Below are 144,179 nucleotides of genomic sequence, written 5' to 3' on the forward strand. Positions count from 1 at the left end.
AGAATGAGTTCACCCAGAGGTTTAAATGAGACTTCTTCTTTATAGTATATGAAAATTCAGGTAGCATGCAAGCCTACTGAACTCTTAGTAATCTAACATCTCTTACTCTTTCCAATGTATCACATAGTTCTAATGTATTCCTGAATATAATTATTTAAAGATCCTTCTACCTATTCTCCAACTCATCATTTCTTCAGTTGGAAAATGATATTAAGAAGTATTAACCTACTTAAACAAGGAGGCCATTAGACTGAGGTGGCTCTAATGCATTAGCAGCCTCTGTAAGGAAACCAAAATCTAAGCCAGTCAATTCCAGTAAACACATCTGTATCTGAGAAAAAGAAATTTATTGAGAACAACCAATCACAAACAGGAAACTAGTCTTGCCCAAATAAGGCAACAACTTAAGCTACAGCCAATCAAACAATTTTCTTGCTTCACTACCACATCTGCTCTATAAAAGCCTTTCCTCTGGGTCCTGTCAGCAAAAAGCTCCTAACCACTTTTGGTTTGGTGCTGCTCAATTCAAATTGACATTTGTTCAAATTCTTGAAAATTCTAACATGCTTCAGTTTCTCTTTTAACAAAAGGAAAAATGTACAGCACAAATGCAGTACACTACATCCCATTTTAAAAACTGACCTTGATTACTGTCATCAAAGATGAAAGATTTGAATTTGGAGAAGTTTCTAGCAACTTCTAAATGAAGAATGAATGTGAGCCAATAAAGTATCAGTAGAATAAACCAAGTTTAGAATGTTAAGATGCCAAGGCTATTTGGACACTAACGACCACCTATCTTAAGTGGAAATCATTCTGTTTGTCCAGGATCTATTCTTTCTTCTGGTAAAAATACCTCAGTTTTTCTTTAAGGAAATAACTTTTCCCCACTGAGTACAGCCTTGTTAAGACTGTAAATCAAGGGGTTCAATTCTCCTCTGACCAATGGGTGGGTGGATGACCCCAGTTTGGTCAATAACATTTGGGTATCTCTCTACCCAAAACGGAAACTTGTTCAGAAAATACAACTATTACACAGTACACATACCAAACTCATTCTAAGGATTAAATACCGGCTTCTACCTCCCAGAATACTGTTCTATTTTGACCATATACTTCACTTTTCTATGTGCTAGAATATTCTTTACCAATCACAGGACATATAAGTCACAAAGTACAGTAGTTGCCCTCCGTTGACATTACTAAAGAGGAAATTTTTTTACTTCATTTGTATGACAACTATCTAGACAAAAATACTGAAATAAAGAAAAATAAACAAATAATAGCCTACAAATAATGGCTGTTTAAAAATAATATTTAAAATATTAGGTGGTGTTGTGTAGGATCAAAAATAGGGGAGGATTTCCAAAACACATAGCTAGCTCACAACCCATATCTCTCTACCTGCTATTTTGGTAGAAGTGATATAATTATCATTAGAAACAATTTAAATATACTTTCTTTTAATTCACCTGTAGCTGGTCTCCTGGGACAAATTCTAGCCATCTTGCAGCTTGGACCTCCTTGCCGAGAGGATCAAATGCCCTAAGGATAATGAAACTGCGGTTAGTGTTGCTGCGGTTTTGGACCGCAGACTTGGGATTGGGGTCCCAGGGTTCCACACCATAGTCCCGAGTCACTGCTATGGGCCTTTAGTCCCCTATAAAGCTCTAGATTGACAGCATTTGCATGCACGGTTTACTTCCCCTTCTGGCCTCAGGTGTTTCCGCCGCTCCACAGCCTTTGGACCAGAGCCTGCCCCCTCCCTCCCCGGCTCCAAAAGAGTCCCAGCATTTTGGCGGTCGAGGCATCAAGGAGAATTGGGATTTGTCTGATAGGCGGCAGGAGCCAGACCTCCTAAGTAAGAGTGTGAGACAAGAGGCCTCAGGCACCTGGTGCACCTAAGAGTCTGTCATCCCAGGACTCCCTGGCAGACCCCGTAGTCTCGCGAGATCCCAAAAGATCGCGTTTCCTCTCGGAAAAGCGGTTGGCCGCAGGGCGTGGGGATTGGTTCTGCCTCTGTCGGAGCTTCTTCTGATGCTCAGCGAATCCGCAACTGAGTTCGTCCTCTCCCTGCCCCTCCAAGGGACCTGCACTTACTCCCCCAATACGCCCAAGCCACATTAGCACACCCTGCTGGCTCCTGCTATGGGTTCCTGTTTGCCTTCCCGGGAAGCCCAACACTCCACCCGCCCACCGCCCCTAGGCCTCGGCTCCACCCTCGGACATTAAAGGTGTTTTTTAAAAAAAGAACTTCTCCTGATGAAACGGCTTGGGCGAAGGAGCCAGCTCTCCATAGCAGGGTGCTGGCAGCGGGCTGGGTCAGAACGAGAGCAATGTCTTGAGGCTGTTCTTCAGCGGCAAGGCTTGAGGAGCAGTCAGTCTCCTGGGACAAATTCTAGACACCTCACAGCTGCCAGGAGGAACGACTGACCTCGAAGATAATGGAACCGTGAGTTCAGCTTGCTGCGGCCTTGGACCTTGCCAGACATAGACCTGCTCTCCAGGAGCCTGTGCCTGTATCCTGTGGCTTCGGCCTGGTGCCCTGGACTTCTGGAAAACGACAGACTCCGGTAGGTACATATGCAGTTCTCTCCCTAAACCGCGCCTCAGTTGTTCCCGCTCTTGTACCTCTGGTGGGACATAGTCCCATCTCTCACTCTTTGCCAGCCCCTAGGACAAATTACAGTCACAAGGTGACTCTGACCATTGGGTTGAGGGAAGTTTCCGCGAGGATGCGTGTTTGTTTGCTAGGTGGCCTGAGCCTGACTTAAGAATGACAAGTCTGGGTAGAGTCACGCAAGCGCCTGGTCCAGCAGGTGGTCCTTGGTGCTGTCGGTAGGTATTTAGCTTCTTGCTTTGAGATGCCAGGTGAGAGAACTTCTCGTTGATTAGGTTGTGGTGAAATCGCTTTGACCTGGTCTTGCGAGATTGACCAGGTGCGAGTAAGGGCGGGAAGGCGCGGAAACCTGTTTGAAGGTGACACAGGCGGCCCGAATGAATAAGTGAACATCTAATGTGCTGAGGTTATTATTCGCATGGAATGGGGGGGAAGGGGGGAGTGTTCCCAAGATTTATAGCCAAAACAATAATTATTATTATTAAAAAATTTGTTTATACATGTAAATTAGGTAATCTTAAAAAGAAAACATACTCATGAATCATACCTCTGTATAAAAAGTAGACACACATGTAAACAATTATAATTTCATCACTATTATTCATCAACATTTTAATTATTACTTTTTTTATTATTACTATTATTTTTGAGGTTTCATAGTTGTAGCAGCAGTAACAAAACACCTCTCTAAAGTTTCTCTATACAAAAAAAAAAAAATTTCCCTGGTTTATCTATTTAGATTTAATTTAATAATCTAGTTAGCCATTTTAGATTAATTATAGCTTGGATAACATAACCAATACTGCAGAATGAGATATTTGAGCTTAGTTGAAGATCTGAGGAAGGTAGTTAAGAAAAATAGCCTAACAGTAGAGAGAGGGGTGTCTAGACATACCAGATCATCAATCTTCACTGTCAGTCCCCAGGCAGAAGTCTGTTGTCTCTCACTCTGAGTAGAACAGTCACCAGTTGTTAACAAATGTGGAAAATTGAGATAGGAAAATTGTGACTCTTACTGCTTTTCTGTAATCACCAGACAAATTCCAAGAGTAGAAGACAATCAAATGGAAATTTAACCAGTCCTCACACAAGGTACTAAATGAGGATTGTTCCATGAAGTAATCTTATAATGCAAGACTGGCTTTCTATAAAATGTCTAAAATTAGCTTCAGACAGAATAATTTTTCTTAAATCTCTCTTAGTCCTTTGTCTTTTTTATTCCCTCTTCTTGCCTTGTTTTACCCTTTGTGCCCAATATGTATATTATCATCTCCTTATAAGCAGGCAGATTCATTTCTCAGGGGGAAATAAAATAGTTTCTAATATTTTATAAGCCTTCTTCCCATTTCTTCTAGCTTTTTAGTTCTAAATGATACTGAAGATTATATATAATGCTTAGAATTTCTTTACTTTTTAAAAATATATAGAACAGTACCTAGAAGAAGATAACAATTACTCACCACCCAGATTTACCCATTCTTATCTTATCCTTTTGGATCACAGTTTTTTTTAAATTCCCTTTCTTATTTCTCAGCCTTATATTATTATATATCTCAGGCTTTATTTTCTGTTATATATATCCATTTTTAGCATGTTTTTAAGTATGATTCTATGTTTGAGTCCAGTATTTTTGGCTTGTCTTTGTTAGAATTCATGGCCTCTATTTTGATGTTTGTTTTTAATGCTGAGATTTGGTTATATATCCTATACTAAGGATTCTACCTCACTAGAGTTGCCAGACCTAGCAAAGAAAAATGCAAGATGCACAGTTAAATTTAAACTTCAGATAAACAATGTATTTTTTTAGTATAAGAATGTTCCATGCAATACTTGGGTACGCTTGTTCTAAATAATATTCATTGTTTATCTGAAATTCAAGTTTAACTACACATCCTGTAGTACATAAAAATATAAGACACTCAGTTAAATTTTAATTTAAGATAAACAATGAATAAATGTTTATTATAAGTATTTTATCTGGCAGCTCTATACTCTACCAAGTTTAGAATGGGGTAGAGTGCAGGGGTAGGCCAGTCCTATGGGAGAAATACCATTGGACTTTGGATCATTTCCCCAATTCAGAATGTAGCACTGGAACTTCAATTCCAAAGGCCTATTATTTCCTTCATTTCTACTGGCACGGGTCTCCACTATGCTTCTTCAGAAGGTGTGGTCTGGGGAGTGGGTGAGGATCAACATTCTGTTTTCCTCCAAGTTGGGGTTATTAATGGAAATTCTCCCCTCACTAAGAGGGGTTCTGGGCTTGGGGTTGGTATGAGGAACCGTACCAGGCTGTGCTTTTGTATTCTGCTCAGAAATGTGTTTCATTCTTTCCTGAGAGTTTGGGTTTTTGCTTGTTTGCTGTGGTTTTTAAATTAAAGTGTACTATTTACCCTGTGTGGATTGTGTTGGTAAATTTATTGTTACTTCCTTTTTTTCTCCTTTCCATTTTTTCTCATGTTTTCAAGGTTTGACAGGGAGAGTAGAGTCCATGAAGAAGTTATAAGCATCCCACTTAGCTTAGAAATACTGTCTTTAGAATTTTTATTAAATCTACACACTTCATAAATAAAATTATTTCAGGTAAAATCTTGTAGTAACAAACAAGATCATTCAATGTTTTGGGTGGTAGTATAGAGTGCCCAACTCTTGGGCCTTTGAGTTAAATTGCCTGGGTTCAAAGCTCAGTTCTACTTTTCACTCTGGGAACTTGGGCAAGGCTCAACTTCATAAAGTCTCACTTTCCTACCTGTCAGTAGGGCATAATAGCACTGCCTTCCTTACAGATGTTTTCTGAGAATGAAATAAATAAGGCATGTTATTTAACAGTGTCTGTCACATAGAAAATGCTCGGTAAACACTGATGATTCATTATTTCAATTATTAAAGAATATCTTTCTATTCTTAGAATCACAAAACATTAGAACTGGAAGAAACCTTCACACTTAGAAAATGTTAAAAGCATGTGGTAATTTATTCTTTCTAGGTGCAATAAATAGTGAATAAGATACTGTTGTCCAAATGTCATATTTCTCAGCATTATTGCTTTCCTGGAAAGAGGGGTTATTAAGAAAGTTGAGGTTTATCTATAGTAAGAAGAGCAATACTGTATTTAGAATGATTTTTCTAAATAGCGTGATAAATTCAGGTGCTGGGAACCTTCTATATCTCAGACCGGGGATTTTTTTTTTTTTTTTACTGTTGGTGCTGTTGTGGAAAAGGGGTCTTTGAAGGAGGTAAAGACAAGTCAGTACAGACAAGTAGAGTCTAATACCTTGTGGCTTAAAATCAGGAGCAAATAAACAGATGTTTTTAGCAGTTGAGCTCACTCTGATGCCTCCCTTAGTGACAAGGGATGTCCCTGTATAGTGTGACGCTGTCTGTGGCTGGTTTTCTCCCCCAGAAGGCTGTATGCGTAAGCTGCAATTCATGTCCTTCAACAATTTCAGGGCCCAGGAGAACACTTGCTTTATTAGACTTCATGCACAGACTTGATTCAGCAACTTGACAAGCATGGTTATTTCTCTTGTCTGAGCTCAGTTTTTATTTTAAAATATTTCTACATTTTGATTTAAGTGGTAAAAAAAAAAAAAAGAAAAAAAGTTATATTTGGGAAATCCAAACTGTTGCTGCTAAAACTTCTTTATTAAATACATAGGATCCAGACAATCACATTCGATATAGAGACATTCGATATATTGATGAAGCTAAGGTTACAAGTTCAATTCCCTCATGAACCAACTCCTCATCCAGAAGTTGTATGTAGTCATTCATTCAACCATTTATTAAGTGCTTTGTACTGGCCAGGCCTGAGTCACAATCTAAGGAGAAATCAATGCTTAGTTAGGGCAAGTCTTTCCAATCTAAGAACATGTTCTGTTGACAACCCCTGATTCCATCTGGCCAAGTTATATATGTAAGAAAAGTCAAAGGAATGGAAGAGAGAGTAGAGAAAGGAATAAAAATGTATTACCATTTCTGGAAACTAACCTATGGAGGAATCATTTTTGTATATAAATGAAAGCTATCTCAACAGATACTGTTTTCATAAGTCAATATCCAACCCACAACAATAGAGAATAATATTGATATGAAGCCTGGTGGTTCCATTGTAGAAGGTTTGGGAATACAGAAAAGGAGAAAAGGTAAAATTAAGCTCAAGATCACAGACCTTGGGGAAACGGACTTAAGTAGTTGACAACTTGTTCTTGTGACAAAGAAGTCTCCTTAACATTTCAGAAGTAGGCTCTTGTGTAGAGTTAAAGAAGATAGGGGCAGGGTTGGACAACTACAGATACATGCAAATGAGCAGATTATTTTAATTCACACTGTAATGTCAAATCATTTATTTTAGAGTCTCAAAACTGAATAATTGGGGATGTCCCTTGTGGCGCAATGGTTAAGAATCTGGCTGCCAATGCAGGGGACACAGGTTCGAGCCCTGGTCTGGGAAGATCCCACATGCTGTGGAGCAACTAAGACCATGCACCACAACTACTGAGCCTGCACTCTAGAGCCCACGAGGCACAACCACTGAGCCTGTGCGCCACACTACTGAAGCCCATGTGCCACACCTACTGAAGCCTGTGTGCCTAGAGCCCGTGCTCTGCAACAAGAGAGAAGCCACCACAATGAGAAGCCCGTGCTCCGCAACAAAGAGTAGCCCCTGCTTGCCACAACTAGAGAAAGCCTGCGCACAGCAACGAAGACCCAATGCAGCCAAAACAAAAAACGAAACTGAATTATTATCTATCCAGTTAGGAGCTACCCCTGGATCTTATAGAAAAGAGATCTCCGTCAATTGTTTGGTTGATCATACTGTGAATTCAGTAGAGATTTTTTAAAATATGGGATTATTTTAAAAAGTTTTAAGGGACACTTAGAGTAACAAAAATCACTTTTATTTTACGGAGTTCAAGACCATTCAGACATCCTTTGATGATGTGTTATGCAAAGATATTTGATGTTTATTCAGTAATTGAAGAAAACCTTGTGAAAGTGGGAATTAAGTGTAATCAATAAAATAGCCTTCCTGGAGAAGGAGCAGATTTTTTTTATGTTTTGAGACTATTGGCTGCTTGGTAAGTTCTTTCTCAAAAAAAAAAAAATGTTATTTCTTCTTTACCATCCCGCAAGCTCTACCCCTACAAAAAAAGGGGGGGTAAAAAAGGAAAAGGAAGGGAAAGAAAAGGAAACTGAAAGAAAGGAAAGAAGGAAGAAAATAAAAACCAATTCTGTGTAAAAAAAACAACTTTGTGTGTATAAAGAACAACTAATAAATACAGTCAAGTAATGTAGCCTTCATAAAAAGACTTAAGAGTCCAGGCATGTGTTATCTGAAGAAGGGAAGAATGAGCTATATCAAAATCTTCATTGAATCTGTCCTCCCTGGCTAACAGTAGATAGTCCTGGTCCATTGTCTCACAGAGTTATCTCACAGGTGACTCTATTCTTAAGCTTTTTTCATGTGAGCTGTAGACCTTAAGGGTCCATTTGTTCTGTCTGTTTTCATGAGAAGTTTGAAACATTGGCTCACCAAGTTGGGCAGTCTTCATGCAATGAGTATTTCCTTTCCTTTCTCTTCTTTTTTTTCTTCCTTCCTTCACTTCTGGCTGCCTTCCAACTCCTAGTACAATATGTATTTGGTTTTGTTTGTTTTGTTTTGCTTTTTACTGCTAAGTACTATTAAGACTTTTCATGTAGAACTATTTGTCATCAGAAGCATTTGGACATAATATATTGTAACCAAAAACCATAAAGTATAATTGCTATTATAAATTTAGGTAAATTTTAAATACTTGAAATGATTATTGTCACTCAAAATCCTTTTTGAGTTGACTCCAAATTTCAAGTCTGTGATCAAAATTTCAGAAAGGAAAATTTAATCTTTACAAAAAGCAATAAAGCTTACCAAAAACTCCAGCAATTTTGAAAGAGAATAGAAAATGCATTCAAGTGTATGTATAATATTTAATGTAATTTTTACATAAAGGTTACATGATTACATGCATGCACAGGAGATGAAAAATAATATCTCTAGACAGCTGATGGCTACTTGAACAGCCTAGAAGTTTTTAGGGTTCAGAACTCAATATATTTAATTAGAAGCCTTTCTATATGATTTCACAATTAAGATACTTTTTAAATTACATTTCTGATAAGTGGCCAGCTCTTTTCATAAATTTATTTTTCAGGTAAAAATGTCTAAGAGCCTTTGAGTCGTTGATGGCAGCAATTGCAACAGTTTCTGTCAGAATTTTTTTTTTTTATAAATTTATTTATTTGTTTATTTATTTTTGGCTGCATTGGGTCTTCATTGCTGTGCATCGGCTTTTCTCTAGTTGTGTCGAGCAGGGGCTACTCTTCATTGCAGTGCGTGTGGGCTTCTCACTGCAGTGGCTTCTCTTGTGGAGCATGGGCTCTAGGCACGTGGGCTTCAGCAGTTGTGGCACATGGGCTCAGTGGTTGTGGCTCGCGGGCTCTAGAGCGCAGGCTCAGTAGTTGTGGCACATGGGCTTAGTTGCTCCGCGGCATGGGGAATCTCCCCGGACCAGGGCTCAAACCCATGTCCCCTGCATTGGCAGGCAGATTCTTAACCACTGCGCCACCAGGGAAGTCCTGTCAGAATTTTTATTTTAGGGAATATGTAAATTATCTTCTAATGGACAAACATTTCTGGAAGGTATGAAGGATAGTACTTTTACCCATGGTTTCTCCTACAAAAAATAATCTGCCTTGTTAATTACAAAATCAGCATTCTTTGTACATAGGGAAATATATTCCAGAATGCTATGCTACGGATAGTACATCCTCATCTCAGCAGATATAAAAGCCTACTCTAGCAAGAAATAGGTGGGCACAGGAGTCTTGCACATCGATTTGAACAACACATTTACCTTTCATTCCAGCGTTTATTGACCATATCTGGTCTGCTCACATCAAAAACAAGCAAGCAAATGAATATAAACAACAAAACCTTGACTGTATATACATGTGTTGATTTCCATGCAAAATACCATAATGCAATTCAATAGATCATTGAAAACCAATGCCCCAGCTTCAGAATGCCTAACATTTCACAGATGGCAACTTCTTAAATAGTTTAGCTAGTGGCCTGCACAACTTAGTATCAAGCAGTGAGGCGAAGTCATCCACAGGAGCTGACAGAGTTCATCCTTTCAGTCAGACAGGGTGCAATGAAATGGTAATTCCACTGAAAAGACACATGCTAGGGCTTCCCTGGTGGCGCAGTGGTTGAGAGTCTGCCTGCCGATGCAGGGGACATGGGTTCGTGCCCCGGTCCGGGAAGATCCCACATGCCATGGAGTGGCTGGGCCTGTGAGCCATGGCTGCTAAGCCTGCACGTCCGGAGCCTGTGCTCCGCAACGGGAGAGGCCACAACAGTGAGAGGCCCTCGTACCGCAAAAAAAAAAAAAAAGACATATGCTAATGGGAGCTGGAAACTCATATCTGAGAAACTACTAAGAAGATGTAAATATTGTTATATATATATATATATATATATATATATATATATACAAAAATTAAAAAACAAAACTCAGTAGAGAGACCCACTGAAGTATAAAGCAATGGCTCCAAACAGTGGAGAGCTGGGAAATAGCAGCAGCATGAAAAAGATTAATTGTCCTGGAGTAATCATGAGTCTCTCTCTCTCTCTCTTTCAATCTGTGTCACGGCCTCTGACTGTCTCTCTCTCTTTTATGAAACAAAGAAAGAGAAATTTGAAAACGATAGTCTTCATGTGGCTACTCTTAACCAATCCACAAATAAAATTACTCTCATACATCTTAGAAATTGTGGGAAGCTTCATCTGAGTTAATAACACAATATGAGATCTGTAAAATATTGCACTGACGTAATACATATACATTTGACCTTTAAAATTTAATTTTCTCCTTTTACTATTTCTTGACTTATTGGAAAATATTTGTGAAATATTAATCAATATTTTTTCCTGATATTTTCTCCAGTACCCTCCATATTTTGCCTTTTGCCATGTTCAACTACTTAGTTTTTGTTTTGTTTTCTTTTGTTTTCTAATGCCCATTTCCTCAGGAGAGGGATACATTAGGTGAGAGAAATCAGAGGGTCTGGGAGACAAGGAACAGGTGCTCAATAGCCCAGAGAGTCCTGAGAAAGTATCAACACCACAGATAAATTGGTGGGATCTGAGAACAGGAGGGTTAGTATGCTGCGTCGTGAATAAAACACCCCAGAAGCAGCAAGACCACAGGGAAAACATAGGTATCTGTTGTGCATGGGCAGACGGGGCTGTGGACCAAATCCTCAGAGAGAGTCCCTGAGCTGGTGAGGGAGGGAGGCAGTCAGGCAATTCCCATGATCACAAGAATGGCATGCAAACAGTAGAAGTACCCACTAGATCTAAAATAGTGTTAAGCACAGAAACATTAAGTTATATTTCTTTACATCTAATTTCCATGGACTGAGATTTGTATCCAGCTAATTTTCAAAATAATTATCACTTTAAAATGTCATCCTCCATCCATATGGCATTTCTGGGTTTAGCAGAGGAGTTAGAACATGGAATCTGACTGCTTGATTTCAAATCCCAGCTCCTCTGCTTATGAGCTGAGCAAATCATTTATCTGCTCTGTGCTTCAGTCTCCTAATTTAATAAAAATAGCACCTACTTTCTAAGGTCATTATGAGAATTAATGTCACAGTCTGTGCTACTTAAATGTTTAATGAATGAAACAAGGAATAATATATTAAAATAAGTGACATCATAAATGAAGAAACTGAACCATTTTGCTCAAGAGTAGAACAAATGCTAAATAAAACATTGTGGAGAGCAGGGTAAGGGAATGCACAAATCAAATTCCAGCACCAATCACAACTACATTCATTAAAAGGTCCCCATCTCGTATTGAGAAAAAAGTACAGAGAAGTAAGACATTTAAATACAACACCACCATCCATAAATAATCACTGTTAATAATATGATGCCCTTTAATATATATACTTTTAAAAATTATCATTCTTTAATATATGTCATAATACCCATTTTATTATATATGCAATGATAACTTTGTACTATTTTCCACCTAACATTATAAAATCATTTTAATATTTATGCATAAACGTTTGCCTCATTTTTTAATTCAAACACTATGAATTTTTTATGTCAACTATGAATAAATCATGCCAAATTACTTTCCAGATCTTGCCATTTCACAATCAGTAGCTAGTTATTATCTGGAAGCATGTTTTAAATGTTCTTTTCCCAACTTCTAGAACAGTATTGTATGTTTTCCCCCTTATATTCAAATTACTTTGTTGAATATCTCAAAGAAAATCTCAAAACTCCACCCGCTTTCCTGATAGGAATTTGTAATATTACATAAGGCAGTATGAGTCTGACACCTGCTGGCTGCCTGTGAAGTTGCACAATTGTTACTAGTTTAAATTTAAATTTTAATTTCAGTTTACAAAACAAGGAGAATCTGGTCTCAGTGTTCCTTTGCGAAGTAAGGATCATTTGTCATTTTTTGGTAGGCATTTTGCATTCTAATTTTCTTTATTTATCATTTGATATTTTTCGACTTGAAATGATGGGTTAATATTTTAAATAAAAGTTTTAAGGAAGACTTGAACCTCAGTATTACTTAAATTTTATTTAATAACTGTCATATGATAATATTTTAACCTAAGATCAAATATAAATATCCTTAACAGTTTTTTTAAAGTCATATTATTACCAAGTTGATTGTTTTTAGAACATTTTTCAAAATGAAGAAGTATTGCCCCACCATGCAAATAGAAAATAAAACTCCCATTCAGGAATTTTTATTACCAGTTTCTAAAGCTGAAACCTACCAGCTTACAAGCTTTGTAATTATAATGACAGTATGTCAGTATTTTGACCTTTGCAGTTATTATCTACTTAGAATTTTTCCTTTTTCCCCCCACATAATCATTAACATCTTTACTTTTCATGATGCTCTGAGTACATACTGATTTATTTAATCATCCACTTTTTTATTTAAGTGCTTGATGTTTCTTGCTTGACTCAAAATTATACTGAAATTAATAATTTATCATAGAAGCTTTTCTTTGTTTAAAAAAATGAGACATTCTTACACATCAGAGATTGAAAGTTGTGTCCAAGATGAATATTCTTTGGGCATTTAAAGTTAATATTAAATATATTCAAATTCTAAAGCAAACTGCATATGATAGAGATTTATTTTGTGATCCCAAATATTTCTAATGGACAACTATTCATTGGGTCCACATTTGTGTGAAATACTGACTTAAGTGTAAGAAGGAATAAGACACAGTTGTCTTACTTTTTGCACTGAAAAATACCATTTTTTGTGGTGATGATATGCAAATGAACATTTCTAATGCAAAGCAGAAGTGAATCATTGAATGATAGAGGTCAAAGAAAAATATGGCTTCCAGAAGGAATATTCAAGGAAGGCTTCATTAATAGAAAGTAAATTAAAAATGGAGGTATGAATTCCATTTTTCTGATTTCACCCGTTCCATTTCTACATGTTAGCAAAATTATGATTTTTATGTTGGAGATGTTTCATGATCTGAATCATTTATATGAGAAACCTATGAGGTACTATTACTACACATTGAAGTGGGATTCTCTGGAATTTACTGCATAAATTTACTGTATAATTGTAGCACAATGTAGTCGAAGGAATACTAATAGGGCTGACTTTCTGCAGATCTGGTTATTTTTCCCAGGTTCACCTGTTCTTTGCAAGATCAGATTCAAGGGCAATTCAACCCACATATTACACATCCCTGCCTCTGTTCATGACATATTAATAAAGACACACACATACAGTGTGGCTTTCAAGACTTTCTAAGTAATAGAAGGAATTTTATGAAGATTCTCAACATACAAAGTAACTACAATTGCAGCTTCTGTGTTAGTCAATGGGGCAGGGAGCCCATTGAAAGAGTGTGTCAGATTTCCCCACCCTTACCTCCACCCTTGCTTCCTCTCTCAGAAACCTGACCTTAGAGGAGCTGTGGTAGAAAGAAAAAAGCAGTCCCTGACATTAGAGAACCAAACTGACACCACAGAGTTTCTAGAAGCTGTCCTGGAACTCATGTTCTTGTTGGCCATAATGAATCTTACAGAGGACAAAGGTCACTCTTCAACCATGAAGCTGTGTGACAAAACAAGGCCCCTTGATAGTTTTGTCTAAGTAGAGAAAAAAACAAGGTCATTAGGCAAACAACGAAATATCTAATAGCTTACTCTCCAAGCTAATATGACTACATTGAGTATATTTCTTCTTTATAGTGATATACTGTATAGTAATATACTTTATATTTATGCTCATTTGGACCGTTCCCCAAATCACCTAACTAAAACTCAAGTTCTGTAATAAGTTCTTTACAACACACTTTTTTTTTTTTTTTTTTTTGTGGTACGCGGGCCTCTCACTGTTGTGGCCTCTCCCGTTGCGGGGCACAGGCTCTGGACGCGCAGGCTCAGCGGCCATGGCTCACGGGCCCAGCCGCTCGGCGGCATGTGGGATCTTCCCGGACCGGGGCTCGAACCGGTGTCCTCTGCATCAGCAGGCGGACGCTCAACCACTGCGCCACCAGGGAAGCCCATCCAACACACTTTTATTGAGACCCCCATGGTTTCCTATGATGTGTGTATAATACTTACAATGTGTGTTAATGGTGGTCTTTGATACTGAAGAGAAGTACAATTAATTTTTTTTTACAGTTAATTTTTATATGTTAATCTTGTATCCTGCAAACTTAACTCGAATTAATTTTTCTTGGTTTTTATATTTGGTTGGTTGTTTTTCTGATTCCATAGGATTTTCTATGTTGACTATCATATTGCCCACAAAGAAAGAGTTTTACTTTTTCCTTTTCAGTCTGAGCACCTTTTATTTATTTTATTGCACTGGCTAGACATTGAATAGAAGTGCTGAGAGTATAAATCCTTGTTCCTGATCTTAGAGAAAAAGTATTCAGTTTCTCACTATTAATTATGATGTTAGTTGTAGTTTTAATTGATGCCATTTATCAAGTTAAGAAAATCTCTTTCTATTCTTAGTTTCAAGACGGTTTTAATTAGGAATGATTATTGGATTTTTTTGAAATGCTTTTTCCTGCATCTATTGAGATGCTCATATACTTTTTCTCTTTTAGTTTGTTACTAAGGTAAATTGATTAATTTTTTTAATGTTAAGTAAACTTTGCATTTTGGGGGTAAATCTCATTTGAGCATGATATGTTATTTTAATATATTGTTGGATTTGATTTGTTAAAATTTTGTTAAGAACTTTTACATGCATATTCATGCATACTCATGTAGTTTGTTGGGTTGTTTTATTGTGATATCCTTGTCTAGTTTGGATATTAGGGTGATGTTGGCCTCATAAAATGGGTTGGAAACAACCCCTCCTTTTCTGTTTTCTGTAAGCAATTTTTTTCTTCCTTAAGTATTTGATATTCCCACTTCTGTTGTTTCCTAAGAGAAATATGCTGTCATCTTTATTTTTATTTCTTCATATGTAACTTGTTCCCCAATCTACCTGGGAGAACGGGAGGGCTTTTAATATTTATCTCTTTATCAGTGATTTTTAACAATTTTATCATGTAACCTCTTGGCTCTCATCTGTCTGCTCTTCCTGCTCACTATTATGTAGCTACGCTGGCTTGTTTGCTGTTTTCTGAGTATTCCAAGTTTATCCCCACCTCAGAACATTGTACTGACTGTTTTCTATGACTGGAAAAATCTATATACAGCTCTTCACCTCCCTCAAATTTTTACTCAAATAGCGCTCTCTCATTGATGCCTCTGTGACCATCCCATTTAAAATTACAAATCTCCTAGAACTTCCATATTACCCTTCTTATCAGCAGTATAATTTTCCATAACTCTCATCACTTTCTAACTTTCCATACAGCTAATACATTTTATTTTTCTCTTCTGCCTCCCCAACTGGAATGTAAGCCATAAGAGAGCAGGAAACTTGGTCTATTTTGTTTACTGTTATATACTTAGAACCTAGAACAATGCCTAGAACAATACCTAGAATAGTCTATTTTCAGAAAATATTTGTTGAAAGAATTAATTATTGAACAAATGAAGACTAAATTAAAGTTATACTTTGAAAATAATGTTTGAAATAATAATTCTTTTTGGCTGGGATCCATTTTTTACTATGATATGCCTGATTTTATCTTTGTCTTCCTGGCAATTAATAAGGCCTTATTAATACATATTTATTGAATAAATGAATGATAAATTCTGCATTATGTACTTAAAGAGGCCCACATGTTAATGTGATGCTTTAGTTGACAAATCTAGTAAAATCCAAATTTACTGGTAATTTATTTCTAGAGCATTAACAATTTTATATTGAATGTTAATAATTTTGACTGAAATGTTCTTTTGACATTGAATGTTCATTTTGGAAAATATTAGAACAGTTGCAATTATAATAAAAAAAATTTTATACTAGAGTCAGAAGACCTAAATTCAAGTCCCAGTTTTGCCACTTTCTATACCTGTGACCGAGGGAAATTTCTTAAACTTTCTATCAATTTTCTTATCCTTAAAATGAGGACAGTGAATTATAAGTTCAAGTCCTTTCCAAGCCTAATGTTCTGGAAATCCACTACAATAAATCACCTATCCAAACTCAGAGTGGTATAGGACAGGATAGTGTTTTGCAGCTAGGCAAAGTTAGTACCATGATAATAAATGTCCATAATGATGAACTGAAGGCATTATGAGGTCCCAGATTGCCTCCTAAGTCATCCTAAATGTTGTAAAGTTAACTTCCAATCCTTACCAATGCATGAAAACACACACACACACACACACACACACACACACACACACACACACTTAGGGAGTTGTAACAAAGAGACTTTACAAGTCTTTTTACCTTGTCCCAGAGCTATTGCATTTGCTGATCCTGTTATTAGATCTTATTGCTTTTTTGAAGAATAGATCTCTACTAGGGCATACTGTCCTAATACCAGCATGTCTATAACTTAGTTATCCACATGTCATATAATTACTACTCAGATCTACAAAATATATAATTTGGGAGATTTTCTTGTCATCTGAAATACCTACTACCCGTTACCTCATGAATGCCTTCCTTCTCTGCTGGGCTGTGCCCTGTCATTGCCTCCAGTTGTTTGCTGTTGGATTTATATTCTTGAGGTGGGAAGGTTATTGGGTTATATAGGACTTGACAGGAAGAAAACAGTTCTTCAAACAAGGACCCACCACATCCTGCAGACCCCATATCTCAGCTTATATATAGATATTTAGACCCAGGGTTGACAACTTTGTATTTAGCCAAGGACAGTTTGTTTAAAGCTACCTTAAACTACCTTTTCTAGCCGTCATTTCATAAAATAAAAGATATTGTAATGGCAAAATATAGAAAAGGCATAATATCAGAATGAAGGATAATACTCTATGTTTAGTAGCTCTAGTTTTGTCAACAGCTCACTATATTGATTTTATTTTTCTCATTTTTTTCCAAGAAATGACTAAGTGATCACTTAGTCACAGTATGCTCACAGTTGTCTGGGAGTCTGTCTCTGTGATAACTCTCTGGGTCTCCTAACCAAATACCCCAGGGATATGTGAATCATTTCAAGCTCATCATGTGAGGGTGACAGTTGAATTTCCCATAGATAGAGGGAGAAAATCACCAAAATGACAGAATTCAAAGTGGCCATTTAAGAACTCAGGTTGTGTGGGGAGAGAATGACTCTGGAAGAAAATGTAGTTATTCTGTCATTCTGTAGGCTTATCTTTTGTCTCTTATCCCCAGAGATCTGATTTGGTTAAATGTAACAGGACCGGGCTTCCCTGGTGGCGCAGTGGTTGAGAGTCTGCCTGCCGATGCAGGGGACACGGGTTCGTGCTCTGGTCCGGGAAGATCCCACATGCCGCGGAGCAGCTAGGCTGGTGAGCCATGGCCGCTGATCCTGCGCGTCCGGAGCCTGTGCTCCGCAATGGGAGAGGCCACAACAGTGAGAGGCCCATGTACCGCAAAAAAAAAAAAAAAAAAAAAATGTAACAGGACCAATTCTGGAAACATAGAGGTATGTGGACAATGACTATGTTTTCTGTTTCCTTTTCTCCTTTTCTCTACTTATATTTAATTGCCCACCTTCATCACCATATTCTTCAAACAGAAACATGGAAGAGGAGAGATGGAGGAAGGGAAAGAGGATGGTAACATCAGAATGTAGTTATCAAAGCAAGACATGGGGCAAATGTGGTTACTGTGGGCATTCCCACCCACTGGTAATGAGCTGTATCCTATTTTGATTCTTCATCAAATCCAGAGGGCCTGAAGCATGAATGAATGAAAATAAATAAATAAATTTATTTATTTATTTTACCATTCCACATAAATGCAGCCTGGTATATAGGAATAGTTGATTGCTCTAGAGGAAAGAGTAGGGTTTTTACTTAGGATAAAGAGGTAAAGGGAGGTTTGCTTTTCAAAATGGAGAAATTAATGTGAGGAGGAGGGCAGAGGGAGAAGGCCTCTTCCCCCACACACATCGATGTACATCTCAGTTGGTCTCTGATCTTGTTTGTAGGGATTCTGTTGGTTGAATGACGGAAGAGGGAAGTGGGACGGCCTTTGGTTTGTACCAGCTTAGCTAGCATTGCTGACAAACTGTTGCAGGCTCTGAAAATAAAAATAATCTCAAACCAAAAAAAAGAAAAAAAAAGGAAGAGAAAAGAGATTATAGGGACAATCTGGTAGCAAAGGATAGCCATTGGGGGGATACTATCACTCTTGGATATAGGGTGAGAAGCAGAGCAAATTTAGGCTCCACACATTCATTCACCTGGGCAGCTCATTAACATGCAAACTCTAAATCAGCAGGTCTCGAATAGGAACCAAGGTTCTGAATATCTGAGATGCCTGTGCTGGTCCACAAACCACAGTGTTCAAAGGAAGGTCTTAAGACAATGACCAGAGGACTTATCTCATTTGACTGAAGTGGCAGTAGATCTCAAATCTATAGGCTCCAGAAACACTTCATCCCAGCTATTTCAGTACTCAAAAACTGGAGACCTGGCATAGACATCTAACTAATTATCACCTCTTAACTTTTATTATATTGAACTATATTTTCTGCTACCACCGTAACTCCTTTAGTTGCTCCTCTTATACCTCTTGCCTCCTAGGAGGAGATATTCTACAAAGCTCAGTTTTGGTATTCATGAACAGATCCTATGTATGACTTTAATTAAACCTACCACACATTTGATTTTCAAACTTACATATCCAATTCATTCTCCCTGTCTCCCCATCCCCTTCCATCCCTCCCTCCATCCCTCCCTCCCTCATAATTTAAACTAAAAGTGAGATCTATTGTTTTGTAGAAAAGAGCAAGGACCTCTTCAGGCAAGGCTTGATCCTGCTCAAACTTTATTACCAATAACATTTTTTTCCCTTTTCTTTCCTCTTTCCTGTGTTGATCCTCAGACTTGACCTAGTTGTCTCTGGAATATCTGGGCCCTTCCCTTATGATGGGAAAATTGTTATCAAAGTTGCAGACCTCACTTCCTGTAAAAGAAAGAGATATTTCCCATAGTCCCATAAACATCTCTTCACATCTCACTGACTTTATTTTCTGTGTGTAACTGAGTATTTTTATTATACTTTTTAAAATCGAGTTATAGTTGATATACAAGATTATATGTTACAAGTGTACAAGATAATTATTTACAATTTTTAAAGGTTATGCTCCATTTATACTTACTATAAAATATTGGCTATATTCACTGTGTTGTGCAGTATGTCTTAGTAGCTTGTTTTATACATACTAGTTTGTACCTCTTAATCCCCTACCCTTATATTGCCCCTCCCCACCTCCCCTCTCCCCACTGAAAACCACTAGTTTGTTCTCTATATCTGTGAGTCTTTTTCTTTTTTGTTGTATTCATTAGTTTGTTGTATTTTTTAGATCCCACAATAAGTGATATCACTGACTTTAATTTGCCCAGCACTGTACTAATCACTGAGGATAGGAAATGTACAAATTTATTAGCTTAAGCAATTTTTTTTGGTTTTTATTTATTTATTTTGGCTGTGCGGGGTCTTAGTTGCGGCGTGTGGGCTTCTTTTTTTTTTTTTTTTTTTTTTTCCCCGGTATGCGGGCCTCTCAGTGTTGTGACCTCTCCCGTTGTGGAGCACAGGCTCCGGACGCACAGGCCCAGCGGCCATGGCTCACGGGCCCAGCGCTCCGCGGCATGTGGGATCTTCCCGGACCGGGGCACGAACCCGTGTCCCCTGCATCAGCAGGCAGACTCTCTACCACTGTGCCACCAGGGAAGCCCGCGTGTGGGCTTCTTAATTGTGGTGTGTGGACTCTTAGTTGCAGCATGCATGCTGGATCTAGTTCCTTGATCAGGGATCAAACCCAGGCCCCCTGCATTGGGAACATGGAGTCTTACCCACTGGACCACCGGGAAGTCCCTAGCTTAAGCAATTTGGGTGAAGTTAATCCTACCTCATAGTTAAAAACAGTCAAGAGTACATTCAGCAGCAGAAAGGAGGAATAAATGTCAGGGAAGAAATGAACAAATGCCTACTGCATTCAGTTGCAGTTCTCTAATTTTTATTACCCACAACTGCAAGTAAGATATTCCTCAAAGAGCACCTCTCATCTCAAGTATCTTCTCTTTGCCTTTCACTCTAATAATTCATTCCCTACCCAACTTTTGGGTCTTAACTCACAAATGACCTTTGACCTTTCCGAATCACATTGTCTAACCCCCTCTCAGTATTCCTTTAGTTTACATTATCCCTCAATTATCTATATGTTTCTTTCAATCCAACTAGATTATGCGTACATGAGAAGCTCAGTATATGTTTTACATCTTTTATGTCTGCCTTCAATACCAAATAGATTATCAAGCACATAGTTTTCACTCAATAAACAATTGCAGGATAACTCGTACTGTCTTTAAATAGTCAGCCTGTTGAGGCAAAAGAGCCCTGAGGTGGAAAGTAGACTTGTGCTTTAGTTTCAGCTCTGTCTCTTATCAGTTGGCCAATTTTGCACAAGTTATTTAATCCACAAGCCTCATTATTACTGTTGTTACTGAGTCCAAGCTCATACTGCTCACAGCATGACAGGCCAATCGGTTGAGAGACGAGGTGTTGGGGCAAGGAATAGCGACTTTATCTGGAAGGGCAGCAGACTGAGAAGTTGGTGAACTAGTGTCCCAGAGAACCATTGTACCACCTTAGAATTCAGGCTGCTTTCATACTAAAAGGGGAGGGGTTGTGGCGGTTGTTGGAAACTTTTGGTTTTGGAATCCCTTGTTCTTGCAGCTGCCGTAATTACAATGTTCCTGTAAAACTTCAACAAGAGAATTGTTATTTTCTTTTCTGCAACTGTTCATTCTACCTTTAAAAGTCAAGCCTGGTAGGCAGGGCCTTGAGAATGGGCTATCATGTGTATTTCAGGCTCTAGGCAACATTCTTTTACGAAGGTGCAGAGCCAGCATGACTAAGCACAGGCAACAGAGCACGAAGTTTAGCGCTAAAGGAATAGATTCAATATGGAGTCAGGTTTGTTCTCTGTTACACTATCTATAAAATAAGCAAATCTCTATATGCTGTGCCTATCTCATATTCAATTGTGGAATCAGTTGAAATGAAATGTTTTCAAAAGTAAAGAACATTCATATAGAAATTCAGAGAAGAATCTGGCAACAAATTCTGAAGTTTTTAGGGAACACTTGCAGGAGGAGAGTATAGTTGAGTTTTTAAGTGTGAATACCCTTAGAATAAGGAGCTGGAAAAAAGTGTTCAGCTGGGGGAAGGGAGGAGGGCCAGAAGTTCAGGAATGAACATAACATTTTCCCTGAACCACAAGAAAACCATCCCAACCAACACTCATTCCTTTCAAATGTGATTGGAAAAAAGAAGCCTTTTGTTGTGTCTTTTTAAAGTTGCAAATATGGAATTTTCCAACATTTTAAGTGAATTCTTAACCCTGGCTCCATGAGGTGTCAGGAGTTAATTTAGAAAATAAGAGCAACCATTGCCAGTCAAACTAGTTGTATCATAAAAATCATAGAAAGGGAGGGAACAGTAAGAAACTATCTGGTTCTTACCACCTTTAGTTAAGAGAATATCTGAACTTTCTAATTCAGACAAGAGGCCAGCTTACATGTGACAAGCTTTTATAATCTCCTTTAAATACAAATTCTTATTGTATCATTACATTCATCATAATACACATATAAATGCATTTCGTGCCAAATGCTAAAATGGCACCAATGCCAAAAAGCCTTAATTTTTGAAGAGACAGACTGTCTCTCAAATGGAAGGCTATAGAAGTGCTGCCAGAGAGCGGTTCTTTGTGAAAACAGCTCTAGTCCTGTGAGATAACAGAAAATGTTACTGAACCAAACTTGGATCCGCTAGCCCGCAAGCAGTAAAGTCAATCTACTCACCGCAGGTTGTGGTGAAGGAGAGGGCAGTGTTTATTGTAAGGTGCCAGACAAGGATTACGGGGCAGCTAATGCTCAAAAAGCCCAAACTCCCGGATGGGTTTCAGAGAGGCATTTTTAAAGGCAAGGTGAGGGAGGGGAGTCACAGGGTTTGTGATCCATCAGCTCATTAACAGTTCTCTGATTGGTTGATGGTGAGGTAATAGGGCAGTGTCACAGGGGTTAACGTTATTAATTCTCAGGCTCCAGTAGGTCTGGGGGCTATGTGCTCATGGTCATCAAGTAGTTAACTTCTTCCATTTGGTGGGTGTTTTAGCATCTGTAAAACAACTCAGGAAATGTGCATCAGATACTGTTATCTAAGTAGTCAAATAGGAACTAAAGCAGAAGACATGGGGGTGGGGTCTGTTCCAGGAAGGCCCCATAGGGTCCTGCTCAGTTACAAAAATAGACATATTGGTCTGTGCCCCCAGTTCCTTGCACCGTGCTCCTAAAACCCTTGTAATTCCCTAAGTGGTAAGAACACCAGGAACATCTTTCGTTCTAATGAGGTGACCTTGTGGGGGACTCCTGGATGGGGGCTGGTCACCACAAGAGCAAGCCATGATTAGAAGCTTTGAATTTTCAGCCTCCCCCAACCCCCACTTCTCCAGAGATGGGAGAGGAGCTGAAAATGTAGTTTATAATTGATCATGCCTACATGTGGAAGCCTCCATAAAATCCCAATAGCATGGGAGCTTCCAAGTGGATGAACACTTCCACCTGCCAGGAGGATAACACCTCCTTTATTCACAAAAGGAGGAACAATTATAACAGCACTATATTTCCTCAATGTTTACCTTTAAATATGAGACATTTAAAGGTATTTCTCAAATAAAAGGATTTTTAGTGCTGGTAGGAGTATGGAGAAAGAATACCCCATTCCTTGTTGAGTATATAACAGTACAATGTTTAACCTTATATATTTATTAATGATGATTTAATTATATTTAGAATTTTCACTTAGAAATCCCAGTGTCAGGATTTTGTTTTATAGATGGATCCACAAACTGTATCAAAACATATGTTCAAGGATGTCATTTCAGCATTTTCGTATTTGCAAAAGTAAACAGCAACAACAAAACACCATATACAAAAAAAGCAAAACTTGTTTTGTCTACAAGGGATAAATGAGTTTGGGGATACTTACCAAAATAGAAAATTAAAGTGAATGCTAATAGTTAAAGCTCTTCAAAGTACATATTCAAATGTAAATTTCAAGGTGGGAAACATGGTGTATTATATGATCTCCCTTTTGTATAAAACAACAACAACAAAAAGAATATACAAGGAGACGCACGTCAATTTTCTTTTTCTTTCTTTTTGAAAAAACTGGAAGAACTCAGGAAAAAAAGTTTAATGATAATTGCCTTTGAGAGGTGGAATGAGGGAAAATGGAGGAAGGAAATTATTTTTTAATCCTATAACTTTCCATACTGCTTCGTTACCTATCCTTGTATGTCTATAGTTTTTACTATTGTTTTTGATTGCTTTTAATTCCACTAGTATTCCACTAGTATTATGTGTAAAGTGAGATTAGAGGCTATAATTGTTTTCCTTTTGGATTATTAGGTGCTTTTCAGAGATACATTTTTTAACAAAGAAAATGGGAAGTCTGGCTGCTTAGGGCCTTAATCATGGCAATGAGTGTGGGCACTTTGCAGAAGAGGAAGATGTATGCAATGTTTCAAAATTATTTAACTGCAGAACCTTTTTAAAAAAAGAATATCCACAGAGACCAATATTTCCTACAAGAAATGTTAGAAAATTTTGACTTAAGCAATCAGTAAAATATGCATTGAATGAGTTCCTTCTTGTTGTTAATTATAGAGAAGATGATAAAATGTAGTTGACTTAAGTCCTATGAGTCCTTTTACCTTGATTCATATTTTATAGCAACTAAATTAATAATATTGTAGTTTAGAGCAGGGGTCAGCTTTTTTGGAAAGGGCCAGGTAGCAAATATTTCACGCTTTGTGAGCCATATGGTCTCTGTTGCAACTACTCAGCTCTGCAGATATAGAAGGAAGAAGCCATGGACAATATATAAACGACTGGACATGCCTGTAGCCCAATAACATTTTTTTTTAATGAAGGATATATTTGATTCCAGCTTTTTTTTTTTAATATCTTTACTGGAGTATAATTGCTTTACAATGGTGTGTTACTTTCTGCTTTATAACAAAGTGAATCAGTTATATGTATACATATGTCCCCATATCTCTTCCCTCTTGCATCTCCCTCCCTCCCACCCTCCCTATCCCACCCCTCTAGGTGGTCACAAAACACCGAGATGATCTCCCTGTGCTATGCGGCTGCTTCCCACTAGCTATCTATGGTAGCTATGGTAGCTAGCTATCTGGTAGTGTATATATGTCCATGCCACTCTCTAACTTTGTCCCAGCTTACCCTTCCCCCTCCCCATATCCTCAAGTCCATTCTCTAGTAGGTCTGTGTCTTTATTCCCGTCTTAACCCTAGGTTCTTCAGAACTTTTTTTTTTTTAATATTCCATATATGTGTGTTAGCATATGGTATTTGTTTTTCTCTTTCTGACTTACTTCATTCTGTATGACGGACTCTAGGTCCATCCACCTCACTACAAATAACTCAATTTCATATCTTTTTATGGCTGAGTAATATTTCATTGTATATATATGCCACATCTTCTTTATCCATTCATTTGTTGATGGACACTTAGGTTGCTTCCATGTCCTGGCTATTGTAAATAGAGCTGCAGTGAACATTGTGGTACACGATTCTTTTTGAATTATGGTTTTCTCAGGGTATATGCCCGGTGGTGGGATTGCTAGGTCATATGGTAGTTCTATTTTTAGTTTTTTAAAGAACCTCCATACTGTTCTCCATAGTGGCAGTATCAATTTACATTCCCACCAACAGTGCAAGAGGGTTCCCTTTTCTCCACACCCTCTCCAGCATTTATTGTTTCCAGATTTTTTGATGATGGCCATTCTGACTGGTGTGAGAGGATATCTCATTGTAGTTTTGATTTGCATTTCTCTAATGATTAATGATGTTGAGCATTCTTTCATGTTTTTGTTGGCAGTCTGTATATCTTCTTTGGAGAAATGTCTCTTTAGGTCTTCTGCCCATTTTGGGATTGGGTTGTTTGTTTTTTTGTTATTGAGCTGCATGAGCTGCTTGTAAATTTTGGAGATTAATCCTTTGTCAGTTGCAAATATTTTCTCCCATTCTGAGGGTTGTCTTTTGGTTTTGTTTATGGTTTCGTTTGCTGTGCAAAAGCTTTTAAGTTTCATTAGGTCCCATTTGTTTTTATTTCCATTTCTCTAGGAGGTGGGTCAAAAAGGATCTTGCTGTGATTTATGTCATAGAGTGTTCTGCCTATGTTTTCCTCTAGGATTTTTATAGTGTCTGGCCTTACATTTAGGTCTTTAATCCATTTTGAGTTTATTTTTGTGTATGGTGTTAGGGAGTGTTCTAATTTCATTCTTTTACATGTAGCTGTCCAGTTTTCCCAGCACCACTTATTGAAGAGGCTGCCTTTTCTCCACTGTATATTCTTGCCTCCTTTATCAAAGATAAGGTGACCATATGTGGGTGGATTTACCTCTGGGCTTTCTATTCTGTTCCATTGATCTATATTTCTGTTTTTGTGCCAGTACCATACTGTCTTGATTACTGTAGCTTTGTAGTATAGTCTGAAGTCAGGAACCCAATAACATTTTAACTACAAAACAGACAGGTAGTCTGGATTTGGTTCATGGGTCATAGATTGTCAATTGCTGATTAACATTATTTTTCATGCACATTATTTAAACTAAGAATCTAAGAGTTCTATAAAGTGGTAAGCTGTATTTTTGGATCCTACACTTCATAATTACCTAGGCAATTCTATTTAGCCAAGGGTAGTTCTCCTGTGTTGCTGACAGCTAAGGGCTGTCAGCCTGCAGCATTTCCAGCAACCAGGAGAAAAATTCCTTCAGTCCTAAAAGGGGATTTGGGGACATACCACAGTTTTCACTATGATCCTCCTTTTAACATATCTGAATCTGATTATTATCAATATATAATATTTACTTATTTGCTCAATGCTAGAAAATACTAAAAGTAGTTTCAAAACTGCCAACCCATCCCACTGAGGGTTTGAAGGAGAAAAACTAGTAACTGGAGTTCAACATTGGTTTAGCTATTTTTTTTTTTTTGTCTTAAGGTATGTAGTTCAAATACTGTGTTTAAAGGTTACTAGTGTTAGTTCTTTTTTCTCCCTTTCAGTGTGCTTATGGTATTTATTTGAAATGCACTTAGGTTGGCTTGTTTCCGTTTGTATATCATTTTAGGGTTTTTTTTTTTTCAATCTCTGTTAATTTTATTCATTACTTTATTCACTCATTCACTCTGGAATGGGAAACATAACATGGTTCCAAAAGTCAAACCTATACAAAATATATACTCAGAGAACTATCACTCCTCTCCACATCCCTTTCCCTTATTCATACACCCTTAATTCTCCCATCATGATCCCACCCATTCACTGTAAATAACCACTCTCACTAGATTCTGGCATTTCTTCCTGCCTTTCTTTTTTGTTATATTAAATACATATGTGTTCTTATTTGTGCTTGTTTCTTATACAAATGTAGCATACGTTAATCTTTTTCCCTTTACTTTTTTTTTTTTTTTGCGGTACGCGGGCCTCTCACTGTTGTGGCCTCTCCCATTGTGGAGCACAGGCTCCGGAAGCGCAGGCTCAGTGGCCACGGCTCATGGGCTCAGCCGCTCAGCGGCATGTGGGATCCTCCTGGACCGGGGCACGAACTCGTGTCCCCTGCATCAGCAGGCGGACTCTCAACCACTGCACCACCAGGGAAGCCCTTTCTTTACTTTTTTAACTTAAGCATATATCCGGAAATCCCTCCACATCAGTTCCTAGAAAGCTTGCTCATTCTTTTATACAGCTGCATGGTTCTCCAGTGTGTAGGTATCCCACAGTTTATTCAGATAATCACCTATGTTAGAGTATTTTAGATTGTTCCTAATATTTTGCAGTTACAGATACTGTTGCAGTTCAATTTAAGCATGTAAGTTTTTGTCTTTTTCGAACTGTATCTTCAGAGTTAATTCCTAGAAGTAGGATTGCTAGATGTTTTATATATTATTACGCTGTAAAATATTGACCTCACCTTGAATTCCTAGAATAAATCTCATTTATGTATAATGTATTATTTTATTACTGTGGTATTAGATTCTATTCACTAATATTTTATTTCATATTTTTGCAATAATGTTTATGTAACATTAGACTGTAATTTTATTTTTACAGTCTGTTGTACTGACTTCATCAGATTTAGATTTATTGTTGTACTGACTTCAACAGATTTACAGTCTGTTGTACTGACTTCATCAGATTTAGGCACCACTGTTATACTTTCATCTAAAAAAGAATAAATCTCATGGGAAATTGGGAAAATTTTGTTTTTAAAGGTTTTGTGGAATTTTCCTGTGAAAATGTATGACATTAGTGCTTTTTTGTAGACTATTTTCTAGAAAAATTTCTCTATTTCTTCTACAGAACTTGTTATGTCTTCTAGAAACAATATCTATTTAATCTAGATATTTACTTATAAGAAATGTCAGCAGTTTTGTATGTTTATAATTTATTCTCTTTCAATGTCTTATTTTACTCGTCATGTATTACGTTTTCTGTTTTCTTCCATTGTTCTTCCATTTTTGGTGTTTTCTTCCATTTTTCTAATTAAGTCTGATAGTGGTTTATTTTAATTTTTTTCAAAAAAAACCCCCAAGATTTTGAGTTATAAATTAGATATAATGTTTTCATATTCCTACCTTATTTAATTTCCATTTTTATATTTATTAGTTCCTTGTGTGTGTGTTTGGTGTGTGTGTTGCTTTATTTGGTGTTGTTTTTCTAGGTTTTTGAATTGGGGACTATATTATTTTTCATTCTTTCATTTTTATTAATACAAGTATTTAAGGTTATACATTTTCTCTGATCCTTCATAAATTCTGAGATGTAGTGATTTTTTTAATATTTTAAGATAATTGTAGATTTACATGCACTTAAAAAAAGATAATACAGAGGTCCAGTGTACCCTTCATTCACCTTCCCCCAGTGGTAACAATCTGCATATCTGTCAACCTTATTTAGATTTCACCAGTTTTTCATGTATTTATTTGTGTGTATTTAATGCTATGCAGTTTTATCACTTGCATAGATTTATGTAATTACCCATCACAGTCAAGGTGCAGAACAGTTCTATTACAAAGACCCCTTGTGTTGCCAGCCTAATCCCTGGCAACAAATAAATCTCTTCCTCATCTCTATAATTTGTCATTTCAAGAATGCTATATAAATGGAATCAAACAGTATGTAGTCTTTTCAGATTGGCTTTTTTCACTTAGCCTGATACTTTAAGATCCATCCAAGTTGTTGTGTATATTAATAGCTCATTCCTTTTTATTATTCTGAGTAGTATTCCATGACATGGATGTAGCACACTTTGTTTAGCCATTTACCTGCTGCAGGACATCTGAATTATTTCCAAGATTTAGCTATTATGGATAAAACTTCTTATAAACATTCATGTACAGGTTTTTGTATGGACATAAGTTTTTTTTTTCCCTTGGATACATGTCCAAGAGTTTAATTACTGGGTTGTGCAGTAATTACAAGTTTAGTTTTATAAAAACCTGCCATATTCTTGTCCAGAGTGACTGTACCATTTTACATTCCCATCAGCAATATATGAGTGGTCTGGTTTCTCTACATCCTCATCAGCATTTGGTGTTGTAACTGCTTTTTAATTTTAGCCATTCTGATACATGTATAGGATTATCTCAGTGTGATTTTCATTTGCATTTTCCTACTGGCAAATGATGTTGAACATCTTTTCACATGTTTTCACATATTTATTTGCCATCTGTATATCCTCTTCAGTGAAATGTCTGTTCAAGTCTTTTGCCAATTTTCTAATTGGATTTTTTATTATTTTAGAGTTGGGTTTGAAAATTTTATTTTACATATTCTAGCTACAAGTCCTTTTTCACATATGTGGTTTGCAAATATTTTCTCCCTATCTCTAGCTTGTCATTTTATCCTCTTCACAGGATAGAGCAAAGGTTTTGCAGAGTAAAACTTTTTTGTAGAGCAAAGATTTATAACATTGATGAGGTCCATTTTATCAATTTTATTTCTATGGATCATGCTTCTGGTGTCAAATCTAACAATTTTTCACCTAGCCTTTCATCTTGAAGATTTTCTTCTGTTTTTTCTAAAATTTGATAGAGTTGCATTTTACATTTAAGTTCATTATCCATTTTGGTTAGTTTTTGTATAAGGTATGAGATTTAGATTTAGTTTTAATTTTTCCCCTGTGGATACTCAATTGCTCTAGCCCTGTTTGTTGAAAAGTCTTATCCTTCCACCATTGCATTGCTGTTACATCTTTGCCCAAACTAAGCTTGCAAAAATGTTTGTTCTTCCACCAATACCACACACACAATCTTGATTACTTTAGCTATTATAGAAAGCTTTAATATCAGGTAGACTCATTCCTTCCACTTTATTCATTTTTTTTTCCAAAATGTTTTCACTATTCTACGTCCTGTGACTTAAAAATTTTAGAATATGCTTATCTATGTCTACAAAAGAAACTTGCTGGGATTTTTAAAAAATAGATATTGCATTATATCTATAGATCAATTTGGGGAGAATTAACTTTTTTGTTATATTGAGGCTCCAGTAAGTGAACATAGTTTGCCTCTTCATTTATTTAGGTCTTTTTATATTTTTTCATCAATATTTTGTAATTTTCACCATATATATATTGTACATTTTTTCAGATTTATACTTAAGAATTTCATTTTCTTTGGAGCAGTTGTGATCGTTGTTTTTTATTCCAGTTTCGTTCTTAGTATATGAATGAATTTTTGTCTGCTAACCTGGTATCCTGTAACCTGAGTTCACTTTTTACTGCTAGGAATTTCTTTTTCTAGACTCTTGCAATATTTTATATAAACAATAATGTCAACAGTAAATAAGAACAATTTTATTTCTTCCTTTCCACCTGTAAGCATTTATATTATTTTTCTTACCTTACTGCACTGGCTGTAGTTTTTATCATTATTTTTTAAAGTTCTTTAATTTTAGTTTTTGTTTCCCCTTTCACCAATATATAAATTGTGTCTTTTTATTATGTATTTTTGATCCTTTGACACCTTGGAGCCTTGCTGACTCTGGAGAGACTGCCCTCTCAAGGCTACCTAATTCGTAAAAACAGTCAGCAACTTACCTGGAGCATGCCTTCCATATGCCGACCAACCAATTCAAAACCCATGCTCGCAACCACCTCCTTCATCAGGTTTTCACAATCTGGGCCTCTATCTATCTGCCCTAAACACCCCAGTGCCTGGTACCAGATATGGTCTGCCAAAATTATTTGCACTAGCCAATGTGAAACCTGTTTACCTGGAACAGCCTTGCCTGTTCCTTCCGGCATAATAAAAGTTCTTGCCTATATATATATTTTTTACTCTATCTGCTTTCTGACCAACCCACGTGCCTCCCTGTGTGACCCCTAAAGCAAGGCACGCCCCTTCCTCTTGGGATCTGTATGACAAACTCTTTTCAATGGCAGCTATCTCCTGATCTGTTGACCTTGTTGTACCTAAATAATAATAAAACGTATGTTTAAAAATATTCAAAGAGTTGCTTTTAATAGAAGGATTTTATTCCTGGTGGAAAGACTCTTTTGTGTTTTATACCTTGTAACTAATTTCTAGTTTTATTGCCTTGTTATAAAATGTTATCAATCTATTCTCTTTTATCAGGGTGTAGAAATCAATATCTAACTATAAGGTCTACCTAGTTCATTTTATTGTACAGATTTTTTTTCTAAGCATTACTTTTTTTAAAATGAATTAACTTATTTATTTATTTTTGGCTGTTTTGGGTCTTCGTTGCTGCATGTAGGCTTTCTCTAATTGTGGTGAGCAGGGGCTACTCTTCGTTGCAGTGTGCAGACTTCTTGTTGCGGTGGCTTCCCTTGTTGCTGAGCACAGGCTCTAGGCATGCGGGCTTCAGTAGTTGTGGCATGCGGGCTCCAGTAGTTGTGGCTTGCGGGCTCTAGAGTGCAGGCACAGTAGTTGTGGCGCATGGGCTTAGTTGCTCCGCGACATGTGGGATCTTCCCAGACTAGGGCTTGAACCTGTGTCCCCTGCATTGGCAGATGGATTCTTAACTACTGTGCCACAAGGGAAGTCCCCAGATCGTTTATACATTTACTTACTGTTTGTCCTTTTAATCTTAGAGAGGTGTATAAAAGTCTCTTATTTTTAAAAGTATGTTTCTATCAGTGTCTTCTTACATTGACTGTAGTGTCTGCTTTATAAAGTTAGTTATTTGATGCATAGATACTCGTAATTACTATATTTTCATTTTAAATTGTGGCTTTGAGATAAAATGTACCTTTCTTTGTCATGTTTAACACATGTTGACTAAATTTCTACTTGTCTGATATAAGAATTGCAACCCATTCTTTCTTATTGTTTCCCTTTGCCTGGTATACCTCTGTCATCCTTTTGTTTTTAACCTTTCTAAATCCTTTGTTTGGGTGTGCTCTTGGATGCATCACAGAGTTGAGTCTTGCTTTGTCAGTTAAACTGAAAATCTCTTTCTTTCAGTAGATAAGTTAAGCCCATGCATATTTATTGGAAAGTCTGATATGTTTGGTCTCTACTCTATCCAAGTATTTATGTTACAATTACCATATCTGTTATATTTTCATTCTCTAAGTGATATGCTTTCTTTACATGTTTTTTGTTTTGTTTTTTTTTCCTTTTTTGCGGTACGCGGGCCTGTCACTGTTGTGGCCTCTCCCGTTGCGGAGCACAGGCTCCGGACGCACAGGCTCAGTGGCCATGGCTCATGGGCCCATCCGCTCCACGGCATGTGGGATCTTCCCGGACCGGGGCACAAACCCGTGTCCCCTGCATCGGCAGGTGGACTCTCAACCACTGCGCCACCAGGGAAGCCCGTTGGGAGATTTTAATTTAGGTGGCCACCATTACTTTAACTATCCAAAATCAAGGTAGGTAATTTAAAGAATGATAGTTGTGTTTCATCAGTAAACTCTTAATTAACTCTTTAAGATTCTACTCAAGATTTTTCAAATTATGGATATAATTTAATTTTGTAGGTTCATCAACAAACACTTAACTCCCAGCCCCCTACTTCTATCCTCCCTTTTAATAATTGGTGTCACAATTTTTAGCATTCTTTGATTTTGCCTTGTATTTCTTATCTCTATACCTTTGTTTATGCTTTCTTCTCCCTGAAAAATTTCTCCTTTAATTATTCAGTAGTTAAAAATATTTGTCCATTGGGTTTCTACCTTTTCCTTTAGTTGTAATTAAATACTTATTCTATGATTATACAAAAAGAAATCAAGTTAGGAATCCTTTCTCACTCTTGAGATTGGTACCACAGGGTGGGATGACTAGAAGGAACATACAAGTAAGGGAATATTTTTCTCTCTTAAAGGAATAAATTCAGCTAGATCAATCATCTATGATTCATTAAAGTTGAACTCCCACTTAGCATTTTGATAACATATGGTGAGCTTTTCCTTGATAAACATTATGATTATCAAGTTTCAGTTCCTGCAATATTTCATTTTCTTCCAAAGAGACATTTTAAAGGTACAGAAAATTTTAAATTATTAAATGCCTGAATTTTTCTTCACAGCATGAATATTTTCTGTTCTTAACTGACTACTATATGAAGCATAATGAGGAGCTTGGCTGCCCATTTCAAATTTTTTTAGGAAGCCATCCATGCTTTTGTAAAAAGAAGACACTTTGATATTGTCCAGTTTATAACTGTGGGGTGATTGACCTCCACCATTTCTGGATTCATGAACTTGGGTATTCTTTGGGTTATATACAAACATTTACAGCAGAATAAGAAGGAAATAAAATTTGGGGGAAATCTAATTCACTGACAATCCATGACGACTCATCAAGAATTTCTAAAGCAACTACTGCATTTCAGTTCCTAACCATTCTTAGACTGTGGAGATTGTTCTAGTCTAGTTAAGCTAAATTTACATGGTCCTTATAGTTCCAACCTGACAGTGTAAATTTGATGCTGATTTTTTACATTTTGTTTATTGAAGAGCTTCTTGAAATAATTCTGTTAAACTCCAATGTATACTAAAATGAAGTATAAAAATATTGAAACATTATTCTTCCTAGCCTATATATAGACAGGCACTGCACCATCCATCATACTGCCCCTTAGAAAATTGATTTTTGTTGTCCCCTTTATATGTCCCTGACTTTCTAAGTGGTGCTTTGACAAATCAATGATTTCACTGAAGGAGTGGAGGAAATATTTATAGTTGGTGGAACTTTCCTAATACTCCTCAAATTAGACCACTGCACAGACAACTGGCCTTGATATCAAGATACCAAACACATCAAGTATTTGAAAATCAAGTTTAATGCTCTTTAGCTGATGAGAAAATAATGACTAGTTTCCTGGCTTCTTTTCTTACTTTCTATTTTTCTCTCCTTCTACCTTGCCCTCAAGCATGCACAACACGAACGGCATTTCCCTAGCCAAGTTGGAAGACGTGTCTGCTCAGAAACAGAGCATAATTTTTTCTTTCCTCAGTGAAAAAAAAATTCATACATTATTAAAACATTTGGTAGGGATGGTTAATATGAAAAATAACAGGAAAACACTCAAATCTGTAAGTAACCTTACCAGATTATCTTCTTTGCTGCCTTTCAGCCATGGATGACTGTTACCTTTTCTTTCTTTTTCTCTTTCTTTCTCCCTCCCTTCCTCCCTCTCTTCCTCCCTCCCTCCTTCCTCTCTTCCTCTCTCCCCCCTCCCTCCCTCCTTCTCTCCCTCCCTTCCTTCCTTCTCTCTCTCTTTCTATCTGTCTTTCAACTATTGTCTGGATTCTCACTGGAAAGCGATTTGTACTAAGTAGAAATAATATTTCAAATTCTAATCCATGTAGACTGGAAGGAGAATGATGGCAAAATGTTTTCTACTGAGATTATGCTCTGCAGTGATTAACATTGATTTCAGTGATTTCTCTAAAGACTGCCAGTATCACCAAACATATATTAATTTGTTTTATCATAATTTTTGCAGTAATTTATATATTTAATATAGATAGAATTTATAGTTAGTGAGATTTGATGTGCACCTCATCGGAATAGGGATTCAGAAAGATTTCTGTATTGTCAATTGACTTTGTTTTTTGGGGGGTTTTTTGCGGTATGCGGGCCTCTCACTGTTGTGGCCTCTTCCGTTGTAGAGCACAGGCTCCAGACGTGCAGGCTCAGCGGCCATGGTTCACGGGCCCAGCTGCTCCACGGCATGTGGGATCTTCCCGGACCGGGGCACGAACCCGTGTCCCCTGCATCGGCAGGCAGACTCTCAACCACTGTGCCACCAGGGAAGCCCGACTTTGTTTTTTTGAAGCAAATATTAAGTGAATAATTAAGAAAAGGTAAAGTTGGGGAAGTAACATCAACAACTAGTATTTGGCTTGTTCCAGGTAAACCCTACAACTACGTATCTATTAAATCATAACTAAGGTGGCCTTAAAGAATTTAGGTAACTACTGTACACTTTCAGCTGGTCTCCCTGCTTCAACTCTTGCATCCTCCTTTCTCCATACACCAGTCAAAGCAGTCCTTTAATAATGTAAATCAGATCATGTCATGCTTCTGCTGAACACCATCCAATGGCTCTTACGTCAGAGCCTGCTTATTTCCGCCAATACCTATTTACCATTCTTCTTTGAGAGTTTAACCCTCAATATATTCACAGATGTATAGAATGGACACTACATTTTCTGCTTTCTCTCAGAGCTAGGTGTGACCATAAGACAGAGTTCTATTCAATGGAGTGTAATCATGTCTTGACACCATAACACTTCTAGAAGAGAACATAGGCAAAACATTCTCTGATATAAATCATACCAGTGTTTTCTTAGGTCAGTCTCCCAAGGCAATAGAAATAAAAGTAAAAGTAAACAAATGGGACCTAATCAAACTTACAAGCTTTTGCACAGCAAAGGAAACCATAAACAAAACAAGACAGCCTACACACTGGGAGAAAATATTTGCAAACCATGCAACCAACAAAGGCTTAATTTCCAAAATATACAAACAACTCATACAACTCAACAACAGAAAAAACACAAACAACCCAATCAAAAAATGGGCAGAAGACCTAACTAGACATTTCTCTAAAGAAAACATACAGATGGCCATCGTTAATTATTAGAGAAATGCAGATCAAAGCTGCAGTGAGGTACCACCTCACACTGGTCAGAACGGCCTTCATTAAAAATTCTACAAATAACAAATGCTGGAGAGGTTGTGGAGAAAGCACCCTCCTACACTGTTGGTGGGAATGTAAATTGGTGCAGCCACTGTGGAAAACAGTATGGAAGTTCCTTAAAAAAATAAAAATAGTGTTGCCATATGATCCAGCAATCCCACTCCTGGGCATATATCTAGACAAAAAGATACATGAACCCCAGTGTTCACAGCAGTACTATTTACAATAGCCAAGACATGGAAGCAACCTAAAATGTCCATCTACAGATGAATGGATAAAGAAGATGTGGTACATATATACAATGAATACTACTTGGCCTTAAAAAAGAATGAAATAATGCCATTTGCAGCAACATGGATGGACCTAGAGATTAGCATACTAAGTGAAGTAAGTCAGAAAGAGAAAGACAAATACCATAGGATATCATTTATATGTGGAATCTAAAATATGACACAAATGAACATATTTGCGAAATAGAAACAGACTCACAGACATAGAACACAAACATGGTTACCAAAGGGGAAAGCAGGTGGGGAAGGGATAAATTAGGAATTTGGAATTAGCAGATACAAACTATTATATATAAAATAGATAAACCACAGGACTTATTGTATAGCCCAGGGAACTATATTGAATAACCTGTAATAAACCATCATGGAAAAGAATATGTATATATATGTATAACTTAATCACTTTGCTGTACACCAGAAACTAAAACAACATTGTAAATCAACTCTATTTCAATTTTAAAAAATGTCTGGAACACTTTTGGGGATATAACTTTATAAATAGAAGCATTTATACAAGGGTGCTCCCTTGTGCTTTCTGATGATTGAAATACAGAGTTGATAGCTGGAGCTCCTTCAGCTATCTCAGTTCCTGAGGCTAAAAACCACATTCTGAGAATGACTGAAGAGCAAGATAGAAGGAGCTATGTCCCTGCCAATTTTTTGAAATTTTTGATGCCTATATCTTGATGTTTTTATATGAAAGAGAAGTAATCTTCTGTCTTTCTTAAGCTAGTCTAAATATAAATTTTTCATCATTTGCAGCTGTACCTAATTCTAACTTTTCATGTGGTTGAGAATAAAATTAAAATCCTCTCCGTGGCCTGCATGCTCCTTGGCTAATTTTATCCCTTATTTCCTACACTTCATCTACATTCAGTCTATTCCAGCTGTACTGAACTGCTTGCTACTCGTTGGACGCATCAAGCACATTATTACCTTAGGGTCTATGTGCTTTCTGTCCCTCAGTCTGTCGTGCCCTCCCGGAGCATAAGAGTCCTGTGAGTGTCTGGTCTCTGCTTGGACTTCCTCCAGAAAAGACTTCTAACCAGTATATCTTAAATAAAAGCACAGGTTAGTCTTCCTTCATCGGCTTTATTATTTTCTGTATAGCATTTATTAATCCCAGTTAATATATTTTTTTATTTGCCTTTTAGTTTATCCTCCCCACTAAAAGCTAAGTTCCATGAGGTAGGCACTTCATTTTGTTTGCTACTCTGTCTCCCAGACCAAGAACCATTCCAGGCACTACGGCACAGTATGTATTTCTTGAATGTATGAACATATGAATAATTGATTATACATGTACATACCCGTTTACTCATATTATCATCCTATCTGTTATACCCAGGATAGTTAGGCTGGTAAACTGATATGACACTGGTCTTTTTTTTTTTTAAGTAAATTTATTTATTTTTGGCTGCGTTGGGTCTTCGTTGCTGCGTGCAGGCTTTCTCTAGTTGCGGCGAGCAGGGGTTACTGTTCGTTGTGCACGGGCTTCTCATTGTCGTGGCTTCTCTTGCTGCGGAGCACAGGCTCTAGGCATGCAGGTTTCAGTAGTTGTGGCATGTGGGCTCAGTAGTTGTGGCTCACGGGCTCTAGAGCGCAGGCACAGTAGTTGTGGCACACAGGCTTAGTTGCGCCACGGCATGTGGGATCTTCCCAGACCAGGACTCGAATCTCTGTCCCCTGCATTGGCAGGCGGATTCTTAACCACTGCACCACCAGGGAAGTCAACACTGGTCATTTTTTTGATGGTGAGTTTGTTAAAGTTCTCTTAGAGCCTTCAAAGTGCTGTTTGGTGAATTATTGTGTTGTTGGTTTCATTTTTACACTCAGGAAACAGGAAGAATCTTGGTGAGATTAGACCATAAATTTAGTCTTCTTTTTAATTTGATGGGAAGAGACCAAAATGGAAATGCAGTGAATTCTGTGTGTCCCATCCTGAACTTGACTGTTTTGGCCAAGGTATAATCCCACATTATACAATTCAGAATTCAGGAAATATACTGATCTCACATGACTGTAGGATTATTTGGCTGTGATTGTTTTATGAAGAGTGGAATTTTCCCTCAATGAATTATCCTACAGTCAGTCACACTGGAAAGACGTCAATTTTGGGGAAGAAAGTGAGCCTCCAGTGGTGCACCACAGGCAGAGAAGTTTGAAAAACTTTCATCTTTTCTGAGTATTTTGGACATGTGGCCTGGGCTCTGAGAGAGAGACACTGGTAGTTCTCCTATTGATGGAGGCAGGCTGGATTCAAACAGGAATGAAGCTGGGTAAGAACTCTGTAGTATAGGGCTGCAACCTTGGAGTAATTATAAATTATTTTCTATGCTGTACTTCTCATCCAGTATGGTCAAGCCTTCAGTAACATCTGGATAAATATTCTCTATGTCATGATGAATAAAGAGAAAGGAACTATTCCACATCTAAGAATGAAGCAGAAAGAAAGCAGAGGCCTCTTCCAAAATTCAGGGCACTGGGGCTGTGTCCAAAATAGTGGCAATTAACCCAGGCAGTATAGCTGAGGCAGCAGCATCATAGCCTAAGAAGGAAGTTGTAGGGACAAACTAGAGGGACCTGACATTTAAGAGCCCAGACTCTGGAAAACTGTCAGGAATTGTTAAAATTGAGAATTTTTGAGAAGGTGTTCTTTTCTGCACTAAAGCCTGTGGGAAGGTCATTCCATTTTAACGAAGATCTCTTCTGTATTTTCTGTTTCTAGTCCAGAAAGTATTCTGCAAAGAAGAAAGCATTTTTCACATTGTACTGAAAATTGCTGTTTATTTTTTTCCCCAGCACTAGCCTGTAAATTCTTTAGGACCTGCTTCTTTCATCCGTGTATTCCCAGTGGCCAGCAGACTGCTGAGCAAAGTAAATCCTCAACAGTTGCTTGTGAAAGGCATAAACCAGCCTTTCTAAGAGCATTTACAGTCATTCCCATGATTTGAATGAAATAACGTATATAAAATATTTGTCATAACAATGTTAATTGAATCTTTTGTCATAACAATGTTAATTGAATCTTAAGTGGTGCTAAGGGCTTTTTACAAACACACACTAAAAAAATGAGCAAGGAAAATTTCAATAACACTTATTGCAAAAATGCTCTTGGTATTGTCACAGAAGAGGATATGAAATGAAGTGAAAAGAATGCTCTGTACAATTTAAATTCAAGAATTTAATTCCCACATTCTTGCAATTCCTATTCTGTCTTTCAAGACACCCAAAACTAGGATTTGGGGTGGGAAAGAGCCTGGGAAGAAACATGTGAGTAAACAGATGCTTTCCTGTCAGCCCAACTGTGACCTAATTCCAGGAAAACAAGCTAGCTTCAAATTATGATCTCTCTTAAATACCTTAACTTCCTTCCCCAAAGGTAAGTTCTTGGGGTTTCTAAGGCTAAAGCAAAGTGCTGGCTGATGCCTGGCTTTCTCCCTCACTAGATACTGATTAGCAACAATTTTGCCAGGTATAACTTAAATATAACTCTACCACATTCTATTATGTGTGGCGTAAAAGGAAAATTGATAAAAAATGAGCATGTTTTTATTTATGATCTCAGTGGTTCAAAGCTCATTTGCCACAGCTCCCAGGATTTTGCAAAATTCAACTGTGTCATAGTCCACTCATTTGGCAACATTCTTTCTCAAGTCAGCCCAGTGCAAGGGCTTTCAGCTCCTGTCTTTTGGGCTCATTCTCTTCTCAGCCCAAACTCTCATTTGGGCTGAGAAGTTTCCAGCCTAAGCTTAATCCTATGGATACTGATTGCTTTTCTGAAACATATTATTACAGTAACTGGGGCCCATTTAGTCTGTGTGCACAATGGTAGGGACACAGATACAAAAGAATTAGCACTTTGGCAAACTTCTATGATTAAAACAGAAAAGTAAGAATGACAGATAAATTTCACATGGTTTAAAGCCAGATTACGAGCCCAAAATGATATGATGTTTACTGCCATTTCAAAAGGGAATGTCATCATTTCTTTCTACAACTGACTTTAATGGACACATTTTTGCATCATGAACTCAAACTGTAATTTCACCATGAATTGTTAAGCTCAAACAATACCATTGAAAATAGCAAGGCACCACTTAATAGGTGTGAAAACAGAAATCTAATATCAATGACTGAGGATTAATTTTCTTAATTGTGGTTTTCCCCATATAAATTTGTATTGTTTCTGTCATTTCTTTGTATACTTTTATAACATTTAAAAAATGCAAAGCTTTGATTTCTCTTTAGGTAAAATATACTTATTTTTTATAGTGCTTTAAACTAACTTTTTTTTTTATTATTTAACTAAAGATTTTTGTTTGCACCAACTAAGGAACCTTCAGGGCATCACTGAGAGCAAAATTAGACTATAATTTGATCATTGTTTTCAGAATTTCAGGAGAAGTTTTTAAAACATAGAATATTTTGTAACACAGAATGTTAATGCTTTCTGAGCTAACTGACCTAGAAGAGTGTCATCAACAGTTGTCTCTCTCACTTGTGAACTTGTATTGTCTCCTGCCACTGCAATCACTGTGAACACTGACACTGATTGATCACTCTTATCTCCTGTTCCAAACGGTAACAACTATAATGGCTCCAGAACCCCTATTCAAATAAACAAATAAATGAGTATAGTTAGGATAGGGAGGTGATATGAATGGGGATATATATATATACTCTGGTATTTTGTGTATACCGATATATTTTTATAAATGGGCAAGGTTTTGATTCAACCTTGATTATGGATTTATTTCCAAAATAAAACAATTTTTTTTTTTTTTTTGGTCAGCAGAAAGCTAATGTGGCTCTTGTAGCTATGGTTAGGAAAGATGAAAGATTTAATATAAATAATTTCCATCCCTTTTATAACTACTGTCAACTGAAGAAAAACGCACAACCTAAAAGTTGTGAGTTACATTTATTCGAGGACCTTAGGAGAATTAAAGGCTGGGAGACAGCCTCTCCGGTAGCTGTGAGGAACTATTCTGAAGAAGTAAGGGAGGAGCCAGGATATATAGGAGTCTTTTCTGAAAAAAACAAAAACATGTAGTCAAACATCAAAAGATTACTGCTGATCACAAAAAATACAGACCTCTCAAGTTAATGATTTTAGTGCTTTCCTATATGATGTAAGAGTCTGGGCTGTTGAAATTATTCCTTAGATATGCATCTTAACTATCTAGGTCCAATATCCTGTTTTTCTCCATCCTGTATTCCCCTCAGGGAGCACCCTTGGGGGCAGCCACAGTGGCTGATGACTTGATGGCTTGATAGCTTGATGGACAGCAACATTCATTGTCTACTAGAATGGCAGGCAGCATTTTTTTATCTGCACTACAATAGCACAGAATAAAGATTCTTATGCTCAGATGATCTTTCTCAAGTTTGTACATAAATATTGTCAATTCAGTGATGGGGAGGAACTTATAAACATTTATTGTCATTTAAATAAGAATAAAAATAGATTTTCTCTTCTTTTTGGCAAGTACTAAATGATAAGGTATTATAATGTGAGCCTAGGGGCTTGTAACTAATCCTATACTTTGCTTTTTTGTCAGTGATTTTAGCTGACTTTTAGGTTGATTTTTTAAGTGAATTTAAAATAAAAAAGGAAAAAGTCTCTACCATATTCTTTTCTAATTCTAATCACTTAATGCTTAGACTAAGTTGATTCAAACATTTTTTAAACATTTTATTTTGAAAAAATTATAGATTCATAGGAAATTGCAAAGATAGTACAGAGAGGTTCCATTTATCCTAATCCCATTTCTCCCAATGGTTACAAATTAAATAATTATAGCACAATATCAAGAGCAGGAAATTGACATTGGTATAATATTTAGTTGCTTTTTATCACATATGTAGGTTCATGTAACCACTAAGATACAAAACTAACACCTCATTGCAAAGATCTTCTTAATGCTATCTCTTTATAGTCATATCCAGTGCTACCTCTTTATAGTCATAGCAAAAACTAATACTATAATTAAAGCTGCTGTGTACAATCATGTACAGGTTTTTTGTGTGAACCTAAGTTTTAATTTCTCTGAGATAAATTCCTAGGAATGTGATTGCTGGGTCATATTTATTATTTTTAAGAAACTCTTACACCATCTTTCAGAGTGTCTATACGTTTCCACAAACAATATATGAGAGATTTCATTCTGTGCATCCTTGTTAGCATTTGGTGTTTTTGATATTCTTTATTTTAGCTGTTCTCATGTGTATGTAGTGATAGCTCATTGTGATCTTAATTTGTATTTCCATAATAACTAGTGATGTTGAACACCTTTGTATGTACTTATTTGCCATCTATATATCCTCTTCGGTGAAATGTTTCTTAATGCCTTTTGCTCATTTTCTAGTTCGATTGTTTTGTTTTTAGTGTGGAGTTTTGAGAATTCTTTATATATTCTAAATATGAGTCCTTTGTCAGATATGTGACTTGCAAATATTTTCACCCAGTGTGTAGTTTGTCTTTACATCCTTTTAAGAATGTCTTTTGCAGAGTAAAGGTTTATAATTTTGATGGTTTATAATTTACGAGTTTTTTCTTTTATGGATTGTTCTTTTGATGTCATTCCTACGTGCTCTTTACCAAGCCCTGGTTTCTGAAGATTTTCTCCTATTTTTCTCCCAAAGGATATATAGGTTATTTTTTTACCCTGTCATTCTTTTTTTTCTTGTGGTTTAAAAAAAGTATGTAAATTCACCACCTTAACCATTTTTAAGTGTACAGCTTAGTAGTATTAGATATATTCACATTGTTGTTAAACAGATCTTCTGAACTTTTTCATCTTGCAGGACTAAAACTCTATACCCTCTAAATAACTCCTTTTTTCCCCTCCTCCCCAGCCCCTGGTAACCACCATTCTCCTTTGTTTCTGTGGATTTGACAACTTTAGATACCTCACAGAAGTGAAATCATACAGTGTTTGTCTTTTTTGTGATTGGTTTATTTCACTTAGCATAATTCCTCAAGGTTCATCTATGTTGTAGCAGGTAACAGGATTTCCTTCTCTTTTAAAGCTGAATAAATTCCATTGTATGACTCTACTGCATTTTGTTTATCCATTCATCTCTTAACAGATGTTTGCTTTGCTTCCACCTCTTGGCTATTGAGAATAGTGCTGTATGAACATGGATGTGGAAGATTTAGCTTTAAGCCTTGTAATGAAATTTGTGATCCATTTTGAGATATTTTTTGCATAACATGTGAGGTTTAAGATGAGGGTCGTTTTTTTGGATAACCAGTTCCTCCAGCAACATTTGTTGAAAAGACTCTTTGGCAGTACTTGTGTGGGAGTATTTCTGAATTCTTTATTCTATTCCATTGTTCTGTATGTCTATCCTTCTGTCAGTACCACACAGTCTTGTGTAACAGTTGTATCATCTTGAAATTGAATGAAGCGATTCCTCCTTTATTCTGATTTTTCAAAATTGTTTCAGCTACTCTATTTCTTTTTTCCTTTCCAAATAAATTTTAGAATAATTTTGCTTTATTTATTTATTATTTAATAATTATCTTCAGGAAAACACCTTACTGGATTATGATAATTAAATCTGTATATCACTCTGGGGAAAACTGACATCTCTACTTTGTTGAGTCTTCCAATTTATAAACACCAAATGTCTATTCATTTAGATCTCCTTTGGTTTCTTTCTGTTTTGTGGATTTCAGCACAGGAGTCCTGTGCATGTCATGTTAGATTTATACATGTCTTTAATCTTTTTGATTTCTAGAGATTATACACGGTATCATATTCTTTTTTTTTTTTCGGTACGTGGGCTTCTCACTGTTGTCGCCTCTCCCGTTGCGGAGCACAGGCTTCGGACGCGCAGGCCCAGCGGCCATGGCTCATGGGACCAGCCGCTCCGCGGCATGTGGGATCTTCTCAGACTGGGGCACGAACCCGTGTCCCCTGCATCGGCAGGCGGACTCTCCACTGCGCCACCAGGGAAGCCCCGGTATCATATTCTTAACTTCAGTTTGAGTGGTCATTGCTTTTATATAGAACTACAATTAATCTTTGTATGTTTTACTTGGATCTTAAGACATTACTGAACTGTAAACTGTTAAATATCAGTTCTAGAAGTTTTTGGTATATTTCTTAGGATTTTTTATGTAGACCGTCATGTCATCTGCAAATATGTACAGATTTATATCTTCCTTTCCAATCTGTGTGTCTTTTATTTCTTTTTCTTACCTTATTGAGCTTCCTGGAACTTCCTGTAATATGTAGACTAGCAGTGGGGATAGGAGACACCACTGCATTGTTCCCAAACTTAAAAGGAAAGCTTTCCACTTTCACCATTAAGTATGATGTTAGTTATTGGATTGTGTAGATGTTCTTCATCAAGTTGAGGATGTTCCCCTCTGTTCCTCATTTTCTGAGTTTTTATCATGATTGGGTGTTGCATTTTGTCAAAGGCTTATTTTGCACCAATTGTTGATAATTGTGATTTATCTCCTTTACACTGATAATATGGTCGATTACAAGGATTGATTTTAAAATATTGAGCCAGTTTACATCCCTGGAATAAATTCCACTCGGTCATGGTATATAACTCTTTTTATATATTGCTAAGTTCCATTTGGTAATATATTTTTAAGGATTTTTGCTCTATATTCACAAGGAGTATTGGTCTATAGTTTTCTTTTGTACTATCTTTGGTTTTAGTGTAAGGGTAACACTGATTTCATAAAAATTATTGGGAAATGTTTGTTCCTCTTTTATTTTCTGAAACAAATTATGAAGAATTGGTGTTATTTTCTCTTTAAATGTTTGGTAGTATTCACCAGTGAAATCATTTGGGCCTGGAGATTTCCTTTTTGATATGTTTTAAATTATCAATTTAATTTCCCTAATAATTGTTGAGCAATTCTATTAACTTTTGTACATTGTGTGATTTGTTTGTGCGGTAATTGTGTAGTTTGTTCCATCTAAATTGTCAAAATTTATGTGGGCAGGGTTGTTCATGCTATATCTTTATTATCTTTTTAATGTCTGCAGGTTCTCTAATGATATTGCCTTGTTTCCTTCCTGATATTGGTAATTTCTGTCTTCTTTTTGCTTTGTCAGTCTTTCTGGAGGTTGTCAATTTTATTGACCTTTTCAAAGGACCAGATTTTTGTTTCATTGATTTTGTCTATTATTTGTACTTTCAATTTCATTGATTTATGTTCTTATATATATTATTCTTTTCCTTCTGCTTGCTTTGGATTTATTTTTTCTTTTTCTAGTTTCTTGGGGTGAGAGCTTAGATTGATTTGAGACTTTTCCTCTTTTCTAATGTAAGAATTTAATGTTATGAATGTCCCTGTCAGCATTGCAATAGCTGTATCCCATAAATTTGATGTTGTATTTTCATTTTCTTTCTGTTCAATGTATTTTTAAAATTTCCCTTGAGATTTCCTCTTTGACTCATAGGTTATTTACAAGTGTATTGTTTAACTTTCAAGTTTAGAGATTTCCTGTTTGCTTTCTGTTACTGATTTCTACTTTGATTCCATTTGGATGAAAAAATACTCTGACATTAGTTTTTTTTTTTTTTTTTAATTTGTTGATGTTTGGGTTATGATCCAAGCTATGATCTATCTTGGTATGTGTTCCATAGGCACACGTTCTGCTGTTTTGTGTTAGTGTTCCATATATGTAAATTAGATACTATTTGTTGATGGTGTTGTAATAGGGAAGAACAAATCCGACTCCATATTGGATCTGTTCCTTTTACTTTAACCTTGTGCTTTGTTGCCTGTGGTTAGTCATGCTGGCTCTGCAGCTTTTGTAAAAGAACGTTGCCTAAAAAAAAAAAAAAAAAATGTTGCCTATAGCCTGAAATATATAGGAGCCCTATTCTCAGGGCTCTCACCTGTAAGAGTCCATTCATATAGAGATAAAACGTTGCAAAACAGAGTATAGCATGTGTTGGAGCTTTACAGGAACATCTTGACCTGACCTTCGTGGACAGCTGCAAGAACAAAGGGTTTCAACACCAAGAAGTTTGTAGCAACTAACCACTCTCCCCCCCTCCCCCCACCTTGCCTTTAAAAGTGCTTTGCTGCAGCCATTCAAGGAGTTCAGGGCTTTTTGGACACAAGCCACCTGTCTCCTTGTATGGCTCTGTAATAAACATTTCTCTGCTCCAAACTCTGACGTTTCATGTTTCAGTTTGTCCTCACTGTGTGGGGCACAAGAACTTGTATTTGGTAACAGTGTTGTTATTTTACATGCTTGCCATTTTTTCTGTCTAGTTGTTCTATCAGTTGAGAGAAGGATGTTGCAGTCTCCAACTGTAATTGTGGGTTTGTCTATTTCTTCTTTCAGTTCTATTAGTTTTGCTTCACATATTTTGCAACTCTGCTGTTTGGTCTACATTTGCTTGGTGGGTTGATTCTTTTACCATTATGAATTGTCCTTTTCTGTTAATGGTAATTATCTTTGCTCTGACAACCACTTCATTGGATAGTAATAGTCTCCACTCCTATTTCCTTTTGATTAAAGTTTACATGGCATATATTTCCATCCTTTTACTTTACTGTTTTATCATTGTTTTCTTTTTCTTGCATTCCTGTGGGTTACTAGAACATTTTTTTACATTCCATTTTGATTTATCTATAATAGCTTTGTATATCTTTGTTAGTGGTTTCTCTAGGTATCATAATGCATAACTTATTACAATTTACTGATGTAGACATTTTACCAGTTTGAGTGTAGAAACTTTATCTTCTTTTATGTCCCTTTACACTCCCATTTATTATGTACACATATTAAATATTTCCTTTACATTTACATTATACTGACAACCAGATCAATGTTGTAATTTTTGCTTTAACAGTAAAAAATAATAGAGAAAATCAAGAGAAGAAAGTCTATTGTATTCACTGATATTTTTATTCTTTTCCATTGTTATTTCTCTCTTCATGATGTTCCAAAATTTCTTCTTTTATAATTGCTTTCTCTTCAGATAACTTTTTTTTTTAATAAAATACTGAACTTTATTGAGAAGTTTCAAGCATCAAGAACTGAGGAAGTATTTTTTAGTTCAGTTTATCAAAATACTTCAGTTTTCCAGCTGGATCTGGGATTACTGTTTCACCACCAGGTTTCCAACCACCAGGGCAGACTTCTCCATGTTTATTAGTGTACAGGAATGCTTGAACCAAACACAGTGTCTCATCCACAAATCTACTCCCAGGAAGGTCATTCAGAGTAATCTGTTTTAGGATTCCTTTGTCATCAGTAATGAAGAGACCTCTAAGAGTGTGGCCCGAGTCTTCCAGATATACGCTCTAGTCCTTTGAGATCTGATGGTTCAAATCTGAAAGAAGTGGAATCCTTATTGGCCCAAGTCCTCCTTGTCTTCGAGGGGTATTAATCCAGGCCAAATGGGTAAACTGTGAATCGACAGAGCATGCTACCACTTCAGTGTTTATGGATCTGAATTCCTCAGTTCTATTACCAAAGAATAACTGATTTCAGTTGGACACACAAAGTGAAATCAAGTGGGTAGAAGAAAAAAAACAGGTATTTCCCACAATAGTCAGTTAACTTCCAGCTGCTTAAATTCTCCATTTATCACAGCTGTTCCTTCCTAATAAGGTGCTGGCTTGGAAATCTTGGCTTTGCTGAGGTGCAGGGAGTGTGTACCCACCAGGTACACTTGTCTACACGCATAGAAGTGGCACTCCTCTTCATGGGTTGGGGGCCTCTCCTCCACCTCCAAGACCCACAGAGCTTTGGCCGGCAGCAGGAACAGCAGCAGCAGCAGCAGCAGTAGCCTACGGCTCCAGCCAGGGGCCGAAGTGGTTGCCGGTAGCCGCTGCAGCGCCTCCATGACCACGCGAGGGCAGTTGCACGTCCCTTGGCTCGAGCGCCACTTCGCCCGCCACCAGGCAGCTGCAACCGTGCACCCAATGCCCATGTGAGCCGAAGCACGGCGTTGCAAGACCTGCCCCGCCTCCTCATTCCCCCATCCCCCGGGCTCCCCACCCGGCCACATAGGTGTGAGCCCCACCTGCTCACCCCCTGCAGAGAACTTTCTTTAGCCATTCTTTTAGGGTAGGTCTGATGGTGACAAAGTTTTTTAGCTGTCCCTCATTGAGAATGTCTTGATTTCTACTTCATTATTGAAGGATCATTTCACCAGATATAGAACTTTGGATTTACAGTACTTTGAGCATTTGAAAAATGCTGTGACTCTTCTTTCTGTCCTTCATGGTTTTTGATAAGAAACCCACTGTCATTCAGTTTGTTTTTGTCCCAGCAGATAAGGTGTTTCTGTATTGCTGCTTTCAAGATTATTTATTTTTAGTTTTCACAACATGGATTACAGTGTGTCTTGGCATAGATTTCTTTGGGTTTATGGTGTGTTATTTGCACAGCTTCTTGAATCTGTAGGTTTATGTCACTTGCCAAATTTGGGGAAAGTTTCAGCCATTATTTATTTCTCGGAGTACATCTTCAGTGCTGCCATTTCCCCTCTCCTTCTGGGACTCCAGTAACACAAATGTTTATCTTTTGTTGTTATCCTACAGGTCCCTAAGGCTCTGTCATATTTTTTAGTCTAGATGACCTATGTTGTAGATTGGGCAATTTCTATTGTTGTCTTAAGTATGACTGATTTATCCTTCTATCATCTCCATCCTGCTGTTGAGCTTATCTACTGAGTTCTAAAAAAAAATCAGTTATTGTATTTTTCAGTTCTAAAATTTCTATTTGGGTCTTCCTTATACCTTCTATTTATTTTCTGATACTTTTTATTTATTTGCTTTTTTTCATTTGTTCATAAATGCTCACTGAAGCATTTTGATGATGGCTATTTTAAAATCATCATCAGATAATTCTCTTTTCATCATGGTATTGGCATCTGTTGATTGTTTTTTCTTATTCAGCGAGACGTTTTCATGATTTATGGTAAAACGAGTGAGGTTTTTATTGAAACCTGGATACTTTAGGTATTGTGAGACACTTTGGTGGGAAAAGGGGTACTTCACCTGGTTACTGTCAGGTAGAGTTGGAAATCCAAGTTCTTTTGCCTCCATTGACATCCAGGGAAGGAGGGGTACCTTGTCCCTCTAGGATGGAAGTGGGAATTCAGCCTTCCACTAGGAGTGGGAGAGGTGCCTTATTACCACCAGGTGGGTTAAAAGTCTCAGCTCCCCACTCAACTTTTGCTGCTGGTTGTGCATGGGGGAGCCACAGTGGTGGTGTTTGGCTGGAGAAGAATAGTTATTATCTAAATGTCTTTCTGCCTCGCTAGATTTTTCCTTTCCTGGTTCTTTGGCTAAAGAGAGGAGAGCTTTCTGTACCTGAACCCATTGGTTTTTCCAGGCTGTTGGCTTCTCTAGCACCTAGAATCAGGAATCTCATTGGTGTGTCATAACTTGTTTCCCAAAGTTCCTAGTTGATCTGCATTCTTGTCCTCACTTTTCAGAATATTTTACTGTAAATATTAAATATTTACTTATTTAATAAGGCACAGATTGTTAGCTATACTTGGATGGAGGAACAGAGGAAAATATGTCAACTACGTCTTTCCAGACATGGATCTCCCCAATCATTTCTTCTTTTTTTTAATCTAGTCACTGCCCAAATACAATTACTCACTCCTTTTAAATTGGCCTCATATGCTTTACAACACAAACACTTCTTTATTAGCCGTTCATCATTTTAATATATATATTTAATTATTTCAATTAAAGTAAGAGTCAAGTGTAATACATAGTGAAATATGCTATTATTCTCCCTAATGTGTTTTTCTTTTTACCTTGACTGACTGGCAGGACCATTAAAATGCTCTGTTTGGAATATTGATTCTCTTTTGTAGCAGTAGACATTTTCATAGAATACAGATTTTGAAATATTTTGTAACTGTTTTTGCTAAACTAATTGAAAATGACATTGCAATGTTGGGAAAAAAAATCACCCAGGACAACAAGCAGATATGTTCTATACATTAATTTCATTTTAAATGTCCATTTTTGTCAAGGCCACAGTTGTCTTAAATTTTCTAAACATATCTTGATATGTTTTGAAAATTCCTTTCTAACTTTCTATTTGATGTGTCAAAATACAGAATCCCAGCTGTAGGCAGTTTTTTTTGTTGGACTTGAGAAGCACAAATTGTTTTACAAAACTTGAATTTCCTGGGTGTATAATCAAAAATCAAAAAGTCAGTGTTTTCTATTATCTAGTGCCTTTAAATTCACATTTAAGTGATTATTAAAAATTTAAAATAAGTTTTATGATACTTAAATTTTTAATTCAGAGTACATTTTATTGAATTTAAATACATATTAGGCATGTCCTTTGAGTTAATGCAACAAAAACATTTTTAAACATTCTAATACAAACATTTTCTGTGCTGTTTACATAAATACAGAAAGACATTAATGAGAATTTAGACACACATGCTAAAAAAAACATTACAACTACTAGGAAATATGTCATAATAAACCCATGGTCCTTGATTTAAAAAAAAAAAAAGTAAAGTTTATGGTCAAATTTCTATCTTAAGAGACACAAAAGCAGTTCATGTCATCATATTTTGTGGTATTTTTAAACCATTACATAGCATTATAGTTAATTATATATGTAATAAGTCTAATATTTTCATTTGTTTATCAAATAAACTTTAGAAAAATAAGAATTTGTGCTAATTATTTTCTGAGGTAAATTACAAATTAAATAGCAAAATCAATTTTTATAAGCAAAAGTTCTTAATAGATAACACACCAAAATAATATATAGACTTTAACCAATATCCTAAACAAGTTTCACTAGCATTCTCCCATTTGGGACATGAGAAATAATGAAATATAAATGTTACAGGTTAATCATGTGATTAAAAGTAATTTTGACAATGTTAGTCATGAGTGATGTTCACTGATTTCATAAGTAAATTTCATTATAAGGGCATAATCAGGCATTCCTGATTTATTGAAAATTATATAGATATTATCATTATGACACATTAATCATGAAGGTAAGCAAGTCCAAAGAATTGTCTAGTTCGTTTCACAGGCCATCAAAAACAGGACTTTCTTTCCCAGCTTCTCTTACAACTTGTGAATCACATTTTCAAATGCTGATACAGTTTAATCATACTACTTTTGAAAAGTAATAAATCTTTAAGCTTACTAAATTGTCTCATTATAGGCACATCTCTATAGTGAAACTCACCGGGCATTTGCTAAAGATAGGTCATTCCTTGGAGGTAAATTTCAAAGCGTTTATTACTCAAAATTGCAGACATTACTGCTTTGCCTAGGCTAGATCATCCATAAAGTACTTAGCTCCTACCTACAGGCTAAAAATGTGACTTACAGTCTGTTTTCTGTTTGTCCTGGTAAAATTACAAATAGCACTTTATTTCATTCTCAGTGTTTGGATGATAAATTTTATGGTCACACTAGTTATTGAGAAAACAGTGAAGACTCTCAAACAGAAGTATATTGATTCCCCAGCACCACTGCAGGAACACAAGTATGCCACAGAATAGGTTCTGTAAGCCTTAAGAATAAAATTATGGAACTTATTATTTAACTGACCATCAAAAGGAGTGAAATTTTTTTTAAAGAAAGACAGTTAATAGATAATAGCCTCATTTTTCTAAGAAGCACCTAAGTAGCAGGCCAAAGCTGTTCAACATAGTTAAACCTAGACTCTTGAGGAGGACTCCTTGGATTTCAATCCCAGATCCAAATACCTAATCTCTCAAGCTTCAGTTTCCTCATCTATAAAAAAGTAGTTAATAGTTTCTGTAGCATAAGATGATGTGGAAATTAAATGAGATAACACATTTCAAAGTATTTAGCACAGTACTTGTCACATGCTAAGCACTCAACAGATGTGTTTATTACTATTTAATAATATGATATACCCTCAATAAAGAACTCAGCTGATAAACTGAGCATGTAACTGACCTTTCAGGTATACTGCAAATACATTCCTAAATATCACGTGAAAAAAATGCACATAGATAGTTCCAGTTTTCTTTTTATCTATGCTAGAGAAGATAAATTCGCAATTAATCAAAATCAAAGTAGATAGTACATAAATATGTATAATTTAAGATTCCAAAATAATTGAGTCATTCATCTATTTTTCAGTCAGTCAATAAATATAAATTCAGAGAAAGCTATAATAGGTCAGTGTGCCTTTTAATTAATACTGGAACACACACTTGAACTTGCTGCCACCTAAACATGCTAACGGGAAGCAAGTCCCTAATTCATTGCATAACTTGTTCAGTTAGAGAAGATTCATTTTCTATAAAGAAGTAGATATTCAGTAAATAATTTGCACAAATCTATTTAAATGCCTCAAAGATGAAAACCCAGGGAATAAGTGAGCAGAACTGACATTCTTTTTCTTTTGATGAATTTAATTAACAACAAACTTTCGGTGACCAAAACTAACCAACGAAAGCTTTCTAAAAAATATATTTAATACAAATTTTGAATTGGATTCTGAGATATTCTGAGGTACTCTTGAGGTACTCTGAGATATTCTTGAGGTATTGGCAGGGAGGAGGAAAGAGAAAATTAGTGGAGTGGACACTAATATCTACAGTACCATGCAAAGAACTACAATTACTAAAATTCTTTATATAAAGTCAATACACTGTATTATTAAAATAAAGGATTGGGCTTCCCTGGTGGCGCAGTGGTTGGGAGTCCGTCTGCCGATACAGGGGACACAAGTTCGTGCCCCGGTCCGGGAGGATCCTACATGACATGGAGCGGCTGGGCCCATGAGCCATGGCTGCTGGGCCTGCATGTCCAGAGCCTGTGCTCCGCGGCGGGGGAGGCCACAGCAGTGAGAGACCCGCGTACGGCAAAAAAAAAATAATAATAAATAAATAAATAAAAATAAAATAAAGGATAAAAATAAGGTTAACATTTGCACTGCCTATGAAAAATAAAGGACAATAGGAACTTTTTTTTTTAAGTTTTTTTGATGTGGACCATTTTTTAAGTCTTTATTGAATTTGTTACAATATTGCTTCTGTTTTATGTTTTGGTTTTTTGGCCGGGAGGCATATGGATCTTAGCTTCCTGACCAGGGATCAAACCCGCACCCCCTCCATTGGAAGGCGAAGTCTTAACCTCTGGACTGCCAGGGAAGTCCCAATAGGAATTTAGATAAGTTGAAAGCAACATACCCTGTATAATAGTTTAGGAATCAGAACTCCCTTTGCTCATTTGATTATTACACATTATTAAAATCTGACAGGACTTTTTATTCTATTATTACTGTTTTTCAAAGAAGTAGAAGCAAACAAGTTTTAAAGGCTTGTTTATCTCTGTTAAAGTATGTTGTTTCAATTCTGAAGTCATAATTTAGATTTTTCTTCTAAAAATAAGTATAACTTTATGAAATTTGATGTTTACCTGTACATTTATCCATGCACCACACACTTCATGGCATCTCCAATGTACCCTCTCTGTGGTAGGTATGGGATACAGAAATAAAAGCAGAATCCAGGAAGGAGACATATAAGTGCATATTTATAATACAGGGTAATAAGCACAAAGAAACATGGAGTTATTTGAGCCCATAAGATGGCACATACTCAGCTGGGTATGAGGGATCTGCCAGGAAGTAACATCAGATTAAAGTCTTGAAAGCTGAACTTGAGTTCATCAAAAGGGAGGAGCACAGGGGGCAGCATTCTGGACAGACTCTCTATGTCAAGGCTAAATCAAGACAGTGGGAAAGGATTCACAATTTGGAAAACTGCAATACTAAGATATGGGAAAGGTGAGCCTGTAGAGCTTTGTCATGGAAGCTGCCACATTAAGCTACATAGTGAGATTTGTGTTTCAGAAATATGGCCCAGCAGCAATGCAAAACATGATTAACCGAAGATGAGACTGAGGTAGGAAAATCAAGACCTTAGCTGTTGCAGCTGGCGAGCATGGGGTAGGGGAAGCAGTGAGTGGATTAATGAGCTATTAAAAAGGCCAAAGGAATAGAGACTCATTACTAATAAACATTAGTTAATAGAGAAGAAAATAGCACAGTGAGCTCTAGGTTTTGGCCTCGGTAACTAGATGCTGAGAAAAAAGGGAAAGACTGCAAAGAGAAGATTTACATTAGAGCATAAACTGAATATGAAAAATCTGGGAATTTTAAGACATCATTAAATCTACTTATTATGCTGCAAAACTCTGTTGGCTAGAAAGACTGATAGAATTTCCCAAGGTGTCTAATATATAAACGTGGAGTAGTTTTCCTACTTCAGCTTTTCTGCTTGCTTAGTATTTTCAGTTGGTCATTTCAATTTACAATTGGTCATTTTTAGTTAATCCATTCATCTCCGTGAGGTTAGTTAATGGAAGCATTCCATTTTTAACCTAACAGTGGTGGAATAATTTTCTGGAAGTTCTCCAGAGAGACTCTGAAAAGCCAAAATTCAACTTTAATTTTCTGAGTACCTTTTCTGCTTAAAGTTACTGAAGAGAATTGTCTTTGCTAGGAAAAATAGCAAGCATTAACACTTAAAAATTCAATTTACTACATAAATATTTCAGATTATTTTACATTGGGGTAGCAATTTTTCTTGCTTGAGAACCATTTTGTGGTGGCACAAGAGAAGAATGTGTACTGCATATGAGCTACAAATTGGGGATTTGTATATGTCCAGTCACAAATACATTGTTTTGAATTGGACTTAGTCAAATAGCAGGTCTGAATAATTTTTCACTGAATTCAAATTGTTTAGATTAATAAGTGAACTGCTTGGTTGTCTGCCATCATATAGATACCACCCAAGATCATTTTATCAAATTAATATTAATTAAACCAAAACAAATGCCTGGCTTATTGCTCTAAAACAAGAATAAGATGAAACTTGCCATTACTTAAATGATGTAGTCTATTCAACAAAACTTGTGTCAACAGTTAACATCTTTACACAAAGCACTGCTGCAACAAAATGAGTAGCTTCCAAGTGACACTTTATGTGTATTATTTATACTAGTAATATTTTCATCATTAGTTAAGATGCCATATAAAGTATAATTTTTCACTACCTGAATTTTATGATAATTTTCTCAACCAGAACATCATATAAATGTCTAAAAAGTATTTTTTTCAAATAATTGAACACCTCTTTTTCAAGCTTTAATCCTCTAGTCACCAAGATCATGGGTTCTTTGCCCCCATCCCAAATCCTTCCCTCTTTGCCTGTGATTGTTCGGAACCCTGCTGCACTGTGAGCAGGGGGACATCAGAACCAAGGGCCCCCCAGCAGGTTTCACATCGCTGTCTTTAACCTAACCTAGTATCCTGCCATATGATGTTAATGTTACATTTAAAACCATTAACAACTTTTCATGTCTATTCAGATTTCATTGGATTTATAGTGATTTTTATAAAATAGTTCAGTTATATATGCAATAGAAACAAAGTATTCTATTTTAAAGAAAAGTCTAAGTTACTGGCAGCAACATAGAACTGCTTTAGTACTTCTTGATTTCAGACAAAGGATTAGTATTATAAACCAGTAATAATTCATTTTTAGATATTTAGCCAGCCATGGATACCAGGAAATCATGAAGCACGGAAGCATGTCAGTAGCAGTGCTACATCCCGTCTATGTGAACCTGTACCCTACAACATCAACACCAGCTGTCATTTAAGAAATCCAAAACCCATAGCTTTAAAAAAATGTTCTCCAGGGGGCTTCCCTGGTGGCGCAGTGGTTGAGGGTCCGCCTGCCGATGCAGGGGACGCAGGTTCGTGCCCCGGTCCAGGAGGATCCCACATGCCGTGGAGCGGCTGGGCCCGTGAGCCACGGCCGCTGAGCCTGTGCGTCCGGAGCCTGTGCTCCGCAACGGGAGAGGCCACGGCGGTGAGAGGCCCACGTACCACAAAGAAAAAAAATAAAAAAACGTTTTCCATAAAGACTAAATATCACTTTAGCCTGGTGTGGGAAAACAGTGGCGATGAGTGGAATGAGATTAGGAAATCTGCTTTCGTGGTGATGGAGATTTGGGGCAAGTGTATGGTTTTATTTCCTTGCCTTAAACCAATATTTTTGTAAGAAAAGTATGTTTTTCTTATGGACATTGTACAGTAACCATCATTAACAAAGGTAGAAAGTGCTAATTTCCCCTTGAGGACACTTTTTTTCAATATGACTGAAGGATGAACTTTACATGAAAATTATTACAAATACTTCTACATCTAGTAAACATGATTGGGGAAAAAAGCGTTTTAAGACAAATGGCAAAGGGTTTGTCTTTAATGAATTCTTTGGTTATAAACAGGTCTTGAGTGACATTCGCTCTGTGTACTATTTGGTTTTGCTGGTGTCTGTTCTGTGTGTCACTTGAGGACTAGAATGAAATTAATTGTCCTGGGTTACAGCTCATAGAACATACTTAATACAATTTACCTTGCTTTAATGTAAAATAATAATAGAATGAAAATATATCTTTAGATCCGAAATAGCATATATTATTTACAAAGCTACTGCTGAGCATCTTGCACAAACTTTTTATCCTTTTAAAAATAAAAATGCATGTGTTCTTAACAGGAAGCAGAAACAAAGCTGAAATCCAAACTCTTTGACATCTTCCTGTGACTCTTGACATGATGTTTCTCATTCACTGGCCCACAGATTCCTGAGTTACATAAAGCATAATGAAACATAATTAGCATAACCTGGTTATTCTATAATAACTTATTATCACTTTAGCAAAGCAAAAATGTCTGGAAGAGGTGATCCAAACTACTGCCAAAACCAACAGTTCCTATTGTAAATACTCAAGGAAAAAATTGTTTATGAACTATGAAAATTTTGATTCTAATCAGTGAAGAAAATAAGCTAATATTGATTCATTCATAGCACCAAGTATATGGGAATATGTGACAATAAAATAGGAGAATCCAGAAAAACTGAGAGAGAAAAAAAATAAGACTACATAAAAAATTGTAAAAGAAACTAGCCTGTGGTGACAAAAGAAACAATATATATCTGCAGTGTAATAGATTCACTTTTAGATTGGTTGTTACATGTTCTCTGGTGGAAAAAAGATGCTTATTTTTGTGTAACTATATATATTCTCCTACAATATTGTTTAAAAAAGCATATCCAAGCACATAGTGAATGACTAGGTCTTTTTAAAACTAAAAAATGTAGATGGATTAATGGCCTATGCATATTGAATTTTATTTGGAATACCATTTTGAATCAACTTACATTTTTTCTGTGCCTGGGGGCATTATTTTCTATACCATTGCTATCATCTGATTTCCTGTAGAGAAAACAAGAAAGAAAATTACTAGATGTTTACACTGCATAAAACTAAGGTCAGTACACCACCTATATCATGGCCATCAGGTTAAAATTTAAAAGGTCAATACAGACAGAATTTATTCTTCCTAAAAATGTTTTACTCATAGTGTTGATTTTATTTGTATGCCATTGCTTGGAGAGGAACTGTTGCCACAGATGACAGTGACAAAGGCCTGTTTCTTTTATGCAGAGGGAGAATTGCTTCTCCCCAAGCATGAGTGGAGGCTTGAGTATATAGCCTAACTTAATATGTTGCTTTGCCACATGCAAGATAATAGCCAATCAGGAGCTCAGCCAGTATGTGCAATACAGGTGCTGTAATTCAACATGTTTATTACATTGAATTAGAGGTTAAACATGGTTCTTTATCTACCCAATGTGCATCAGAGTAAGACCACAATGTGGGCTCCAGATTCTTAAGGAAAACTAAACTAGGTTACAAGGGTATATAATAAATACCCTTCTAGATGTTATTGGCAGGCTTGAGCTCATTAAACTAGTACCACCAGATAATAAATTCAACAACCTAATCGGCTGTCTAAAAATTTGGGGGATGGGGCAGGTAGGTTAAATATTGTGTGAAATTGTGTGGGTTAAATATCTGGGTGGATCAGATAAATGCTGTTTGAAATGACTAGCTTGTTTTGATATTATATGCTTATTTAGTAGTGTACTATTGTTAAAAGTCATTTTCACCAAGAAATTCTATGAATCACTGGTATCTAAACACATATATAAGCATCAAATATAAAATGTATTGATAAACAATATTCTCTGTAAAGAAAAATTTATCTCCTAAACTAAAAATTCTAAAAACAGCATTGGTGAAAGTTGCTCTAAATGAGTACAATGAGTGCCCTTGATACTGATTTAAATCTAAAGATACTGAAATAACCAAAAGATGAGAAATGTGACTGCAAGGGACTGGATAGAAACACTGGGGAGGCTGAGCTGGGAGAACAAAAGAATCCAGGCAACAGAGTAGTTGTTTCAAATACCTGAATGACGGTCATGTTTTTTATATGACTCTGAGTATAAGAAAGGTAATCAATACATGGGAACCAGAAAGATAAAATGTTCAAATCAATACAAACAAGATGTCCAAGTTCTCCGGAAAGAGATTCAAATTCCTTCCAACCATGAGAGTCTCTGATTCTAAGACAACACTTTTTTCCTATCTGGGGTTATGGAACTCCTGACCCATAAAATAATTATTTTATGCCCTTAATTATTATTTTATGCTCTTAATTTAGAAGTTCATATCCTGTTGATTTAAGTTACCTGCCATGTGTGAACTGAGTAAAAAATAACTATTTGAATAATGTCTACGAATATCTGCATGACAGCTGTCCGCCCCACTCCTGCTCTTTAACTGTGGCTATAGCACTCACACCTCAGAGCCCCTGTTGACTGAAAAAGATAAACTTCAGTGTCATTTTGGGTTGGTAATAGTTGCTCAGCCCTCCCATTTCCTAGGTTTCTTTCGGCTCCTTTAATCTGGTCTCATTTTCTTGGTCCCCAGCCCTTGGCAGTGTTACTTGGACTTTAAGCACCTCTCTCACTAGGCTCCACTGTCAGTTCTCTGGCTTGGTGGGCTCAGTAACTCCCACGTTCACCAAACCAAATGATATCCCTGGTAATTTTCTTCCTAGTTCTCCTCATGCTCCGCTCAACTCTAAACAAAGGAGACTGTAACAGAAATATGCCACAATTTGTGTTCCTTCAAAAATAATGACACAATTCTAGCCCAGTGATTTTCAACACTGAATTCTGAGAATCAGAATCAGTGATAGGCACTTTAAAGAAATACAGATGCCCAGGCACCCATCCCAGAGGTTCTGATCTAAGATATCCAGTTAGGTCTGAGTAACTGTAATTTTAAGGAGCATCCTAAGTGATCAAAAATATAGCCAGGGTTGAGAATCATTGCTTTACACAAATAATACTTCCTCATGGTTCTTGAGTGCCTCCTGTGCATCAAAGCCTATGCTAAGAATTTTTACACATAGAAAGTCATTTAATCCAGAAACCTTATGTGGTAAGTAATATCATTAAACCCATTTTGTTGAAGAGAAAACTGAAGCACAGAGAGGTGAAAGTAAGTGGTGGAGGGGGATTCTGTTGCATGCAGGTAAATGCCAAATGCCATTCTTCACCACAACATGGACATCTACAGAAAATAACACACACGTTATATACTCTTGTACTTTTTTCCTCTAACTGCAAACATTTTATTTAATTTCATATTTATCTGTATTTTACACATGTGAAAATTAACCTATTAAAAAATAATACTTACAGCTGTTCAATTTGTTCAAATTCCTTCCCATCATCTGTGTAACAAAAGAAGAATTTAACTCTTAAGATTGGTTTATTATTCTTACAAAGCATATATGCTCAATTCTACTTTCCCCTGAATTCAACATCCCCTGACTGCCTGTGCTGTTTTCCCGCTCTGGAATGAGAGAGATGGGCCCCATCAGACAGCTGCCCCTCCATCATGTCCACTCCTTCCCTGCTCTCCCGACTTGCAAAATTGCCTGCAGTTTTGATCAAGCATAGTCTGGTGCCTGGGATCATCAAAAACAGAACTGACTGATTTGTAATTATTTAAGTTATGAAAAATTTAGTACAAAATCAGGAAAAAATACAGAATATAAAATAAATTTTCTTAGGGGACCATTGGTTTCTCAGTCTGTTATCCATCAGGCACAGGCTATGAAAACAGAAAGCTGGCAGGCAATGTCTTTTATGAGAATTTCAGAATGTTTGATAAAACGTTTTTAAAAATGAGTTATCTAAATGAAAGAATAATTGTTTGTCTTTGAGATCTTTTATATTAAGCTAATGCAGAATTTTCTAATATTCCAGTACCAGTGCACATATCACTTAATTGGTGTGCTGGTCCCAGTAACACCAAAGAAAAGGGAAAAAAGGTATATTTTAACATTAAATTTTTTTAGGAAGTTGATACAGGAAGACCATCAATATAAGCTCATAGCTCACTGTCACCATTGTTGTTAACATAAATACCACTACAAAAAACAAAAGTTAGATTTTTTTCTAAAGCCACCATAATGGATTAAGTCATAACATGAGAATTATCTAAAAAAAAGAAATCCTACCTGAGTGCTTCTTTTTCTTTTGGGTGTACATTTCAAAAAGCAGAATAATAGCCACTAAAAGAACCACCTCAACAGCTATTCCAAGAAATGCTTTGAGAGGCACCCAATAACTCAGCACGACAAGTTCAACGTGTTCTTCACTCTCGCCTAATTGGAATATTGCATGGCACCAGTAAGATCCCTGATCTTCCTCTGAAAGTTGCATTATCTTGAGCCTTGTTTCATTAGCATTTTTTCCATTGATCACATACTTATTGTTCATTGGAACACCAACAGGAACCTAATAGAAGGAGACATTAAAATCCATTCCTATCATATTGCATAAAAGATACATGTCCTGAATGATCTAGTTTTGAGTGAAAGCTACAAGATAGTACCAAGAAAACTGCTTACCAGAAAAAGGGCATATTAGGGACTTCCCTGGTGGCGTGGTGGTTAAGAATCCGCCTGCCAATGCAGGGGACAGGGGTTCGAGCCTGGGCCAGGGCAACTAAGCCTGTATGCCACAGTTACTGAGCCTGTGCTCTAGAGCCCGCTAGCCACACCTGCTGAGCCCGCGAGCCACGACTACTGAAGCCCATGCACCTAGAGCCCGTGCTCCACAACAACAGAAGCCACCGCAATGAGAAGCCCGCGCACCGCAACGAAGAGTAGACCCCGCTTGCTGCAACTAGAGAAACCACGAGCGCAGCAACGAAGATCCAACGCAGCCAAAAATAAATAAATTTATTAAAGAAGGGAGCACATTAAAGTATGTGAGAAGTTATACATACAGAGCTCAAGTCTTACCATAGTTTGATCTTTTAAAGGTAGCAAACAAAGGAAAAGTACACTTTGCTTTAACTACTTAGCACTGAATGTTTGAAACTACAGTGTGCAAGTCATCGTGGGTAAATATTCTATGCGAATTAGAAATACAGAAATTTTCCAGCCATCCGGGTTTCATGTTACAATCCCTTACTAGTTCAGAATACTTCCTCCTTCACAATTGCAGGCATACATTCATTAAATCAACTATTAAATTAATGAAGCTATTATATCTGATCATTCCTGTAAAGGAAGTTCACTGGCTCATGGCATTGGGAGTTCCTCAAACTGGAACTGAAGACGAAATCTTCAGGCCTTTGAAGCTGATGTAGAAGAAACGGTAGAAATCCCTCTAAGCCTGGTATACATGGTGGTCTGCGCACCTTCTGTCTTCTCTCATAGCTGAATTTCTCTCTTTCTGACATGTTGGCTTCTGAGATTCACTGGGTTTTCCTCAGCCTTTTAAGATCCATACTAAGCTATTTGGTGGCTAATTTATTTAATCCATTTAAATAAAATTTTATTCTCAGGCCATTTGATGCCTTCATTGCTCTATCACTCAGCTGCACTGCTCAGTAAATGCTAATTTGCATACAAATATTCTTGGAGGTTATCTGATGAAGAACTGTGAGTTTATTATTTGCCAAAAAAATTATAGCAACCTAGCTCACTGTGCACAGCATTGCCTATGATGCTTGTTACAAATGTACTCTAGCTCAGAGCTGATAAAGTACTGCATGTTTAATAGGTGCCCCAGGTAAGCCTGATGAAGATGATGGTTTGCCTACTTTTTGAAAAAACACTTGACCTAAAGTTTTGACTTGCACCCTCTTCCCTGCACTTTTCTCATATCCTAACATAACCCATGCTTAGGGCCAAATTGAGAGAAACTTAGTATAGCAAATGGAGAGAAGTACAGACTACATTCTAAAAGTTTAATATAATTAGACAAGCTTTTTTTGTCTAGTATCACATATGCGTAAATAAATTAGGCTATGTAATTCAGAAACTATGTCTGTTACTTGTTTTTACAAATTTACATGCTCTTTAAAACTATTTCCATACACAAAATGATTGCCTTTCCTAATCATCAATAACAAGATAAGTACAAATATTAATAGTTTAAATCTACTCCTAAGTGATTTGGAGCTATCTCTTTGAAAACTCAAACCAATCACAGAATCAGTAACTCACCCTTTTAAGTCATACCCTCTGTCGTCAACAGTCTACAATAGCATCAATATTGTCTAAGAAGGAATTTAATATTTCACTAAGATCTACCCTGTCTCATACCGTTCCTTCTAGAATTGCCTTTACAAGACTTCAATTTCAATGCTCATTAGCACCAGGGCAATAAAAGGGTGTCCCCTAAAGGACAATGTCCTAAATTTCCCTGCTATTAGAGGCTATCTGGGAGGAAGAAAACCAGAAATGATTTCTTAAGTACTCATGTTTTTCTTAATATCAGCTCTTTGAAAAGCCATTAATTCTTTAATAGGAATTTAAAGTATTTGGCTTCCCTTAGGTCTCTGGAAGTCCAAAAGAGGTCAGTGACACTAAAAGAACCTAAAACCTGAGTTTAAGTTACCAAATTTTCATTCTTTTCTCAGATGCTGCCAGTGTATTGCATTCTATCACAAATGTTTCCAGAGACAGAAACAGGAAAAGAAAACTCCCTTTCTTTTTTTCTAGTTACTCTCATGAAATGATAAGGAAAAAAAGAATCTTTTTTGTTGGGGTTATATCTAAACTTGTCAACTAAAAATGAACTGTAACTTCCTTTCATAGAATTTTATTAAATGGCTAAATCTAAAAAACAAAGTACCACTTAATGAAACATTAAGAGTATCTTCAGATGTATAATGTAATATGCTAAAAACACCAAATGACAGCTCCATTCATCACTGTTCTTTCTTCATGAACACATATTAAGGAACAAGATAACAGAAGTATAAATAGTCCTAAGAACTGTGAGTGTATTATAATCTTATTATTTATCAAATAAAAGTTTTTATTTTGTTTTCTTCAAGTCAAAGAAATATGATCTTACCTGTACACTCCCATTACTACGGTACCAGGTCCAATTTAAAGGAAAACAGTCTTGACATTTACACATCAAGACAACTGAATCCCCTACATAAGTGATCAATGGTTTCTTTTTTTCATGAAGTTCAGGGACTAAGAAAAATGGAGAGAAACATATGTTACTGAAAGAGTTTGAATAGGGGGAATGTATTCAAGTTGAATAGATGTATAGTTGTAGTAGGTAGGTGGTGCAATATAATTGTCAGTAATATAGAAACAGAAGGAAGGTCTTCTATTATTGAGCCAATAACAATTACAAGTATTGTAATAGACTGTTTGTTACATGCTTTGGATAAGAAAGAAACTTCATGTTTTCAAGACTGTTCTTTCTTCCCACCTACTAAGTTACGTTAGAGCAAATATTTTTTCAAAGTTTACCCTTAAATGGCACTCTAGTGAGGAGACAAAATTTTCAGGATTTAAAATTTTTATTTGACACAGATTTATGAAAAGAGTTGGAGAAGATGGGAAGATGAGAAAGGAGCAAAGGAAATTTTAGAGAAAGAGAAAAGAATAGGAAAGAAAATGAGATAAAAAACACTTTTGGGCTTCCCTGGTGGTGCAGTGGTTGAGAGTCCGCCTGCCGATGCAGGGGACACGTGTTCGTGCCCCAGTCCGGGAAGATCCCACGTGCCACGGAGCGGCTGGGCCCGTGAGCCATGGCCGCTGAGCCTGCGTGTCCAGAGCCTGTGCTCCGCAACGGGAGAGGCCACAACAGTGAGAGGCAGGCCCGCATACCAAAAAAAAAAAAAAAAAAAAAACCCACTTCCATGTGGTTTTGTAGGAAAAAAACAAAAACTAATATTCATTGTGATAAATTTCTTAAAGTTTGAAGCAGATGCCATTAGTAACAATAAAAATGAGCACTGAATTTAGAAAAATTAAGTTTTAAGGCTATGGATAACTTGGTAAAGAAAATTAAAGCATAAGAACATAAGCAAAGCAATAAAAAGCCAACTAGCAGCTTCCATGGTGAAATCAGTTCCTTCTGATTGACCTCAAAAGATGTATTATAAAATGTACACTTTTATGAGAGACAGACTTACCAACAAAGATGACTTTTGTTGATTTTTTTTTCTTTTACTAAGTTTAGCAGGTTTTGTGTTTTGTTTTTCCTTTTTGTTTTTTTGGTTTGCCAGCAGAGAGACAATGTCTAAATTTTTAATACTGTGTTGACAAATTTTATAGATACTGTTTGCTATTCACTTGTTATCCTATTTTTAGATTGTATTTTGGGGAGGGTCAGGGTGGAAAATGGAAAGATCAATTTTAATTGCTAAAATTAGGTTTACAGATTAAATACATTTTCTAAACGCTCTTGGCTTTCTACTACCAGAAGAATATTGGGCATTTGCTGGATGTATGAACTGTAAAGATGAGGAAGGGGGAAATAACTGGTAATAAGTGGAAAAGAAATTCTGACTTCTATAACCACTTGTATAGGGGTAAACATAGGGTTGGATTTCTTCACAGGTTCTGTCTTTAGGTGATTAATGTTACAGTGATGAGTGTCAGAAGTCTTCAGTTTTCCTTATGGTTCAACGTGGGCCTAAATACAATTGCACATATCACCCCCTCCTTCATCAGCAGTGCTGACCAGCAGAGTGTTGAATGAGGCACTGCTAATAATAAAGAGATGCAAATAAGGAAGGTATATCACCACTGAAAGTGTAAATCATAAGATGACAGAGCAAGCTATAAGTCAATAGTTCTCATACTTTTCATAACCAAGGAAATATGTTTTGATAAAACTGAATGAATTTTACATTACCCAAAGATGTGAACTGCCAATCAGAATTTATAATCACCCCACTAATAGTTTATGAGCACCTAGTAAGGTACCACTAGGGTACTCCTGAGGTAGGAGAGAAGTGAACACATGTGATTGGCATGACTGAAGTCATCCCAGCCAGAAGAAATTGGTGAGTTGACCTTGCCAGAGGATATTCTGAACACTCTTTCGAATGGCTACTAGTGTCCCACACTCCTTATTGGTTACCATTAGGCTGAGGGACACTAAGGGAAATATGGTTAATATGTGTCCATTTCAAAGCTCAATGAGTGTTTGAAGTAGTCAGCACAATGAGAAAATGATGTGACAAACATGTAAGATTTGGGTCCAGGAAATATTAGAATTATAGCTTCAGTGTTACTAGTGTTGAGGACATAGGTTGGTCATACCCTTCTACAATGTTACTGTAAAGAATTAAGTACAGGAACACAATATATAAAGGGCTTGGTGTAGAGCAAACACCACAAAATTAGAACTTTTGTTGTCATCATGTACTGGTATTGCTTTTCTTAATTGAGTTTTCGTACAATTTGTAATGCCCACAGCCTTCCTACATTAGCCAGCTTAATGGCATGGATTATTGTCACGTGCAAGAATGATTTTTAGGCCAGTTGGCCATGTGGAACAGAGAAGAAATAAGACACAGAATAAAAGGAGAACTGGAAATTCACCTGAATTCATCTCAGAACCATAGGAATGTATAAAGACACCCCCAAATGTGGAAAAGGGTCCAAACTGAGCCATTTACAGAACACCCAGACAATCTGAGAAAGGCGATTAAAAGAGATTAAAATGATGAAAAATAAAAGATGAATTCACAGGAGACAAGGCCCAGAAGAATGAAGAAACAGTAGCTTTGAGATGCTGGAGGTGGCACCAATCCATCCTTTAATAACATATATTAAAAAACTTTTCAGTGAAGCTGTAAAACAAATTCTGCTGCTTGAAACACTTATGCAAGTCCTTGGCTAAAGCAGATGAATAAGAGTTTGTGGAGAGAAACCAAGATGGCAGAGTAGAAGGACGTGCTCTCACTCCCTCTTGCGAGAACACCAGAATCACAACTAGCTGCTGGACAATCATCGACAGGAAGACACTGGAACTCACGAAAAAAAGATACCCCAAAGACAAAGGAGAAGCCACAATGAGACAGTAGGAGGGACGCAAGGTTGCCCACTCTCACCACTCTTATTCAACATAGTTTTGGAAGTTTTAGCCACAGCCATCAGAGAAGAAAAGGAAATAAAATGAATCCAAATCAGAAAAGAAGAAGTAAAGCTGTCACTGTTTGCAGATGACATGATACTATACATAGAGAATCCTAAAGATGCTACCAGAAAACTACTAGAGCTAATCAATGAATTTGGTAAAGTAGCAGGATACAAAATTAATGCACAGAAATCTCTGGCATTCCTATACACTAATGATGAAAAATCTGAAAGTGAAATTAAGAAAACACTCCCATTTACAATTGCAACAAAAAGAATAAAGTATCTAGGAATAAACCTACCTAAGGAGACAAAAGACCTGTATGCAGAAAATTATAAGACACTGATGAAAGAAATTAAAGATGATACAAATAGATGGGGAGATATACCATGTTCTTGGATTGGAAGAATCAACATTGTGAAAATGACTCTACTACCCACAGCAATCTACAGATTCAATGCAATCCCTATCAAACTACCACTGGCATTTTTCACAGAACTAGAACAAAAAATTTCACAATTTGTATGGAAACACAAAAGACCCCGAATAGCCAAAGCAATCTTGAGAACGAAAAACAGAGCTGGAGGAATCAGGCTCCCTGACTTCAGACTATACTACAAAGCTACAGTAATCAAGACAGTATGGTACTGGCACAAAAACAGAAATAATAGATCAATGGAACAGGATAGAAAGCCCAGAGATAAACCCATGCACATATGGTGACCTTATCTTTGATAAAGGAGGCAGGAATGTACAGTGGAAAAAGGGCAGCCTCTTCAATAAGTGGTGCTGGGAAAACTGGACAGGTACATGTAAAAGTATGAGATTAGAACAGTCCCTAACACCATACACAAAAAATAAGCTCAAAATGGAGTAAAGACCTAAATGTAAGGCCAGAAACTATCAAAGTCTTAGAGGAAAACATAGGCAGAACACTCTAGGACATAAATCACAGCAAGATCCTTTTGGACCCACCTCCTACAGAAATGGAAATAAATCAAAAATAAACAAATGGGACCTAATGAAACTTCAAAGCTTTTGCACAGCAAAGGAAACCATAAACAAGACCAAAAGACAACCCTCAGAATGGGAGAAAATATTTGCAAATGAAGCAACTGACAAAGGATTAATCTCCAAAATTTACAAGCAGTTCATGCAGCTCAATAGCAAAAAAACAAACAACCCAATCCAAAAATGGACAGAAGACCTAAACAGACATTTCTCCAAAGAAGATATACAGACTGCCAACAAACACATGAAAGAATGCTCAACATCGTTAATCATTAGAGAAATGCAAATCAAAACTACAATGAGATATCATCTCACACCAGTCAGAATGGCCATCATCAAAAAATCTAGAAACAATAAATGCTGGAGAGGGTGTGGAGAAAAGGGAACACTCTTGCACTGTTGGTGGGAATGTAAATTGATACAGCCACTGTGGAGAACAGTATGGAGGTTCTTTAAAAAACTACAAATAGAACTACCTTATGACCCAGCAATCCCACTATTGGGCATATACCCTGAGAAAACCATAATTCAAAAAGAGTCATGTACCAAAATGTTCATTGCAGCTCTATTTACAATAGCCCGGAGATGGAAACAACCTAAGTGTCCATCATTGGATGAATGGATAAAGAAGATGTGGCACATATATACAATGGAATATTACTCAGCCATAAAAAGAAACGAAATTGAGCTATTTGTAATGATGTGGATAGACCTAGAGTCTGTCATACAGAGTGAAGTAAGTCAGAAAGAGAAAGACAAATACCGTATGCTAACACATATATATGGAATTTAAGGGAAAAAAATGTCATGAAGAACCTAGGGGTAAGACAGGAATAAAGACACAGACCTACTAGAGAATGGACTTGAGGATATGGGGAGGGGGAAGGGTAAGCTGTGACAAAGCGAGAGAGAGGCATGGACATATATACACTACCAAACGTAAGGTAGATAGCTAGTGGGAAGCAGCCGCATAGCACAGGGAGATCAGCTCAATGCTTTGTGACCGCCTGGAGGGGTGGGATAGGGAGGGTGGGAGGGAGGGAGACGCAAGAGGGAAGAGATATGGGAACATACGTATATGTATAACGGATTCACTTTGTTGTAAAGCGGAAACTAACAGACCATTGTAAAGCAATTATACTCCAATAAAGATGTAAAAAGAAAAATTAAAAAATAAAAATCACAGTAAAATCAAATCCCATAACTGTCGGGTGGGTGACTCACAGAGTGGCGAACACTTATACCACAGAAGTCCACCCACTGGAGTGAAGGTTCTGAGCCCCACATCAGGTTTCCCAACCTGGGGCTCTGGCAATGGGAGGAGGAATTCCTAAAGAATCAGACTTTACAGCCTAGTGGGAATTGATTACAGGACTTCGACAGGAGTGTGGGAAACAGAGACTCCACTCTTGGAGGGCACACACAAAATAGTGTGCGCATCGGGACCCAGGGGAAGGAGCAGTGACCCCAGGAGAGACTGAACCAGACCTACCTGCTAGTGTTGGAGGATCTACTGCAGAGGTGGGGGTGGGGGCTGTGGCTCACCGTGGGGACAAGGACACTGGCAGCGTGAGCCCTCCCAGAGTCTATCATTAGCCCCACCATAGAGCCCAGGTAGGCTCCAGTGTTCGGTTGCCTCAGGCCAAACAACCAACAGGGAGGGAACCCAGCCCCCACCTATCAACAGTCAAGTGGATTAAAGTTTTACTGAGCTCTGCCCACCAGAGCAACAGTCAGCTCTACCCACCACCAGTCCCTCCCATCAAGCCACTTAGGTAGGCTCATCCACCAGAGGGCAGACAGCAGAAACAAGAACTACAATCCTGCAGCCTGTGGAACAAAAACCACATTCACAGAAAGACAAGATGAAAAGGCAGAGAGCTATGTACCAGATGAAGGAACAAGATAAAACCCCAGATAAACAACTAAATGAAGTGGAGATGGGCAACCTTTCAGAAAAAGAATTCAGAATAATGATAGTGAAGATGATCCAGGACCTTGGAAAAAGAATGGAAGCAAAGATCGAGAAGATGCAAGAAATGGTTAACAAAGACCTAGAAGAATTAAAGAACAAACAAACAGAGATGAACAATACAATAACTGAAATGAAAACTACACTAGAAGGAATCAATAGCAGAATAACTGAGGCAGAAGAACAGATAAGTGACCTGGAAGACAGAATGGTGGAATTCACTGCTGCGGGAACTCTGGATAAAGTAGGACACACAAAATCTTGGGGTTGAAAGAATTCAAGTTTAAAGATGGTGAAATTGCTGATTCAAACTAGTGTCTAGGAAGATGAGGTCTAGGAACTACTCAGTGAAAGTGAAAACCCTATGGAGTTGTAAATCTTAGAGATTTATATTTGCATATTTATGGACTAGAAAACATTAGCCTGTGTCATTTTTGGCTCAAGGATGTTTAGGTGTTATCAAATTGGGAAAAAGATTCTTCCATATAGTCAAAGACAGCGAACTAGGTTTTAGCACTGGGGTTTGAAGCTTAAGTTCAAACTGATTCTATTACTGTGCTCTTCCATTTGACTCCTTGGATGCTTCCCAGTGAGGACAGATGGCTGGGCCAAGGCAGGTTTCATAGCACTTGGTGCTATCAGAATCTCACCACGTCTTCCAAGAAGTTCTATGTCCTATTACTTATGCTTTACCAACTAAGTTTCTGCATCTTTTTACTAAGAGATTTTAACATTGATGGTTATTATAGAAATTTTCAGCATCTACCTCAGAATATTTGACCTACTACTAAAAAACATTGCAGACCACCACCCATCTTTCTTGGTGAAAGGCAGTCAGTGACATTAGCAGTTGCAAGCTTCCAGTGTGACTTTGGCTTTCTCCCTGTACTGTCATCAACAGCCAAACACACAAAGTCAGCAGGTTTTTCCACACTGTACTAATCAGTGATGTTGAGGCCCTTTTATAATCTTGTAGTAATAAATCAACCAGTTCCCATAAAGGCAGAAGGAGGGACTTTGCTGATAAATTGTTCTGAGGACTCAGGCTCATGCACTTTAGTTGACTCATGTGATCGATAGCAGAATTTTTTTTTTTTTTTGGCTCAATTTTAAAGGGAGGATAAAACAGGCTTTTCATCCACACTCAATTGAACAGATAATCCTCTTCTTAGGAAAAGCCATAAGCAATCCATGTGGAGAAAGAGTAAAATAGGATATTTGTAAAAATAAAAACATACACCATTCTAGAAGCCTTACAAGATCTAATTAAATAATAACTATAATATGAATTGTTCTGCAGATGCCTTTAAATTGTACTCAAATGAAATGATTCCTCCAAGCAATATTCAACTTAGATAAATTAAAGAGAATTATTATTTTACCAAAGAAAATCTGGAAGGGCCCAACTTACTAACTGTATAAAAATCTTTAAGATATAGTACATACTTAAAAGTTACATTGTTAAGTGGGCATTTAAAACAAATAAACTGAACTAAACTGCTTTAAGAAAACTATAAAAAGAAAAAAAGTAAATATTCAGTGGCTCTTTGCATTCCTCAAGCACTTGATTTCAAACCTAGACCTTGTGTAGGTGCTTCTGACACCAGCCAGCATCAACCTAGTTACTCAAAATGGATACAGATCAAGAGCCCTTCTTTAAGACTACTTGGCATTAAATTTATTAGTACACTGAAAACTAAAATGCTTCTGTTAATCTTCACATTAGAGACTAGAATGATCACTTACAAGTAATAATTTAAGTAATTTATCATAACAGTGCTAATAAGAAAAAATGTAATATATTCGATATTTAAACTTTGAACAGGCATGACTAGTACATATTTCTAGAAAACAGTGCTATTTAGAAGAGGGGAAAAAGCAATTTTTTTTTTTTTTTTTTTTTTTTTTGCTGTACGCGGGCCTATCACCGCCGTGGCCTCTCCCATCGCGGAGCACAGACTCCGAACGAGCAGGCTCAGCGGCCATGGCTCACGGGCCCAGACGCTCCGCGGCACGCGGGATCCTCCCGGACCGGGGCACGAACCCGTGTCCCTCGCATCGGCAGGCAGACTCCCAACCACTGCACTACCAGGGAAGCCCAAAGCAATTTTTAAAGTTGAATCTCCTGGAGGCACTTTGAGCCTCAAGATTTGATGAGTATTTCCTCAAGACCTGTAGGCCTTCTTTACACATTTAAAAGAGACACATAAAATGTGTACTAGGATTGTGTGTTTGTGTGTGTATGTGTGTCCATGTGTTTAGTATCTGTTAGTTCATTAGGATGGCAAGGCGGGGGCAAGAGAAAAAGACTGAGGAAAGAAAAAGAAAAGGGAAGTTAAGAAAAGGAATAAGGGAAGGAAATGTATATGATATATCTATCCTTCACTAGGTTAAATTTGGCAAATGGAGGAAAGAAGGTTAAAAGAGAATGTACATGATCAAAATAATCAAAAGATGATAATAGTTTCTGCCTTTGCAGAGACCAAAGTGCATAAATACAAGGATTTATTATATTTACCCAGTAGGAATATTTATAAAACCACAGGAAGGAAATGAGTCTGAGTGCAGAGGGACTATAGGGAGGGATGAAGGAGGGGACCATCTGAAATCATGGCAGTGATGAGTCAGCCCATTCTGCTACTGATGGGACTTTGGGGATAGAATTCGTATTTTGTCATAGCAGCTAGCTGGATTTCACAATTTTTAGGAAAAAGTAAACAATTTCTCATGTGTGCTGGTAAATTAATGTGAAACAAAGCCCAAGATAGTTAATATGGCAACAGACTGCATTTCCCAAATACCATCAGGGACAGTGACATTCACTTATCTATCAGAGAATATGGGTTTTTCATGAAGATAATTACCCAACTTGAACAACTAGTCTCTATTATGAGATTGAGACCTTTAAAGTTTTGGTTTAATGATGGTAAGAGTAAAATACTTTGAGTTTATTTTTTCCTATGGGGGAGAACTGTGGATTACATTCTGGGGTTTGTCCTTACTTGATGAAATCAAAAGCAGGCAACCTTTGTGAGTCTCCAAATTATTTTTAAATTTTATGGGTTCCTAAAATCCCAAGTCCTGGAGCCACTGATACAGAACACCAAAGCATATTCTCACAGTCTAGGAATGCAATAACTCAGACACCTAGAGGAGTATTATAAAAGGTCTGAGTTGGGAGGGCTAAATAAATAAATAAATTCAAGAGACTGCTACAAGAGAGGTACAAATAACCTGGCAGCCTGATCTTTCAAACTAAAACCTGTGTTTTAAACTGGGGGAGGGAGCACTGGGAAGACACTGTGAAGCTCCATTTTCAAGGTCACCACTTATGATTCAATAGAAAGCACATGATGCCTTTTTTTTCAGCTGTATTTTTAGTATTGTAATAATAATTTTAAAAATTGAGGATTTATTTGTTTATTTTCTACAACAATTATTTTGTGAACACAACAGGATTTTAGATGATGGCATAAGATCCAAGACCTTTACATAATGGTAAAGATTTATTTCAGCACAAAAACTAGGTATTTTCTTCCCAACAAATTTGAGGATTTAGAATTCTAAGAATATAATGCTAAAGTTATTACTCTACAAATTATTAGTACTGACCTTTGAAATTAAATGTGCCCCTTTGTTCCTTTTTCTCCTCAAAGAAACAAGAATAACTTCCCATTTGTTCGCTATTAACGATGGTGAACCTAAAGATAATTTAAGTTATTAATACAGGCTTAGTTCTCAAAAAACTCTCCTTAATGAAAATGAAAGACTCAGCCGTTAATCAAAATTTAAAGATGAAAAAAATTTGTAAATGTGCAAATTAGAATATTAGCATAACATTCAAGTGACAGCAAAGGAAAGGATGCTCATTCAGGAAAATATTTAGAATTTAATTTCATCTAGCCATACAGGTTAAAATTTTGTTTACTCACATGTATTGGGTATACAGGATGCTTCCTGTTGCATTGATGAGATAGTTATTCTCAAGTAGTTCATCACCTTTTTTCCAAGTCACATTTACTGAATTCAGATCTCCAGATGTCATGAACTGGCATGTGAGTTCTATATTAGAAGGTCTTTCTAAAGTGATATTTTTTTCGACTGGCATATTGGAATGTTCTGTTTACCACAAAAGAAAACAAACAAAACGATGTTGTAAAAGTTACATTTAGGGGAAATCCAAGATATAAAAAAGTTTAAATAATCAACAATAGGGCTATATCAGCAGTTTCCTAATGTAACAACAGTGCTATATCAACAGTTTCCTAATGTAACATTCCTTTGAAGAATTATTCCTCTGTAACATATATTTAGTTCCCTTTATTATTTTCTTTCATAGGCACAGCTGAAGAAAAGTTTTGTTACAACAGAAATGGAATCACAAAAGCCTAACGCTGTGATCTTAATCTGCTTAAACTCACTAGCTGACAAGGATACAGGGGGAAGAGTACTGTTGAAAGAAGTGCCATGTGCTCTGACAGTGCAGAAACAGTACAACCGTAGAAACAAACAGAAACTAGTAAGGAGAGAAAGGAGTGACTGTTTCAGCTCCTTTCAGTAATCATGTTATTGGTAGTTACTACAAGAAGGTTTTGTGTGTAATGTGGGTTTGTGTGATATACTAATTTTATCGTCCCAGTCTTCTTACTCCTTAAGAATTTGTAGGGATGGGATAAAGATACAGTCGTGAGACAGAAGAATTTAAATAAACATCTTGCAGTTCTGAATTTTCACTGCATTTGAAATATCAGTACAAAGCCATTAGGTGATATATCTATATATAAATATGTAGGTATAGATATTGATATATATATCCAACTTAGAGCCAGCTTTTTAAAATTTTGAACAGTGGTAAATAAAGAAAAAAATATCAAGTAAGCACACTGCTCTTCCTATACTAAATGTACCACTGGTAACCAAATAATAAAGGAAGATAACTTTCTGTTTATAGAATTCCAGCAAATAAATGAAGAAATCATAGAAATACAGTATAATGATGCAGGAAACCCTGATGAATCATGAATCCAGTCATTTTGCATCAACTACTGCAATCATCTCGAAAACAGAATTGTGTGTCTCCTGAGGAGGAACACCCCACTACCTAAGAAGTAATCTTGTCCAAAAAAAAAAAAAAGTAAAGTGGAAGGGGGCAGAGCATGGGCTCTAGGCACTCAGGCAGTAGTTGTGGCACGTGGGCTCAGTAGTTGTGGCTTGCAGGCTCTAGAGCACAGGCTCAGTAGTTGTGGCACACGGGCTTAGTTGCTTCGCGGCATGTGGGATCTTCCCAGACCAGGGCTCGAACCTGTGTCCCCTGCATTGGCAGGCAGATTCTTAACCACTGCGCCCCAGGAATGTACCCCTATGTAATAAAACAATTTTAAAAAATCAGAACAGTGATGGTTACTTTTAATGGGAAGGAAAGGGCTGTGTTTGGGAGAGGGCACTGCATTATATAAACATTTCTCCATCTCACACTCAATAGTATAGTATCATTAAAAGTAGAATGCAGAGCCAAAATGTAGAAAGAAAAAAAATAGAACTTAAAATAGCATAACATCCCTTTTAATTACATTTAAAACTTCACAAAAGTGCTTCCTTAAGCAATGACTACGTGCAAAGTTTTGCCAACAGTGAAATACAACTAGTGTGAAGTGCTTTGTGAGCACATGCTTGAAATAACCGCTCGTGTAATTCTAAAATTGCTGAATTGAATTTTATGCCCAAAAAGTAAAACAAAACAAAACAAAAACCCTAGCTATGGGAAGACCTTAACAAAATTCAATTATACAGGGAAAAAAATTGAGTCAGTAAAACTGAAGGGATTTATACATTTCAGCATATGTACATGCAGAAATTATACTAGGTACTAGTAATAGGAGAAAATGTTGCAAGATCTGCTGTATTTGGTTCTGAGCCTCTGTTTTCTATAAATTTTCCTCACTTCATCTTTAGCTCTATGACAGCCTTAAAACTTAGTCCTGTCTGTCAAAGAAATTTACTTCGTTAGCCAATTTCTTAAGAGTTTTCTACACACAGTCTCTGTCCTCACCCATGTTCTCATTTCAATATGGCATATTCTAGTATCTTACCACATTACAGAAAGTGCTTTCTCTTGGGTTAAAAAATGGCCTATTTAACCTGATGACCTCTTTTCAGAGCTCATGTTTTGTTTGATGTCTCTGAAATATCAGATGTTGCCAGAGACTACCGACTCCTAGAAATTCCCTTTACTTCACTCCCATTTCATGATCCTAACATTCTGCTAGCCACACCAATTCTTCCAACTACCCCTAAATGTTGGTCTCCCTTGGGACTTTGCTCTCTGGTCTCTTTACTTTTCTGTTTGACACTCCCATGTTGGATTCAACTATTATTTCTAATATCCTTTACTTGTAAAACTCTTGGCTCCATTCAAGACTTCCTTCTTGATCCCCAGGCCCACAGCTCCAGCTGCCTACTGAGCATCTAAACCTAGATATCCCAAAGGTTCTTCAAACTCAAAATATCCGAGGGAGATGCATTAGCCTTCTCTTCTCCTGACCCCTAAGATTAAATCACATCCAGTAGAATTCAGTCGATTCTTACCTCTGAAATGTCAATCAGATTTGCTCAGTTGTCTCCAACTCTTCTTACTGTAGGGCTTTGATGGGGTTGAGAACATGCTATCCCTAAAATATGGCACCTTGGTATACTAAATGTGTTAAGCTGAAGGAGTTTGTGAAAATAGCAGAAGCAGAAAGGTCACTCTGACATTCCCCCTGTGCTTCTCCCTTGAAACAGGTCATAAAACCTTCATGGGAGAGGTGCCTTCTCTATAGCTGGGGGAAAGGAGCATCCTTATCTCCACAGACAAAGGGACACATAGAAGAATTATAACAAATAGGATTTGCTATATTTCCCCCAGTTTATTACACTTATCTCATACTCTCTGATCTATCATATTCTCCCACGACTCTCCACTCTTCATCAAGCCTAGCATAAAAATACTCAGATTTAACTGTTTCTTTGGGTCCTCCTCTCCTTATGAAGGATGCTGTGTCACATAAAACTTAAATTAATTTGTATGCTTTAATTCTGTTAAACTATGTTTGTCGGTTTAATTTTCAGACCCAGTTAGGGACCCTAAGACGGTCAAGGAAAACTTTTTCCTCCCCTACACCTTCATTACCTTTCACCAGGATGAGAAAAATGACTTCCTAACTTCTCTTGGCTACAGTTTCTCCTCCTCTACATGTTTTTTTTAACAACACCAAAGTTGTCCTTCTAAAGTAAAACTCAGATTATTATTCTACTCTGATTAGGTACCTTTCATTTGCCAAAAAAAGTATACTTTTTTTTTTGCTTTTAATTCGCGGTAGTAACACGAGACCTACCCTCTTATCTGTAGGCACAATGTTGTACAGTAGACCTCTAGAACTTATTCACCTTGCTTAACTGAAACTTAGACATTTGACTAATACCTCCCCATTTCCCACCCCTCCCCAACCCCTGGCAACCACCACTCTATTCTTTGCTTCTGTGAATTTGACTGTTTTAGATACATTATGTCACAATAGCCAAGATGTGGAAACAACCCAAACGTCAATGGATGAATGGACAAAAACAGTGTGGTATATACAAACAATGGAACATCCCTCATCCTTTAAAAAGGAGGAAATTCATTTGGCAATATGCCACAACATGGATGAACCCCAAGGACACCAGGCCCAATGAAATAAGGCAGCCAGAGAAGGACAAACACTGCACGATTCCATGCATATGGAGGGGTCTGCATTTTTGCAGTCTCTGCTCATAGTAGTTACAGCCTTTTTTTGGTACTGCATGGCTCCTTTGAAGACTGAACTGGTTTGGTTTATCTTCCTGCTTTGTGTATGAAAGGAAAGCTTAGCTTATAAAGAAAGAAGAGGCCTCAGGAGGTCAAAATGCCTTGGACATGTGGTAGGTGGACCATCACTCAACTCTACAAAAGACTCTTTCACATCTGGCAAAACTCTGCTTTAGGAATAAAATCTTTGTAGACGTCTGTGAGTCTCCTCCCTAGGTCTGAGCTGAGCTGATTCCTGCTGGATGCTGCTCAACCCAAGTCTAACTCGTGCAGGGTTCCCCTGCTCAGAACGAGGAGGCCCAGGCCTCGCTCCAGTGCATGGAGCTGTAAGAGGTTCCGGCAGTCAGAGCACCCAGAAAAGGCTGTTTGACTCTTGCTTTATTTCTTCGGCACCTCGTGAGGCTGATGACAAACTTCCCTGGGGAGAACTGGCAGGGAGATGTAACTGCATTATCACCCCTAGCAGGAAACAGTACAGAGATATTAACATTCCAGAAGGTGATTCCAGGGCACTGTGCTCTGCTTGGTGATGTGGTTCACTGGAGCCTCCTAAGTTAGAATATGAATTATTACCCCATTTCACAAGAGAGCAGCCCAATGTCAGGGGCTCTGTGCCTGAGGTTACTTACAGGGCAAAACAAAGTATATTTATATTGAACATCTCAGTTTCCCCATTTATAAAATGGGACAATACATATTTCATAAGATAGTAGAAAGGATTAAATGAACTATCATAAGAAAAGTATTAGTAATATAGTAATTGCTGAATAATTACACACTTCCTCCCTATCACCATTTATCTCATTTGGGTAGTATAACAAAAGTTATCATGTATGTTGCTAAAAGTTATACATTGATTATATCATTTAATCTTCACAGAAGTTCTACGGGGTAAGTACCATTATTCTCATCACTATTTCATAGATGAGAAAATTGAGGCAAAGAGAGGTCGACTATCTTGCCCAAAACCATGCATCAAGATAATAACAGCAGAGAATCTCAAATTTAGGTGTGACTGAGTCCAGATTCTCACAACCAACTCTCAAAGATATGAAATGCTCATGACAGTGAAATTAACTTCTTCATCACTTTCAAACTACTGAACCAAGGTTTTAAATGAAAGAAAACATTAAAAGAAGATGAAACAAATTTATAATTTAGCAATGTGATGATAGATGATGTGATCAACGTTTTTTTAATTTAAAAAAATTTTTCTCTTCCAGTTTGAGATATAATTGGCATACAGCACTATATAAGTTTAAGGTGTACAGAATAATGTTGTGATTTACATACCTTATGAAATGATTACCACAGTAAGTTTACGGACCATCCATCACTTCATAGAGATACAAAATAAATGAAAAAGAAAAAATATTTTTTCCTTGATCAACATATTTTAAACATTCATACTTTCAACTAAGTTACGCAACGTAACCTTTCTTCTTGCCAAGCCATCCTCCAAGCCCTAATTGTTATCTCACTGTTTTTCATACTTTGCTGATGCTTCTGCAGCCTGATTTCCTTCCTGTCAGGAAATCACAAGCATCAAAAATACGTAGAAAGTTTTATCCCTAATACTAAAATATTTTTTGGTTAGCCAGAAAACTAATGTGTCCATTTAACTCAATGGACAATGTTTCAACTTCCCCAAAACTCCACAACTGCAATGCATTTCTGCTGTTTTAGAATGTTATGAAAACATCCATGACATCGACATTTCCAAGACCATACCCATTTGCTCGGTTTCTGAACTACACTTTTAAAAAGAATGTTCTTTAAATCATACAGTAATTTACCTCTGTCTAAATACTCTCTTAAAAATTTAAGGGTAAACTGGGACAAAGAGAGTGGCATGGACATATATGCACTACCAAATGTAAAATAGATAGCTAGTGGGAAGCAGCCGCATAGCACAGGGAGATCAGCTCCGTGCTTTGTGACCACCTAGAGGGGTGGGATAGGGAGGGTGGGAGGGAGGGAGATGCAAGAGGGAAGAGATATGGGAATATATGTATATGTATAACTGATTCACTTTGTCATAAAGCAGAAACTAACACATAATTGTAAAGCAGTTATACTCGAATAAAGATGTTAAAAAAAAAAGTATATGGACATTTCTTAACATCAAAAACACAAACAGGGGCTTCCCTGGTGGCGCAGTGGTTGAGAATCTGCCTGCTAATGCAGGGGACACGGGTTGAAGCCCTGGTCTGGGAGGATCCCACATGCCGCGGAGCAACTAGGCCCGTGAGCCACAACTACTGAGCCTGCGCGTCTGGAGCCTGTGCTCCGCAACAAGAGAGGCCGCGATAGTGAGAGCCCTGCGCACCGTGATGAAGAGTGGCCCCCGCTTGCCACAACTAGAGAAAGCCCTCGCACAGAAACGAAGACGCAGCACAGCAAAAATAAGTTAATTAATTAATAAACTCCTACCCCCAACATCTTCTAAAAAAAACACAAGCAACCTGATTAAAAAATGGGCAGAGGACCTGAACAGACATTCTTCCAGAGAGACATACAGATGGCCAACAAGCATGTGAAAAGATGCTCAACATCACTAATCGTCAGGGAAATGCAAATCAAAAGCACAATGAGATAGCACCTCACACCTGTCAGAATGGCTATTGCCAAAAAGACAACAAATAGCAAGTACCGGTGAGGATGTGGAGAAAAGGGAACCCTTATGCACTATTGGTGGGAATGTGAATTGGTGCAGCCCTTACAGAAAACACGATGGAAGTTTCTCAAAAAATTATATATAGAATTACCATACGATCCAGCAACTCCACTCCTGGGTATCTATCCGAAGGAAACAAAAACACTAATTCAAAAAGATATATGTACCTCTATGTCCACTGCAGCATTATTTACAATTGCCAAGATATGGAAGTAACCTAAGTGCCCATTAATAGATGAATGGATAAAGAAGATGTGGTGTACACACACACACACACACACACACACACACACACACACACACACACACTGGAATATTACTCAGCCATAAAAAAAGAATGAAATCTTGCCATTTGCAACAACATGAATGACCTAGAGGGTATTATGCAAACTGAAATAAGTCAGACAGAGAAAGATAATTACTGTATGATTTCACCTATATGTGGAATCTAAAAAACAAATGAACAAACATAACCAAACAGAAACAGAGTCACAGATACAGAGAACAAACAGGTGGCTGCCAGAGGGGAGGTGGGTATAGGGTTGAGAGAAATAGGTGAGGGAGATTAGGAGGTATAAACTTCTAGTTACAAAATGAATAAGTCACAAATGTGAAATGTACAGTGTTGGGAATATAGCCAATAATAATGTAACATATTTGGTGACAGATGGTATAGACTTAGCTATACTTATAGTGGTGATCATTTTGAAATATATAGCAATATCTAATCACTAAAATGTGCTCCAGGAACTAACATAGTGTTGTGGAATCAATTATACTTCAAAAACAAACTCATAGAAAAAGAGATCAGATCTGTGGTTACCAGAGGCAGGGGTGAGGGGAAGGGAAACTGGATGGTGGCCAAAAGGTACAAACTTCCAGTTACAAGATAAATAAGTACTAGGGATATAATGTACAATTTGACAAATATGATTAACACCTGCTGTGTGTTATGTTAATACTGTACTGAACACTGGAAATATGCTAAGACAGTAGATTTCAAGTGCATTCTACACATACAAAAAATGATAACTGTGAGATGGTATGTTAATTAGTTTGCTTGACTGTAGTAATATATATATCCATATAGTCATGTTGTACATCTTAATTATATACAGTGTTTATTAAAAATTATATATATATATGGAAAAATTTAACTATAATAGATAACCTAAGTCAAATGAGATCTAAATCATCACAGGTGATAATAGAGTATCATAAAAATACTAATTCTCCCCCAAATTAATCTATAGATTCAGTGAAAAATCAGTCAAAATCCAAAAAGTATTTTTTATGGAACTTGATTAGAAACAAAAAACCCACATGAAAGAGTAAAAGTCCAGGAAATAGGAAAAGTTATCTTTTAAAAAAAGAACAGGGGCTTCCCTGGTGGCGCAGTGGTTGAGAGTCTGCCTGCCGATGCAGGGGACACGGGTTCGTGCCCCGGTCCGGGAAGATCCCACATGCCGCGGAGCGGCTGGGCTTGTGAGCCATGGCCGCTGGGCCTGCGTGTCCGGCGCCTGTGCTCCACAATGGGAGAGGCCACAACAGTGAGAGGCCTGCGTACCACAAAAAAAAAAAAAAAAAAAAGAAAAAGAACAAAAGTATAATGTTTCAAAAATTAATATTAATTTGTTAGTGCTGCTAGAAAACACCTAGAAAATTAATGGAATAAATAAGCAGAATTTTTCAGAAGCAAGTTGGAAACTATTAGTGGATCAGGAAATAAATTTGGTAGTTACCACCAGATTTGTTTTTTAATGGGTTGTAAGAAAAGAGAAATTATCAAGTGTAACACATCTGTTAGGTGTGGGTGTTGCTTGACGTGTGGGTGCATGCATGGTAGTGCATCAGTTTACAAGGTAAGTTGTTCCTTACTTTGTGTAGCACTATAAAAAGTTTGAAAAACACTGAAACAGTAGAGAGACAGAATAGCATATGGGAATTTGGAATATGATTAGTGTGCTATTTCACAGCAGTAGGAAAAAGAACTGTTCAGTAAAGGGTGTTGGGACATTAGCTATCTATATAAAATAGTAATAAAGTTAGTGCTCTATCGCACACAATACGTAAAACCATATTTTAAATGGTTTAAAAACTGAAGGTTAAAAACTCCTATTAAGAACTCCTATGAAAATATTAGGAGAAATGTGTAAATGAAATTTCTACACAATAAAAAACACCATGTAAAATTTTAAAGACAAGAAAGAACATTTGCAACTTTTATAAAAAGTACAGATTAGTACTCAAAATGTATAGCTGTCTCATTTACATACATTGAAGAATTTATAAGCCCAATAGGAAAATGAATAAAGGGTATTTAACAGATAAACATACACAGATATAAGTATGCCTAACTCCAGGATGCAAATTAAAACAATAATTTGTTTTATTAACAGTTTTTCACACTCAGAAAAGCGAAGAGTTTAATACTATCAAGGTTGGTCAGGATCTAGAGAAAATTATACTCAAATATGCAGATGGGGGAAGGGGTAAATTGTCAGGCTACTTCGGAGGGCAGTTTGCAAGTATGTATTAAAATTAAAATGTGCATAGTTTCTAACTCAGCAATTCTACTTGTGGCAATTATTCTAGAGGAACACACACAACCATGCCCAGAAAGAGATATGTAGAAGTGTTCACTGCTCATAGTTTACAATAGAAAAAAATTTAAACAAACTCAGATCTAGTGGGTAGAGGCCAAGGATGCTGCTAAACAACCTACAGTGCCCTGAACATGCTCCCCCCAACTCCAGCAACAAAGAGTTATCCAACCCAAACTGTCACTATTTATGCTAATGAGAAACCCTAGTGTAAAACAAAAGTTGCTAACAGCCACTACCAATTGTGTTACTATGGGCGATCCCTCTTCTACCTTCTCTTTCACTCTCTGTGTATATTAGGATTCACATTTTTTTTCCTCTGTACATCTACAGTCTACATAAGATTTGATAACTGGTGGTCTGCTTCTGAGAAACATCCTAAACATGTGCACCTCATTAGAGTCATTCTGGGATCTTCCCTGCAACAAAGTGTCTGAGCAGCCAAATGTAAGGGACTCTCGCTTCTTTTCTTTTTTCAATCTGATTGACCAGGCACTTGAACCAGGAATCTGAATGGTCCTAATACAACTTCTTGTCTAGCTGGTCTAAGCAACATGGCTGCCTTTCCTGACCTTGACTAATCTTCCCAAATTTTACTCCATGCCTTGATATATGTATCTGTAGCTCCAATGCCTGCTTTGTCTATCTCCCTGTCTCACGAGGTCCTTGCCAGGCCAGCTGCTCACACCTCAAAATGATAAATAAAATGTGCCCGTGGGGAGAGCCTATGCCAACATTACCAGGGTAGTCAAGAAAGCTGCCAGCTGATGCTTTGGTTTTAACCTCGTGGGTTAAACTATAACACACTAATGGAGGCACCAAACACTATAATATGCACAGAGAAAGAAAAAAATAAAACAATAAAGAAATACTCTCATTGCTGTAATACAATGACTTCTGAATATTGACATTGGGAAACCTAGCACAGTCATGTTAAAATAGTCCATTATTAAAAGAACAATTTTTGAAACACAGTCACATCAGACAACTGGAAAAAAAACACTTCATGCTTAGTGAAGTCAATTATACTTTTACAAAGATATCCATTATCTCAGCAAATGCAATTTCCAAGACAAACCTATTTAGCAAAGGGCAATCAGAATACCTTTGTTTTCATTGTTTTTGAAACTTCTTTCTTTCCATAGTCTCATAGCAAATCTAAGTTTCCTTAAAATAGGTATAATTGTATTAATAACACTGCTGAAAGAAATGAGTAACTGGGCATTAAGAAAGGCTGCAAAGTATGATGGTTAATAGCGTGGCGCCTGCAAATTGCAAATAGTAATAGTACCCATTGCTTAGGGTTCTTATGAGGTTTAAACTAAGTTATATGTAGAAATACATACATGGTACATAGTCGATACCATATGTCTGTTAAGTAAATGATTAGCAGTATTTTAAAAACATAAAACAGGTAAACAATTAGGCTTTCATGAACCAAAGGTCATGTTTTTCACTCTCCAAGGCACAGGACCTGTTTCCCAGTCTCAAGCATCTTTGAGGAAATGTGCTATGAACTGGGCCAAAAGTTGTCATGCTGGTCCAGAATCTGCAACTAATGTACTACATTTGCATCTCTGTAAAAAAAAATTTTTATCCCAACAGAGAGATCAACTTCTAAAATGGCCAGAGGGGAAGAGAAAATAAGTAACAACACAGAAATGTTAAGCACAATTCAAATAAACAATGATATGACAAAATATGAAAACATTCTATTTATGAAGTAGATTAAAAATCCTGATGGTAACAATAAGAAGAAAGCCTATGGTTCCTAATAAGCATAAGTATGTCTTCAGATTTAAATTCTATATTTCAATAAAGGCAGTTCCTAAGACCAAACTTCTTGATGGGAAGGCAAACAGAACAACAAGGGTCACAGTTCAGAGATCCTGTGTTTCGAAATTAATGTCAAATCTTTTCTTTTGTCAAATAAAAACAAACCTAGACTTAAATAAGGAGAGACTTTATTCCAGAAGTCTATTGCAATAGGGAAAAATGCTCCAAGCTTTGGATCTACAAGTATCTCACTGTCAAATAGAAAAAGACTTTTATAGGGAGGGGTAAGCAGGCTAGCAGGAACTTTTGAGAAGAAATGAGGCAACTGTTGGCTAGAAGCAGACAGCACGATTGGGCTGTGGTCATGCATTTACTGCTTGCTCAGACTTGAGGCATGCCAAGTTCAGGGGTCTGGGAGGAAGAGAAAAGCCTGACTAAAGTTTGATCAGGCCAAAGCTGAAGGTGAGTGATGGACAATTGTGAACACATGCTCTCATGAATACTGTAGGAATACTGGTACCAGAATAAAAGAGTGGTTAGGAGTGAAACCCTCCAAACGGGTTAAGTAAATAACCAACCTGACATCAACTAAAAAGTCCAATTTTTGCTCTCCCTTTGGGCACCTGACCCTTTTTTTCCCAGGCTCCAGCTACACAGGATAAGTGAGGGGTGTGCTGCTGCCAGGCCAATCAAAGGATTTGCAAACTTATGTTTTCACATAAATCTCTCTTAAAGAAACATTCCATCCTAACAAAGGAAACCAACGACTAGAACGCGCAAAAAGTAAAAGAAGAAGTAGCAACACAGGAGTGTTGTAATTACTTTTTACAAGTAGGAATAAGCTCCAAATACTAGGATGGGGACATCTGGGAACAAACAGTGGTTGCACAAAGTCATAAAAATGTTCTCCTACCAGAAAACTCACTGCAAATATTCCACTGGTATCAGATTGGGGGGAGGGGCACACCTTTAATTCATATTAAACAGAAATAGAGAAACCGTTCTTAAACTAGAGGACAGTTAAAGCCTGGACATATAATTGGATGAAACTTATTAGTGACTTAAAAAATAGGATTAAAATTCTAATTATACTTTTGATATTGTTGCTAAAACAGATAACTACTCTTGCTCATTTAAAGAACTCTGAGATTACTTTTAAAATACTGGAATCCAAAACTGTGAAAAGAGAAAGCAGACTTGAGTTTTATGTCAGGATTCTTCGCTTGATTTTCCATAGCAGTCATAGATAACATCTTTAATTTTTTGCCTAAAGGCCTTCCAGCAGATACATGAATTCTCCTCTCAGTGAACAGTGGTTTGAACAGATGTACCAGCAAGGTGTGATGAAAACCGAAGAGCATCTGCACATCAAAATGAGCCCTCCTCTCGTCCCAGGTGCCCTCCTTCTAGAGAGCATTTAACCCCCATGCCTGGAAAGGCTGCCTCCTCCCTCACACAGGGCACGTCAGCCTGGTCGCACGGGACCCCATCACACTGTGTTATGACTGTATAAGGTACTGGTGTGTCTCTCCCGCCAGTCTGGCAGGCTTTAGTACTTCATAAGTCATAAAGTAGCTTAATTAAAAATGAAAAATTATCTGGCATTATATTATTTGAAACACAATACACTTACCAGTCAGTGATATGTTATGACTCTCCAAGGAAAGGTTAGAGTATTTTGCCATCATTTCTTCCCGGACAGGTAGGCTTGTGAAAGATGCAGCTGTAAGAATAAGAACATGTGATTACATATTATTATCAAGGTTAAGTGACTGTCTAAAAGCTAGTTCACAGCAGCTAAAATGGTATATTGTCTACTATTAATGAAAAATAATGTTTTCAGGAAGCTCTGATTCACTAGGTCTTACACGCTCCACAGACATTCAGAAACACACTGAGCTATTAAATGTAACAAAATTTCCAATTTTTCTATGTTCTTTTCTTACTGAAAAATCCCTATTGATTACATCAAATGGCTTTAAAAAAAAACCTTTCCTTATCCTAAAAGTATTCATAGTTTCTTTATAAAACATAAATGAAGATATGGAGAAATTAGATAAGAGTGCCAGGGAAAAAAAGGACATAGAAAGGCAGAGAGAAGATGAGAGCACAAAAAGGGACAGAGAGACCAAAATAAAGGGCATAAAAAAGGAATAAGAGAGAGTGCACTGGGCGCTAGAGGACAGAGAACATAAATGGATGGACAGGGAGAGTCTGTGCTGCTCTGTTTTCCAGCTATGGTGACGGTCCACTGTGTCCTCTACCAAACCAACTTTCCATTTTTCTGTCACTTATGTCTTCTTTCAAAAACATTCATCGAAGAAACAAGGTTTCCATTTCCACCTGTCCCACTCTCCTCAAAGATTCTTTTTTTTTTTTTTTTTTTAACACTAGCTACTGTTTTTTTGACTTTAGGACACAGACCTTACCTCCCACGAAAACTACCCCAACTTTACCAAACAAGTCAGAGGAGAAAGGCTCATTATTGTAAACTTGGCTGCATTCTTAAGACCCTTCATTCACTTTAAATTAAACCTGGGCCTTTTTTACACCACATTTTTAATACTGTGCTCAGAAAGTTATTCCTAGTGCAAGATTAGACTTCTAGTTCTTTTCTTATATGTATGAAAAATGTTACCAAAGCAAGTGATCATTTTTGTTGCTTCAGCTTACACACAGCTTTTCAATATTGCCTAATAAAAAAACCTACCTCGCAGAACCTAGGTCTCCAATTAGCCATATTCCAGAGCTTTTATCACTTCTAATACAGTCTTGGAAGGTGGGATGCACTTTCCTATAAAATAGTCCTTTAACAAATAACATACCTAAATCATACCACCCTCTGACACTGATTATTTAGGAAAATATGCCCTGAGTTTCTCACTAGGCTGCCAGGAATACAAAACTTCTCCTCCACCCACACCTAATATTCATTCATTCCTATTCTCTCTCTCTGTCACTCTCTCTCAAGCACACACACACATTGCCAAAAAGTCACCTATCAATATGAAAATTCTTTTTTTCTATTATTGGGCATAGCTCACTTACAGGTTGCAGGAAGCCAGGAGGGAGCAGCATCTGGGAACAGCAGATGGGAAAGAAAGAACTGTTCCACTCTATCATCTGTTCTGTGAAGCTTGCAAACATAAGCTTTGATATCTTTGCTTCCTTTGCTAGGGAGACCTTTTTTCTTGGCCTAGCCTATTGCAGAGCAGAATGCCATCATGAAGATCTTCACCACACTTTTTATCCCCGAAACAAGCTCATAACCCTTTTGAGATGGTCTGACTATTATTATTATCATTATCATTATTCTTAGTCACAGTATCAGCAATAGTAAGGATGACGTAAGCTGAAAAAATGCTGTCATTCTGATTCTCATTTCACTTAAATACGTGAACACATACAGCATACATGCTTGATGCCAGTAAGGAATGTGAAGCTGAGTAAATTTGGTTCCTGCAGGGCTGCATGGATCATAATAATGTTGGTTTAGGCCCACAATTTGTGATTGAGAGTCATTAAAATGTCAGAGTAGCACCCATTTATAGTATTGACTGTAACTAGCCTATGTGGTGTATACAAGTTGGTATGTGAGCTACAGAGTATGAAGTGTGATTTACATCTTTGAAGGACTCTGGAGGTAGAATAGAGCTGGAGATAATGCCAAGGAGATGAGCTCTGAGGCTGGGGTTATCTTCCCATTTTGCATCAACAGGATGTGGATGGATGGGTCCCCCTAGGACCTACATTAGAACAAGGAGAGAAAAGGGGTCTAGGCTTGGCTTGGGCAAAATATAAGCTTATGAAAGTTGAAGGAATAGGAGGAAAAGGAAAAACCAAGCTTCAAGAGTAGGAAAATTTGGATAGTTCCAGAATATAGTAACTGTTGTGACCACTTCCAATTGCCAACTCATATATGAAAAATACAAACAGACATCTATAATCCAGCCACCACCTGTATCCTAACTTCCTATTGCCTTTAAAGCATTCATGATCAGGCTCCAGACTCCACTGAAGAAGCCCCAAGTGCAAAAGGGCATGTATAACTGTTGTGATTTTTGTCTTGGCAAAAGTTCCTCTAAGAGTCTTGAGTACAAGAGCAGGACAGTCTGCAAAAGGTGTTAGAATATTAAAGTGAGAAGTTCATTGTTTAGCCAAGATATTTTTTAATCAAAAAAGTGAGAATGTAAACCTTATTGCTTTCAGTAGGAGGACAGCTGGCAAGAGGCTGATGCAGCTAATGTTAGTGTCTAAAGGAAATTGGCAGGAGATTCAGGCAGATGTGGTTTGAATATTTCCCTGAAAGGATTAGGCTGAGTCACAAAAAGAAGTACAGAATGGAGAGTCAGGGATTTGTATCCTGGTCCAAGTTCTGCCAATGACTTGTTACTTGGGGTTTCATTTCATGGAGAAGGGAGGATCAGAAAAACTGGATAATATTGAGTGATGGTGCCAAGATCATAACACTCATTCCTTAAGTTATCATACTCACTGCTCTATTAATCATTGCTGGAAATTTTCCACTTAGCATTCTTTTACAGGTAGTTGCCAAAATGCCAGCATAAAAGAGTAGCTTTTAGTAGTTGTGACAGAGATTAAAAGATTTTTCTCCCTCTACTTGGGCGATGGGGCATGAGGGTGTTGCATCAAAGAACTGTGTAACATTCTAATTTTCACCTATATTGTTTCATGGGAAATTGCAAAATGATCTCCACTTAGATATCTTTAACATATTACATTTTATAACAGACATTCCTAGAAGGGTTTATAATTTATGCTATTAACATTTTAAATGAAATAAACATGCTATAATTTCTATTTAATATTAAGGTAACATTTTCACTAGTTTAAATGGGGCCCTATTAAATTGAAGTAAATTGGGAAGAAAAAAAAGATAAACACTAAAAAACTGCATTGGGTTTTAAGATTTGCTTTTATTTAAGTCAGAAAATCAGTTCAACTATACCTCTGTTTAAGAATAAGCATTTTGGGGCTTCCCTGGTGGCGCAGTGGTTCAGAGTCTGCCTGCCAATGCAGGGGACACGGGTTCGAGCCCTGGTATGGGAGGATACCACATACCGCGGAGCAACTGGGCCCGTGCGCCATGGCCGCTCAGCCTGCGCGTCCGGAGCCTGTGCTCCGCAACAACAGAGGCCGCGACAGTGAGAGGCCTGCGCACCACGATGAAGAGTGGCCCCCGCTTGCCACAACTAGAGAAAGCCCTCGCACAGAAATGAAGACCCAACACAGCCATCAGTAAATAAATTAATTAATTTAAAAAAAAAAAAAAAGCATTTTCTCTAACATACCCCCCACAAATCTCTTATATTTTAAAATCTTGGAAGGGTCTGGACATCATTTAAAGAAAGGTATAAGAAACAGCTATTAGGATAAATACCATTCCCTGCCTTTCTCTCTCTCATCCACATAATGTATTGATTGCTATCAACATGTATAATTAAAATTATTTTAATAAGTCTTAGTTTTAGCGTTCTGATAAATAGCAATATAAATGTGCAACCCAATGACAGAAACACAACCTAGGAATGGATAACATATATTATAAAACAGAGGTTTCAAACTCAGAATATATTTCCCCGTGGAAGCAACACTATCATTATACATAACCATGAGATCCCACACCAAATTGTAAAAGCCATTTAAGCCATGATATAGCTGAACTATAGCATTAAAATATCTAATTACCAATACTACATTTAGAGTTCTACCGCTGGGCTCTAGGAATATAGGATCCCTATCCCCTGTCCCTAGCGACAGTAGTAAAAGAAGAGAAGGGGAATACGGCTACCTGGATTCCTAGACACTATACCCCAGAGAGAGTTTGTCAAGAAAAGAAGAGGAAAGAAGTTTTGGCAAGAAAATAAATTCCTGATGGGAACATTTATAAGTCAGACTTTCTAAGTCAGGGACAGGTAACAGTCTAGATAGGGAACTCATATTTTTTTTATATACATGGGAACTATTGGACAAGAAGGTCATTTTTAGATTAGTTTAAAAAAAATTAAAGAACAATTAAAAAGCCTAATGACAAAAGCAATGTGTACTTTTACACAGCCCTGTAAAACTATTTTTAAAACTTGGTTACAAAGAAATGCAAATAAATTGACCTTTTCTTTAAAATATGATTTTTGCAATAAAATATATTTTGAAGGGCAGTGTGGAAACTAATGTTTCAAACTACCTCCACCTGGGTCATTAAGATATTTTAACGGTGAAACTTACGCCAAATAAAACTAGGATTTCTGCTCTTTCTAGAGACTGTGGGTTTTTTTAATGTTTCATGCACTAGGTTATTCTCTTATAGGACTTAGATTTTGTTAATGGTTCTCAACTAGAGGTGATTCTCTTCTTCCCTGCACCCTGCCCAGGGGATATTTAACAATGTCTGGAGACACTCAGGTTATCACAACTTGGAGGTTACTACTTGTACCTGGTAGGTTATATTAGTTTCGCAGTGTTGCCATACCAAATTACCACAAATACGGTGACTTAAAACAACAGAAGTTTATTCACTCAGAGTTCTAGAGGCTAGAAGCCTGAAATCAAGGTGCAGGGCCTTGCTCCCTCTAAAGGTGCCAAGTAAGAATTGTTCCTGCCTCTTCCTAGCTTCTGGTGGTTGCCAGCAATCCTTGGCATTCCCTGGCTCCATTTTTACACATCCATCTTCCCTCTGTGTGTCTGTGTCTCTAGATCCAAATCTCCCTCTCACTTCTTTCATAAAGACACAGTCATTGGGTTAAGGGCCTATCCTAATGTAACATGACCTCATGTAACATGACCTCATTTTACCTTGATTACATCTGCAAAGACCCTACTCTCAAATAAGGTCACTTTCACAGATACCAAGGGTCAGGACTTGAACATCTTTTGGGGGGTGACACAACTCACCCACTACAAAGGTAGAGGCCAGTGAGGCTGCTAAGCATTCTACAGGACAGCCCCCCATAGAATTATCCAGCCCAAAATGTCAATAATGCCAAAGTTGAGAAATCCTGATTTCAAAACAGGTACATCTTCAACCCTCATTCCTCAAAGTGATGATTTTTAAAAATCTTCAAGTGGCCCTATAGCCCTGAGGTCCTGTTTTACATGGTTTAGGTGCAGATATTTTAAAGCATGAACATTTGCAGCCCTACCTATTTTGAGGACCTTTTCCAAAGAGGCACCAAGTGCTGGATGGCGTTTTAAAATGCAAACTAGGAAACCAGTTACAGCTGTTAGCTAGCTCCAGGCTCTTGGCTACATCACAAAAGCACTCTGGGCTTCAAGATCAATCAGATGAGACATCTAAATTCTCTTTCAGGATCTCAGAACTATATAATTATAAGGCAATAGTAAAAAAAGATTCTATCTTGAGAGTAGGGATACATTAGTAATGATATGACCACAGTAACTTTAAAAATACCAGAAAAATATTATTTTCAATTAAAAGAGAAACACCATTTTTAAATATAACATCTATTAATTCTATACTAACAATATATTATTTGAGATATTTTGTTGTGCATGAATAGTGACTATGTTTTATTAGGAGTAGAGAGTTTAATTTTAGTAAACCATTGTGAGGTTGTTTTCCTTCTACGTCAATGTGTGTGTCCTAAGTTGTTTATTTCTGAGGTTCACCTAATATTGTGAAATATGTGAGGCCAGCTATACATAAGTAACTTGAAAAGATTACAATCTAGGACAGACAGCCTCAACACTTACAATCTGTCTCTGTTTGAGGGCAAATACTCCTTTGGAAAATCGTACCTAATTACATAAACTGATGACTATTTCTCAGCTGTCCTTGTAGTTTGTCTGTTAATTCAAGCTTTCTCAGAGTTGAAATTCTTTTTGCTTTTAAAGCAATCTCAAACTAACAGAAAAGTTTTCCGTACAGAGTAAAGAATGTTTCCCCTGAACCACTGGGGAACAAGTTGGTCACCTGATGACCCATTCGACCTCAGAAACATTACAACATTATTTCCTACAAAGGACATAGTCCACTTCACCCCAATACTGCTGTTAAAATCAGGAAATTAGCATTTATGCACTATCATCTCATCCCACATCTTATCTAAGTTTCAACAAAAGTCTTTATAATGTACTTTTTTAGTCAAAGGTTTCAGCTCAGGATCACATGAGCTGTCATGAGCCATGTCCCTCTATTCTCTTCACTCTAAACAGCTTTAGTCTCTCCTGACTTTTATGACCTTGATGCTTATGAAAGTTCCAGGATAGTTAAGTTGTAATACGATTACATTCAGAGTAGACATCTTTGGCAGGAAAATCACAGAGGAGATGTTGTGTTCTTCTCACTGCATCCTATCAGATGACACACAATTTTATTTCTTTCTTTACTGATTTACACTCTGATCATTTGATTAAAGTGGTGTCTGCCAGGCTTCTCCACTTAGAAGTTATTCTTTCTCCCTTTTCATTAATGCCAATTTTGTGAGAAGTTACTTGGAACTATATAATATTTTGTGCCTAATCAAACTTTCAATTGACTCATGTAATTAATTAAGTTCAGTATGTACTCATGAATACTTATATAATTCAATGGACATTATTGAGTGCATATGGATACTAGTCCATTAGTATTATTATTTACTTTCACGCTCTATTTGTCCATTCGTACCCACTTCACTTTGGCTTCTGTATCCTTTTGACATCACCCATTATTCTTTGAACACTTCACTGCTTTCTGGCATAAGATGTTCCAGGCTTATCCTATCCTTTCCCCCCTCCAGTCCTGATATCAGCCATTTCTATAAAAAGTCCAAGTTATTATTAGTGAAAAAAAAATGTATTTAGAGTCAAGATTTGGGTGCTAAGTATGTCCATCACTGCTCCATCGCAGTGGGCAGACCTAAGAATACATGTGTACATATTCATAGACACACACACAACATATATATAATGGGTATAATATACATACATATATACAGTTGGCCCTTGAACAATGAGGGTTTGAACTTCAAGGGTCCACTTATACGCATATTTTTTTCAAGAGTAAATACTACGTTACTGCATGGTCCATGGTTGGTTCAATCCTTAGATGCACTGATACAGAAGGCTGACTATAAATTATACATAGATTAACCTTTGTGTTCAGGGATCACCTGTCAATATATATGACACATATATGCATTATACATATATTTACACATACACGTTTATATTTATGCATCTATTTATATAGATATATATAGACATAAGACATGGATAGAGATAGATATTTAAAGTCATGAATTCACGCTAATGCTGCCAATTGCAGTCCAACACCACAAGGTTCATTTTAGTCTTCCCCGTTTATTTCCTTCTTCTCTAGAGAAAAACCTAGATTCTATTATCCTCACCAGCTTTACTTATCTGATCAATCCCCCCATATATAACTAATCTCCTGTTGGCCCCAAAGAGATGTCTTCCTCACCCACTTAGGCTCCAGCATCCTGCACTGTCTGCTCCTGCATGCTTTACCTCCATCCTGTGATCAGGGTCAGACCTGCATGCCATAGCTGCGTAGAAGCCCTTGTCACTGCTCAGCGCTGAGGCCTCTCGCCAGACCACCCTTCTGTAGGAACGCCCACCTCATGTGCTTCGGCTCTAACACTCTACACGGGGCTGCCCTCCTACCTGGATGCCATCCTGACTGGGCTCAGCTTCTAATTCCCTGATCTGAAACAGTTTGGGTCCCTTCAACAGGGGAGACGCTTCCGCATTTCCCCACCTAATGACTACAGGACTCATTCCCTTAAGGAAGGGAAGGAGATGGGGATGAGAGGTGGGGATAAAAGACCAGGACGAGGAAGAGCCAGTTGAACTAATTCTTAACAAAAGTGTATATAATGTAATTTCAAATGTGATGGTAATTTAGGGTCAAAATTTTGATGCCCCAGATATAACCCTATTAAAGACAGGCTTATATCCCATCCGTTCCTTTAAAGTTTAAATGCCATGACAGGTAAAAACTGCTAAAGTTTTCTGCTTAGATATAGACTAACAATGTAAGGCATATGTAGGTACTCGAATATTTGTTCCAACAAATATTTACTACCGGGCAGTTGCTCTGTGTGTCTCTAGAAAGGAAGGGGGCATTGATCAAGGAAGCATGTAAGCAACATCCTTTAGAAGTTAAAAATGATCATTTCAGATGACTCCCCTGCAAATGTTTTTCAAAAGATAAGCATGACCCTTTCCTTCAATTTGTTCCCCCATAAGAGTAATAATAATGATTTTTAAATATTCCCATTTATGTAATATTTCTCCTTCATAAAGATATTCTACATTTCTTATTTAATTAAAACAGCCTAAAAGAGTTAAGGTGAGTCCTTGTGCCAACTTTATTCCAGGACTCAAACTGAGTCAGCAAGCCCTACAACCCAAATCTAGCATTTGTATCCACACACTCTGCTGTCAGTGATTCCAAACTTTCATAAACATACCCACTCATCTCAGAGAGACAACTGAGTTTAAGAACACAGTATTTGGAATCGGACTGAACATGCTAAATTTCCTGCTCTACTGCTTAATCATTTGTACTTAGGCAACTATTTAGCCTCTCTAAATTCCAAGTTCCTCATCTGAAAGTCAGGGATAATAAAAACTAACCCATAGAGCTATAAACTATATGGTGCAATGCCTGGGACACAGTTGTCACATAGTAAATATGATACATTTACGATAAAAAATGATAAACATTTTTATTTTTAAAATTTGGCCCCAAATCTTAGGTTTATAGAACACCTACTTCCAAGTAGTTAAAAGCACGTAGGTAAAAAATAGCCAGTAAACTTCACAATGGTCTTTAGCGAGGAGGAAACTGAACCTCACCGACATCGATACAGTATCTATAAAGTGAGATGAGGCTGCCTCACAAGTTTTAATTCTGCCTTGAAATGAAATGTTAAGTAACTTCATGCCTTTCATATGTCACATTCTTCCATAATTTTAGCTTAAGTGGAGCTTAAAGGACAGGACTTGTGCTACATACACACACAGACATCGGCCGTACATATATACATCATTCTATTTATTTAAAACTTTATTTGTTAATTTATCCCACCTTCATTTGTTTCCTACTTTTCTCTTTGGAAGTCTGCTCTAAGTGTCAATTTAAACCTGACTCCCTGATACCAATGGAATACCTATCCAACAGTGCACTCTCTAGGCCATATCATTTCAAAGCAGTGGTTTTCAACCTGCTTAGGATCATATGATTAAAATCACATGGGAGCTTTTAAAACTCCTCACGTGTAGGCTGAATCCCAGGCCAACTGAATCAGAATTTTTGAGGGCAGGATCCACTTATCAGCATTTTTAATGCTCGCTGGTAGTTCCAACATACAGCCAACTCGAGAACCAAAGTTCTAGGACACACCTAGAATGCGTTGGTCCTCAGAAGTGTAGTACTCTCAGGTGAATGATAGGTGAATCAGGGATAGCCCAGGGTGTAGAAAACGTCCTTGACCATTCTTTATAAGTGGTGTGAATGAAAAAGAGAAAGGTGGCTGCAAAGCGGGGTGAGGAAATTTAGAAACTGAGGCAACCCAAAATGTTTTGTCCAAGTTGTTAACAGCTAGGCCTGTTAAAGGACATTTATTTAAAAATGGGTAATCTTATTATTTGATTATCTTTCCATCTTCAAAGTATGTTACAAAAAATCTACATGCTATAAGCTCATAAAAAATGAATTCCTATTAAAGGTTCGAAACCTTGTGTAGAATAATATCCTGATTTTAGTTACTGATGGGCAATATTTGCAGACTTGGAGGTGGACTGTTATCCTAATCAGCCGCTAATACTTTGAAATTTATAACACAGGAACTTGCATTAGAAAGTACGTTAGATAGAATACTTTCACCATAAAAAGTAATTATAAACAGGTGAAGCTAAAATGGCAAATCTGGTGTTCGTTTCCCTGATGCTTTGCACCAAAATCCCTCTTTCAGTGTCTTAATACAACCACAAATACAAACAAAGAAAAACCCATGGTCTTTGTTTTCAAAGACCAAGGTAGAAAAGAAGATACACACATTATTATCCTTAAGTCGTGGGGCTTTGTTTTGTTGTTGTTGTGTTATTTCAGCTCAGCTCTAAAAAACATCATCAAAGCCAACCCACCTGCCAGGAAGGGAGGAGGGGATATTTAAGCCTCACTATCGATTTAAGTGAAGGGCCTTGGGAAATGTGGCTTTCAGAAATCCTGCCACTTTAGCAGAGGCCAAGTCGCTGCCTTGTTCCTGCCCGTACCCTCACGCCCTTTTCCTAGGAACACCAGACACTGCCCTACTACCCACGACCCCGTCTCGTAGGGCGCTGTCCGTTCCAGCGGAGGAGCCCGAACCACACCGGCCTCTCGGCTAGTTTAGATAACCCTAGCGTGGCAGACGGGCGGAGGCGGACGCCGTTCCCCACCCGCGGTAACCAGCATCCCCGCGCGCTCTCCGCCCCCTCGTTGGCCCAGAAACCATCACACCTGGGGTACGGCCGTCCTCCGAGCTCCGGCGCACCGGGGCGAGGAGGCACAGGAGGAGCAGCGGCAGGGGCGGCGCCCGGGGCCCCCGCAAACTGGGGAGGGAGCGCATGGCGCCAGCAGGTCCGCCGCGGTCCTCGCGCACCCACCGCCGTCGGTCCCCGGAGTCGCAGCGCACACTCGCCGGCGGCCCGGCACCCGCTGCCAGGCCCGGGGGCAGGACACTCGAGAAAAGGCGGAGTGGGAGGGGCCGGCCGCCCTGCCCTCCTCCCCTGATACACTCTGACCGCGCCAGCAGCACATCCAGAGCTGCGCCCGGCCCTCCATCAATTATGCAGCCAGCGGCCGGCTGCAGGAGCGCCCGGATGTGCGGTGGCCACCCCCGCGCCGCATCCTCCGCCGCCTCCTCTCCGCCCCAGCAGGTCAGGGAGGGAGATAGGTGAAGACGCTGGCAGGTGGCGCCTAGCCCATCTCCTGGGAGAGAGGTCGAAACTCCTAATATTTATATATCTATAGATATATCTGCAGACTATCCTTTGCAGTTCATCTGAAGCAAGGTTCACTTATTTACTCTAGTGGGACAGAGGGTGGGAACGCGTTTCAGCTCCCCCGGCCATTCTGGGTTAAGAAGGCTTATGTGTGCGCTGGTGAAAGGCGCTATCCAGCTGCCCGGCATCTTGGACTAATGTCTTTGCTCTGCCTACCAATCGCACACAGCCTCCTCTCCGGTCTCTGAAGGCTTAACCGGTTCGCTCTAGATTACGGTTTCAGAGTCTCAAGAGTCCCGCAGTCTGTTTTCCTTTTTCTTTTGTTTGCTTAACCTAGCAGTTTCCGAGAAGCCACTTAGAGCTCAAGAAACAAAACTACGGAAAGTAGATAACTGTGTAAAATGCACAAGCCTGTAGACCTTTGGTAAACTCCAACACCGTTTAAGATGTTATCCCTTACTGTAGCTTGGAATTTTTCAGTGCTCCCGACCAAATAAAATAAAACAGCTAAAAGCTACTGCTTTATCGGAGAGGGTAGGAGGAATCTAATTACCACATAAAGGTAATTAGACACATGTGATAATTCTCCAGGCTGTTATAACACATTAAAAGATATATTTTAAAAGTATTTCTCATGAGTTTGTTCCCTCTGCCTTTGTCTTTGCAATGTCAGGTTTGATAGTCATAAATTCAAAATATATCAGTGTCAAAAAAAGGATTGAAAGAAAATGTTAGATACGAATTTTGAAAATTGAAGTGAAGACAAGAGCTATGCTCACCTCATACAGGAATGATTTTTAATTGGTGTGTATTTTTAAAATATTCCTGTTTCCAGTTTAATGTTACATAGGCAAAACTTTGAGGGAAAATGTAGATTATTTAAATTTGTATCGAGAGAACATGAATAATACAGTTCGTTAAGCAATATTAAATTTCCACCAAGTGCCAGGCAATGTGTTCATTTCTTGTATTGCAAGGAGTGCCCGCATGTGCACGCGGGCGCGCGCACACACACACACACACACACACACACACACACACACCTAGAGAGCTATTTATCTATGAACTACAAATCTAAGGAAAGCCTCTTCTCAGTAAGAAAATTATGGCTATAATGATTAAACCTTTCTGAACAAAGCCTTATGAGAGACCCTGAAGGACTACATTTTACATCATGACCCTCTTAAGACCTTGAGCGGACTTGCTAAACCCAAACTGCCTGATCACTTGTCACTAAGTCACACCCCTGTCTTCCTGCCCTGCATCCTGTCTCAAGACTAACTACAAGCATTTCCCTATGTCTTTGGAGAGTTTTAACAGTTAAGCACTTCTCGAAACAAACTGGACTCTGACTGACCTTCCCCAATTACTCCAATAAAATCCTTAAGCTCAAATTCACCTTTCTTCAAATAAGCTGACCTCATTTAAGGAAAAATTATCTTCCCAGTCAGATCAACGTGTTTATGAACAGAAAAAAGTGACTTGCCAGGTTGAGGCAAGTTTCCACTTCTCTTTTGCTGTTAGAGCAAAATAAATTGAGGAAGAAATATAATTCTTGTTTTGCTAAGCATTTTGAAAGTTTTCCCCATTAGTACTGGTTTATATTTATATATTTGATATTTTTTAGCCTTATCCCCAGTCCATTTTTTTCAAATGATCCGTATCCTTTAAAATCAATTTATATACTACCTTCCATGTACAGCTTTTTCTGACCTTTCTGGTCCAGATTGACCTTTCCCTCCATGGTGAATTAAATATGGCCACATCTGCTTTGACACTGTCCTCATCATGAGGTATGCTGAAGAAGAAAGAGGGTCCTGTATTTCCTCCCCTTGAGCTGGGTGACTCCTGTTGACATATTGAATATCGCTGAAGTAACGCTGTGTTACTTCCGGATCCAGACCACAAGAGTGTCCATTTCCTTCCTTCTTGTCTTACAAGACAGCTGCCAGGAAAGAAGTAGGACTACCTTGAGATCACCGTGCTGTGAGAAGCCCAAACTACATGGGGGGCCTAGAAGGATGAGGTGCCATGTAGAAAGAGGGGCTGAGGGGCAGTAAGGTGTTCTAGTTTTGTGAGGGACCCTCCTTGGAGCTTCAGACAAGGCCTGCTGAGTGCCACGTGATGCTCCTTGAAGCAGAAGAATTGTCCAGCTGAGCCCTGCCTGTACTCCTGACCCACACAATTGTGAGATGTAAGAACACTATTGTTTTAAGACACTAAAGTTAAGGGTAGCTTGTGTCACCACAATAAATTATCCAACCACTCTCCTCTGAATCTCCCTAGGATTAATTTGACAACAATTTACAGCCTTGTGACTTGACCTTCATGGTTGGTTTCAACCCCCATTTAAATATTTTATTGGTATTCAACTTATGTGATTATATCTTCTTTCCCGACTACATTACAACTCTTTTCAGTATAGGCAAACCATCTCTTTTCTTCTTCTGTTTTTCCTAAAACTCTGTTTTCCCTTTTTCTATAGTAAAATAATGCTATAAAATCTTTCTTTTTTTTTTTTCCTTAAGCTATTGTTGAGTGAAAAGTGTATGACATGATCCTGGGAAACTCTGAAAATGAGAATGGGAATGTGGAGTGGGTTAGTTCCTACTGAAAATAATATTTAATTTTAAAATTTTATTAGAAAAAAGCATTATATCAGACAGTAATATGTAAAGTACTAAAAATAAAGGTGGGAATTTGCTACTGCCCATTAGTAGAATACAAATCCAAGTCATGAGATAATGGTAGGCAGAATTCTTCAGTGGCCCCCCCAAGATTCTTGACACCTGGTCACATGGGGTGATCCTGGAATGTGGGCAGGTTTGTGAATATGTTGGGGTAGTCACTATTTTGATTAGGGTACATTTGATAAGACTCTATTTCAGCAGGCTGGAGGGAGACATTCCTAGTGAGGCAGATACCCTCATGCTTGTCTGGAAAAAGCAAACAGCCACATGGTGAACTAACTGCCCATGGAGAGGGGCATCCTCCAGGAGCTGAGCATGGCAGTCCTACAACCCCAGGGAACTGAATTCTGCCAACAACCAGTGAGCTTGGAAGAAGCCCCAAGCCTCAGATGACATCACAGCCCCAGTCAACACTTTGCAGCCTGGTGAGACCCTGAGCAGAGGATGCAATTAACTGTGCCTGTCTCTTCTGACCCATGGAAATTATGAGATCATAAATTTGTGTTAAATCACTAAGTTGTTGGTAATAAACTAATACAGGGCAACCCATCAGATGTGATTCTAGTTACATTGTAAAAAAATGATCCTATACTTGAACAAGGTCAGGAATGGATATGGAAGGAAAAAGAAACCACATTAGTTGTCTCTAGATATTAAGAATTAGATGAAAAAGTTCCAAAGCTACTCAGAAGTTTATACCATTTCTAAATTGGGACCTATGACCATCTGACAGTCATTTGCTCTCCTTCTCTGGAAGGAAGAAAAAGAATATATAGATACATTGATATATAGGTGTGTGTGTATATATATATATATATATATGCACATACATGTGTGTATATATACATGGGTATTACATGTATAGACATGCATGTATATATATATACTATATACACATATGTATATATATTTAATAATTGCTAAATTATTTATGCAATGTATGGAGATCCTTTGATCTCAGGGATGGAAGTCCTCTAGTACATGCTAGGAGATAAATCATAATTGGTCTAAAAGCATGAGTAAAATCTCATTCCCCTTAGCAATGGTGTGTCTAAGGGGAGCATAGCTGATGAAATACAAGAGCATGTCTGCTGTGAATGGCTTCCCTCATCAAAGAGAGAAAAGCTTTAAGTAGAGAAGGCTTTTTGTCCCATCCCTTTGCCTCTTTCTTCCTGCCTTGAATATAACCATGATACCAGTATCAGCGGTGGCAACTTTGCAATGATGTGGTGACCAGGCAACTTTTCCAAGAATAGCAGAGAAGAAAGAAGAAAGAAACCTGGGTCCTTGGTACATCTCTGAGTTACTGTACCAGCCCTGAGATGCCTCCCTCCAGACCTGTATCAAATAATAACTACTGGTTACAGCACTCTTTTTGGTTCATAGCAGTTGAATGCATTCCTATCTGTTCGAGTACTTCCTTAGTTTAAATTAAAAGCCTTGCACTTTGCCTTGGAACTCCCATTCTGTCTCCACACAGGATTCTCCTTCCACCTCCTAGCTTTAGTTACTCACCTTTTCTGTGAGGATAATATCCAGTATCTAAGGACCTTAAATAATTCTTTAATTTACCTTTCGACATCTTCCCCCACCCAAACTATACTCATCCTGAAATACTTAGAATTCCCCCAAAGTTGACTGTTTTGTGTGCTCACTGACTTTACCTCTGATTATTTTCTTTTTCTTTTCTTTTCTCTTTTTTTAATGCTTGGAATAGCTTTGCCTATAGCTCCACTGCCAATTCTCACTTCAATTTCTGCGTGCCCTTTTTTCCAGAAAGTTCTCTTTGTGCCACTTCAAGAGCTTCTTCTCTGGCTTCCACAGCATCTTGTGGGCACACCTATCCCAGCTCTTAATGCATTATGCTATAATCATCTGTGTAGTTATGTCATTTAGCTCCCTAAATGCTGAAACAGTGTCTGGTTTACCTTCATGTCCCATGTGCCAGAGCAAGCAGCACACAGTTGTCACAGAGATGAATTAAAGAGTGAAACTCAAAATCTACAGATGCTCTCTGAAAAGTAACCATCTCTTGGCATGTCCCTCACCCAGACTCCCTCCCCGGAGATGATAGTTATCTGTGCTGCCTTCTTCAGGGATATTCCAAATCTATGCAAAACATTTCTGTACGCCTATGCCTTTTCACATGGATGGCGGCATTCCGTGCCTACTTTTCTACTTTGACAATATATCTATTTCCTCTGAATAGAGCTTTCCCCTTTCAACAGCTAAATATCATTCCATTCTGTGAATGTCCAACTATGTATTTACCAGGTCTCACTTGACTGCATTTATATTGTTTTAAATACTTCCATTTACAAGCAGCTTAAAAATTAATATCATTGTACATTTCTTTAGTGGTTCATACAAGGGTATACATGTAGAATATAATCATGGAAATAATATTTCCTCATCAAAAGATATTTGTGTTTTAAACTTTGGTAGATACTGTACCATTGTTTTTCTTCAAAATTATTAGTTTACATTCTCACCAACAGTGAAAGGGCCTGTTTCCCTATATTAATGCCAAGAAATCAAATCCTTGATCTTTGCCAATCTGACAGTTGAAAAATGGCATGTATTTACAATTTGTACTTCTTTATAAGAAGTTGTAAGTCGGGATGTGTATTTTTTATATGTTAAAATGTGATGTACAAACATTGCAAACAACAAAATCCAGTCTGGCTAGTTTAACCAGAAAAATAACCTTTTAAAGCTTATTAGGTCCTACTTGGGGTTGTTGAAGAAACAAACTCAAGGATAAACTTCCAGGAACACCAAGAACCATACAGTATACTGGTCTGATATGGATACCACTGATGCCTCCTCCATCAAACATGAAATGCCAGGGACTCAGCGCCCCACATCCACTACTGCCTCCATCACTGATGCTGCCTGTGTGTCAGGAACTTGCTCCTGCAATTCCTGCTGCCACCTGCACCAGCCAAATGGGAGAGCTACCCTGCATAAACAGGAGTGCCTCCAGGCTCATCTCTGAATTGGTCTCATTCACCTGGGTGTGTGAAGGGCTAGGGCACATGCCTGAATGCTAGCTGCAAGAGAGGCTAGTATTTGAGTTCTGATCTCAGTGGGGGGAGGTAGGATTCATAATGTGAAAATTTCCCCAAATACAGAAGCGTTTTCAGAATATAAGAAGTCCTGAATATGTCAAATATTCTCTCCAGTCCTATTCACTGTTGACAGGCAACCCTTCTTCATACTTATTCTCTGAAACAAAAGCAGATACTCCTTCAACTTAATATACCTTCTACTCATATCAAATGCAGACACTCCATCTAACCCCAGAAATAGGCAAGTCTTGTTAGAAGGGGAAGTCAGATCCATGACTTGTACAGATGCATTCTAAGGCTCTGGGACAGGAACTAGTAATATGTTCACTTTCCATCTGATTTTTTGTAAAATTTGCTAAAGTAAGCTGTTTTAACTGGAACTACTCAATATGACCATTTATTTCTACTCCAACTTCTCTTGCGTCATACTTTCCCACATGTCAGATGGCATGCTGTGTCTGTTTTGGGGGTCCTGCTAAAAGGAAGTTGAGTTAAGGATATACTTGGTAGAGATTTATTCTAATATAATTTTGTGTTTTGCAGTCCCTTTGGTATAGAGACAAGTTATTGCTAGCCACCTAGTCTAGAAATGACTTAAAGGTATACAGACCTTTTGCTGTGGGACTCACTCAGCACTGTGACTGAGGAGATTCTGGGCGTCCCAACATAAAGGTGAAGAGTGGAAGACCAAAGCCTGATACCCTATGATCACTTGGCACAAAGTGTTACGGTCTGAATTGTGTTCCCCCAAAATTCATATGTTGAAGCGCTAACCCCCCAGTACCCTAGAATGTGAGTGTACTTGGAGATAGGCCTTTAAAGGGGTGATTAAGGTTAAATGAGGTCATATGGGTGGGCTCAGAATCTAATATGACTAATCTTGGACATAATCCAAGATTATAGAAGAGACACCAAGGATGTGCATACAGAGAAAAGGTCATGTGAGGACACAGAGAGAAGGTGGCCATCTACAGGTCAAGGTAAGAGGCTTCAGGAGAAACCAAGCCTCCTTGGGTCACTTGTCACTGTCTATTTCACTTCTGGTGGTAACTTTTCCCAGTATGCCTTTTGTCTTCGGCATTAATTATATAATTAAAAATTATGTATTATGCAGTCAGATTAACCAGTCTTTAGAAAAAAAGAAAAATGACTTCTGCTTTTGTCATAGCTAGAAAAAGCCTTCATTATTTTAAGAAAAATATAAAAATATCTATGATTTCTTCTAGTATTTTTTGCTTTCTCTTTTTATGTTTGATTTTTTTGATGCATTTATAAACAACAGTTATGACTCATCTTCCTGTCATATCCAGTCATCTTTTATTTTAGAATTTCATTTTGCTTCTGTGTTTGGGCCAATAAAATAATCCACTCATTTAAATGAATTATTCATTTATTATTTGTTTAATATTCCTAACTTTCTCGTACTTCATGCTAGCTCAAGGAAGTGACAATGTCTAATTAAAACTATGGGGAAGAGCGCTAACCGAATATATGAATGAGAAAGGAAAATTAAATAACCTGATTATACCCAGTTATCTGATTATTTAGACTGATGGAAGTGAAGATTTCATAGCTGGACTGATTCTCAAGAGATCCCGTTCATGTTCACATTTTAGAGATAAAGCAGTTTACAGAAAGCAAAATCAAAGATGTCAAGCCTGATCCATAACATTTTATTTCAACCTTTACAATAGGAGTGAGGGGTGAAAGAGGGGATGGCGAGAAAGGACATTTTCCACTATAACTGCTTTCAAATTCGCAATTTTTATCCAAATGTTTGACTTTATGCAGAGAGTTTTATCTCAAAATAGTGCCAATATATTATTTCCCATAACATTTTAACTGTTTTGTTAAAATTTTTTAAAAATAAGATTGACAAGTTAAATAAAACTGATTGATCTCAACAACTAGATACTTGGCCGTTTGTAATGATGTCCTTTTTTTTTTCATTAAACTGTTGCCAAGAAAACATATTCTTAGTTTTTACAACCTGTTAGGTGCTCTATAAATGTCTTTGAAGATGTGGCTTAAGAAATCAATCAATCGATCTATCATTTGTAACCCTGATTTGCGTTCTGATACAAAGCAGCTTTGTAGTCATTCTGGAAGATTAATGGTTGCTAAGGAAAGTGTTTAGTTAATAAACTTAGGTATTACTTAAGGAGCTCTTGACTAAGAGGGAAAGACAGGAAGATTAGCTTTCCTCAATGAAAAGATTAGCAAAAATGGAGATGCCGTATAAAAAAGGAGAAAACTCAGCCTGTGGATGAGACAGCCTTGCATGTTCACACTGATTAAGAAGATATTTGGAGGCAGCAGTTTGGAGACTGAGCAATACCACTTAATCGTTTTGTAAATTTGGGAATATCACTTAACCACTCCAAGCCTCAGTTTCTTTTCCCATAACATAGGAAAATAATACGTATCTGCCAGTGTCGTAAAGGTGAAAGAAACAGTTTTGGCAGTATTGCAAATGATAAAACAAAATATGTGAACGTTTGTTGTTACTATTATTATTGTAGATTTCACAAAAGTTATATTTTTTTCTAGTTTTGTGGTGTCAGGGAGGAAAAAAACATTTCTCTCTACCTCTCTGTGTTTCTCTGGCTGGTCTAAGAATGAAATTGACATGAGATAGATAGATTAACAGGAGAAAATCAAACAAAATTTTAAGAACATCTATACGTGGGAGAGACCCAGGAAAACTAGGCCAAAACCCTCATCTTTGATACCATCCTTAGCTAAAGACAAAAGAGGTTGTTGGGGGTACTGGTTTGGGACTTCAAAGGGGAGGAAGGCAATTGACATGGAGATGAAAAAGCAAATGTTTGGTAAATAAACGGTTTATGAGCCAAACAGACACAATGGGAAACAGAGTGGACTCTGATCTGCAGGCCTTGCTGAGTCTGCCCACCACACCTAGCCCATATTCTTTGCAGATATCTCTAGCGATAGCGCTATTCAACAGGCCCTTTATATACATTCTGCAGTTAAGGGGGAGGTAAAAAGAAAGACTTCTGAGTCCTCTGTTTCTTAAAAATAAGCAACCTAAATTAATCCTTATTCCAAAGAGACACATTTTGGGGTGGCAAATTTTGCTCCCCGACAGTGTCGAATGCATCCGTTTGGAGCTGTGTTTTGTTGAAGCCGCTACCAAGTCACTCTAATGGGTTAAGAAACAAATTTTATTGGCAAAGCATAAAGTGCATGATCACAGGAAAGAAATGCACAGGTCCTCCAATATGTCCCCTTATCACACAGAGAAGTATTCTAGGGCCAGGGTGCTCTACTGGACACAGAGGGAGGGTTAGCATTCACAGGAAGGACCCTACCCCACGGTTAATAAACAGCAACCTTTTTGGTGGAGGAATAAAAGATTACTTATCAACAGGCATTCTGGATTTGGGTAGCTAGCCACATGTAGGAGTGACAGAGAAAAATCAGCTACTAGCAGTCTGTGACCTTGGTGCCCATGGAAAGCTAGATTTAGGCACAGCTACTTTTTGAGGGAGGGAGAAGGAGGATGAAAGGCAGTGCTAGAGAATTCTGTGAAGTCCAATTTAGAAACAGTTAGATCCCTAGATGCCCACTTGAATTATACGTTGCTGGGCAAATGCCCTTCTTGCACCCTTAAAGAGAACTGGAGAAGATAAAACTGACGGTTTTTGGCCTTAGATCTGCAGACCTGAGGGTGTGGATACCCAGGACTGGATACATAACTTGCTGGGTTCATTATTCAAAAATTACTAATTTCAAGATAATTACAATAGACAAATCAAGTGTGGGGCTCTTCTCAGGGCTCAATGTGACTGTACAATTTTGTTCTGCCCCCATATAATTGGCTACATAGTACTTTACTGAAGATAGGAAGGTCAGTGTCCACACACGTAGTGTATGCTGAACACTGAGAAGCTTTACTAATGGGCCATTACCTTTACTCTCCAGAGAGGAGATTGAAAGAATATTTTCAAGTGTATATGACCAGCCCAAGGATCCCTCAAAACATATTATTTAAGATAATCTTCAAGTGAAGTTTAAAGTCAAAAAAGTCCAATACACTCACAGTGATTAAAATAAAATTTTAATCCCACAATCTTAAACAAAATAAACACCTAAAGATTTCCAAACACCCAAGGAAAAGATTTAATATGGAAAAAGAAACCAAAACAGAAGAAACATCATTTATAAGTAAAAAATATACACAGAGAAAAAATATCAACAGAAAACTATCATAAAAACCCTCATATTAAGAGACAATTTTACATCTGTGAAAAAGAGAGCAAGTTATTATGTAAATGAACATTTAAGAAAGAAAAAAGTGATCAGATTTTAAAACATGATAGACTAAATGAAAGAAGTTTTGGAAAATAAAGTTAAGAAAAATCCCACAGCAAGTGGAGCAGAAGGACAAAGATAGCTGTAAGAAGAGAAGAAAGATAATATTAAATGATTAGTCCAGGAGGCTCAACATCCAAATAACAGAAAGATAGGACAGAGAAAACAGAAGGGAGGAAATCAACAATGAAATAATTCAAAAATTAAAACTGAAGGAAATGCAGGCTGAAGGGAGCCACCACGTTCCTTGTCAAATGAATGAAAATAGACCCACACCAAGGCACATCACTGTAAAATTTCAAAACACTGTGGAAAAGGAGAAAATTCTATAGGTTCCATAGAAGGGGGAAGGAATATGGAACTGGTCAGAAAATAGAATAGTTTTGATGGTCTTAACAGAAGAGAAATATCTCCAAAATTCTGAAGGAAAACATTTACCACCTAGAATTCTGTACCCTGTTGAAAAGTCAATTAAATTTGAGAATGAAATACACACATGTTAAAGTATGAACTGTCTCAAAAAATTTATCTCCCATGCATACTTTTTCTCAGCAAGCTACTGAAGAAGGAACTCCTCAAAATCAAGAGAGTAAATCAAATGAAAGGGGGAGATACAGGAACAGAAATCATCAGGATGACATTGAAGGGAGATCCCAGGATGATAAATGAGCACCGGCACAGAGCACCATCAGCTCAGATTAGAGTAGTGTAACTTTTTGAGGGCTCTCATCCCCCTGCCTCTGCAACAAATCAAGTAAGAGGAAGATGGGAGCCATAAACAATAGATCCAAGCCAGAAAAAGACAAAGAATTCAAAGTATGAAGGAAAAGGGGAGTCCTAGAATGACCGTTGTGCTTCAGATCCAGAGTACAACCAGCTCAGACCGGAAAAAGAGGGTCTCCAGGAGGGTTGTTTCCAGGAAAATAATTGAGATGTCTAAGTTCACCTTATGTGATTGACCTTGTTGGAAATTGTATTTAGAGGCTACTACTGATAAGCGGTGGAGGGAAATAGCAACAGATACACACACACACACACACACACACACACACACACACACACACACACACACACACGAGAAAAACAAAAGGAGGGGGAAAAACAAAAATATTCCTAATATGCTAAAATTATCAGCTGTGAAATATATAGACCTAATAATGTAAACACTGAATATTTATCAAGACCACTAATAATACCAAAATAGCAATTTAGCAATAACACCACAAGGTCAAATGGGGTATATTTTGAAAGAATAATTCAACCTTAGGGAACTACTCATGTAATTTATTATTTTATATTAATGGAGAAAATTATATAGTTATCTCTATACATCTCAAAAGGTATTTGATAAGAAGTCAACATCCATTTTTCTATTAAAATAATAACAACCCAAAAACTTTCAGTAAGCAAGGAATAGAAGGAAACTTTCTTTGTATAATTATGGGTATCTAGCAACAACAAAAATATATATATTTAACAGCAGAATACTATAGGAATTCCAAAGTATTCAATAAGATCAAAATAAGTCACAAATTTTTAACTATATAAAATTTAAAAGAAAACATTTACATGATGAAAAATGAAATACAGATTGGGAAAAAATATGTACAGGATATCACCTACAAAGCATTAATACTCTTAATATTAAAAGAATACTAATAAATCAGTACAAAAGATAAAGCCTCCACTTGAAAAAAAGTGGGATGGGATGCATTTGAGACAATATATAGATGGATTAGGCTTAGTCTTAAAAGTCTGTGTAAGAAAGTAGAGTCTACTGCAGTTTCTCAGCCTCCTTTTCTAGACTCCAAACACCATAGATCTCAGTTCATGGCTTCTATAATGAGCTTCTGCATGGATTAGAAATAAAAAGGACAGATAGAGCCATCAGAAAAGTCTTTGGCACAGAGACAGCCGGAAAAGTAACCAGCAGGTTCATTCAGATCACGGGGTCCAATGGAGGAGCCAGGTGCTGAGCAAGTACTGCAGGTTCTTTGTATCTTTCAGAACTTTGAGGGGATGAATTACATTCTCCATCTGTGACTCAGCCAGGCTCCTTAGGCAAAGGAAAAGAGCTCCATTGTCTTGGCAATGCTGTGAAAAAAACATTTTAGAAATGCTGGCCCCATGGTTGGCAAAGCAAGTTAACAGGGCAGGCCAGGGCAATGGTGTGAGTCTGAGTGAGTTGGCCCCAGCAAGCTTTCAAAGAGAATCTGGAGAGATTTGCCACAATAGTGGAGCCAGGAAGGGTGGTCAAAGTACCTGCTGCAGCACCTGCGAGACGGAATCACTGACATCTGTGCCACTGTGGTATCCTCTCCAGGGCCTCGTTAAACTGGGCAGAGATAGCTCCATAATTTGCAGAACCCAATGCAAAATGCAAATGTGGGCCTCTTGTTCAAAAAGCAGGAAGAAGTTTCATTACCAATACTAAACTATAAAGTTTTTAACTTTCTTCTGTGTTCTCTCCCTTGACTTATCATGTCTTTTTTATTTCCTATGTAATGGTGTTCTAAGTAAAGAAAAAAAATGTTTTTAATTATTAGAAAGAATTTTACCGTTCGTCATTAGATTATGCAATACCAGATTAGATGTAAATATAAGAGCATTTAACTCATTTGCAGAATCACTGAAATTACACAATTCATATTTCATAGCTTATATATAAGTATATATTTGGTTCTTACCAAGTGAATGAAAATGCTGCTCAAAAGTAACTCAGCTGTTTTTATTTTGCTTTTTGACACATGCACATTATACCTACTCTCTTCCTTCAACTTACTGATGAGTAAGGAAGGACTGACACATGAAGGAACTAAGGTTTGCCCTATGTTTCCTTCTATGTCATTTTCAGTGTATGATGAGGGCTCATAGTTTACATGTATTGATTTCAAAGGTGATCCATTCTTCCACACATCATATTTATTAATGAAGATTACTTGGTAGATTAGTCTTTAAAGGATTATAATGTACAAATAATAAATGTACCTTACATTTCAATATTTAATTATTTTCCTGAATAGATGAGTCTGTTATACATCAACTATACCTCAACAGAAATGATTATTTCAATATAATACAATTAAACTTTAGAAACCGTAAAGAAAGTGTTTTATATTTAAAGTTAAATAAACATTTTTACTTTAAAATACTATCAGAAATAACTATAAATACATAGCAAAGTTCTTTTTTTTTTAATTTTCTCCTACCTCATCTTAAAAGCTACAGTATTTTGCAATTTCTAGAGTATTTTCAAACAACTGATCGTACCCATCAGTGGCATTATATTACCTATGTTTCCTATTTTAACAAAGCCATTTATCTTTGAAGTGGAGTAGTGTGAGATCAGATATCATTGCTCCTCAAGGAACTGAAATTCTAGACATCTGTCTTTCAGTTTCACTTCTCTAATCAACTCAAGTTTATAGATGGGGAGACAAGTAAGTAACATCAAGAGAAAGGCAGAAGAGAAGATGGACTCTTGCCAATCTGTTACTAAAGAAACTCCTTGGGTGAATTTGCTTTCTTCCACAACTTCAGCCATTCCACCAACTTTACATACATTTCTGTTAAGAGTTAGTACCTGACTGGGTTAACATCTCTACGTTTGGAGTTATTGCTTATTTGACAGCAATAGCCAAATTTTTCTCTAAAATTTATATTTCCGAAAGTTCCAAATAGAGACTGGTCCTAAAGATGTATTGTTCTGTGTGTGCATGTGTGTGTGTGTGTGTGTGTGTGCGCGCGTGCATGCGTGTATGTAGTATATGGAGGTACTGATTACTGTCTATTCAGTAGGATCTGTACCTTATATATCTACTACCAATTTCAAGGAGAGTAAATGCAAAAATATTTTATGAAAATTATAATATTTACCGTTAAATATTACATATATTTATCAGATACCTCTACTGCTACATTCTGCATTGCATATAAATGGACTTGGACTATAAAATGGTATTTTTCTCTGTATTCTCATCTAATGAGGAATTTCATCAACGTTAAACATATATTATAAAAATTTTATACCATTAGACATACCATTAGACTTTTAGCATGACTAGGAATAGTTATCTGTTTAATATCCTTTATTGCCCTGAATTATTATAATTAATCATCTAAAACACTTGTTAAATATTTTGTCTAGATTTTTTTCCTTAATTCTATTTTATCTGCAGAAAAGAATATTCAGAAACTCTCAAATAACAAAAGTAGTGCTCTCAGGGAATGGAAGCAAACAAGATGGCCTTAAAATACATAAATTCAGTTCAAATCACACACACACACACACCCCTATATAGATTTATATATATATATATATATATATTCATATATATCAAATTCATATATATAACAAAAAATTTTCAGTTTAATAAATCTATATCCCCAAAATATGTGATTAAAGTCAGAATATTTGACTAAAGTCCAAATATTCCATGAAAAAGTAAAATTTAATGTTTATTACCCTTTGAAATATGAAACTATATATACAACTTATAACTAATCAGAACTTTTTTGTATATGAACTTATTAGTGGTATTAAGATAGCAACATAATCCTGTCAAATAGCAACTTTCTCAGTCTAGGATCAAACCTAAGCTTATTTCAATCCCTATCTTTCTCAAATTAAACTATGTAGTAAAAAAAAGACAAACCAGAAATGCACTGTAGTTTGAAAACTACACATCACGGAAGCTCTGATACTGATTGATTTTTCAAGATATTTTACTAGAACATACTTTAAACCTCTGAAAAATCAAGGTGTCTCAAAATATAACTACTGCAGCAAAGTCCAGTTTTAACATTGTAACCAATTGTAGTTAATTTGGTTTAAAAATCTGTACTCTGAATAGATAATGTTCTCCCTTAATACTTCTATATTATATTCATGACAGCTTGACTTTGAAATTTATTATGGCTTCTGATTCTTTGTAGTTGTTTTTCTTAGGCTTTTCCTCTCTCCCATATTTTGTTATGGAATAATTTGGAATAATATTCCAGGTAATTCTTGATGTGAGAATGAGCTTGATGGAGATGAGCTTCCAATTTTGAGCCATCTTTTTTCCTTTGGAGAGATCCTTCACTAATATTCTAATGGTGGATCAGTATCTTACACTAGACTCATATAGATGATTTTTTTGTGGTTGTGCTCACTTTTCTATCAGTTCATTGTCATACCCCTTAGATGATGGTTCTCAACCTGAGTTGCACATCACCATCAATTCTGGAAATGTCTAAAACTACAGGTTCACAGTACAACCCAATTCAGATCTACTGAATTAGAATCTTTAGGAAGAAAAACTTATAACCCTTTTCCTACCCTCCTTGCCTCTCTCCCTTCCTCCCTCCAACTTTCTCCTTCCTCCCCTCCCTCTTTCTCCCTTCAACCATATTACAAGGACAAAAATCACTGATGTAAGATGGAAGAGAGAAACAAAGAAATAATGAAGAAGTCAGTATCAAGAAATCCTTGCTTAAGAAAACAAAAGCAAATATTCAAATATCCTAGCTCTGAGTTTCTTTTTTAAGTGAAAAATATGATGGTTTATCCAGCCCGTTTAAAATCACACCAAACTATTCAAAAACAGATGTAAGACCAGGAAGACAGCCCCCATTTTATGCCTCTTAAAATACGAACACTTCTTTCAAAAGTCAGTGGTCCCTACTATCATTTTCCTGTAGTATTTTTTGAAATTTCTGGAGATGCTTCAGCTGTAGGCCTAATCTGATGGTTGGTTTATTTGCCTACCTATGTTTCTATAATATTAATTCCTTCAAGGAAATTTAATAGTACTGAGCTTGTCCTCAATTTTGCCCAATGTGCCCTGCCTATTCATTGCTTCCACTGCCTAAAACACCCTTTCCCACCTTATTCATCTCTTGAATTCCTATTTATCCTTCTAAATGAAGCTTGTACATTCAGTAAATAATTACTGAAAGCCTCTTTAATGCAAGAATTGTGATTGCACAGAAAATATGAATTGAATCAGTCTTTGTCCCTTCACCAAGGATATTACTGTCTGGCTGTTGAGAGTGATAAGTAAATAAACAGTTACAGCAATGTGTGATAAGGATGATGCCTGAGAACACTTTGGTAACGCAGCAAAGCAACATATAAATTGAATTAGAAGGCCAAACGAAGGTGAAGCTAATAGTAGCACATGTCTGTACAATGTCCTTCAGCCTCTCCTCTTAATTTTTTTTTTTTTTTTTTTTTTTTTTTGCGGTACGCGGGCCTCTCATTGTTGTGGCCTCTCTCGTTGCGGAGCACAGGCTCCGGACGCGCAGGCTCAGCCGCCGTGGCTCACGGGCCCAGCCGCTCCGCGGCATGTGGGATCTTCCCGGACCAGGGCACGAACCCGTGTCCCCTGCATCGGCAGGCGGACTCTCAACCACTGCGCCACCAGGGAAGCCCTCCTCTTAATATTTTTATCATTTGAATGAAAACATAGAAAATATTCTTAGCAAGACTTGAGGGAAAGCAAAGCTTCAGGTGGGAAATCTGATATGCTAGAGAGTTGAACCAAGATCCAAGCTAATGTCAACTGTCTAGGTTGAGGGTCCAAAATCAATGTTACCACATTTAATAAGAGAAAAATATAGTATGGGATGGAAGACACCTATACGGAAAATATTTTTTAACAAAAGATGTACAGATTTAAGTAAATAATTTTTAAGTCCTCACTGTCATATGGCTGCCTAAAATTTTGCCATTTATTTAAAGTTCAAAAAATATTCAAAATTAAATAATATATACATTAAAACTTTAAGAAAAGCAAGGAATGATAAGCATAAAATTCAGATCAGTGGTTACTAAGAGAGAAGAGGCATCCGTGAGGCCATGCAAGTATAATAGTAATGGAAGCATAAGGGCACCAGCATCAGATGGATCAGTAATGTTTTGCTTCATAAATGGAATATATGTGTGTGTGAATTATTTCAAAATTAAATTAGAAAATAATAAAAACTTAGTAATTGTATATGTTCAGCTAGAGAAGCAGAACTACTAGGAGATAAATATATACAATTTGTTACAGGGAGTTGGGCAAATGTGGGAGCTGGTTAAGCAGTCTTAGGTGGTTGTCCCCGATTCTAATGCTGGAGCATGAAGTCCACTAGGAAGGGAGGCAGGAAGGGAAGATGGACGTAAAGTGGAGGAGATCAAGGGAAAGTGGGAGCCCATAAGCACGAATGGAACCACAAGAGGGCAGACTGAAAGTCACGTCAGTTTTTGTTGCCTGGGACCTTGGTGACAAGGGTGTCCTGCCGAATTTCCCGGGTCCTTTGTCACAGAGCTAACACACACAGCTGACCCAGGTGTAAATGAAGCTGACCTCCGATTCAGGGCAAGCTAGAGCAGTTGCAGGCCCACCCAGCTGCTACTTCACCTCAAGGAGGTGAGTCAGCAGAACAAAAACATTTGTGAGCTACAAAAGAACTGTTGCTTCCCCTTTCGCCTCCAGTCTCCCAAGTATCTCCCTTGTGGTTCACCCTAGCACACAAGAAAGAGAATTATGGAAAATGTAGTTCTGCATAGCCAAATTGACACATTACAAAACCTCAACAATAATGACGTGTTGTTGACATACCACCTGCTTTAAAATACTGCATACCATCTGTTTTCTCATACTTAATAATTTAACTGTTTGGGTAGACAGTATCTACATTCAATTCTGGGTATTGCATTTTAAGAGGGTCTTGGTGGAAATGAAATGTGATCTGAGGATGCACTCAATACTTGTATAAGGAGGGTTCTGGTGAATCTTGAAATTTTTAAAGAGCCTCTCATGTAGAAGAGGTAATAAGTTTAATTGGTTTGCTGCTGAGGTTGAGCAGTTAAAATGTCACAGGAAGGTAAATTTTTTGAGATTTTTGGTTCAATTTAAAGTCAAAACCCCATCTGGACTGCAAGCTCTACAAAGGCAGGGAATATTATGTGCGTGTGTGTGTGCACATATGTTTCTAATTTCCCATGCTCAGTACATATTGACACGTGTGTAAAGTGATTTAAAAAAAGTGAAATGGACTATAAATGTATTCCATACTTCCATTGTATCACAGTAGAGTAAGCACACCATCTCTTCATAAGCCTATGTTATTACAAGGTTGTAAAAATCAGATAACAGGAAACTTTAAAAACATAAGCAGCCTCCATAAAAGATTCATAAAAATCTCAAATCTTAGAGAAATTATAGTTTAATAGAATCATAAAAATAGTACAATGATGAAAAATATTTTATACTTTCTTGGGCAGCTTGAAATTGTCTATTGAATTATAAAACTAGGTGGAAGAGAAGTAAAGGTTTCCATTTTCCCTGGTAGTAATGTCTATTTGTTCCCTATGAGATAATAGACCAAAACATGACTTCATTTTTTATTTACTTTCAGTGGCTTAGAAGTCACCATTCATTTGAATGTGACTAATTCTACTTTACAGATAAAAATACTGAGAATACAAAATAGTGGTCACTTAGGAATGTTTATGGGTTTGCATATAGGTACCTTGCATGTATATATAAAATGTGTGTGTATGTGTGTGTGTGTGTATATATATATATATAATGCCAGTGTTTGTATCATATATATATGATGCCAATGTGTGTGTATGTGTGCATATAGGTACCTTGCATGTATATATAAAATGTGTGTGTATGTGTGTGTGTATATATATATATATAATGCCAGTGTTTGTATCATATATATATATATATATATATATATATATATATAATGCCAGTGTTTGTATCACAGTGAACTATTGATGCAGTGAGAATACCAGTTTATTCTCTTAAAACTCAAGGAATTTGAAATGTTTGTCTTTTTTTTTATGAATTGGTTCCTTCCCTTTTTTCCTACCCTTGATTTCCTCTTATTAATTTTTGTAAGTCAGATATCATCTACTGACTTTGAAATTGTACTACAGAAAAGAACATCTCCACGGTGTCTTCTGTGCTCTCTGGCTTCTCACAGGCATACAGACCATCTTGCTCTTGGCTCATAATCCAAGGCCCCTTCTGCCCAGTACCTCAAATATAAATATTTTTATTAAAAGACATGAGAAAATTTTCTGTTCAAAGTACTTCCTCAACAGTAACAGTGTTTCAAAATATATTGGAAATATTCTATAATTTATAAACATAGCAATGTGAATTTACTTACATATAAAAATGAAATTCTTTTTCTAGAGATTTCCATATCCCTCTTTCAAACTGCTCTATTTTTCTTACTTTTTAAAAACTCAGTTGCAGGAAATTGAGTTAATTTTACTCTGAAAAGTATTATCAGCACAGAAAAGGCCTTCTCTTGGTCTGTATTCACTTTTTCCTATTAGCTCTGGGTCCTGCCTTTATCACCTTTCCCACCTCACCACCTAAGCACTTTGCTGGATATCTGGTCTTAAATTACCCTTGAAGGGCAGCAGAATATGCCACTCCAAAATGCGCCACTTTGCATAAGGATTATTTTGAGCTAAAGGTAACTGAGAAGAAGCAAATATAAGAATAGCTCTCTACTTTCCCTTTATTTGCCTAAAAGTGGGACATAAACTTATAAACGCATCTCCCCCTCCCTCTGTACCAGGAAGAAAAGCAGTTACTCACAGGAGACAGCTCTAAACCCTTATCAGCCGAAGACAGAACCAGAAGAATCTACTTAGCAAACCTTGCCATAAGAGGCATTATCTACCATTATTTGTCCCAAAATATTTGCCTTCCCACAATTCGTGCCCCTAGAAGCTCAAAGTCCTTTGCTTTTTTCTTGTCACTTCTCTAAAAATGTATTGTTCTTTTGTTAAGATGCTGTATAAACCCAAGTTCTAACCACCTGCTGCCAAGATACTCATCACTGGGTGCTCCCATATGTATGCACAATGCATACATTAATAAACTGCTTTTCTCTTGCTAATCTGTATTTTGTTAGTCTAATTTATAGGGCCCAGTCAATGAACCTAAGATGGGTAGAGGGAAAATAGTTTTTTCTCCCCTATACTCTGAAAATTGTATTGTATTTGGGGAATGTAGGTGTTTTGAATTTATTAACTAAATGATTGTATCCTAGTGGTCTGGCTGTTGTTTTTTTTAATATTTATTTATTTATTTTATTTTTGGTCGCATTGGGTCTTAGTTGCGGCACGCAGGATCTTTCGTTGCGGCGTGTGGGCTCTTCGCTTCGTTGCGGCGTGTGGGCTCTTCGCTTCGTTGTGGTGCTTGGGCCTCTCTCTAGTTATGGCATGTAGGCTTAATTGCCTCGCAGCATGTGGGATCTTATTTCCCTGACCAGGGATCAAACTGGCGTGCCCTGCATTGCAAGACAGATTCTCAGCCACTGGACCACCAGGGAAGTTCCGGTCTGGCTGTTTTTTACTTTTTTCTGTTAACATTATTTAAAAATCTATCCATGGTCTTCAAATACATCTAGCTCAGTGCTTCTCTCTGCCACACTGTTATTCCTAGTATGCCTTGATCATTTTTAAAATTTATTCTCCTGTAAGAACAGCAAGGTTGTAACATACTTCTTGCTTTCAAAACAATGTTGTAATGAACACATGTTTTCATACATGTCTCCTTATGGATCTGGGTAGAAGGTTCTCTAGGAAACTCCCAGGAGTAGGATTACGAGGGCATAAATTGTACAGTTTTAATTCCACTCTGTTTGGTCTCTGCAATGGCTACACAGGTTTACACTCCCTTTTCCATTGCTTTACCAATACTTGGTGATATCCAGCTCTCAGCATTTTGCCAAACTAATGGGTGAAGTCATATCTCGTTGTTGATTTACTTTACCCATCTTTGTTTACAGGGAAAGTTGAGCAACTCTCCACAGAATTCTTAGCTGTGTAGTTTTCTCTGGATGGAAATTGTCTATTATTCTCCTTTGCCCATTTTTTAAAAACTGGAATATTTGTCTTTTTCGTGTTGATTTTCAAGAATTTCTTGCATATTCTAGATGCCAATCCCTAGATTATTTCATACATTGCAACACTTCTCCTAGTTTATTAACCATTTATTAACTTTGTCTCTGTTTTTTCCTCACTGAAAAAGCTCTTTAATTTAATGTAATCAAATCCATATTCTCTCTCTCTATCAAACTCTCTTTCTTTCCTTTGTGGTTTGTCCTCCTTGAGTTGTTTTTATTTTTTTTAATATTTATTTATTTATTTGGCTTCACCAGGTCTTCGTTGCAGCACACAGCATCTTCATTGTGGCATACAGGATCTTTGTTGCAGCATGAGGGATCTTTTAGTTGCAGCATGTGGGAACTTTAATTGCAGCATGCGAACTCTTAGTTGAGGCATGTGGGATCTAGTTCCCTGACCAGGGATAGAACCCAGGGCCCCTGCGTTGGGAGCGTGGAGCCTAAGCCGCTGGACCACCAGGGAAGTCCCTAGAGTTTTAATTAATATGATTTTCCACTGCCCCAAGGCAACATATATATTCTTCTGAATTTTTTCTTTTTAAATTTTACTTTTCATTATAATGTTTAAACACACCTGGGGTAGCTTATTTATGGTACAAGGTATGGCTCCAACTTAATTTTATATCAGTTTCCTAATGCCATCTACCAAACAATCTATCATTTTTGCACTCACTTATAGTTCAACATTATCATATAGAAAATTCATGTATGTGATTTATGTGTGTATATATATTCCTGAGCTTGCCATTGTGTTCTGTGGTCTTTCTATCTGTGATGAATTCTGCACTGGTTTTATTATTATCGTATCATTATTATGGCTTTGTACTATGTCTTGTATCTAGCAGGATGTGTTCCCATTCTTTGCTTTTCTTTAGATAAAAATGACTAAATTATTCATGGACCTTTATTCTTCCATGTATATTTTTGAATATAATTGCTAAGTTCCTCCAAACCTGCATGATTGAATTTTGATTGAAAATAGGATAGCATCTCCTTGAAAATATTGACCATGCATATTTTAGACCCTTATTTTGCCTGGTCCCTTAATCCCGCTGACTTTAGGTTTTAGTTTATTGGCTTTCTTTTATAACACCGATATGACAGTTTCCTAATTTTTCCTGGGCATTGGTATTGGAGAATCAGCTACCTTGACAAGTCATATGTGCTCAGGGCAGGTTTGAAATTTAGGCCCTAACTTGCAATTGACTGGTGAGTTTAGAAATGGGATGAGTACAGAGAGCTTGTGGTTTAACAATCAAGGCTCAACCATTCTATTTTAATTTGCACCCTTCTCCACACAGCACCAGTATGGCTTAAGGACAAGCTGGGGTCTCTGGTCTTTCTATACCTGGTATCATTCAGTGTCTACCAGGAGAGCTCCAGCACTGTCCTGTATCACTCTGCTGTGTTTAGTTAATACAGCTACTCTTCCATTCTGGGGTCAGCCTCCCCCTGACACTGTTAATGTTACCGTTACAGGCCCTGCTTATTAGTTCAGATTATCCAGAAAACTTAATAGTGTTGGTAGTTCGCAACATTAATAAAACACATTTTTAGACTTCTAAGGTGTATATTTGAGGCCAGCCACAAAATTCGTGGCTTGCCAGATAACGCAGTAGAAGCAAGTTAGGAAACTTATCACGCTAGAAAAAAAACTACTTGCTGTCACAGTTCAGAGGATGACTGTAATAAAGTACACACACACAAAAATAGATTGTCACCCATGAGGAAAGGTAGTGAGTATGTGTACAGTCTTGGAAGTAAAACTGACTGGATTTGAATCCAGTGATACCTTTGAGTTACTACATGACCTTGCACTACTCAATTTAACCTCAGTTTCCCCCATCTACCAGATACCTATCTCATAGGGTTGTTGTGAAATTAAATGAGTTAATTTCATATATATATATTCACATTTCACATATATATCTTAAAACTGGGCCTAGTACATGGTAGGCACCTCATAAATGTTAACTGTTGTTATTATTACAGTTGTTTTCAGAGATTCCAGGAGCTTAAAAATTTTGATTGTAGAAACCCAATTATTTATCCTTTCCCCCCTGTTTTCTGCCCTCTAGTGGTAATTTTAAATATGAGTTCTTTGATTTTATATGAAATTCTTTTTCTTGAATATAAACCTACTTTGTTTCCCTGATCTTATTAAACCCAAATTAGTTCAAGTGCAATCTTACATATGTATGACTACATGCAATTTGCAACCATCTTTTATGGATTTGGTAAGGAATAGTTTGGGGATTGTATTGCAAAAGAAATTTTCTCTTCAATGGTTTTTGGATTCATTTCTCTAGGAAAGCTTTGTCTGAAAGTAATACCTTTCTCTAGAAACAAGAACTCTTCCTTTGGGAATTCCCTGGCGGTTTAGTGGTTAAGACTCTGCGTTCTCACTGCCTGTGAGGGCCTGCATCCAATCCCCAGTCAAGGAGCTAAGATCCCACAAGCCCGCATGGTGCCGCCAAACAAAACAAAACAAACAAAACTCGTCCTTTACCTGACATTCCCGTATAAGCTCTCACCCCATTTTAAGCCCTATAAGAGTAGCAAGGCATTTTTACATTAAAGGTATTATTTCCCTGTTTCCTGAAAAATAAGCATTTATCTACAAAGGTAACAGTGTCCCAGAGATAAAATGGTAGCATCCATAAGCTATTGGAAGCTTAATCAAATAATGATAAAATACTTACTTGAAGTTATTGGTTGCCTTGAAAAAATCTGTCAACTTCCTTCCCTTCTCTTCCTTTCCTTATTAAAACCTTTACTTATACTCACTCTGAATTTAGAGATGAAGCAGATTATCCTTTCTTCCAGCTTTATTGAGATATAATTGAGATATAACTTCATATAAGTTTAAAGTGTACATGTGGCGATTTGATACACATATTTATTAAGAAATGATTGCCATAATAAGGTTAGTTAACATCTCCATCACATCACATAATTCCCATTTGTGTGTGTGTGGTGAGAACGTTTAAGATCTACTCTCTTGGCAACCTTCAAGTATAAAATAAAGTATTGTTGACTCTGGTCACTATGCTGTACATGAGATGCCTAGAACTTACTCATCCTGTAACTGGAAGCTTCTACCCTTTGATCAACATCTCCCCATCTCCCCCATTTCCCAGCCCCTGGCAACCACTATTCTACTCTTTAAAACAGATTATTCTTAACTGTTTTATGGTGAAGGAGATTATTGTCAATTGGTATAAACAACAACTGACCAGTCGCCTTCCTATTTCCCTTTCCGCACTATCAGAATATAAATAATAGCAAAGACCTAACTGGCACTTTTCTTTTTTCTTTTTTACAGACAATTTTTTAAGGTGGTTTTAGTTTCACAGCAAGATTTAGAGAAAGTTACAGACATTCCCCATACGCCCCTCACAGGTATAACCTCCCCGCTAACTGGCATTCTTAAGAACAGATCTTAGGTGATTTTACAACATAGCTCTTTATATAGAATTTTAAAATATCGGGCTTCCCTGATGACACAGTGGTTGGGAGTCCGCCTGCCGATGCAGGGGACACGGGTTCGTGCCCCGGTCCGGGAAGACCCCACATGCCACAGAGCGGCTGCAAAAAAAAAAAAGAAAGAAAAAAAAATATCATCTTCGACCATACAGCTTTAGCAAATAGACATATCATAAAGAGGGCTATATTAAACTATAAGAAATTAATTGAGTTATTTGAAAGCCCTTGTATTTTTATTTATAAAACAAAAAATGGAGTCAGAAAGGAGAATTGAAGAAGAACTATACTAGTAATAAACTACACGATTTAGCATGTGGATCAAATATTCAAAAAACAATCTTAAGCTACTTAATTTATTCATAGATTATTTTGTCCTTGATCGGGATAGGACAATAAATATAAGAGAAGGAAAGAACTTCCTGGCTTAACGAGTCTGTTCGGTTTGACTGATAACATTTATTTCAAGCTCCCTAAAACTTCCCTCTTTGAGCTTGGAGTGAAAAAACACTTACTATAAAGAAAGTTTTATTACCTGCCCTTTCTGAGTTAGTGAAATAACGAAGACATGTAGATGTCAGACATGCAAGATGTAAGATTATAATCCTTACCGTAGAGTAAGAAAGATAAGAGCAGAAAAAATGGTAAGACTGACTACTCACTTCAGAAAAGAAATATGAGAGTCACTTTAGGAAAGGCCAGCAAGGGCTTTTCAGGAATAGACATAAACCAGATACATAAGCCGCTATTTTGGGGCAACAGCACCAGTATTAGAAATCAATTTTTAGTACTAGTTCTTTTCAACTTTCTCTCAATTCCAAATTCTACATGCATAATCAGTGTAAGCTAATATAGGTGTGTTAAATTTATATTAAATATTAAGATTTATTTAATACACTTAATTTATTTTAATTCCATTGGATGGAAGAGTTAGCAAAAGCAAAATAAAATTAAAAAGAGGAGATTTTAAAAATTAGTCAAAGAAGGACAAAGGTTGTCTCCTTGACCAAACTCTAGCCAAGCTCCTCCAAGCCTTCCTCTCTACTAAAGCTAAACCTTGGCCTTTAAAGGTTTAAACAGTAGCATATTCTCTAACAGCTCAAGACCAGAGAAAACTCACAGATGCCCCCCAAATTTACTGTATTCCAGCCAACACCTGAAGAGGGAGCTCCTGTCTCTCAGCATTGATGGAGGATAGGAGCTTAATTATCTTCAGTAAGTAATAAACGCCAATTAGCAAACCCAAATGGCATTCACATGGACCAACCCTTCTACCTGCTTTTTGTAATTTTTCACTTCCTTGACTCTACTGAGCCCTCATTCACTTCCTTCCCTATTCACTCCTTCTTTTAAAACTCTGTGTAAAGCGTTCCTTTTAAAACCAGTCACTTCTATATAAATCGAAGTTGAGTTCAGTTCACATCAGACTCTTTTCACTGTGCAATAGTATATTACTGATTAAAGTCTGTCCTTACCACTTTACTGTCTGGCTTCGTTTATCTTTGACAGAGGAAGTGGAAGAAACAGAAAAAAATAAGAAGTGCCCCATACCCACAAAAAGCAGGTGCCCAATCTAGTAAAAATAATAACACTAAAGGGAAATATATGAACTCACTGATTGAAACATGTTTTATTAGTGCTTATCATAGTAATGTACTACGCTAGGTATTGGAGACAAAATAATGAACAAAAATTTCCTTCTAAAAAATGGCAGTATGGTGGACTACCCACTTAAAAATAATGTGTAAGGACCATGAAGGGGTCGAGAATAGAGTTCTTCAGAGAACTTGTCTTGGAGAGTCAGTTAAGATTTGCCCATGGAAATAACATCTAAGATGAATCCTGAAGGATAAGCAGGAGTTAGGAAGAAATGAGAAAAGAGTGCTCCAGACAGAGAGAAGAGCAAATGCCAGGAAGCAAGAAAAAGAATCCGCCAGCACAAGTGAATGAGCAGGTTCAAGGAGCTGAAAGAAATTCAACATAGCTGGAGAGTAGAGCTGTGGGGCAGGGAAGAGAGTGATGGGGAAATCCAAGATGAAGGAGGAAGACTGGAGCCAGAGTCTAAAATGTCCTCTTAGGGTATGTTAGAGCTTATACCTTATCACACAGGAAGGGGAAATATGCAGGAGTTTCAAGTTATGGTTAACATGGCTTTTTTGTTGGAAAATGTATTGGAATAAACAAGATAGGAAATGGATTTATTCAAGAATTATTTAGGAAACAGAATATATAGGGATTGGGGATTACTTGGTTCTAGGGTATAGGAAACAGAAGGGAAGAAACCAAAGTTGAAATTCCCATTTGGAGCCTGGGTAGTTCAGTGACCGGTGCTTCCATGCTTGTTAAATATGGAAAGCTGATTCGTTGGAAGAATGGGGCAGATGTATTCTGTGATTAAAGATCCACTCCACCTTACCTTACAAGTGAGGAAACTGAGATCTTTATTTTAGTTGAATAAAAAAGCACCACACTAAGATCTTACTATATACAAGGCTTTAGTCAATGAATGTACCAGAGGATAGAAGGTAATGTATAAATCAAAATACACAACATAATTATTACAACTACATACATTTCTTTTGTACAAGACACAATGAAAGGGAGGGAGGCAGGGAGTCTAGAAAAGAATAAAAGCAAACAACAAAGACAAGAGAAATTCACTCTATGAAATAAGAAAGCAGATAGAAACATCCAAGAAATTGGATAATCAAGAAGTTAAAATATGTAAATAGGTAAGAAGTGGACAATTGGAATTTTTCCATTATTCTTCAGGAGCTACATTAAAAAAGATTTAGCAAGACAACCATTAAGAAATACCATACCTTAAAAACCTAACCACCAGACATACTCATGCAGATTTTACTTTAATTTTTTTAAAGTACCGTACTTCTTCTCTACACTTTAATTGAATTTTGCAGTCATTTACATTTTTACATATTTTACTTGTTTGATAAGTTTGAAGTAGGAAAAATCTTCATTATTTTCCACCCAGGTTAGAAATGCTGCTATGAAACCTGCAAATTTATATCAAGCATAGGCAATGAGGAACTTCTAAAGTGTGTTTGCTTTCTTCCTCTCTGCCCCGGAATCACACAGTTTCAGAAACTTTTTGTTGTTGTTGTTTTTACCACAAAAGGGCATAACTTCTCTTTTAAAAATGACAATGGAATTATTGGAAATTCTCTTAAATTATCAGTGCTAAATATGACATGTTTTATGTTTAACAGTTAACGGGAGTTGTTCTGTTCTTAATGAGATTCTATATTATAAAAAAAAAAAGTTTCACTTAAGGTAACTGATTCCATTAATTTTCTTCTGATAAATATATATGTATTAAAAATATACATATATGTATTGCTTTAGGTGTATTTAGAAACATTTATCTTTATCTTATTCTTAATATTACCTGTAAAGTTTAGGTAGTGTAGCAAAATTTTACAAATTAAGATTTTACTCAGATCTTATCTTCTAATGGAAATCTGCCTGAACAGACTCTGCTGAATTCTTTTGGCACACTATTTTGCCATGTATTCACCCGTAAAATTTTTTGATGTTTTACAATAGGCCGGGCACTATTTTAAACGCTGAAAATATAAGGCAAGCAAAACCAGAAAGGACCCTGACTTTATGGAGCCTGTGTTCAGTCCAATGACTAAGGCAAAACTGCAAAATACAGTGGAAAGCACATTGGAAGCTATATAAATCAAGGGCTCGGTGCAATAGAGAGAAGTAAAATAGTAATAATGATACTATAATCTACTGTTCCCTTTAAAAAGTAAGCCTCTGCTTCAAATTTTATTACAATCAAAGTACAAGAATGCCACTAGAAAGACAACACTTGAGATCAAGATGGGGATGTATATTAAACTGTCCAAGTTAGTGGGATGGAAATCATATTTTAAGATTTCTCGTGAGTGATATTTCATTTTTTAAAAACAAGTTGAATGTATACATTATGCACATACTCCCAAAGTATCTTCAGAGAGAGTAGGCTACTACGTACTCATATCTTAATATGCCCACCATAACTAAATGTTTATTCCTTGGGCTTTGTGAATGAGTGTCTTAAAGTATTTCTTTCTCTCAAATTTAAATTAGATAGAATACTGTTATTCATGCTTATAGCTAATTTTCTGGGTTTTTTTTTTTTTTTAAGTTCTTGTATGTATCCTCCCTAGAGTATAGCTTAATTGTAGGTCTTTTAACCATTTGATTTTTCTTTCATTCTTTTTTGTTTTTTTGGTCTTGGTTTGTTGTTGTTGTTTGTTTTGTTTTGTTTTGTCTTGTTTTGTTTGCATGGAGATTTAAGAGTAAGTAGTTTGTATTTGAAAAAGACACTGACAAGAAGCATCCTAAGGGACCTATATATATATATATATATATATATATATATGAATTTATTATTATAAGGAATTTGCTCATGCCGTCATGGAGACTGAAAAGGCGCAAGATCTGCAGGGTGAGTAAGCAAGTTAGAGACTCAGGAGAGCTAAAGCCTAGTTCCAGTCCTTAGGCCAGTGGGCTTCATACCCAGGAAGAGTTAATCTTTCAGTTCGAGTTTGAAGACAGGAAAAACTGATATCTCAGTTCAAAGCCAGGCAGAAGAAGTTTCCTCTTACTCAGCCTTTTTGTTCTATTTAGACTTTCAACTGATTGGATGAGGCCCGTCCACATTAGGGAGGGCAATCTGCTTTATTCAGTCTACTGATCCAAATATGAATCTCATCCAAACACTGTCACAAGAATATTCAAAATAATATCTCACCAAATACCCGTGGCCCAGTCAAATTGCCACATAAAATTAACTATCATAAGTGACTTTAATTAGTTTCCTTTGTTTTCTCAACCTAACAAATAATGCCATAGCATTCAGAGGAAGGAGAGAGAGTTGACACAAAAACCAAACCCATTGACAACTATTTACTGCATACCTACTGTGTGTTCACAAACTGCCTTTAGACTGTAAATCTAATCCATGTAGTAGGACATGAAGATACATGTAGCAGGAGGTCAGGATAGAATGAAGAGTTTTCCTGGGCAGTCAGGTAGGGTTAAAGGGGGAGAAGTGAGCAGATAGAATGGACAAGCAGGAATAAAGATAGGATCGATATGACATGTTAGGACAGAGAGTTTAATTTACTCAGAGCAGACTATGCCTATACATCAGTGATGGGAAATAAGGTTAGACAGGTAGGTGGTAGTCCATTTATGAGGAACCTTGAAACTTACATAGTACACTATTCTATCTGTATAGTGCTTTACAATTTTAAAACTGCTTTGAGATACTTATCGTTTTTGGTCCTTTAAACAAAACCACTTTTAACAACTTTGTGAGGTAAATATTATCATTATTCATTTTTATAGTAGAGAAGGCTTATTATTGTACGGATGTTGGAGCTGCCATCTGATTCCTATGTCAGTGCTTTTTTTCCCATTGGAGTGGCAGTAGAGGACAATTTATGGTTCTTGAGCAAGGGATGTTACTGTAAAAACAGTATTTTAGAAGGCTTGATCTTGGTTTATGAGATCAAGAGTGACACCTGGGAAGTCAGGAGGCAGCAATAATGCCTTGTGCTTATCCAGGCATTAAGTGTTATCACAGAATAAAGGAATGAAGGAAAATTGACATGGGTGGAGTCATTTTGAAAGGAAAATATGACAAACACATATATGTGATCTATGAAAATGTACGTAGTAAGATATACAATAAAGACATAGAGATAAAGAGAAAGTAGATCCCCACTTTAAAAATTTAGAAAGATATATTTTATCTATTTCAAAGTTTAAATTTAGCTTAGTTTTAAAGCTATCCAAATGTTCACTGTCATTTTTGACTTACATTATCTTGTGGTGTCCCCCACATTTAAGGGGAAAAAACTCTCACAAGATGTTTTTCTCATAGATTTAAAATCATCTCATGGAACACTCAGCAGATCAAACAACTTGAAAAAAAGGTAATTGTTGAAAGTACTTCTACTATGTTGACAGTACTTCTTTTTTCAGTTCTCTCTTGTTCTCATGATAATGACCTCATTATAATACTGCTAAATATATCTCACAAACACCTTTGGACAATGTTCATATATATAATATGATTTTTTTTTCTCTTTTGCGGGATACACAGAAAATTGGAAAATAGGCCCTTAGCTAGAAGGGATTGAGAGAGAAGGCTATTCTGAGAATCTAAAAATGAAAACAAAATAAATCATTAAACTTCTACTTATTTTTAAGGTACATATTGAAAACAAACTTTGAATTTAATTCATTTGACCTCCTCTGTTTCGTTTCTGGTTTGATACACAAATACATTTCTCTTAGGATAAGAAATTCCCTAAGCAAATAAAATAAATGTAGTTCTTGTAGATTCAGAGCAAATCCAGTCATTTAAAAGACGCTGTCATCATCCTTAGAGTAATAATCAAAGAAAAATTGGCTTTTACAGGTAGAGTTTATACTGACCAATTCTCTGTTTTATTTGGTTTTGGACACTTTATCTATTAAAATTTAGAGAAGAAATAAAATACTTGTTCTTTATCTTACATAAAGATTCAGGGAATGGAAAAGAAAACACAAAATAAATATAACATAGTTTCTACTCTTTAAGAGTTTTTAAAAAGGTTTATAAGGTGGGTGTAAGAAGAATTTAGCTATTGTTGTTTTAGCCAAACACACTACATATGAGGAACAAGTAAGTACAAATTAACAGTTTATCTAAATTGATGGTACAAGTACTGGGGTGACTTAGAGTAGTCATGACAGATATCAGGTGGGTTTAGGAGGGAATGTGCTTAATAAAGCTTAATATAGAGCTGTCCTGCAGGAGGGAACACATCTGAAATGGCAATGGGGAAGGACAAACAAGCTGGGTGAGTGTGAGAAACAACTTGACTGTTGGGAAGTGTGGTGTCAAGGGCCCTGCATATTAATAAAGATTCTCAAACTTAGTGGAGGGGAAAATTCTTTTTTTAAACGGCATGGAAATATATCATGAGACTTTAATAAAATCAAGATACTTCAAAATGAAACTGGCCAAAATGCCAAACCTTATGTATTTTCCACCAGAGTACAGAAATGGAGATTCTTTCTAAAAGTATGATGTTTAGATTTCTTTTTAAAAGAGAAAGCAAGAAAGAAAGGAAGGAAAAAAGGAAAGAACATTTTGTCGGGTTAAGTATTTTCTTACAAAAATTAAGTTCAAGATTAGTGGTTATTAGAGGGGAAGGGGTGTGGGGAGAGAGCAAAATGGATAAAGGGGGTCAACTGTATGGCGATGGATGGAAATTAAACTTTTGCTGGTGAGCACGCTGTAATGTATACAGAAGTCGGCATATAATTTGTGCACATGGAACTTATATAATGTTATCAGCGAATGTTGCCTCAATTTAAAAAAATTAGCAAAAAAAACATGTAGTTCAGCCTCAGAGTATCTTTTTTGTTTCCTATTGGCAGAAAACATAAATAATGCAACCACAAACAAACCTTAATATAAATTTTATTTTCTTCCTCACTTCTTTGTGCATAGTTTAGTCACCTATGGATCATTTATTCCACCTACAAAGTTGCAGAAAACATTTTAAATCTTTTCCCATAATATCCTATGTGTGCTTCATAGTTGATTGGCTGTATTTATGTTTATTTTCCTTTAAAAAAAATCACATATCAACATGTGAAAAACATCCCCTCCTCCATTGCAAGCTATATTTAAAATTGCCCAGGTGGTGCTATCATCAGCATTCTACCTGTTCTTTATGCGTATATGAGAATCGTTATTCTGTGTTTCTTACAAGTCTTATAAATTTTCCTAAAATACTGATTTCCTGCTGAGATGCTTCAAATGTTTATACACAATATTTTTGTTCTCTTTTACCCATCTGCTAATTGTGCAGATCAAACTATAATTCATATCTAAATAATGAGAAGCAATGTCTGTACATAGTCAGAACTCAGTAACTGAAGATTAAAGGAATGAATGACTGAATGAATGACGAATGAATGAATGGTAAATGCACCCGTGGTGGGAGAAGGGAGATACTGATTATATCTGTATTTGTATCTGAAAAAAGCTCAAAAGATAAAATAAATATCCTTGGTAAGATAAAACTTGTATCTCAGTCAGCATTAAACTAAAATTACAAGCCGAGAGTAGGAATGATTGTAAATTTGTGTCACATGTAAGTAATACATTTTTTCTCTGCATAAAAATTTTTAAATATTGTAGATAAGGTTAAGGTCACTTTGAACATAACCCCATAGATAATACATATAATATTGATTTGTGGATATGTGGGATTTTTTTTCCCCCAAGAGAACTCTGAACAAATATTTTGTAACAGGAATGAGGGACAAAACCAAGGCAGACGATCTACATAGCAATAATAGAAATAGCTAATATCTCCTAAATTCCAGTCGCTTTTTAAAATACTTGTGTGCACATTAGCACACTGAAGCCTTACAAGGACCCGAGGTAGTTACTAGATTATTCTGATCGTGCAAATGAGTAAACTGAGGCAATTAGAGGTTAAGTACTTTCTCCAAAGTCATGGAACTTGCAAGTTGTGGAGTTTGGATTTGAAGCTAATCATAGGCTCCTGCTTCTGCTCAAAACCACCACATCACATACAAAGTGTGTAGAGAAAAAGGGGGCCTATGATTGAGTGCTGATCATACAACCATCATTGACACACAGTATGCACCTGCATTGGTACAAAACAGGCTCCCATCCAAGTTAACTCACATTTCTCATGTGACTGCGGGATACTCTAGCAAATTCTAAGATTTATATTCTATTTTCTAATTGGTTGTTCTTCTCGTGTGTGGGAAATCCACATCAGTTCTCAAATGTGTTTCTTCTTGATTAGTAACTGAATCAAACTCACAAGGGAGGACTCAGATATTCCAAGGTCCTCTGGCTCCAATTCTATGAATCAGTATTAATATACTCTTGTTCAACATAGATGATCCCAACTAAGCATCATTTCCATTAAGCTGCACATCAGCGTGTGAGGCATTTTCTTCATTGTGCCTGCCTGGAATGTCCTTCCCTTATTAGTTAACACGTCAAATTCTGTTTATCTTTCAAATTCTTGCTAGGGTGCTGTCTCCTCAGTGAAGTCTTCCTTCCCTGTGTTTCTTGTACGTGCTGTTAGTACCACACCATTATTCTGGGTTTTAATTTTTTTTACATGCCGTTCTCACAGTAGGCAGTAAGATGCTTGAGAATAATTACGGTGTTTGGGTTGCCCAGGTCTGAGCACAGCACGTTTTACATGCATCTCAAATGCTTGGGAAATAAATTGAAATGGATTATTACATCAGCATTGTTGCAGTCTGATTTATATGACTACCTTTACAGCTCAGTTTTTAGTTAGGGTATAAATAAACTCCCATTTGTTGAGAAAAATTTGTTTTGTATCTTCCCCAAGTATTCCACAAAGCTATATTCTTCTGATATGCCTTATTTTCCCTATTTTCTTGATATTCTTAGTAATATTTTACATTTGGAGGGAGCTTTTTATTTATTTATTAAACTTAGGAAGAATTCTACCAATTCAAAGCCCCCACATGTATTTGTAGTGGCAAATTTTATGTAGTGCCCATTAAAAAATATATATTATACTTTAGCAGTATAGAAAGCAGCATCTAATTCTACCAAAATGTGCTTACTAGCAATTGTTATTCCTACTGAAGGATAAATTCACTTTTCAAAGAATTTTTCCTGACTATAAAATTCTGTAAAATGCAACTCCTATTTCTAGCAGGAAAGTTGACTAAGAAACTCTACCACCCCTGTAAATACCTAGACACAGCAGGTGAAATATAACAAAACTTATTTTAAATGCATAACTAAGTTTTCAACAAAGACGCAAATTGGTCGATACCAGAAATAAACTGGAAACCGAAAACCAAATGGTAAGCATGTGAGTGGAACCTGAGACTGTCCTGTGATGTGCTTTTTCTCCCAGAACTTTAGGGACTCAAGCTGTCCATGCCATGTGAGACGGGGAACAAGGGGTGTGCTCTGCAGCCTACACAGGACAGTGAATTGGAACTCAAAAATTTGAACAGAGCTGGGACCCTCACATGTCTACAAGTTTGGTGGATGATTTAATTTTTTAAATTGCCCAATGTTACGGGGAGATAATAAGAAAGCTCGTCCTGTCTCTTCCTCCACTCTATGTGGAAAAAGAAAAAAAAAGAAGTATATATATATATATATATATATATATATATATATATATATATATATATATATATCCCCAAATAAAGTGAAATTCTAGTCCTATGGCTATGGTGGGCTTGAGGGAAAATTAGCACGTATTGTTAATGCATCATACTGTTCCTGAGACAGTGATTACCATTAGGCCACCTGGTACAGCTAATGCAAAGCTGTTCCTTAAAGCTGTGCCGCATATATAGTCTCACAAGAAAGGGAGGACAAAAGCCCCGCTGGAATAAAATGACAGTTAAAAACTAACAACACATGTGGAAATCACAGAAATAAATTGCCATGAAAGAGACTGAGCAGACAAAATAGGAAGGTTAGAGAGACTCAAGAATTTGAGCTACAGAAAGGTAATCGAAAAGGGAGTATAAAAACAATACATATCAGCCTAAAAAACTTTCTTAAACACACAGAGGTTTAAACATGGCTGTGTTGACAGGTGACGCAAGTAATGCACAGACCCTGAGTCTGAAGGTCTATGGGAGGGAGAGATCAGACAGTCCAGACAGGGGGAAAGGAGGATCCATTTAGGGGAAACTATTTGAAGGATAAAAATTTAGTAAAAATAGCCTAATTTTTGTGCCTATTACAAAATCATGAGGAATAAGGTTGACCAGGTAGAATGAGTCCCTTTCAGTAGGCTAAGCCAAGCTGAAGTAAACAGTGTGGTTCGTGTCCAACATCCATCCCGTCACTTCCCTGATAAGTGGCTGCATAATTGGGGAATGAAACTTAGTTTTTGGATGGGTCTGCTTTGTCCACCAGTCCCCTCCCCAAACCATGTCTGACCTGCAATGCAGTGCTTTAATTGTAGGGATTTTACCATGCCCATATCCCCTTGGCACCCTGTTGCCTCTGTAAATTCTATTCCCTTGCCTACTTCTCCTTACTTTGTTTTCTGAAATTTACAGTGTCCAACTGCATAAAAAAACAAAACAAAACACACAAATGAAGCACATTTAAATATCCCTGCTGCCTTCAAAGCAGTACCTATATAGTAGCATAATAGCCATTTAGAATTCTGATTGGGGTAATGAGAGGGAAGGGAGTACAGTAGGAGTGATGAGTTGATAAATGTTTCATAACCAGCTTGGGGGATAAAGGCTGATTTGTAGCCTTTGATGATTTCTATGATGTAAATATTCGCACCGTGGCTGATTTCAAGCTCCAATGTAACAACCAGCTTGCAAAATTTCTGATAATTTAGCACTTGACTATTTCAAACCACTATGAGCTGGCTGCAGCACACTGCTCTCAACCTACCTTCAGAAGGCAGTATTGTACCATCTGAGATGCACTCTTCCAAGGAAGTTGTCCATTGCATTTTTCTAACTGGTTGTATCAACCTAGGGATAGTAAATATTCCTCTCAGATTCTAGCAGTAGGGTTACTGCCATCCTAGGTGTTTGATGGCAATGTGGGCTTTGTCTTTGTCTTTATACATATTATAATGGGAAATTGGGAAACAATAAACCAGAGGCTGTTTTAAATTGGACTCCCAAGCTATAAAATATTTCTAAATTTATTATTCATTTATTCAACAAAATGTATTAAGCACTTTCTAGGCACAGTTAGTTTTAAACCAACCAACCAAACAATTCCTTCTCCCCCGCTCCCAGAAAATTGTTCTCTAATGTGGTTTTAAAATATTCCATTTCTTTCCTCTGTGTAAATTGAATACAAGGCAATATCTATGCACAATAATCGTATTTTGAATGTATAAAACTGGAAGGAAAGAAATCTACTGAAACGTTTAAAATATGACAGATCATGGGAAAACATCTGCAAGTAGAACTTTTTTCAACAAGCCACCTGAATTTTCCAGTCACAGGATCAGTCATCCACCTATGACAGTAATTAAAATAACTGATTACAGTACTTTTATAATAGAAAAAAATCTGAAATGTCCATTAATTGGAAACTAGATAAATTGTGATAGACCCATAAAATGAAATGTTACACAGCAGAGAGGACGAATAAATCCAAGCTATACAAACCCATATGGGTGAACCTTACAAATTTAATGTTGAAAAAAATTGCCAGAAAATACATATAGTATGATGCTTTTTAAATAAAACTTTTAAACCCTTTATATATACATATTATACATATATATATAATCTGCCAGGCATGGTGGTAATAAACAGCAATTTCATGAAAGAAGTAACCTCAGAAGTTGAAGGAAATGTGTTGCTATTAAAAAGAGATTCATAATCAGCTTTAACTATATCGGAATGTTTTATTTCTAAGCTGGCGATTAGCATATAGATTGTTGTTAACATTTTGTTCTTTTGGAATGTATAAAATATTCCATAGTACATTTTAGTAATTAAAAATTTAAAATCCATCAACTAAACATTTGTAGCTTCACAAATATTTTTGTGATTTAAGCATTAGTCAACAGAGTATTATCTTGTGCATAAAAATCCTCATTAGTCTTTCCTATTTTTATGTGTGGAAATTAATTTCTTCAATGTTTAATTAATAATATGTCATTAATGTTATTAAGGATCTTCTACCCCATTCAAATCATAACTTGCAGAGTAATACATGTACAAAAAATCAGAATTAATAATTAGGAATGAGAGACCCGTGTCATCTTACCTGGAGTAAGTATAACGGTGACACAAATTCAATCTCTCTTTGTTTTCATCATCCACATTTCATCCCAGGAAGATGTACTGTATTTTTCATAATCAAGATTTGTGATGTCATGTGAATGTGTATGCTGCTCCATATGTGTGCACAAGTATGTGTGCTCATGTATGTGTACGCAGAGAAAAGTGTCTGTGGTATAATTTTTAATTATGGAAATTGATCCAAGGCACAGAACACAAACTGTAATCAAACAGGAATATTTAGTTTCTCTGAACCTAACTAAAATATTGATTAAAGAGACTCAAAGAGATTGATTCTCTGACCTAGAAACCTCTGCTTTGCCAACCTCAGAATTGAAATTATATATTGGATATAAACACTGTTGAGATAACTCTGAATGAGGCTAAGGAGACTATTTCTTCCCCTTCCATTGAATTTTAAGGTCAGATCTAGACAAAAATTGTCTTGCAGTAGGATGGGCTTTGAGGTAAGCAAAAACGTAGTTAGCCGTAGATTTTCAAAATTCTATCCCCAGTGGTCTAGTGGTTAGGATTCTGTGCTCTCAAAATTCTAGACCTTCTTTGGTCACTGACCAGTTTTGTGACCTAACTTCTCTGATATTATTTTTCTATTTCATTTTTTTCTCACTTGTATAAATTATCTGGCATTCTATGTATAATTACATAATCCATACTGATTATATTTATTTGTTATATTTAGTAGAATTAGTTTTCCCTAGGCAACCCATGACTTACGTGTGCCTCAGAATTTCCCCCGAGATACAAAAAAATTTCCTAGCACTACAAAAAATGAAAAAAGATGTTTCTCTAGTTCATTCTTGGTGGGGGGAAAAAAGAAAACTTAGATTACTTGCAACCTAAAAAAACAAAGAAAGTACATGCAGATGTACTTTCCCCAAAATGAGGAGAAATAGGATGATTTACTAATGCCTGAACTTTTCTACTTAGCAAGGGCCATGCAGTTTTTCTTGTATAACAAAATTGGCTTTATCCAATTCTAGCACAACTGTATTTTAAAGAAATAAAATATTTATGACCCTATATGGAAAAATTTATATGCCAAGAATTATAAATTAAGTAGGATTTGTTTACTTTCAAATGGATTTAGCCTAACATTTAAACTATTTAATTTATAAAAATTAAATCTTAATTCAAATTTTAAGGTGAACATTTATTGCATAAGGTGGTATTCAGCTTTATTTGAATTAAAATGTGTATTAATTGACATCGTGCCTACATAACAATGATGATATTATGGTGATTCATTTTGTTTTGTTTCATTTTTAATTAAGGGTTAAGTTGCAGATGTGACCAAACCAGAACCTTGTAGATGAATGAATATTCTGAAATGTACAACTGTAGTTTAATAAAGTAGTGCAGATGGGCTCATGGTGGAAATAAAATATGGTAATACCATCAAAAGACATTAATCTGTACCTTCATAAGAAATATTGATTTTTTTAGGTTAAAAGCACAGTTAGTTGCCAAATATCGTTATTAGTTTGAAGTAGTAAACTCCCTTGCCAAAGCAGTCCAAGAGGGAAAATTTTCCTTTCTTTCCTCACCACCACCACCAAATTTCCCCCAAACTTAAAGGACAAATTATCCTACGGTTACAAATGCTCAATTGGCTTCTAGAGTCTTCTGACCTCAAGTATAGAACCCACTTCACATGCCTGCCCAGGTTCCCACGTTCACATCTGCCTGCTAGGCTTCAACAGGGTGCTCACTGGAATGTCCCCGCTGTCACCAGCAGTGCTTCATCTGCCACACCGCCAGTATTTCCGCCCTCCCAGCTGCCAGCTGGCCCAGCACAGTCCTCGCACACCATCCACAAGGGGAAGTGCAGTGGCCCACGCACCCAGGCCCAACTTGATAGGACTCACAGTAGCTCTGGTTCTTCCCGTCATGGCCAGACTCATATAAAGTATTGTGCAGTGGGACCTGGGACGAGGCTCCGCCAGCACCTGATAACACAACTCAGAAGTGTGGGGTTTAACACCCATGGACAAATGTAGGCTAATTAGAGTCAGGAAAATGAAAGAGCCAGCAGATAAATTCCTCTCCTTTCCTTCTCTTTCAGACTGTTGAGTAGCAAGGATTCCATAAAACCTTCCTCAAAGACTTCTGTACTGATTATGAGAAATACGTTGTGCTTCCATCTGAAGCTGTGGCTTTTGGACAGTGAACCACCTTTCCTCCTTCTGTGACTCACCTCTTTTTCCCTCACTCTTGTTGCCCGGGCATTGACCCTCCTCATAAAGTCTTAGGACGTAGTCTCTATTTTTCAGGGAGCTTTAAGATATCAAACTTTGGGGCATATCTATTCTTAAATCTGTAAGAAATCTAAAATACTATGATAATAATTAAAAATCTTTCTGTAAAATTCCACTTGGATATCCATAGTTTTCACCCTTTAACAACAATACCCCAAGTTTAAAAAACAAAAAAAAAAGACAAAGTTCTCCTTAATACAGGAAATTAACCTAGGTCAGGAAAAGATCCTATTTTTCTTATAGCTCTGTACCATGTGATGTAAAATACTAATCAGTTTTTAAACTTCAGTCAGGACTGGTAAAGGATAATAAAATAATTTAAAAATATGTTTTACTACTAGAGTTAATCAATGAATTTGGTAAAGTAGCAGGATACAAAATTAATGCACAGAAATCTCTGGCATTCCTATACACTAATGATGAAAAATCTGAAAGTGAAATTAAGAAAACACTCCCATTTACCATTGCAACAAAAAGAATAAAATATCTAGGAATAAACCTACCTAAGGAGACAAAAGACCTGTATGCAGAAAATTATAAGACACTGATGAAAGAAATTAAAGATGATACAAACAGATGGAGAGATATACCATGTTCTTGGATTGGAAGAATCAACATTGTGAAAATGACTCTACTACCCAAAGCAATCTACAGATTCAGTGCAATCCCTGTGAAACTACCACTGGCATTTTTCACAGAACTAGAACAAAAAATTTCACAATTTGTATGGAAACACAAAAGACCCCGAATAGGGCTTCCCTGGTTGCGCAGTGGTTGAGAGTCCGCCTGCTGAGGCAGGGGACGTGGGTTCGTGCCCCGGTCCGGGAAGATCCCACATGCCACAGAGCGGCTAGGCCAGTGAGCCATGGCTGCTGAGCCTGTGCATCTGGAGCCTGTGCTGCGCAACAGGAGAGGCCACAACAGTGAGAGGCCCGCGTACAGCGAAAAAAAAAAACAAAGAAAAAAAAAAAGAACCCGAATAGGCAAAGCAATCTTGAGAAAGAAAAACGGAGCTGGAGGAATCAGGCTCCCAGACTTCAGACTATACTACAAAGCTACAGTAATGAAGACAGTATGGTACTGGCACAAAAACAGAAAGATAGATCAATGGAACAGGATAGAAAACCCAGAGATAAACCCATGCACATATGGTCACCTTATCTTTGATAAAGGAGGCAAGAATATACAGTGGAGAAAAGACAGGCTCTTCAATAAGTGGTGCTGGGAAAGCTGGACAGCTACATGTAAAAGAATGAAATTAGAACACTCCCTAACACCATACATTAAAATAAACCCAAAATGGATTAAAGACCTAAATGTAAGGCCAGACACTGTCAAATTCTTAGAGGAAAACATAGGCAGAACACTCTATGACATAAATCACAGCAAGATCCTTTTTGACCCACCTCCTAGAGAAATGGAAATAAAAACAAAAATAAACAAATGGGACCTAATGAAACTTAAAAGCTTTTGCACAGCAAAGGAAACCATAAACAAGATGAAAAGACAACCCTAGAATGGGAGAAAATATTTACAAATGAAGCAACTGACAAAGGATTAATCTCCAAAATTTACAAGCAGCCCATGTAGCTCAATATCGAAAAAACAAACAACCCAATCCAAAAATGGGCAGAAGACCTAAATAGACATTTCTCCAAAGAAGATATACAGATTGCCAGCAAACACACGAAAGGATGCTCAACATCATTAATCATTAGAGAAATGCAAATCAAAACTACAATGAGATATCATCTCACACTAGTCAGAATAGCCATCATCAAAAAATCTACAAACAATAAATGCTGGAGAGGGTGTGGAGAAAAGGGAACCCTCTTGCACTATTGGTGGGAATGTAAATTGATACAGCCACTATGGAGAACAGTATGGAGGTTCCTTAAAAAACTACAAATAGAACTACCATACAACCGAGCAATCCCACTACTGTGCATATACCCTGAGAAAACCATAATTCAAAAAGAGTCATGTACCACAATGTTCATTGCAGCTCTCTTTACAGTAGCCAGGACATGGAAGCAACCTAAGTGTCCATCAACAGATGAATGGATAAAGAAGACGTAGCACATATATACAAAGGAATATTACTCAGCCATAAAAAGAAATGAAATTGAGTTATTTGTAGTGAGGTGGATGGACCTAGAGTCTGTCATACAGAGTGCAGTAAGTCAGAAAGGGAAAAACAAATACCATATGCTAACACATATATATGGAATCTAAGGGGAAAAAAATGGTCATGAAGTACCTAGGGGTAAGGCAGGAATAAAGACACAGACCTACTAGAGAATGGACTTGAGGATACGGGGAGGAGGAAGGGTAAGCTGTGACAAAGTGAGAGAGTGGCATGGACATATATACACTACCAAATGTAAAATAGATAGCTAGTGGGAAGCAGCCGCATAGCACAGGGAGATCAGCTCGGTGCTCTGTGACCACCTAGAGGGGTGGGATAGGGAGGGTGGGAGGGAAGGAGACGCAAGAGGGAAGAGCTATGGGGACATATGTATATGTATAACTGATTCACTTTGTTATAAAGCAGAAACTAACACACCACTGTAAAGCAATTATACTCCAATAAAGATATTAAAAATATATATATTTCTAACACCCTAAAAAAATAATAAATAATAAAAAAGTATGTTTTAAAGAAATACAGGAAACATATGATTAGTTTACTGTGGAAAATAGATCTGATGAACAATAACAATGAACGTTAACAAAAATTAATTAGCTTTTTATCTTTCTCATGAACTTTATTGAGGTATAATGTATATACAATAAAATGTACCCATTTAAATTATACAGTTCAATGAGTTCTGACAAATATCTATACCCATATTACCATCATCACAATCAAGGTTTAGGATATTTTCATCACCCCAAATAGTTCTCTCCTGACCTTTTTCGGCAACACTTTCCCACTCTTAACCCCAGGCAACCACTGGTCTCATCGGCTTTCACTTTCTGTCACCATAGAGTAATTTTGTTCATTCTAGAATTTTGTATGAATAGAATTATCACACACACATTTGTGTTTATATGTATGTCTAGGTTCTTTCTCTCAGCATAATGTTTTGAGGTTCATCCGTATAGATGTGTTTACTGGTAGTTTGTTTCTTTTTGTTGCAGGGAATATGCCATTATATTGATACACCACATGTGAATGGACCTTTTCATTGTTTCTAATTTTTGCCTACTACCAATCCAGCTGCTATGAGCATCTGTGTGCAAATTTTTCTGTAGATATGTATTTTCATTTATTTTGGGTAAATAATTTAGTAGTGGAATTTCTGTATCATAGGGTAAGTGTATGTTCAACTTTAGAAGAAACTACCTAATTATTTTCTAAAGCAGTGCGACCCACAAGCAATGTGCAAGAGTTCCAGTTGTCCTGCATCTTTCCCAACACTCGACATTATTAATCTTTATAATTGTAGCCATTTTATTGGGGAGTGTTAGCTCCTGGTAGTTTTAATTTGCGTTTCTCTGCTGAGCAATGATGCTGAGCGTCTTTTCCTGTGCTTATTACCATGTCCTATCTTCTTGGAAAGTGTCTTTTCATCTTTTGTTCATTTTTATTGATGTTTGTCTTCTTATTCACTTTTAAACAATGAGAAGCCTTCAGAATCCACTGAGGGGTCTTGTGATTTACAAATATGCCAGAACATTTTAATTAAATTCATGAAATAAGAACAATTAATTACCTCATTTTCTGCTTTTAGCCTCATTCCTCAGGAAGCTCCAGCTATTCTTGCCTTCTGTCTGTTCTTAGAACAAGCCCAGTTTTAACCAGCACCTCACATTGCTCTTGCAATTAGCTCTGCTTGAAATTCTGCTTCCTTGTCCCCTCATGTGATTGGACCCTTCTCATCTCTCACGTCTCAGCCCAAAAGTCATATCCTCAGAGAAACCTTCCATGACCACCCAATCTAAAATAAAGCCTTTTATGCCAGTTCCTATCACAGCACCCTGTTTCATCACTTCTCATAATCTACAGTTATATATTTTTAATTTATTTGCTAAGTTGTTTATTGTCCCCACACACACACAACCCGTGCTCCATAAGAGTAGACACCATGCCCAACCTGTTTTCCAGGGACCCTTCCAGCACGTTACACAGTGCAAAGCCCACTTTCGGAGTGGAATAAATATTTACTGCTGAATGAATTAATACCTCAGTTCTCCATGGGTCATTAATTTGAAGGTCAATTTACACTTAGAGAAATGATTTACTCCCTAAAGTTCCTGTTGAAATTTTAGGCAGCTGTCAGTAACTCAAAAACGGGGATATGCTTGGCCTCTCTTCCTGCTCACCTATTCATCAGGAGATTCCTAGGGTAAAAGAGGCTTCATGGGCATTCCTAGATGACTGTGGGCAACTACAGGAATTCCAAGGAGCCACAGGATAGTTCTTGGCTTTTTGAGACTTCATATCAATGTTGAAACTTTTCAGCATAAGTTTCTCAAAATAAACAGGATTATCCAAAGGCTATTGAGCTATTTCTGGGCTGACCGAGAAACTAGGCAAATCACACAATGAGTAAAGTAGGCCCAGTAGAAGACAACAGAGAGTGGTGGGTATCTTGGTGAGTGCCAAGTGTTGTCATGCTAAAATGAAGGATCAGTTTTTCCCAATCTCCTGGTTATGAATGATTAAGTGAATGAAGATAGGTTCACTTGTAGGCTCTATCTCTTAGTAATTATATTAATATTGGCAAGTTACTTAATCTCTATTTTAGTTTCTTTATCGTTAAAGTGGGGATAATAAGACCAATGTTTAAGCTGCTTTCTGGATTAAGTGGAATGCTCGTAAAGTGCCTGGCATATAGTAGAAGTTTTATTTTGGTTTTTGTTTGTTTCCCAATTTAAATCACTTAAGCTTACATGTATTAGAAAGCAAACATTTTCCAAACACATACTGTATTTAGTTCTCCATTCAACTAGCTGCCTAATAAATATTCACTAATAGCAATAAAAATTTAATGGGTCTTGGAACAAATAGGTAACAATTATATAACCTAGAGACTGTAGCAGCAGATGAAATAAAAAATGTATTAAAAAAGAAAGACCTTAAATTCATATTACTAAATGAAAGAAGTCAATGTGAAAAGGCAACATACTCTATGATTCCAACTATATGATATTCTGGAAAAGGCAAAACTATGGAGGCAATAAAAAGATCAGTGGTTGCTAAGGGTGGAGTAAGGGGAGGAGAGATGAATAAGCAGGGCACAGGGGATTTTTAGAGCAGTAAAAATACTCTGATAGAATAATAATGGGTACAGTGTATATGTTATTATACATTTGTCCAAACCCATGTAATGTATAATACCAAGAGTGAACCCAAGGGTAAACTATGAGGTTTTGGTTGATTATGGTGTGTCAATATAGGTTCATCCTTGGTTTAAAAAAAAAAAGTACCATTCTGGTGACTGATGTTAACAATGAGAGAGGTTATGCATGTGTAGGGGCAGGGAGTATATAGGAAATCTCTGTACCTCCCTCTAAATTTTGTTGTAAACCTAAAACTGTTCTAAAAAAATTGTCCAAAGAAAGAAAATAATTCAAAGAAAAAAATACTTTTCATAATCAATTTAATAGAGCAGAGACTCAGACAAACTTAAAAAATATTTTTTTCAAGATATTCTTGTTAAACATTCTCTAAAGAATAATAAATATAATTTATGCTTGACTTTAAAAAAAGGTTGTAGTGCATTTGTTTGGCAATATTATAGAATTAGATATTGTATTTTCCAGACAGTCAAATCTTACTCTGTGATATTTCCTTTTAAAATAACTTTGTCTAAATATTATATAATATAGCTTACATGTGGAATCTAAAAATAAAACAGTACAAATCAACTTATTTACAAAACACAAGCAGACTCACAGACACAGAAAACAAAATTATGGTTACCAAAGGGGAAAGGGGAGGGGAAGAGAGAAATTAGGAGTATGGGATTAACAGATACACACCATATATAAAATAGATCAACAACAAGGATTTACTGTATAGCACAGAGAACTATATTCAATATCTTATAATAACCTATAATGGAAAATAATCTAAAATTGTATACCTGAAACTAACACAATATTGTAAATCAACTATAGTTAAATTAAAAAATAAGTATATAAAAATAACTATAAATTTATAAATGTGATGCAGGTATTATTATATAGCAACTGGGCATCAGAGATTAATCAAACTGTACCAAGTTAAACAAATAAGAAGTTCCTATTCAATCCTAGGTCTTTCAGGATAGAGAAGAAGAGAAATTTGACTAAATAAAATAACTTCAAAAATCACGTCTGAAATCAATGGGTATATAAGTAAAGTCAGCACCTGTATACAGATGAGTCTCATATCCGCCTGACCATATACTCCATCTTCATGCTGACCGTACATATTTGTATATCCTGTTGTCACCTTAAACTCAGTAAGCCTAGAGGAAATGTCTTTATCTCTGCAAAAATAGTTTCACTTTCTCAATTAAAATCCATTTTATTTCCTCAATCATTAAGCCTTCAAAGTATACACTTGTCTTCCAGTCTTTGATTTTGAACCTCATGTCTAACCAGTTAGCAAGTTCTAAAAATTTTTCTAGTGAGATAAGGAAAAAGATCGTTGGTTATTTCTTACTTCCCTTCTTAAGCCTCAAACCAGAAAGGGGAAAGGAAATTCTAAATGCAACAAGCAGAGTTCGATCATTTGCTTACCATGGGAAGAAGGAGCCTCTGAATTTAAAAATAACGCTTACCTAGAGTCCAGTGATCAAAATCTATACTTGTCTCAGCTACTAACTAGCCTTGTGACATCAGATAAGACACTTCCCCTCTCTGCTTCAGTTACCTGATCTTCAGAATGGTGGGGAAGTGGGTGGTGTTCTAAAATAGATTCTAAAATTCTGTGTGATCCTCCCTCTTGTCATATTTGTCCTTTTTTTTTCTATCCCCACTGTAGCCAGTCCAAATATAGGCACTTATCACTTTATTTGTAGATTTTACGTTACTTCAAAAATCACTGCAGCTCTTTGCCCTAAAACCCATCGTTGACCTTATGGACAGATTTAACTTTCTAAAACACCATTCTCTTTGTCAATTCCTTACCTAAAACAGCTGGCAGTGTTAATTAAAATCATATTCTAGATCTTTCTAAATCACCTGTCACTGAAATTTGTCATACAAACCACTTACATAATCAAACTTTCTGCCCCAGTCAACCTAGATCACTCATTTATGTGGAAACATGAACTGAGTTTTCTCATTTCTTCTTTTTTGCTCCTTCCGTGTATACAAGTCTTCTCTACCTGGAGTGTCCTCTTCATTCCTTGCTACCCACTGAAAACTTGCTCTGCTCATATTTCACATCCTGCAAACAGTCTGTTCTGATTACCCCAAACCAAAATGAGTTGTCTTGCATCTGAACTCTCTAATCAAATGAAAAGACTTGAGTGTTAATAGGTTGGATGGGAGAGGGGGCTCTCAGGCCCTTGGGGATGCAGAGGCTTCCCAAGTTGGACGCCTGGTGGTGAGGGACCCCCATCACTGTTCTCCTCCAGCCATCCTGCTGA

The 144,179-nt window shown here is 37.0% G+C and overlaps 1 protein-coding gene and 1 pseudogene across 2 annotated transcripts; both read right to left on the minus strand.

Annotated features, from left to right (window-relative positions):
- Positions 1-46,856: 46,856 nt before the first annotated feature.
- LOC309820660 (peroxiredoxin-4-like) lies at positions 46,857-47,653 on the minus strand (annotated as a pseudogene). The gene has a single exon. The product of its transcript is annotated as a peroxiredoxin-4-like (transcript).
- Positions 47,654-56,278: 8,625 nt separating this feature from the next.
- Positions 56,279-96,605, minus strand: EMB (embigin; the record flags this gene model as incomplete). The annotated part of the gene is made up of 9 exons (XM_082651600.1): positions 56,279-56,453; positions 57,032-57,086; positions 59,427-59,460; positions 60,253-60,532; positions 63,110-63,237; positions 72,741-72,829; positions 73,061-73,247; positions 85,643-85,732; positions 96,497-96,605. The coding sequence occupies 9 exons, from the start codon at positions 96,603-96,605 to the stop codon at positions 56,436-56,438; spliced, it is 990 nt and encodes a 329-aa protein (XP_082507726.1). The 3' UTR covers positions 56,279-56,435.
- Between the last annotated feature and the right edge of the window lie 47,574 nt (positions 96,606-144,179).

Source organism: Grampus griseus (genome assembly GCF_964374135.1).
Source record: "Grampus griseus genome assembly, chromosome: 3".
NCBI classification, from domain to species: Eukaryota; Metazoa; Chordata; class Mammalia; order Artiodactyla; family Delphinidae; genus Grampus; species Grampus griseus.